General features: G+C 35.3%; 3 protein-coding genes and 1 long non-coding RNA gene across 5 annotated transcripts in view; 3 read left to right on the top strand and 1 right to left on the bottom strand.

Moving 5' to 3' along the window:
- The window catches only part of TMEM33 (transmembrane protein 33), a 26,543-nt gene extending 4,330 nt beyond the window's left edge, over positions 1-22,213 (top strand). Inside the window, exons 5-9 of one of the 2 annotated variants that reach the window (XM_079152881.1) lie at positions 3,557-3,624; positions 5,207-5,340; positions 11,153-11,236; positions 16,806-16,926; positions 17,785-22,213. In XM_079152881.1, coding sequence (XP_079009007.1) covers positions 3,557-3,624; positions 5,207-5,340; positions 11,153-11,236; positions 16,806-16,926; positions 17,785-17,790 — 413 coding nt within the window. In that variant the 3' untranslated portion in view covers positions 17,791-22,213. Of the gene's footprint in view, positions 1-3,556; positions 3,625-5,206; positions 5,341-11,152; positions 11,237-16,805 lie in introns of both variants that reach the window. The other variant, XM_079152880.1, reaches the window with a different exon arrangement.
- Positions 22,214-39,854: 17,641 nt separating this feature from the next.
- Positions 39,855-119,718, top strand: SLC30A9 (solute carrier family 30 member 9). The gene is made up of 18 exons (XM_079152857.1): positions 39,855-40,103; positions 48,004-48,177; positions 59,495-59,554; positions 62,020-62,119; positions 63,957-64,049; positions 64,418-64,500; positions 75,098-75,156; positions 81,611-81,678; positions 84,473-84,575; positions 92,652-92,707; positions 95,021-95,156; positions 97,971-98,010; positions 98,868-98,939; positions 99,391-99,498; positions 102,005-102,170; positions 105,837-105,966; positions 109,707-109,820; positions 118,239-119,718. Exons 1-18 carry the CDS (start codon positions 39,992-39,994, stop codon positions 118,281-118,283), a joined length of 1,719 nt encoding a protein of 572 aa, XP_079008983.1. The 5' UTR covers positions 39,855-39,991; the 3' UTR covers positions 118,284-119,718.
- On the bottom strand, positions 95,063-101,998 carry LOC306669067. The gene is made up of 2 exons (XR_013766011.1): positions 100,871-101,998; positions 95,063-97,123 (listed from the first exon to the last, which is right to left on the bottom strand). It is a non-coding gene; the product is annotated as an uncharacterized lncRNA (long non-coding RNA).
- On the top strand, positions 111,718-118,232 carry LOC306669061 (U6 snRNA-associated Sm-like protein LSm8). The gene has a single exon (XM_079152887.1). It carries the CDS (start codon positions 114,721-114,723, stop codon positions 115,009-115,011), a length of 291 nt encoding a protein of 96 aa, XP_079009013.1. The 5' UTR covers positions 111,718-114,720; the 3' UTR covers positions 115,012-118,232.
- Positions 119,719-144,179: the final 24,461 nt, after the last annotated feature.

Raw genomic sequence — 144,179 nt, 5'->3', positions numbered from 1 at the left:
AAGCTTATACAGGACTTATGAATATTTAAAATTTTCTTTCATTTAACTGGGCATACATGGTGGTGCAGTCCAATAGTTCCAAGACTAAGAAGCCTGAGCAGGAGGATCCCAAATTCAAGGTCGTTCTCAGATTAATGAGGCCTTAAGCAACTTAGACCCTGCCTCTGAATAAATTAATATATAAACAAACAGGACTGGACATGAAGCTCAGGTGTAAAAAGAGCTCTTGAGCTCAAGCCCCAGTACCAAAAATTTTTTTTCTTTCATTTAATTTATAGCTTCTTTGAGAAAGTATCTAGATGTCTTGCTTTTAAAAAGGCAGATCCTCATATTCGTTGTACATAAAGTAGAAACATGGATAACATGTATGGAAACAACATATAAACACATATGGATAATACATGTAGCTATTGAGAATTAAGTTATAAGTTATTCATTTGAAATTTATATGCTTTCATATTTCCAAAGTGTTGTGGGAGCCAGGCATAGTGGTACACACCTCTAATTCCAGTGGTTTGGGAGGCTGAGTCAGGATTGCAAGTTCAAAGCAAGCTCCAGCAATGGAGAGGTGCTAAGCAACTCATGAGACCCTGTCTATAATAAAATGCAAAATAAAGCTGGGGATGTGCCTTAGTGGTCAGATGCCCCTGAGTTCAGTCCCTAGAACCCCCCCAGAAAAGTATTGTGGGATGATAATTGGTATTATCCCAAAAAGGAAGGAAGTTCTACAATTCAGTGTGTTTGGGAAGCACTAAGTTAAACTTTTTGAAATAGGGTACTTTGTCATAGGACCTTTGTGCACTGTGAGATTGAAATAGTTATTAGCATTTCTTGAAATTTTTTTCTATAGATTACTCATTAGGAAGTTATTTAATGTTTTGAGAAGTACTGGTCTGAGAGTTTTTTAGGTTTTTGTTTGTTTGTTTTTTGGTGCCAGGAATTGAACCCAGGTGTGTTTAGCCACTGAGCCACATCCCCAGGCCTTTTTCATACTTTATTTTAAGGTAGGGTCTTGCTAAATTGTTTAGGGCCTCACTAAGTTGCTAAAATTGGCTTTGAATTTGCAATCTTCTTGCCTCAGCTTCCCAAGCTGTGGATTACAGGCATGCGCCACCACCATGCAGCCTAAGAGCTTTTGAATGTTTATGATACAACTGTAAGTAGTAGAAAACAATAAAATATTTCCTCTAAGACTAAATATCCATTTAGATGATACCTATGTTGTGAAATACTATTTTTAAATAGGTTTTGTGGTTGTCATTCTGGGGATTGAACCCAGGGCCTTGTGTATGCAAAGTACACATTGTACCTATATACTGGCAAAGCAGGTGCTTAAAAAATTTCCATTTTCTCACTACTTATAAGGGGATAGAAGTGAAGTATAGTTCAATGCCTGGCATAGGTAATGGTGTTCAGTAAGTTTTGTTGAGTGAATCATCAGGTCATGCCAGATGAGACCCATGACTGGGAAGACAACCTCTGTCTTTTGTGAGCAGTTGGTTATTTGATAACCCATTTCTTGTGGGAATGTTGAAGTCTAAGGATTTCTCCTTCCTTAAAATTCTTATGGGGAGGGAAAAGGAGTAGGGAGCAGTGAGAGTAACATAAACTAGTAATTGTCAAGGAATACTAGTCTGATTCCTCAGGAAGGTGGGCATTATGGTAATAAATAAAGTGGCCAAAAGTATTATCACAAACACATTCTGATCTTCATTCTTATAAAGGTGATATATTGCCCTTGCTCTGTCAATGACAAGTACTTAGGGTTAAAATTGTAAACTTATCATCCCTTATCTTTTCTAAATAATTTTAAAGTGACATTGAGAGCTAAAGTTGTGAATATGTTATTAATAATTTATTCCCAAGCTTGGTGCTGCATGCCTGTTATTTCAGCTACTTGGGAGGATAAGACAGAATCACAAGTTAGAGGTTAGCCTGGGCAGTTTAGTGAGACACTGTCTGTAAGTAAAAAGTTAAAAGCACTTGGGGTGTAGCTCAGTGGTAGTGCACACCTGGGTTCAGTTCCCAGTACTGCCAAAAAATAAGGATTTATAGGATTTATGAACTGCTGTAGAACATTAGAGATAAAAGAATCATTAGAAATCTCTGGCTTTGATTTCTAGTCATTTGCCAGAGGATAAGAAAAATGAGATTTGCAATAAAGCCAGGACTGGTAACCACATGTTTTGACTCCCAATTCAGGGTTCTGTTTTCATTACCTGATACTACCTCTTATTGAATTGATCTTTAAGTCTGGATACATGTCAAAATTTAAATTGAATTATTTAAGCCAAAACAGAGTTTCACAGGGGGACTTAAGTAAGATAGGATTATACCTTTCATCAGTTTCTAAGAAGTTTATGATTCATTAAAAAGTTTAAAACTGTATGTATGTGTGTGTATGTATGAGTAATCTCTATTTGGGTAATTGACATTTTAATTCTTGGGAGTTGCAGGGAAGAATTGGTCAGGGTCTTAATTTAGAGTTCTTTTAGAGGTCTACTGAATTAATGAGATTGGGTTCTTTTAATACTTGAGTTTAAAGTGCTTACCAATTGGAAATTAGGAACCTTTGGGTCATAGATGAGAATGGTTATAATGAATTTGATGCTCACATTATTAGAGCATTGCCATTTCCCATCCATGTCAAACCTTCAGCTAGTATAGAAAAACAATGATTCATTTCTTAGAAACTGCTTATATTTTTAGCGCTAGTATTTTTACCATTTGATTGACTAATGGTCCCTATCATTTCATGGAAATGACAAGTTTTAGGGTTTTTTGTTTGTTTTTATTACAAACCTGCAAAAATTGGGGTGGACAGTGGAGTCTTCTGAGCAATTTGTTTTTCAGAATGTTGAATGAAAATTATATATTTACCCAGGGCATAAAGCCATATCATTGGATTTAAATATAAGTATTCTCTGTTTATGTCTGTAATTAAACTGATGAGACTTTTCAGTAGATTATATACCACCACAGATATACCCTATCTTTTTTATTTTTACAAGTTGAGAACATAATTGTAACAGCTTTATAGGTATAGTATCTTAAAATAATGGGGTCTTTGTAGGAAAGAAATAATAAAACATCTTCAATTGAGATAAATTTGGGAATTACTCCTTAAACTATTGCCTCAAACTCTCTTCCCGGAGTGAGGTCTGTGAAAGCACTGTAAAAGACAATCTCTGTGTTTGAAGGCTAACTTGAGTGGCCAAGATGGCCATCATGGGGGTAAAAACTGCATATAATCCTTTGAGGTAGCCTAGGTTTTAATTTAATTTTGCAGATATTTGCAATGTTTTATTAACCAGTAGAAATAAATGAAAAAACTTTTTTTAGTATTCATAAAAATAACTGTTTTAGAAAGTGAAATAGTCTATTCTCTTTTTTATAAAAAGCAAAATGATTTGATTCAAAATATATTAGTACAATAGGCGTTTCACTGAACTCATTTTGCAGGTGTTATTTCAGATCTCTATATTTGAACATAATACATGACTTGTCTTGCAAAGTACTTGATGATTTTTGTGTTTTCCTTAATTGTTTTCTTCAGTGAGTATTTTCCCAGTCTTGTTATTCTCTTTGCTTCATGCTGCCACCTACACAAAAAAGGTCCTTGACGTAAGTAAAATAATGCTATTTCTGATTTCTGGATCATAGTTGACATGAGTTTGAGTTCTAAGACACTTTGTCATTTGTCACAAGGAAGTTCTTCTGTTCCCTTATACACTCGTTACGAATTATTTAGTAATTTGATAGTTTTTGAGTTTAGAAGTTTTTATTCATTGTCACAAATAGTACATTTTGTAGTTAAAGGATTGTACTTAAAATTATTCCCTGGTTCTCAGAGGAATTTCCATCTTTTTTTTTTTTTTTTTTTAACTATTTTAAGTTCGATGAATTGCTGGGCTTGGTGGCACATGCCTGTTTTTCCAATGGCTCGGGAGGCTGGGGCAGAAATATCACAAATATAAAGGCAACCTCAGCAATGTAGTGAGGCCCTGTCTCAAAATAAAAAGGACTAGGGCGATCTCAGTGGTAAAGCACCCCTGGGTTCAGTCCCTAATATCCAAAAATAATAAATAAAAGGTTTGATGACTTGTCAGAGATTTCTTATGCTGTCACTATATAATTCCAACGTACCAGATAGACTATACCAAATCTCTTTTACAGCTAATGTTAAGAACTGCTGCTTTCCTGAAATTATTTCATTGCTGGATTGGAACATTAAGCCTAACACAAGTGTGCCAGGTGGTTTTACTGCATATACACTGAAATTTGAATTTAAATATCCAAATTTGTGCCTTGAATTGAACTTTCTTTATCCCTATAATTCTTTGATCATAGCAGCAATTAGGACTTCATAATTTTTCTTTTTTTAAATTTTTTTTTAGTCATAGATGGACACAGTACCTTTACTTTATTTCATTTATATATTTTTATGTGGTGCTGAGTATCAAACCCAGGGCTTTATGTGCTCAAGGCAAGTGCTCTATCACTAAGCTACAACCCCAGTCCAGGATTTCATAATTTCTACCATTTATTAGCTAAGGAATCACAGATATTTTAACTGTATTACTGAATAGTCATATTTTGTTAAGATTGGAGAGAAATAATCACACCATTTTTTATAAAATAACCTTTTTTAAGAAACAAAAGCATCTAAGAATGACAAATACTTTTATTAATGTTTTTGTCTTCAAATACACAAAATAAAGCAAGAATATACATTGTTCATTTTTAAATAGTTTGTAAACTTTCACATTTTTATATAACTAACTTATGGTTATTTTACCTGTTGGACGTACTGCTTATCTACAAGAAAGAAAATAGTCAACTTGGTATCCCTTGGTTCTGCATCTGTGGATTTAATTGATTGCAGATCAGAAATATTTGCAAAAAAAGTTCCTGTCTGTACTGAACAGGTATAGACTTTCTTTCCCTGAACAATACGACTATTTATGTAGTGTTTACATTGTATTAGGAATTATAAGCAATCCAGAGAATATTTAAGGTGTAAGAGAGGATGTGTATAGGTTATATGCAAATACTATGCTATTTTAAATAAGGATCTTGAGTATCTGCAAATCTTGGGATCTGAGAAGTATCCTGAAACAAATCCTTCATATTTCCTGAGGGGTGACTGTACTTAAGTTACCAAAAATGCTCCATTTTCTCTAATGTTTATTTTCTTTTGTTTTAGGCAAAGGGTTCAAATAGTTTACCTCTGTTGAGATCTGTCTTGGATAAATTAAGTGGTAATCAGCAAAATATTTTGAAATTCATTGCTTGTAATGAAATTTTCTTGATGCCTGCTACAGTTTTTATGCTTTTTAGGTAAGAATAAAATACATTTGTTTTGGAAGGCTAATAACTAAGTGAACAAATAAAGATATATTGTTTCATGTTGCTTGAAGTTGTGGTCTTACAGTAATAATTATCTATCATTGCCTCCTTATTTTGTTTGTATCCTGGGTATGGAAGGTAATACATGGATAAAGAAAGCTTCCTTTTTGAAAGTTAAAACATTAAAATCACGTTGATCTCTCTGTTGATATCTTGCATTTAAGTTTTAAAGCAGGGTATATGTCTACCTTGATGATTTCTTTTTCAATTTTTAGTTTTATAAGGAACAAAATATTATAGATAAAAGTTAAAATATTATTTGATTATAGGTCTTACAGTTTTGTTTTCTCTTTCTCATGGGTAAAGAGTTTGATATGTACATATAAAGAATCCTTTAATAATGCACAAGTCTGTAGCAAATACATTTTATTATGTGGTAGTTATCGGATTTTGTTTGTTGAATTTTTATATCATAGGTATTGTGACTTATTAGTTGTCTCCCCCTTGCTTTTTTCTACTCAAATGTTTACATTAACATACAATTATGGATTGTTTCATTTAATGGTTGTATAGTGTCATATCAGATTAGGGTGCTATGTCTTATTACCCATTCCTCTAATGGTTGACAATTTGTTTCCATGTTTTCTTCTTTTCCGAATATTGATACAGTAAACATTTTTTCCTGCTTATACTTACTTAGGTGTCAGTGCTTTCTTTAACATTTCAGAATTGATTTTGCCATGTTATAAGCTAAATTCATTTTGTGTTTAATAGACCAATGCCAGAATGTCCTGTACAATGTCTGTATATCTTTTCATAATCTTATTGATTTGTAATAAACTTATTATTGATCACAAATTTATATTTTATAATTTCAGTATTCATTGTCTTGATTAACTAATGATGTTTTTATATACCTGACAGTTACTTCTTTCTTTAACATTTTCTCTTCAGACTTTTTATAGATTTCCTTAAATCCATCTTTTCCATTCTGTTACTTTAATACTTCCCTTTAAGAACTCTAGGGTCACCACATGTTGCTTAAATTATGGGTCCAACTAGATAATCTAGTTTAAATAAAGTGCTAGAATGATGCAAATGAAAGATTTCTTACTGGATGTTATGGACCTGGATTCCAGTTGATTTGACCATTGGATTCTAGTTGATTTGTCCATTAGAGTCTAGTTGATTTGACCATTGGATTCTAGTTGATTTGACCAGGAATATCAGATACTGTCATTTGTTTCCTGTAAGTAACTGAAAGTAAAAATAGTAAATAATAAAACTATTTTTTTATATGAATATAATTGATGTCTACATTCTGAAACCTTCAAATTCTGTTTAATAAGCCAAAGTATTTTGTTCCTCTTCAATTAGTTTAAGAGCCTGGGGATGTAATGCAGTGGTAGTGTGCTTGTCTACCATTTGTGAAGCCCTGGTTCCAATCCTCAGCAACACACAAACACAAAAAGACTAAAATAATTGTAATGAAGTACTGCTGCACAAACTTAGAGAAATATCTAATTTTTCTTGAAGCATCAGATTTTGATTTCATTGGTAGATTAGTTCAGTTGTGCTTCTTAAAGATTTTATTTAAGGACTGGGGTTGTGGCTCAGGGGTAGAGTGCCTAGCATCTGTGAGGCACTGGGTTTAATCCTCAGCACCACATAAAAATAAATAAATAAACTAAAGGTATTGTATCCATCTACAACTAAAAAAAATTTTTTTTTTTGCGGTACTGGGGATCGAACTCAAGGCCTTGTGCACTCTACAGCTGAGCTATCTCCCCAGCCCTAAAAAATATTTTTTATTTAAACACTTTCCATGTATGAGTACATCTAAGTTTTTACTTATTGTAAAGGAGGTGAGAATTTATCAGAAATATATAAAGAGAAAATGGTTTTATTATTTTCTTCACTCTTAACTTACTCTTGTAGTGAAACTGTATTTTGGTATCTGTTATCCAGCTTCCCTTTATTCCCCTTCCCTTTATCCTTCCTAACCTCTAGTAATCATATTTCACTGTCTTCTTTGAAATTGTTTTTAGCTTGCACATATGAGTGAGAACATACAATGTTTGTCTTTCTGTGCTGGACTTACCACTTTTCATAATGTCCTCCAGTTCTGTGCATTTTTGCCATGAATGACAGTATTTTATTCTTTTTGTGTGTGTGGCTAAATAAGTATTGTGTGTATATACTTGGAAATATATGCCACATTTTCTTTATTCATTATTCCGCTAATGGATTCCCCAGTTGATTTTTACATCTTGGCTATAGTGAATAGTGATGCATCAAACATGGAAGTGTAGGGTGTTGATTTCATTTCCTATAGATATATACTCAGAAATGGGATATAGCTGTATCATAGAGTAGTTTTTTTATTTTTTATTTATTTGGTTTTTGAGGAGACTCCACACGTTTCTCCATAATGGCTGTATTGATTTACATTCTCACTCGCTGAGTTTGAGTAGCTTTTCTCTGCATCTTCACCAAGCATGTTATTTTTTGATTTTTTTTCTTTGTATCCATTCTGATGAGTGAGATGATATCTCATTGTGGTTTTTGATTTGCATTTCCCAGATGTCTAATAGTATTGAGCATTTTTTTTTCTTGTTGTCCTTTTGTATATCTTTTGAAAAATATGCGCTCAGATTGTATCTTTCTAAATTTTTTGAGCTCCTTATGTATTCTGTATATTAATTCCTTGTCCGTTGAATAGTTTTCAGTTATTTTTCTCCCAGGTTGTCTGTTCATTGTTGATTATTTCCTTTGCTGTGCAGAAACTTCTTAGTTTTGTATAATCCCATTTGTCCATTTTTGTTTTTTTGATTGTTCCTTTTGGGGTCTTATATAGAAAAGTCATTTGCTTATTCTAGTGTTTTGAAGTGTTCCTGCCCCACCCAGCAACAGTAGTCTTTCAGTTCATGAACATGGGAGGTCTTTCTGGGGTTTGTTCCTTTAATTTCTTTTTTCAGTGTTTTGTGATTTTTATTACTTTATTTTAAAGAGTTAAAATCTTTCTGTGGACTGGGGCCGTAGCTCAATGGTAGAGCACTTACCTTGCACATGAGGCACAGGGTTCAATCCTCAGCACCACATAAAAAAAAAGAAGATATTGTATGTATCTACAACTAAAAAAATTGTTTTAAAAATCCATTCATAAAGTTTGATTCCATTTCTTTTGTTTGTTGTTTTTCATTGCTTAGAGATTGAATCCAATTTTTCATTGCTTAGAGATTGTCTACCTTTGCATATGCTAGACAAGGGCTGTACCACTGAATTACATCCCTACGCCTCCATTTCTAAAAGGAAAAGCTACTAATGTTTTTAAATACATAACTTGAATTTACCCAAACTATAACATTTAAAGCAATCATAAATAATGGCTATTTTTTATATGTTACCTTTCATAGCAGACACACAGTATAATATTAGAAGACTATATTAAAATTGAACTTACAATCTGAGTTGGCTTACGCATACGTTTACATGTATGCAAAGACAGATAAAGGGATGACCATTATGATTTTAATCCTAATTGTAAACTGAAACTATCCTAAATATACTATTACTAGGGAGCTTGTTACATAATGGATCCAAGTAAGTATAAAAAGGAGTACTTGAAGCTATAAAAAGAAAAGGTAGTTTATGTATTGTCATATGGGATGAGGTATAATAAGTTGGTTAACAATAGTATGGGGTGTTCCCCCTATATTTTGGGATGCTTGTGCACAAGGACATGTATGTGTTTCTTTCTGTCTCAAAGAAAGAGGCTAATTTGGATGAGGGGAAACTTGTTTTTCAGTGAATATTTTCTATGTACATTTTCTATATTTTACTTTTTCACTTTAGAAAGTTAATTTGTCAAATCGTTGGAGAAAACCAATGTAACATTTAATTTAGTGACAAGTTTGTAATCATATAGAGTACTTTTGTTATAACAGTAATATTGTGCAACTTAGAAGAAAAGGCTAAAAAATTAGCATAAGAAACCACATTTAGCATCTTAATGTAGTCCCTTCAAATTAAGTTTCAAGATAGTTGTAATAATATGTATAGATTCATATTCCACTTTTTCAAAGTTGCTGTGTAGTTTTCATGACCAAGATTGTAAAGTAGTTGCATACTAAATCCTTTTTAAAAATGATGTGGTTATATACATTTATGTAATCCTACTACTGCTGGTCCACTATAGGTTCGTGTCGTGTTTTTTCTTTCTTTTTTGTGGTACTGGGGATTGAACCCAGGGCCTCATATATGCTTAGGGAAGTACTCTACCATTGAGCTACATCTCTTGCCCTTTTAAATTTTATTTTGAGAAAGGGTCATGTCCCAGGGTGACCTCTCATTTATGATCCTCCTGTTTCAGGAGTAGCTGGGTTAACAGGCATGCCCCACCATGCCCAGCTAATTTTTTCTTTATTTTTGCAGTACTAGGGATTGAACCCAGGATCTTGCATATGCTAGGCAAGTACTCTACCAGTGAGCCATATCCTCAGCCCCATTGCTGTTTTACTTTTAGTTTTTTCCATGAAAATATTAATCCAGGTGGGATTTTCTAGGATGAATTTCAGAGTTGGAGTTTCAAAAACATCTTAGATAGATAGACATATACATATATTGATACACACAAACACACACACACATATCTTTCTTGGGGTATTTAATTGTGCTTTTTAACCAAGAACAGTAATTAGCGTAGGTTGTGTAAATTTGCTAGTGAGCCAGTATAGGTTTTTTTAAAAATATCTTACTTAGTTGTAGATGGACACAATACCTTTTTTTCTTTAATGCAGTGCTGAGGATCAAACCCAGTGCCTGAAACGTGCCGGGCAAGTGCTGTACCTCTGAGCTCCACCAGTATAGTTTTGAGTTTTCATTTGTTTATATAAAATAAACTATTTTTTGTTTGAATATTTGTTTTTCTAAGATATTTTTTATTTGTTGTTGATGAACCTTATTTTATTTATTTGTTTGTGGTGCTTAGAATCTAACCTAGTACCTCACGTGTCCTAGGCAAGCACTCTCCCACTGAGCCACAGTTCCAGCCCCTGAATATTTTTTAAGTTTTAAAACTTGATTTCATCAATTGTGGTAATTATGGAAATACTTATGTAACTTCCTGATTTATTTAGTATTTAAAAATTTCAGTTGAGTGCAGTGGCCCACACCAAAATCCCAGCTACTTAGGGGGCTGAAGCAGTAGGATTACAAGTTTGAGGCCAACCTCAGCAATTTAGTGAGACCATATCTCAAAATCTCAAAATATAATAAAAAGGTTGTTGGTCAGTGGTAGAGTAGCCCTGTCAATCCTCAGCACTGAAAAATAATTAAAATTTTCAAAAGTAATGTATGGCCAGGTGTGGTGATACATACCTGTAAACCCAGCAGCTTGGGAGGCTGAGGCAGGAGGATCACAAATTTGAAGTCAGCCTGAGCAACTTAGCCAGACCCTGTCTGAAAATAAAAAGTAAAAAACATTGGGGCTATAGCTCAGTAATAAAGCACCCCTGGGTTCAATCCCTAGTACCACCAAAACAAAATAGGTAATATTTATAGGATTATGTTAATAAAAGTTTAAGCAATAACATTTTACTCTTTTACCAATCATCTCTGCTCTTCTATTTTCTTTTAAAAAATAACTTGGGTTTAGATATATTAGATACTAATGACCATTTGAATGAAGACACACATATTCTACATTTGAATTGTTGTCTTTTGAAAGTATATGTATAAAAAAAAGAAAGTATATGTATGAATTGGTAATTATGTTTAACACCCTTGTATTTGTTTATTTCAGTGGCCAAGGAAGTTTGCTCCAGCCTTTTATTTACTATAGATTTCTAACTCTTCGATATTCCTCCAGAAGAAATCCATATTGTCGGTAAGCTGATAATAAGTTTAATCTTTTATTTTTTAGAGAATTGTTGACATATAGTATTTTTAACTTATAAAAGTAATTTGGCTAACAGTTTAGAACTTGGAAGAGATGTTTTCGTAAATTTGTTATAGGCGTTAGAATTAACTAGGGTTATTGAGGTAGTTGTACAGATACTACTTGACTTACGATAGGGTTGTATCATTATAAATTATTAAGTTGAAATGCATTTAATACACCTACCCTACCAAATATCACAGCTTAGCAAATAGTACTATAAGTGTTAGTTTTTCACTGTCATGATTAAGCAGCTAAGTGGGGTTGCAGCTTTCTGCCATTGCACAGTATCACATTTAAGAGTATCATTCAGTGTATTTCTAGTCTTGGAAAATATTCAAATTGAAAGTAGGTTTCTGTTGAATGTGTATCAGTATTCCAGCATCATAAAATGGAAAAACTGTAGGTCAAACTGTTCTTAGTCTGGAAACATCTATATTTCTTTTTAGAAATTATGACTAGAGTTATCTTAACCACCTTTAAAACGCTGCTGTGGTTAGATAGTTTTTTAACAGATGTTTAAGACAAAAGTCCCATTCTCAAGGAGTTTTCCTAGTTGAAACAAAAACACATGTTGAATAGTAATAAACAATAGTTTAGGATAAAATATTTACAAGTCAATATATAATAGTCCCCTTCATCCACAGTTTTACTTTTTGTTGTTTCAGTTGCATATCGTCCAAAAATGGAGAATTCCATAAATAAATAATTCACAAGTTTTATATTGTGCATAGGTCTGAATAGAATAATGAAACCTTGTGCAGTCCTGCTCCCTCCCACCTGGGATGTGAACATCCCTTTGTCCAATGCTGTACAATGCCTAATGTACAAATAAAGATTTATCATAGGTATATGTGTATAGGAAACAACAGGTATGTATAGGGTTCAGTACTATCTGCAGTTTCAGATATCTAGTGGGGGGGTCTTGGAACATACCTCCCTTGGATAAGGCAGGGATAATATATACAAATTGCCATATATTTGCTTTTTTGTATCAGTATTATCTACAGTGCACAGAAGTGGGAGTGGTCGTTGGGCTAAAAGGTAGACAAGCTTAGGAATGAAATTAGAGATTTAAATTTGATCTGGAAGGATTAAAACATTAAAGCAGCCAGGCACAGTGATGCAGGCCTATAATCCCAGTGACTTGGGAGGCTGAGGCAGGAGGATCATGAGTTCAAAGCCAACCTTGGCAACTTAGGCCCTAAGAAACTCCACAAGGACCTGTTCCTAAATAAAATACAAAATAGGGCTGGGGATGTGCTTCAGTGGATGAGTATCCCTGTGTTTAATCCTGGTTACCAAAACAAACAAAAACCATGAAAGCATTTTAGGTAGGTAGCTATTAGGTGCATGATTTCAGAGGAAAAAAAGTGCAGGCCATGTATGAAGGAGCATTGAGTAAACAAGTTTAAATCTAATGCAGAGTCACAATGACAAGTTATTGAAACAGATTAAGAAGGTATATTGGAGTTACATCATAAAAACTTGAGTTTTAGTATAATTAATTTGAAATTTGTTAGATGTGTGGGAATGATGATTTTGACATACTCAGAATATTATTCTGAGTCTTGTACAGAATGGTTTGGAGGAGAATAATAGGAAAGCCGAGAAGTGTTTTAGGAAAAGTTTTCAGGAATGGAAGTTTAAATGAATATAGACCAAAGTATGCAGTCTATTCTTAAAGTTGGGATAGAAATAAAATGAATAACTGCTTTTAGTAGCTTTTAAAATGTAACTTGGTAGTGTTAATGTAGCTTTTATTTTCACGTTTAAAATAATGTAGTAGAATTCAGCCAGAAATCCAATCAGTGCGTATGATTAACTCTAAGTATCATCACAAGTATACTTAAGAGAACTGAATTTGAATGCTGACCCATCATTTACCAGGTATGTGACTAGGCAATTTATTTAAATTTAAATTTCTTTATTAATAGAGGGGAAAACCTGAGGGTAAAATGAATCATTTTTAAAGTACTTAAACTATTCTGGCATGTGCCTTTAGTCGCTGCTTCTCATAGATGAGGCAGTAAGATTCCTTGATTCCAGGAATTCAGGGCCAGCTTGGGCAACATATTGAGACCTTGTCTTTAAAAAGTAAGTACTTAGACTCTTACTATCTGTTAGGTTCTTAATAAATATTTGCCTTAATCTATGAGCAGATTTTCCTTTTCAGGGGCTTTTTATGCTTTTTTAGACAGTCTTTTTATAATATTTTCTGAAGTAGAGCTTACTTGTTTTAGACATAGGTTATTAATGAGTCCTTTAGTAGTCAGTCAGTCTTCATTTTTTAAAAAATATTTTTTAGTTATAGATGGATACAATACCTTTATTTATTTATTTTTATGTGGTGCTGAGGATCAAATTCAGTGCCTCACATATGCTAGGCTGATGCTCTACCACTGAGCCACACCCCCAGCCCAAGACTTCATTTTTATTTGATTCCATGAGTCTTTTCCTTTTCTTCCTGGCTCATGCTTTCATTTCAGATATTCCAGTTCCCTGACCTGACCTCTATTTTTCATCAGCACATTTCTTTTTCTGATTCTTTATACCTTAGTTTCTTCATATACTCTTAAGTCACATTAGTACATCTCGACATTTAGAATTTTTCAGTAAAAGATAGCAGTGGGTCAAGCTACCACAAATATGTGCTAATAAGTATCTTCAAAGATTGCCCATAAGTACACGTTTTAATCATAACAGTGGAAGGTTAATGGAGAATATCAGTATACTACTACTACTATTTTTTGTTGAGGGTTTTGAGGCTGTCTGTACTGACAGTTCGTACCGTTTTTACTTGTCATGATTTTTTTTTTTAAGTTGTAGTTGGACTCATAGCTTTATTTTATTTATTTTTATGTGATGCCGAGGATCGAACCCAGTACCTCGCATGTGATAGGCGAGCGCAGTACTGGCTGAGCCACAACCCCATGATATTCTTCATAAAATTTTAAACTCAGTTCCTGAGTCACGATAAATTCCCATTTTGGTGTTTAAAAAAAAACCCTATGTCACTGGTGGCCACTGTATTGGATAGCACAGGTACCTGGCATTTTCATCATCATTGAGAGTTCTGCTGAACTCCCTGACTCTTTACTTTCTTTTTTATGACCACAGTATTTTTCAGGGTACTTTCTAGTTTTATTCATTTTACTGAATCATTCAGAAAACAGTGATAGTGTGTGATTATAACAGGTTTATGTAGAATTAAATATCTGCATTTCAGGGACTTATGAGTTAGACACCTAAGGCAGTATGATGATGGGGTGCTGTGAAAGCATAAGAGAATAGGAGACAAATGAGAATTCACTCAGTTGTTGGACTGTAAACCAAGTTTTTTAAAGAATGAACCTGAGTTCTAGCACAGGGGTGCCTGAAAGTGCTCAGCATACCAACAGTTAATGTATGAGCTCAGGTGGTATAGAGGGAAGTGGTAAAGGTCTGTGCCAGAAAGATAGGTGGTAGAAAGGACAAGATCATGAAAGAGTGTGTGTTTTATTTTGAGATGGGGGAAACCTTTGAAATTCGTAAGGATTAGGAAAATTCATTAGGTCTGATTTAGATTTTATATATATATATATAATATAACATATATAAAATATAATATATATAATAATATATAATCTATAAATAATAATTTATATATTTTTTGTAGTTGTAGATGGACACCTTGCCTTCATTTTTTTATTTTTAATTTTTTAGGGGCTGGGGAGATAGCTCAGTTGGTAGAGTGCTTGCCTTGAAATGCCTTGCAAGCACAATGCCCTGCGTTCGATCCCCAGCACCGCAAAAAAAAAAAAAAAAAAATTTTTTTTTAGTTGTTGGTGGGCTTAAAACCTTTTATTTTTATTCATGGTCCTGAGGATTGAACCTGGCATCCCACATGTGCTAGGTGAGCGCTCTACCACTGAGCCACAACCCCAGTCCCAGCATGCCTTTATTTTATTGGCTTATTTTTGTATGCTGTGCTAAGGATTGATCCCAGTACCTCATGTGTGCTAGGCAGGTGTTCTCCCACTGAGTCCCAGCCCTAGTCCCGAATTTAGAGATATTTCAGAAGATATATTACAAGCTTATCAAGAGGAAATGACCAGTGTGGAGAGCCATCAAAGTAGTACAGAGCCTGAACTAATCTAGTGGAAAAGCTAACATATTAGAAAGTTACTTAGGATGTAGCATTTTAGGGTATGGGAAGAAGAATGAGCTAGAATACCTCCATCTCTAGGTTTCTGGCCTAGTAGCCCAGGATATTGTGAATAATGTTGCTATCACAAGGAAAGCATCTTTGCAAATTGTATTCCTGTCAGTATATGATAGCATATTACTTTTTAAAAAGTAAGTTCAGGGCTGGGGTTGTAGCTCAGTGGTAGAGCGCTTGCCTAGCACATGTGAGATACTGAGTTTGATCCTCAGCACCACATACAAATAAATAAAATAAAGGTATTATGTTCATCTACAACTAAAAAATAATTTTTAAAAAATAAGTTCAAACCATAGATGTAACAAAAAGGATACAGAAAGGTAAAACAAGAGTTTCATCTTTATGCAGGATGTGTCTGCATATAAGGTCAAACTCATGAATAGTAAAATGATATTTCAAAGCACTTACAAATTATAGTACAATGTATGTGATTTTGTGTATACTAGCCAAATAGTATAATGTAACATATACTATGTGTAATAAAGGGTACTTTATAGGCAGTGAGCACAGCTGGGGCAAAGCAAAGTCCACATTGTGTTTGAGGCATAGCCGTGCAACGAAACTCAGTCATAGAAGTCGTGGCAAAAGATGAGCCAATAGATAGAGATAAGATTGTGTAGGGTATTGTATGGGCTTTAGTCTGAATATACAGAGCCAGTTTTATCAGTAGAATGATCCAGCTGAGAACTAAATTTTATCGACTTCCTGTGTTGTCTCATTTAAACTTCACTACAATTCTGTGAAGTACATGCCTTTAATTTAGAGAAGAGGAAAGCTCTGAGAGTATGTTCATTTAAGGAAGTAGTGTGTGAATTACCCCTATTTCTTAATTTTTCTTGCTCTTTTTAAGAACAAATTGGATTTGCCTAAGTTAAATGTGAATATTACTTGACTTTACCAAAGAAAAAAATGTAAATGTTCCCTAATTTCAGTCTTCAGAGAGCTATTTTTTAGAATGCTGTTATTTTTATTTTTCCACAAAAAAAGTTACAGGTGCTGATTTTGAGGATTTTGTTGTATGTGTATATATGTTTGTCTTGTTTGGCAGGGGGTGTTTTTTGTTTTCTTGAGATGGGTCTCACTATGTTACCACCACTGGTCTTGAATTCCTTGGTTTAAGCAGTCCTCCATGAGTGCTGGGCCTACAGTTGCATGCCACCTGGAGATGTATATATTTTGTGTATTCCCTATGATGCATTATGTATTAATCATTCTTCAGATGCTTTGTTGACTGGGGTAACGACCCATCAGCATTTTGTAACACTTTATTGCTTTTTCCTTGTGTTTTTGAAAGAAAACTATTTTATTTTGCAGGAACTTGTTTAATGAACTGAGAATTGTTGTTGAACACATAATAATGAAGCCCGCTTGCCCACTGTTCGTGAGAAGACTTTGTCTCCAAAGCATTGCCTTTATAAGCAGACTGGCACCAACAGTTGCGTAGTTTAACATCTAGTTAAGCTATGTGTCTAATATAAGCGTTATTAGCAGCTGGTATTTCTGCTAGGGTATCCTAAATTCCAGGTGTTAACACTGACCTCAATTCAACTTACATAATTTACATAAATGCATCTCAATGGAAAAATAATCATTTTCATGGCATGTTAAATCAAGCCTTTTCAAAAGTTTATGAGAATATTTTACTGTGCTCTGTTGCTAATGGTTCAGGAAGTTTGTATCTAGTGATAAATGTACCAGATTTTTTTTTTAGATGCTGCTGTGCCTGTATCATGAAGTACATTTATTTTTTGTAAAAATAGTTCTGAAATTTGTTTCTACCTAATTTGTAACCTAAATTTATATCTGGCATGAGTTCATTATGGTAATAACATGTGAATTCAGTATACTTTCAGACAGTATTCTTTTGCCATTCACTAGTTTTGGTTGATGATTTTAACAAAAACACTTCCCACTGTAATTCTCTTTCAAATTTTTACTGATTTTGTGCTGCTTTGCTAGTACAGATTTATTTTGGATGTACCATTATAAGAGGCAGTCTATATCTTATGCTAGGACCTTCTAAAGTTTTATTTCCATAAGAATACTGTGGCTTTGAATTTTTTTAAAGCTCAGCTGTAGGCCTGTTAGTCAATTGGATAAATATTTGGGGTCACATAACCACTTTTATATATCAGAAAGTAGTAGTGACACAACTTTCCTTTCAAAGACCCATTGAGTAATATTTCCTAAATAGGAAATCCTTTTACAAATGTAGACAGATAGGTTTATTAGTATTATACTTTGTAAAATTACCTAGTTCAGATTCTTGACTTCAGTTTTCTTGGTTTCTTAGGCTTGAATTTTCCTAGAAAATTGCAGCAGTCAGATGCCTTTTGAAAAGAATGTATGAAGATTGAGCATATGACTATTCTGAAATAATAATGAAGAATGTCCTATAGATTACATATTTACCCATCAAATCTGATTTGAAAGGTTAAATGGAAAGGTTTATAGGTAAGGTCATATGGAATGGGGCGGGGGGAGAAGGAATCGTGGGGGAATAGTATGCATTTCAGTCTTGTAATGCATAGATAAATTTGTGGAAATTGACTGTATTATGCAACTGTGATTTAGGTTGTATAATGTGTTAAATCCTGTTCATTGAGCTCCCATCAGCTACTTTATAAAAATTCATTCTGATCCTTAATATTGTTGCATGATTGGGAATGTTCAAAATGTTGCACAGTTTTAGTATAGAGTAATATAATTGTTTTTGTATCCAGTTTTCTTCTGTCTGCATGTAATATGGATTTCTCAAATACATTCATTAGTAACTTACCAGTAACATCAGTTTTCCTTTTGTTCAACTTCTTAATCTATAGAAAGGTGAAATTCTTAGGATAGATTGCCAGAAAAATTCTACTTTGATAGCTTAACTGTAACCAACTATTTTTGTATTTTTGTAATATTTATCCACTATGTTGGAGAAGCAACCTCATAATATACAATTGACTGTGTGTGTGGAACTAGCCTCATCACTGTATATGTAATCTGATGGTTTTGAAAACTAACTTTCTAGAGCAATAAAGTGACTATAATGTTAAGTAAACACACTGATTTCCAATGATGTTTTAAAATATTACCTAATTATATCAAGAAATTTTGGCAGCTGAAAGCATATTTATTTAAAATTGTTTTCCCTTTTTTTTAAAATTAATCTTGATAATTTTAGGTTTGTAGAAGAGTTTGAAAAGTAGTACTGAGAGTTCCTTTATACCCATTATTTAGCTTCCTCTTATGTCAGCATCTTGTGTAACTAGTAGAATATTTATCCAAAGTAAGAAATTAACTCTGGAACACTACTATTAACTAAAGTACAAAACTTATTTGGATTGCACCAGTTTTTCCATTTGTTGCACTGTTTTTACCTTGATTGTCTTTTAAAGGTCTATAAGTGATCATTTTGAGTTTTTCTTCCTTATTTTTAAAGTTACCAGTGGTCAAAAAGATTCCGTAAAGGAAGTGATCTATGTTGGTTTAAAAAAAATTTTTAACCTTAAAACTTCTATAATGTCAGATACTTATGCTTTAAATCAAGGCTTTTAAATCACATGACAGGATTATAATATTTCTGATATGCTCATGTTTGAGAGGAAATAAAAGATTTATTTCTTAAACGAAGACAATATATAAATAATAGTCAAACTCATGAGAAACTTAAGTTTACAATTTGAGCCTTAGAAGATGTTTAATTTGCATGAAATTGTAATTAGAAATTCTGCATTATGAACATGTACAAGTATAGTCTATTCGATATCTGAAATTAGTTTTATGTGTACACCTATAAAGAAAATCTTGTAAGAGTATATAGAATGAATGCAGTAGGGTAATTAACTCTTACTGCATAACTGAACTAATTTTTTCTTACAGGTGTGAAAGAAGTTGATTTAACATCCAGAATATCTCATTGTTTAGGAAGTTGTATAGTGCTATTATTTATTAGACCCTCCTGAACAGGTGGACGCTTTTTACAAAGCATAAATTATTCTAGCAAACATTCTATATCACATTACTTTTGTATTCTTGATTTCTTATTAATTTAAACCGTATTTAACATCAAAGAGAAAAGTCTTGGGTACAATTCATATGTAAATTTTTTTGAAATAAAATTGATGAAGGTTGGTATTCCTGGAAGGAAGCAAAAAAGCAAGCTAACTTTTTTCTTTCTAAATTATGTTTGGATAAGAATGTTCCTTACAGAGAACATCAGGCCAAACTAATAATAAAGAAGTTATGAAAGATTAGCACATTCTGTCCTCTAAGTAAGAATTGTAAAATTGTCAATACTTTTCTTTATAAGGATCATGATCCAAAATTCAGATTAGGTTTGTAAGTTTAGGGCATGAATATTATTTATCCTGGAAAGGTAAATAGGTATGTACGTAATAAGACAAATGGAACTGAGAGGTTTAGTTTTCTGAAGCATTCAGATGACAATGAGTAAAATTAATTTTGTGGTAAACATTCTTAACTAATGCTAAGGAATTAATTTTGATTAATACAGGTATTCTAAAGCCTCAAAGCTGTCACTTAATTTTGATACTCAGACTGAAAACCTCAAGGGAGGAAGTAGCCACAGACAGTTATGTATATAATCTGTAGGTGTCACTCTTTCCTAAAGCTGCCTCCCTTTTTCACTTGCTATATTGGAAGGTTAAATGCCACTGGAAGAGTGCTGAATCAGACATAAAACTAAGGATCTGAATTCCATGACCCTTTTTAATGTGTATTAATTCAATATTGAACAAATAACTTAGTAAGCATTTACTATGGTACTTTTTTTTTTTTTTCTTAAGTGCTGGGGCTTAAACCCAGAGCCTCCTATTCTGCCATCGAGCCTTTGCGTACATTTTTAAAATATTGAAATATTCAGAAGTACCCTGTCAACATGTGCTTTGTAGGAAAATAGGCCACAATTGAAAGTAGCATACAAATCATGGTCTCTCTTTTCTTCTCTTTTTTTTTCCCCAAAGTGCCTAAATCACCTAAACACATAAATTATAAAATTATTCGTTCTTCATTTTCGGATGTGTGGAAACGCTACTTAAATTTTTTTCATCACCATTTTGTAGGTACATGAGATACAGCTGGTTAAACCTCTTTAAATTTAGACTTTTCATTGTAATATAAAAGCATATTGAACTTCTGGGATATTATATTAGTAATGATACCTATATTTGAAAATTGTGGGTTGTAGAGACACTACTAGTTTTTCATAGCACCTCACTGAAATTCTAATCCTGGAAAATTCCAGTGAGACTATATGATAGTATAGTTCAAGAGGTAGCATACCAAAGGCGCATACTTTTAAAAACCAAGGAGTTACTTCTAGAGATTGTTTTAGTGAGCACTCCTTTTATATTCTGGGTAGAAAGTTATCAGATCTGGTATTAAGGATAAAAAAGGAGCTGCTGAGTTTAAGAGGCTTCCTGGTAGAAATTAATCTAGGAAATTTTTATATTCTAAGTTGGGTTATTAGAAAGAACTTGTTCCCATGTGAGGAATTTTCTCTATCGAGTAGTCTTTCCCCTCTTGTGCAGTTCATATAGGAAAATTGATCTGTATTGAGTTTGAATTGATATGACAAGAGAAAGAAAAAGTTCAGTATTTTTTTAATCTAAAGCCGATTGTTCTTCTTAGAAAACAATAAGAAAAAGTTATAGATTGACATCTGTGCTGGAATTAGCTCACGTCTTAGGAGAAAGAAGGGCCCATGAATCATTTTACTTTCTATTTCATAGCCAATTTTGGTATGTTTGGACTTTGAAATTAACTTTTTTTTTTCTTTTCTTGGTTCATGACAACTTAATTCTACATTTTTACTATTTTCCCTTGTAACTTTAAGATAGAATAATTCCTCTTGGTGTTAATTTTTGCCTACATGTATTTGTAAGCTGGAGACCAAATGAGCAAAGTCTTGGGCAGTTAACATTTATGATGTGTTTATATGAAACAAATGTGCAAGGGTCACAAAGGTTAGAAACAGTCATAAAAAAATGCTTGATTTATAAATGCATTCCTTTTGGTGCTCTATATAATGGGATATAAAAATTTGTATATGCAGTATGTCAGCATTTCTTAGTAACTTCTTTTGAATCTATTTTTAATATCTAATATTGTACAGTTATACTCTTTAGGCCAATACTATCCACACTGTATAAATTTATAAAATAAATTGAAAAATTCATCATTCCCCTATATTCAGGACCAAAACACATAATGCTAATGTAGGGCTCAGAGGGGAAATATAGTTCTCCTGCATATTTGAAAAAATGTGAAGTCCTTTCAAGAAAATTTAATAAACATAATAATCATAGCCTGCTGACACTAAGGAAAAAGGACCTCATTCACTCTTTCTTTTATGCAGCGATTTACTGGTCCCTACTGATTTCCAAATTGGATCACTGTAGTAAATTATCCATGCTGGTACCTGTGAAAGTAAGCCCTGGGATCCATATTTGTTTTGTGTTCTGCTTAAATCAGCAAGAATGATAAATTTGATGGTGTGAAATTGGAAGTATCAAGGGCTTTCTTTGGTGATTGAGCAAAGAAATGTCTCCACTTGTAATTTATTGTGACCCTTTTTCACTGTATGTGCTTTGTATGTCTAATATTTATTTCAGTACAAATTAAATTGTTTCTTCACCTATATTGTTATATCTGAGATTTTATTGATGTAAAAATCAAATTGTATAATAAAAACCTCTCTGGATTTAAGCAGATTTTAAAATGTTATGTTGCAAAAATACATTTACAGTTAGAATTCAGCTTTCCTTTGAGCCTAATTGCCTTATTGTTAGAATAGGTGAATTTGAGCACTTTATTGTCCTCAGTCCATTACAAATAATAGAAATGCTGTGATGTTGAGGTCTAACAAGAAACTGGAAAAATAAGGTGTAAAACAAAGCCAGGGGGAAAAATGTGATTGGATGATATCCCAGCTGTTTGCTTCTGTCTTTTTGTCTAGTGAAATTTATAACCTAGTGAATGAGTTATTTATAACCCTAAAGTAATTCACAAGTATGCAGTGTATCCAAAATCATTAGGATAACATAGAAGACTGTGTTTCCCTTGCAGGTGTTTAGAATTGGCAGAGTGAGAACTGGTTCTAAGTAACACACTCTACAAGCTAGTGATAAAAATCCTTATCCCTTCGAATATTATAATCTAAAAGACATTATAGAAATCTGTTATATAAAGGTAATTCTGACAGGTGAAAAAACACTGAATTAATTAGTGAGTTGTCTACTTAAGGGGAAAGGTGTTTGGTAACCCAGGAAATAGGATGTGTGAAGCCCTGGATTCAATCCCCAGCACTGAAAAAAATTTTTCCTAAAGATTATCAAGTCTTAACTTACGTACACATTTTTGTTTCATAATGCACGTAAGCATATGGGAATATTTGAATCTGTTTATAACATGATTCTGAATTTTGACAAGGGAAAGTTCATCTCAGGAAAGTTCATCTCGGGTTGAGAGGGGAGACTCCTCAAGGAAGTGGTAGACTGAGATCCTTAAGAGTAGGTGATTTGTCAGTAAAGGTGTTTTAAACGTTTTTATGACGTACAGCCAGAGGAATGAGAAGTTGCTCTTCATTTGTGTACAGTGTAGCAAAGTGCATTCTATGGTCATGTATAACTAATTAGAACACATTTTTAAAAATTAGAATTTTGTGACACATTTTGAACATGCATAAAAATAGAACAGTGCCACAAACCTCCACATTCCTATCACCCATCCCTCACAGTCTTCTGCGGCCAGTCCTTTCCTAGTCTCATCTTCCATTTACTTTCTCCTCTGCTGGTATAAATCATTTCACATTTTACTTTGCTTATCAGTAAAATTCCCTTAAGTGTCTCTAGAACATCAGTATAAAAAATTAGTAAATAGCATGCCTTTTAGGCTAATTGAAGGGATTAAGAGTAATACCCTGATAGAAAGTTTATGTGACTTTATAACAATAAGTATTTTAGGAAGGAAAGGGAAAATAATACATTTTAGTAAAGGGAGGCCTTCTTTACCTGTATTACTAGCCTCAGAGGACGCAGAACTAATAGTTTTACCCTCTTGGCAAAGTGATAGAGAGACTTTGCTTTTCCATTGTGATACTTTTTTTTTTTTAATGGTACCAGGGATTGCACCCAGGGGTACTTTACCACTGAGCTGTACCCCAGCCCTTTTTATTTTGGGACAGGTTCTTGCTAAGTTGCTTAGGGCCTTGCTAAATTGTTGAGGCTGGCTTTGAACTTGGGGTACACCTGCCTTAGCCTCCTGAGTTGCTGGAATTGCAGGTGTGCACTACCACGCTTGGCCCATTTTAATTCTAAAGGAGATAGGATATCCGGTTATTTTTTCCTTGGAAATATTTGAATGTGGAATTTTGATAGAATAAGGAGCAGGTCAGTTTTGCAAAAGAAAGGGCGTGCTCTTAACCAAACAAAGGATAATTTGGGCTGTGCCACTAAATTAAGGATTTAGTATAGAATCATTATCCTCATTAAATTGCCTTTAAATCAAATATTTTCACATTATTAGATTTCAGAATTTAGGCAAATTTATTACCAACTTTACTTTTTGTATATCCTTTTTTTAAAAAAAACATTAATTTGGAGAATTTTAAAATTTCTTAATTCTTTGCTTGAAGCTCTACAACCAATACTATGTAGAGTTCTAATAGTAATAGACTATTTCATTCCAGTAACTTACTAAGGTCCCTCAGGATAAATAAAACTAGCAGTGATCTAGAATAAAATAGGTATGTCTTTCATCATTAACTCTTGAAAGACACAGTGATAATACTAGGGATTCTGTGATTTGAAATAATGATTCTTGATACTTTGAAACATCAGGTTCATGTTCAGTGGTTAAGAAATGATTAACATTATTTACTGCATCTCCTGAAATATTTATAAATTACTGTTTTACCACTTTACCTAGAAGGCTAAACTCCTTTTTCAGGCTATTTTACTTAATTTTGAATTAATGTGTTTTTTTGTATGAACGTTGTATTTCCATTTCCTAAGGGTGGTCCTTAATTTCAAAAGAAAGGAAAAAGAAAAAAGAAAAAAACTTCTTAAAATTTGGAACAATTTTTAGGAAACATTTTGACACTTTTATATTTTTAGTTATATGGCTAGAAATAAAAGTATTTTCCTCAAAGTAATTAGACATTTCTCCAGTAATTTCCCAGAGGTTTTTTTTTCTTTACCTATTAATATTGCATCAAAGTCAATTCTCTTAGTCTTATTTTGACTTTTGAGTTTTTTGCATGTTCATTATACTTACTTTAAAATTGTTTTGTGGCAGCTACAATTGTATATTTACATAGAACTAATATGCTTTCAGTAACAATCTTTGATATTAAAATGCAGAAATAAGCTTGAAGCAGGTTTATACTAATAGTTGTATACTATTAGTTTCCTGTATACTAATAGTTGTCTCATTCTCAAACTTTTTTTTTTTTTTTTGGTGGTGCTGGGGATTGAACCCAGGGCCTTACCGACTGAGCTATCTCCCCAGCCCTCATTCTCAAACTTTAAAACAGTAGAATCTTATTTTAATTATAAGCAAACTGCCTTCTGGCAGTAAGTTTTTGAAAAGCAATTTTTGTAATGCATTATGCATGTAATAAAAAATAAGGCTGGGGTTGTGGATTAGTAGTACAGCACTGGCCTATCACATGTGAGGCACTGTGTTCGATCCTCAGCACCACATAAAAGAAAGAAATAAAGGTGTGTCCATCTATTTTTTTTTTTTTTTAAGGGAGAGCTGGGAGACACATGGCTCAACTTGATATTATTATTTCCAGTCATTTTTAAACTAAACCACCTAATCAGTGTTAAGAAAGGCTTCTTTCTCCAGAGGTTAAGGCAGGAGGATCACAAGTTCAAAAAGCCAGCCCCAGTAACTTAGCTTAGGACCTAGGCAACTTAACAAGACCGTGTCTCAAGATAAAAAGTTGAAAAGGCTGGAGATGTGGCTTAGTGATTAAGCACCCCTAGGTCCAAAGATTAACAAGGGCCAGGCACACTGGCACATTCTGGTAATCCCAGCAACTGGGAAGGCTGAGGCAGAAGTGTTGCAAGTTCAAGGCCAGCCTCGACAACTTAGCAAAACCCTGTTTCAAAATAAAATAGGTCTTGGGCTGGGGATATATCTTAGTTGGTAGAGTCCTTGCTCACGTGCACAAGGCCCTGGGTTCAATCCCCAGCACCACACCAAAAAAAAAAAAAAAGAAAAAAAATAGGCCTGGGGATGTGACTTGGTGGTAAAGTGCCTTTGGGTTCAATCCCCAGGCCCTCCCAACCACTCCCCACAAAAAAAAAAAAAAAAAAGGAAAGCCATCTAAAGGGTACAAAACAAATTTGGGTTACCTTAATTAAATGGACGACCAAGTTTTCAACTAGTTATTTACTATTACCCAGGAAAAGTAAACCTAAAGAGAATGTCACATAGATGAATTTAGGGGCTCTAACAAAAATAAGTAAATTAGCCAGTGACAGCACTTAAAAATAGTGGAAAGAATTAACTGGAAGTACTTGAATAACGTAGAGGCATTTCAATTTAAAAAATTTTAGAGCTGAGGGTAGAGAGAGTGCTTATCATGCACAAGTCCTGGGTTCAATCACCAATGGCCTCCCCTACTTTTTTTTTTTTTTAACACTGCAGTCATACACTGTGGACCTAATAACCCAAATGCTAACATTATCAAGGAGTTAAAAATACAGAATCAGGAATAACATCAAAGTCCACAAGTAGTAGTTCCAATATTTGGATGTTCTCTTATTTCCATGGTCCTCAATTTTCTCAATTGTAGAATGTGACCAGTAGAAAATTATATTGAGCTTTGTTTGAGGTCGTGTATATGAAAGTATTTGTGCATGAAACACTTATTCAAACAGCTAAATTTACATTCTCTTGTGGTTCTCAGTTTACCTTTAGAGATTCTGGTGCTCTTGGAATTTAAAGAACTGCCCCCAAGGTCATATTTAAAGTTTGTGATACCATGTTGAAGATCAATACCTTTCTGAGAAAAAATGAAAAACATTGAAGCCTGGGGGATGTAGCTTAGTGGTAAAGTGTATGTTTAGTGTGTATGAGGCCCTGGGTTCAATCCCCAACAACAAAGAAAGAAATGAGCCTGTTGCAGTTGTACATGCCTATAATCCCAGAGACTTGGGAGGCTGAGACAGGAGGATCACCAAGTTCAAAGCTATCCTCAGCAATTTAGTGATGCCCTAAGCACCTTAGCAAGACCCTGTCTCAAAAGAAAAAGGGCTGGGGATGAGTCTCAGTGGTTCAGCGCCCCTCCTGGGTACAGAAACAAATAAATGAAATTTTGGACCTGTCAAGACATTTTTTTTTCTCTCCCATTTAAGTACAAAGCCTTATGTCAACATTTGTATTTTCTTTATCCTCACAGTTCCAGAGCTTGTGCAGGGGACAACAGCTAAAAGTGCTATTACTTAGCAAAATCAGATCCACCTCTATAATTTTAAGAGTTTTCTGCAGAAGTACATCTTCAAGATCAGCAAATGATTAAAAAGTCCTCTCCAAAATACACTCGTTCTAAACTATCCCAAATTAACACATCAGGATGCAAAACTGGTCTGTGAAATACTCAAAGCTCAATTTTTCTGTGCAGAGAATATGGCCCAGAATTACAATTCTGTCTTCATTAGGGAATATGCCAGAAATTGAGAGTTCCCTGATTCTTATCCTAAATGAAGCCACTAGGAAGCACAGATAAAACCTTATCTTTGGAAAACAGTATAACCTGACCTGTCTCTAGGGTTCTGAAGTCTGACAGGCCTGGCTTCAGTTACTTTTTAGTTGTGTGGCCTGTTTCTCCTTTGTAAAATGACATAATACCAGCACCCTGTATAAAATGAGCTAAGATACATATTATTGTAGGGTTTTGCATAAGGACTCAGTACATTCTGGCTGCCATCATCATCATCATCATCAGTAATTTAGAACAGTTCTGTGGATTGCTCCATTGACTAAATTGAGTAATATAATTTCTCATGACCTCATATCCCAAACAAAACAACTATAATGATTCTGCAAATAATGGATAGTAATAATTGATACTTGTAATGATGACAACCCATCATTTTACCCCATACCCAGGAGTTCTAAAATTTGAATTATCAGAGGAAGTTTAAAATTCTGGAGGTTACATGCAAGATACTGTGTTGTAATGGCAAGAGCATCAAATAAGGATCAGCACTCAGATTACAGTAGTTAAGTATGTAGGGTCTGTGACCTCAGGTAATATGGTTTTAACCACGATGAACATCTGCTTTCAGATGGTAAATAACGAGATATAGGACCCAAATCATTAATGGTATGGATGATGGAATGGGGTTTTCTTCCTTACCACTCCTATTTTCCAAAATGTTGAATCTCTACAGACTACCTTAATAGAAGGATGGTTTTTAAATAATGTTACCTAAGGTATCAGTGTAATGAGGAATCTAATTTCATTAGATACTTTACGTAGGAGTCAGATCCCATGAGGACTTTCCTCTTTTGCTCATGGCATGTTGGCCAAGTTTTGAAACCTCCCCACTATCAATCAGATGGAGCCAGATGGAGCACAGAAAGATTAGCATACTTTGGAGGCATGATCAAGGAGAGTTGGACTGACATTTTAAGGAATGAGTATATTAAAAGGACCAAGAGACTGTATGTAGCAGCACTGTCCAGTGGGAATATAATGCAAGGCATCCACCTATGAGATTTAAAATTTTCTAGTAACCAGATTAAAAACAGTAAAAAAGGAATTGGAGATGTAGCTCAATGGTAAAGCATGTGATTAGCATGCACAAGGACCTGGGTTCAATTCCCAGGATGACAAAACAAAAAGCCAAAATACAGTACGAAGAAACAAATGAAATTATTTTTGAAAGGTATTTAATTCCATATATCCAAAATATTATTTCAGTAGAAATTAGTATGTTATTAATGTATTTTTTTAATACTGTCTGTGAAATCTGGCATGTATTTTATTCTTACAGCACATCACATATGAAAGGAGTCATCAGTATTCTGTGGTGAGCACCCACCACTTGTTGCTCCCCAGGGCCTAGAACTAACTTCCATTCATGGCTCTAAATAGCACTTGGAACAAGTTAAATAGATTAAAAAGAGAGAGCTGGTATTGTGGTTCAGTGGTAGAGCGCCTGCCTAGCACATGTGAGGCACTGGGTTCAATCCTCAGCACCACATGAAAATAAACAAAGGTATTGTGTCCATCTACAACAAGAAAAAAATTTTTTTAAAAAGTGACTTCATCTCACTGACTGGTGGACTTTGTGTGGTTTGAACTATATGACCTGAAAATAAAATTATTAAACATTCTGGGGATTTTGTGTGTGTATTTAATTGGCCAACATTAAGACTGTTAGTTAAGATCAAGGTGCTAGCAAGAGACATTTCATTTTGAGGCCTCTTTCAGTTTGCAGGCAGCGACCATCTCATGCTCACATGGCCTTTTCTTAGTGCATTATGCATGGAGAGAGAGAGAGATTTTCTTCTAAGAGAGGTTTTCTTCTAAGACCACCAGTCCTGTTGCTTAAGGCACCATTATAAACTAATTTAACCTTAATTACCTCCTAAAGGCTCCATCTTGTATGCAGTTATATTGTTTAGGGTTTCCATATATACTTGGGGGGGTGTATATAATTCAGTCTATAGCATGAGCTTTAGTGTTCAAGATACATATGTAGAAAATGTAACTTTAAAAAAAGTGAAATTTAGGAGATGATGGAATACCACTTTAGAGTAGCTGTGATAAATGGTACTTTGATCTATGAGTTAAAGGATCTAGTGGTGGTCAAGCCTGACTCACTTACTAGTTAGGTAACTTGCCTCATTCCTTTGTGTTTTATGCTTTGCCAAGTAGACTCCTGCTGTGAGCAGACAATTCCTCCTTGCCTCAAGTTACCTACTTCTGTGGCTTTCAGTCTCCTTTCTATAAAAGGCTGTACTTAACCTCAGGGTTGTTGTGGGTTAAAGAAAGAATCTTAAAGTGCTTTTTAAGTTTGCTTTAAAATGTTCGTTACCATGACTTGCACATAGTAAGCACTGAAAATAAATGATTTCAACATCGTGATGATATATTTTATTACATGTATCAGATAGTGTGAGCTTTTAAGTGGGTTTCTATCATTACTAAGGGAATCGTGTATGCTAATCCAGTTGTCAGAAGCATTAAGACATCAGAATATCTCAAAATCAATCTGTTTACAAATCGTGTCAGTTATACCTTTAAAATATATTCAATATACCTTCAAAATGTATTCAGTATTAGACTGTTTTCACCTGTTTCAGTTCTCACCATGGAGCAGACCATCTTCATCTCTCACCTAAATTATTTCAATAGCTTCCTTATTTTACCCTTCTGCTTTTGCTCCCCCCTTCCTAGTTTCTGTTTTTGTTGCAGGAACCACAATGGTTCTGTCAAATCACACACCATAACCTGTCTCCTGAAGGAGAACAATCACGACAACTTCCAGCGGCTTCCGCTGAGTCCTTGCAGTGTCTTATGCATGCCTTCCCGTTCCCCTACTCCTCACCCCCTCTGCGCTGGGGCTCAGATCCAGGGCCATGCACAGGCTAGGAAAGCGCTTTAACACTGAGCTCCATCCTCAGCTCTGCAAGCGCCTCTTGATCACCCTCTATTTCCCCCCTCATTCATTTGTGTTTTATGCTCTGCCAAGTAGACTCCTGCTCTGAGCACACAATTCCTCCTACCTAGAATGTTGTCCTTGATATCCATTGGACTCATTCCTTTACCTCTTCAGATTCACATGTTACACTTGATGAAATCTTTCTGGATTGCCTTATCTAAATATATCATTCCCACCTCTACCCTGGCCTTTCTTCTTCCCTGTTTTATTTTTTTCACTAATACTTGTCATTGTCTTATAGTACTTACCAGATAACAGCATTATCATACATTTTTAAAAATTTTTATCATGTCTTCCTCACTAGAGTGTAAGTTTCATTAGGACAAGAATCATTTTGTTTTCCTCATTGTAAAAGCCCCCTGGAACACACTAAACAATAAATACAAACTGAATGTTTTAATCCCCTCCCTGTCAGTTAAATAAGAGGAATTTTTAGAAAGATATTGGGTGGCTAAAAGTTGGAAAGAATGTGAAATGAGGCTTGGAAGCTGTATAAGTGGGAATGATTCCATTTCCATTGGGAACATTCATCACTATTGCTGGGGCACTCCCCTAGACGCCTGTCCTTACCATCTCTGAGACCTGGGTATAATTTGCCTCACAACCCTTCACCAGAATATATTCCATGAGATGCCTTGCTTTTTTCAGTACTTTCAAATTAAAACCTCTCAAAGATGTACTGATGGTTGGAGCCTCTATCACATGCATGGGCCATAGCTGCAAAGGAGCCTGGAAAGCAAAATAGCATTCTACTTGAGGTGGATGGCAAGGTAGGAAATTTTCCAGATATTGAAAGTATGTTCAAAATGTACTGGGCAGGCACAAAATCTGATAAATGCCCTCCAAAGCACTGAGTTCTAGCATTAAAAACAAAAATTGCAGCTCACGGACTGAATGTAATTAAAAACATATTCAGAATTTGTTTCCACTAGCAACAACAGTTCAACAAGGCCTTTTTTTTTTTTTTTTTTTTTTAAGACAGCGTCTCCCTTTGTTGGGCGGCCTCCAACTCCTGGGCTCAAATGATCCTCCTGCCTCAGCTTTCCCTGACCCTATCAAGTACCTATTATTACTGGGTCCAATTCCTTCGTTCAATTTTTTTTTTTTTTTTTCATTTTCAGTTGGTGCCTGTGGTACTGGGGATTGAACTCAGAGCCTCGCAGCCTCGCATATGCTAGCCAAGCACTCTACCACTGGAGTTATATCCCTAATCCTTTTTATTTTCTTTATTCTTGACCTTGCTTTTATTCTCTACTAGTTTCATATATTCATTTGACCTCTTAGTAAATAATAAACCCAAACCCACTGCCTAGAGGATAGTGTCCGTTGTGACTGGTAGGCCTTGGCTGGGGTGGGATGAGCAACCAACCAGACGCTTTATTCATGAAAAGTGCATAAGGGTGTGAGCCCATTGTCAGAAAATACATCAAAGCATGTAAAATATTGGACTGTCTTCTCAGCTTCTCAGTGGGAAGCCTGCTTCTCAGGTCAATTGCTATATTGAATTCTATGAATAGTATTGAAATTAGTTTGTCACCTTTTTATATAATCATCTTTTGTTTTTCTATTTCAAGTAGGGAGCAGGAATTAATCTGTTAAATTATTAGGTATTGAAGTTTGGAATCCGCCATCATCATTGTACAATTCTGTTGCTGAAATAACATGGAGCAGATGCTACAGTGCAAGTTAATAATTCTTTTTTGTACTCTAGCCTCTGATTGCAATTCCTTTGACACAGATATGTGTTGGTTTTGTTTTTGTTTTTAAGAGGTATTTATTTATTTATTTATTTATTTTGTGGTGCTGGGGATTAAACCCAAGGCCTTGTGCATGTGAGGCAGGCACTCTACCAATGATCTATATCCCCCAGCCCCAGATGTGCGCTTAATAATTATTCTTTTGACACTTTGTAAAAGGTGGACTTTTTAAAAGGCATTTTGCTCCTAATTTATTTTGTTTATTCTTTTCTACTTGTTAAATCCTTGCATTTATCCTAACCCTTTGGAAAGACTCCAGACTCCTTAGTTCACTTCCGTTGTGCAGAGGAATGTAAAATACTTCCATTGATTTATTCCTTATTGTAACTAAGGCAAAGCTTATTTACCATTTTATAGGCACAGTTGAGACCTCAACTTTCAAGGTCATATTTTCTGCTTGTTACAAACCGTGCTTTGGCCTCCCTTTTCCAAGCTTGTCTTCTTCCCAATCAGAAAACAGGGCAGGGACAAGATTTTCTTCCCATTCCAATTTCTGTATAGTTGCTTGTGTCCAAAGGTAGATATGGCATAAATAAAATTAATACCAGAATTGACTCAATTCAACATTTTTTGAAAAGAAGAAGAAAAAAAAAACCTAAAAAAATAAAGACCTAGATATTTTAGAGCAGATGGTGTAAAATTTCACAGAAATCTCTTATATTTGGATTGATGTCAGACAAAAGTATTTTCACCAAGCTACCCAAAAATAAGAAAAAAAATACTGGAAGTATTGAGAGAAAATGTAGTAAAATTGATCAGAACAAAGAAGCTGTAATGAGGTGTGTCCATGCTGGAAGATGGCTTTGTTTTGTTTTGTTTTTTGGAAGATGACTTTGCAAGAGTGTAAGAATAGAAGAGACTTAAGAATCTAGCCCTGTTTACCTTCCTATGTCCTCTTGTATAGATAAATATTTAACACAAAATGGTGAGAAATATTCCTTTCCCTTGATTCCCAACAGTGATGCTGAATTTGGGAAGTGGCTTTAGACATAGAGAAAGCTGGTGGTTGGGAAAAACTATTAAGATACACACATAAAGATTTAGAAATCTAAAAATAAACACACATCCAAACACATTTGGTGGAAGCTGATGATAATTGCTTTTATAGTGCCGAACCGTTATCTTTTCTCAATAGTGGCACTCTTGACATTTTGGGGGATTTAATTCTTTGTTGTGAGAGGCTGCCCTTGCATTGTAAGATGTTTAGCAGTATCTCTGCGCACTACCCACTAGATGCCAGTAGCATCCAGTTATGACAATAAAAAAAGTCTCCAGACATTGCCAGAAGGTGCCCCTTGTTGAGAAGCACTGCTGCAGAGGTAACCTGTTTTTGGGTGTGGGTGATGTGGGACCTTGAGCTGAGACAGGGAGGCTGGAAAGGCCTGAAGGGCGGAAGCGTGAGGGTTGTAAGGGTACCTGTGGAGAAAGGGAAGATGATTGATGAGGAAAACTGAATGGAATGCTGGGACAGAGTATGGAGATTCCTAAAAGAAACGGAAATTATCTTAGAGGCTGAGAGTCTCTTAAAAATATAGGTCAAACGTCATGTAACATTTAAGGGAATAGACTTATTGCTCTTAGAAAGTCTTATATGTTTACTGAGAGGGAAGGAGAGCTGATCAGAAAAAGAAGTGCAAGTGCCTTGAAAACTGTCTTTCTCTAAAGTGGAAGCTAGGTTGATGTCACAAAAGTAAAATTAACCCCTTATGCCTCTCAGTGAAGAAGCCTATGGACTAAAGGAGAATGCGAACAGTTATGTAGTTCTTAGAATTTTTATTCTTTCTCTCATTTGCGTACACCATGTGTCCCATGTACTGTACTATACACTAAAAACTAAAGATAAAAAGATGAAGAAGAAACAATCCCTATCTAAAGGTATTTACTATATGTTAGGCAAAACAAATATTTGTAGCCAGATTTACTGAAAATCTCAACTCAAAAAGCATAAGCATTAGTCTATTTTATTTGGTTGGCACTTTTTAAATTTCTCTAGATATCAGTCTCCTTAGTTTTATAACTTTCATTTCAGGAATTGAAATTTAGTCCTAATCATTTAAAACGATCTCATATTTAGTTCAAAAAAATTCATCTACCCTATGGGGAAAACTAGATCTGTGTTACAACTTACTGTGCATGCACCCTTCTTCCACATGCCTGCTCTCAATGGCGAAGTCAGGAGGCACAGGAAGGAAAACAGGCAATATCTTTTTTTTTTTTTTAATATTTTGTTTTAGTTGTAGGTGGACACATTACCTTTATTTTATTTTTATGTGGTACTGAGGATCGAACCCAGGGACTCATGCATGCTAGGTGAGTGCTCTGTCACTGAGCCACAATCCCAGCACCATCAGGCAATATCTTAAGGACTAGATTGTGGTAAGGTGACTGTCCCCTTTGTATAGGTCATTGTAGCTTATTTATTTGTTTGTTTGTTTATTTTTCATTGTAGCTTATTTAGTTTACTGTAGTGAAGTGGCATGGGGATCCCAGCAGGCCCCATAAGGAGAAACTCAAACCCAAAACAGGCCCCTTACAAGACTTGTATCTGTCAGCTGACTCCCTAATGGCAGTAGTGAACATTTTTTTTCTGATACATACATACCTCTGGCCTTGTGCTTAGTTCTATAAAAAGACCTTAGGCCTCAGTCTTATTTATTCTCTAATCCAATTTTGAGGTCTGTAGGATCAGAGAGGATGCATAGTTGGTATACCATAGAAATTCTCTTTAGGGCCAGGCACAGTGGCACACGTCTGTAATCCCAAGGGCTTGGGAGGCTGAGGCAGAAGGAGTTGCAAGTTCAAAGCCAGACTCAGAAAAAGCAAGGCATTAAGCAACTCAGTGAGACCCTGTCTCTAAATAAAATACAAAATAGGGCAGGGAAAGTGGCTCGGTGGTCAAGTGCCCCTGAGTTCAATCCCTGGTACCAAATTTTAAAAAAAGAAAAGAAATGCTCTTTAGTCTTATTTCTCCCCAGTGCTCAAAAAATTCCTCCAAATTCATAGCATAGGGCAGGTTGGCAAGTTGGATGGTTAAGCAAACATCCAAATGGGAGATGAAGGTACCATTCTTTCTTTCCTTTTTTTCTTTTTTAGGTACCAGGGGTGAACCCATGGGTGCTTAACCACTAAGCTGCATCCTCCCACCCCCCGCCACAGCTTTTTTAAAAATTTAAAACCTTTTTTTAAATTTTTTTTGAGACAGGTTATCACTGAGTTGCTAAAGCTGGCTTTGAACCTGGGATCCTCCTGCCTCAGCCTCCTGAGTTGCTGGGATTACAGGCATGAGCCAACACATCTGACACTAGATTTTTTTTGTCTTGAAGACACAAAAACTCCACTAGTACCATGTGATAGGTTCTAAACCAAACACACACACACAAAAAATGCCATTAATGAAATAAACTGATAATTTAACACTAAGTACTTCCTTTTATTAAGACTGATCAGAGGGCTCAGGTGTATAGCTTGCTCAGTGGTAGAGCACTAGTTTAGCTTACATGAGGCCCTGGATTCCATTCTTGGTTCTGCAAACAAAAAACCATCATCCAGGTAAGAGATGTTGTGATACATATATCCAATGAAGAACTTGCTTCTAGAATACATGAAGAGATGAATGACACATCTAAAAGAAATGTGGTTAAGAGTCCTGACTAGAATATGAAAAGGAGATCCAAAAGGCCAATATTTATTTTTTAAAGGTGTCCAACTTTATTTATCATCAAGGAAATGCAAATTAAAATCAATGCCATGCCATTCCAGATCCACCATAGTGAATATTAAAAAAGACTAACAAATGTTGATGCAGTTGTGAGCAAACAGAACTTTCAAAAACTGCTGTTGGGAGTATGCACTGATAAAAGCACTTTGGAAAAGTGTTAGTAACTGCTAAAGCTGGAAGTGTACATTTCTCTGTGATCCAGTAATTTTGGTTCTAGGAATGTATCCATTAGAAATGCATATATAAGTCCAACATAATTTGTTAATGGCTCCAAATTAGAAATCAGCAAAATGCTGATCAATGGTAGGATGGATAAATTTTGGGATATTCATACAGTGGAATCCTATCTAGCAAAAAGAAAGAACACAGTATAGATGAATCCCACAAACACAATGTGGAGATAAAGAAGCCAAACCAGAAGTGTCTGTAGCATACAGTCCATGCACACGAAGTTCACAAATAGGCAAAATTAATTCGTTAGAAGCAGGATTGATGGCACAGTTTCAGGCTAGGAGACAGTGATTGCCAGAGAGGCTTCTGGGAAGCTGGCAATACTGGTACTGGTTTCATAGTTTTGTTCACTAGTGAAAATGTGTGCCCTTAAGAATTGCGTCTTCTGCATATACCCCCACAAAAAATTAAATTCTAAAAAAAATAAAAATAAAAAATTTTAATTTCTCTTGGTTTCCCTGACTGTGGTTTCAGGGAAGGAAATGACTCCACAAATACTGCCCTCTTGAAAAGTTCCGTCCCCAGCTTATTTCTCTCAAAGATAAATACTACCCAACTGTTCAGCTTCTTTTGCCCCCAAGAGTATTTAGTAACTGTCTTTCCCCAACTGTAATCCCAATCTTATTCACTAACTTTTGTGTGTGTGTGTGTGTGTGTGTGTGTGTGTGTGTGTACTTGTGGGTATTTTACATAAAAAAATTGTAACCAAAAAACCACAAGCAACTTCTTAGAACATCAGATGTGGGGAACCACAGAGAACAGCTCACCCTTTTCCTTTCCCCTCCCTTATTCAAGCACATATATAGAGAGATTTGGAGTCAAGAGACCAGAATCTGACCTCACGTTGTAGCACATTCTGCTTAATGAAATGGGGGAGGGATCTCTTGACTTCTGGAAAATGGAAGGGAGGATTAGCAACCTGGTCTGAAACCATATCAACTCCAAGTTTCACTTCCTTCATGCAGGAGAGGTTTGCCTATATGTGCAAAATGTGTTTGTGCACATTCACTTTACTTATGACCATGGTCACACTGCAGAGTGTGACACCCTTGGTTGTGACCAGACAATTATCATTTTTATCCACGTGTTTGTGGAATAAAAGTGTTCTCATGGGCAAGCTCCTCTTTCCTTCACCTGAGGAAAAAGAACACGATGGCAACTAATGTATCTGTGTTAAATTTAAACTTGTGTTCTTGGTGTGCCTTAGGGTAGAGCCACTGGATTTATTTTCTAATGGATTATCTAAGTCAGTTTTCCAGGTTACCAGCCAAGTTTGTCTCATGGTCTGAATCATCATTTCCCCAAAGCTATCAACAGGATGAAACCAAGAAATAGTCAACTCAGTTTTAGAAGCAAGTTTCTGAAAAATGTTGGAACTTCACAGTTAATGGGGAACCTTGCAGGAATTATGGTGTATGGAAATCAAAATGCCACTTGACCTCTTTCCTGCCTGTTTCCTTCTATCTGACATAATAGCTTCCTATATTTGGGCATCTGTTTATATCAGGAATCTTCATGAAAGTCATACAAACTAAAATGAGTTGATCACACATAAAATGATGTTTAAGAGAATCTGGGGAAATCCTCACTTTTTGTCTGCCTTCCAGAAAAAAAAATGAGACTACACTGTCATTCAAATATTTCAAAGAACAGTACCTACTGACTCTAAAGTCAAGAGTAGTTCTTAAAAACAAGATCTTTGTGACTTAGTTTCTTCATCTAGAACTTGATAAGGTGTTAGGAAGGGTATAACGGACCTAAAGGGTCAGGCAATCAGTAAATAATGTAACTACTACTATCATTATTTGAAATTATGCATTTAAATTTTCTGTCTCAGCTGGGCACAGAGCCACATGCCTACAATCCCAGGAACTTGGGAAGCTGAAGGAAGAGGATCCCAAGTTCAAAGACAACCTCAGCAACTTAGCAACACCCTAAGGACTTAGTGAGACCCTGTCTCAAAAAAAAAAAAAATATATATATATATATTTATATATATATATAAAGGGGTGGGGATGTGACTCAATGGTTATGCACCTCTATGATGCTGGAATCTTAACTGTTTAGTACATATAGGCAACTGCTGAATGTGTGTCATGGAGCATAAAAGTAAAATTTCTTGTAAGGATGGCATTTTACTCAAAGAATTAAAAGGAAATTTTCCTAACGAACTCTCAAACTGACATTAATTTTCAAGACTTGGGAAAATTTTGAAGACTATCCAGCAGGACAAGTATATGATAATGTGCTGTAAAGAGCAATATAGAAGTATTTCAACATTGGAGGATTAAACAAGATAACTGTGATCCGTTACTTTCAAACTTATTTGCAAATCAAGGCGACTGGAGGTTTGTAAAAATTGTCTACATCAAGTTACACCTGGCTATACTAAGAAAGGAGGGTAAAAAAAAACATGGCGAAAATTTACTATGTATCAGAATTATGTTATACACCACATGACTGTTATTAAAGTTATTTTAACATCTACACAAAATGTATTTTAAAAGTTTCTTCTCGCCAAAAGTATTCTCTAAGATTAGAAACTAGATTTAAAAGAATAAAAATCCTATTGCGCAAAAAACAAAACTTAAGCACTTACTTTGATCATTATGACAGTGGAAACCAGGACCATTTTAACAATCCAAAGTGTTAGGATAGTTTTGTTCAGAATTACTCATAAGTGAATATAATGAATGAATATAATTCATATAATGAATATTTTACATACATTTACTATAATGTTAGAATCCTTTATGTTTTTATCATTGTTGAAAAAAAAATTTTTTTTTAACTGGGAATTTAGCCCCGGGGCACTTTACCAGTGAACTACATCCCCAGCCCTTTTTATTTTTTTTTTATTTTGAGAGAGGGTCTCGCTGAATTGTTTAGGGCCTCGCTAAATTGCTGAGGCTAGCCTTGAACTTGTGATCCTCCTGTCTCAACCTCCGGAGTCGCTGGGGTTATAAACGTGGGCCACAACGCCAGTTATAAAGTTGAATTTCTGTTAAGTTTACTTTCCATTCTTGTAATAATTTATTCACTCATCTGATTATACTTAATTGATATAAAAGACTGTTGATTCTCTTACAATTAGGAACATACTAATTTCCTCTCGAAGTAGTTATTTTGCGGTAATACAGTTAAGCCACTCAGATTAAAACAAACCATTATGCATTCCATTTAATTTGTGCCAGTCACTGTTTTAGACCCTTGGAAACAGCAATGTAGAAACAGACAGAATTCCAGTATCATGGTGCTTATTTTCTATTCTGGGAGACAGAAAACAAAATAATAAACACATAATTTCAAATAGTGGTAAGCATTTTGAAGAAAAGTACATTTGGCAACGAGGTAGAGAATGATCACACCAGTCATAGGTTGAATCATCAAAGACCTCTCGAATTTGAGCTAAGGCTCTAACGATCATATCAGAAATAAAAGAGTTAACTTGTATTGAATGTTGTTCAGGTTTCTTTCTCCCTGGGACCAGACTGTTTTGAAATTTCCACACCTTCCTTTTCCCCAAAGTATCAAGAACACATAAACTCTCTAATTTTACTATGTTACAGACGAGAATCTGAGGTGCACGAATTAGCCAAGTAATTCCCAATTTGTACTATTTGCTTTCTTGATATTGGTTATATAATGGTGTTACAAGGAGAATGATGTACATGAGTCCAGAGGGCAGTACTGAGGAGGACGAGCCTGCCTCCATTTACAACACCATGGCTCAGGCTTCAAAGCCCAATTAAAAGAAAAGAAGTTAGAGAAGCAGACATCATTCCCAAAACCTGTCGCTTCTCCCAGGCTTAGCAAAAGCACAGGTGCGAAGGGAACACAGGGCGACGCCCACTTCCACGCCCCTCCGCGCGGGAGGTTTACGCTAGAAAGGCTCGCGATTCGCGCTCGCCGCGTTACGTCACTTCCGCCGTCTCCACGGGCGTCACTAAATATCATTACAATTTCCGGGTCGTTGAGGCCGCCAGTGGCGGCGCAGGCATCCGTGTTTGCTGGTGACCAGTCTATGGAGGCAGTTGGTGCTGGCGGCGGCGCGGAGGCAGGAGGCGGTGTCCGAGTGGGGGCCTCTGCCCCGCCAGGATGTTACCGGGCTTGGCCGCCGCCTCTGCGGCCTACAGATGTAGCTGGTCCTCCTTGTGCCGGCTTCATCTGCGCTGCACGGCAGCGGCCCGCGGCTCCAGCGAACGCCAAGGTGAGTGTCCCGCGTTGGCCCCTGGTTCCACTGGCCGGGCCGGACCGGGCCGAAGTGGGCCGGACTGGACTTAGCGCTCCGCGCTTCGCTTCGGGCAGTAGTCACCTTGCCCTTCCCCAACCCCAGAACCTTCCCTTCGGGACTCCGCCTTTACCCATCAGCCCGCCCATTCCGCAAGGGTCTTGACAGGTACCCCGATCCTGGTGCTGCCGGCAGTCCCAGCGCAGCCGAGGCCGGCGGGCTTCCGCCTCTGGAGCTGACCACTTTGTACCAAACAAAACATTACGTGCGCTTCATGGTGTCGGGTGACAAGCCCCCTAGTCAGTCGGAAATGGCGGATACGCAGAGTTCCTGGGCTTTTTGAGCTCACGGACTCCCCTTCATGTAGACTTTTGACGTAGATATTCTTTCGCTGCTCTCGACTTGTTTTCTTAAATTTCCTAAAAGAAAAGTGGGGGTGTCACGCAGCATTACTGATTAAGAAGTATGAGGGCATCCCACAAACATTGAATGAATCCCGTTTAGGACCGCACAACAAAAGCACTCTTCAGTTCCATCGGACAGTCCTTTCGGTGAAGAAGTGTTTTCTGGAGCAGTAACCCAAGATGGGGAAAAGGTGGTTCGGATTTTTTTCCGACTCAGATTTAAGTTGTTCGAGAGGTTTCAAAATAACATTGAGCTTCTGTTTGCAGTAGTTTGACGCCAGGAACGGATGGGAACCCTGAGGGAGAAGATAGAACTAAGTTCATCCCAAATAGAATCCTCCAGATACCTGGGAATGCAAAGATTATTTACAGAAACATTTCAAAAAAATTAATATTTGAAAAATTTATAGCATGCTTGTGACCGTCCAATAGAAGATGGAAGTTGCAGTAATTCAGGTTCTTAATTGGCTTAAGTTGTATGCTGTGCAAATAAGTTAGAACATATTTGTTTTTTTATTTGCAATAAGTACAATTTGGTTCTTGTAATTTTAAGCAGATTTATTTTAACAGTATTGTTCTTAGATTTGGTAGTGATAGAAAAGTATAACTATGGAGTTTTTCCGTAAGGACAGTATACCTAATTCTCTAATGAACAGAATGAATCATCTGGTTATATACTATACTCCAAAAAAAATTCTCAAGTAATTGTTTTTATTGATATTGATCAGTTTTGGCATTTTCCAATGAAATCACACATACTGGTTGTTAAGTCTAAACTACTATTTTAGTGTTGGTAAAAAGTCAAAATAGTGTAATTTGTAATCCCTGTTCTCTTTAACTGGTCATTATGTCAAAAATTGTATGCTCTTTGAAATTGTCTGTGAAACACAGATAATAATTACCTCTGTAACTAGTCAGGATGACTCTGCAAAGTTCTTTGAAATGTTTATTAATACAAAAATTAAAGTGTGTTGAAAACACTGGATTTTTAAAAATAACCATGTTTGTGGGAATTTAGTTTAATACTGAAACATTTTTGAAAGGGGAGCCATAACTATAATCAAAATAAAAGCCATTTAGAAAAAGTACTATTTGAATTGCATGCCCTTGGGAAGAAAAGACTATTTGGAGAACCTTTTTTTTTTTTTTGGTGGGGGGGGAAGAATCCAAAAACAGATGTTTTTCTTTGAAAACAAAGTTCAGTTTTTGCTTCTAAAATGCCTATGTGCATATGTGACTGAGACAGAGAATAAAAAGAGGAGAAAACCTTGAAGAAAACAATTGCTTGATTGAGTAAAGATGAGGCATTCCTTTTTTTTTTTTTTTTGCATTGCTGGGAATTGAACCCAGGGCCTTGTGCTTGCAAGGTAAGCACTCATGAGTTGTCTGGTAACCACATTTAAAAAAGTAAAAATAGATGAAAGTAATAAAATTTCCCAGTATATTCAAAACATTTCAACATACAATCATCTTAGAAATTATTGTTACATATAGCTGACAGTTCTCATTTCAGGCATGGGAGATTGCAGGAACTCAAAGGGCAGTTGAAGCCTTGTAAACTCAAAAGTATCTGAATCATGAATTACAGGGAAAACTCCAATTTTCTTCAATAACTTGATGTTACTATTGGAGTTCAAAAATTAAGTCAGCTATTGAAAGGATTCTGTGTATACTTTACATATTCAGAAGCATTTTTCTTGGGTAGCACTAAGCATTTTTTTATAACTGTACATATTAATTTGTTACCAGAATAAATTATATTGGCATGCTAAATAAAATCTGATAATTTTAAAAAAACAATCTATAGGGGATTCGGAATGTAACTCAGTGATAGAACACTTGCTTAGCATGTGGAAGTCCCTGGATTCCATTCCCAGACCCTCCCTCTTTCAATTATTAAGCTATTTTACCTTCTTTTTATATTAAGTCTTCAGAATCCAGTGGTTTGCCCTTTCAACCAATCTGTTTGGATTAACCACACTTCAAGTGCTCAGTACACAGAGACTATTGGATAGTGTAGTTCTTTAGTTAGTGTCCCTAATTTATAGAAATTTTTACAGCCAAATGCTGTGGTGGACTTTTAATCCCAGCAGCTTGGGAGACTGAGGCAGGAAGATCACAAGTTCAAAATCAGCCTCAGCAATTTAGCAAGACCCTGTCTTAAAATTAAACATAAAAAGGGCTGGGGATGTGGTTCAGTTGTTAAGCACCCCCCAGGTTCAATCCCTGGTACCTAAAAACAAACAAAAACACAAAACTCGTGAGCATGATCAAAGGAAATAATAAGAAATAAGTAGGGGGCTGGGGTTGTGGCTCAGTGGTAGAGCACTTGCCTAGCATGTGTGAGGCACTGGGTTTGATTCTCAGCACCTCATATAAATAAATAAATTAAGGTCCATCAACAACTGAAAAAAAATTTTTTTAAAAAGAAATCAATAAACAAGTTTAATTGGCTGTTGGGAATGCACAGATGTTCCATACTCACTGAAAAGTGCAGGTATTCCTTTGAAGCATTAAGCACTCACCTGCCTGTCTTTTATTGGCTAAGCTTTCATAATGATACCCAATATTTAGGATGAGGGAAAATAGGAGCTCTCTTAATACTGGGTTGGAAACATATAATTTAATAGTGTTTTGGAAGTTTATTCTTTGTTTAAAAAGAACTTTAAAAGGTCTGTGCCCTCTGACCAAGCAATTCCACTTTAAAAGATCTAAAGAATACAGAACTGAGGATGTGTTTCAGTGGTAGAGCACTTTCCTAGCATACTCAAGGCCCTCCTTTTACCACAAAGTGAATTCTTGTATGGAACTAAGTTGTTAAAAATATATATATATATTAAAATGTATATGGAAGTTAATTATTATAGTAGTAAATCCTAACTTATTTAGAGTTAAAGAATTGGAGTGGGTTGGGGCTGTAGGTCAGTGGCAGAGCGCTTGCCTAGCATGTGTGAGGCAGGGGTTCAATCCCAAGTACTACAAAAAAGGAAAAAAAGAAAAGTTGTATTTTATGGTACATTTATGATAGGCTGGTCGTATATGCAACCATTCTTTTAAAAGCAACGAGGGTAAAATGTATTATTAGGTAGAGCTATAGGAAAAAATACAGTAAGAATATATACTGTAATAATGGTTTCTCCAAAAATATTTTATCATCTTTTTCATATGATTTACAGTAAACATACACTGCTAAATAATAATACTGTTACTTAGTTTCTGCAGTAAATATATCCTTTTTTAAAAGAAAAGTTCCTTTGGCATTACATAAAGCACATGTTTATTCTTATACATATTTATACCTTGTCTTATTGACAGGAAAAATTGAGAAGATGCTTCTTTACTGTGTACCAAACTACCAGAAATATAGTTTTGCTTATATCTAAGATTAATAAAAGTGTACTTTTAAAATAGAAAATAGAAATTAAACCTTTCCTATCTCTAATCTGTTGGTATTTATTTACCAAAGAATAATAGTTTGAGAATTTAAATTTATTCTCAGCCTCTTTAAATAACTGCGGATGTTTATAGTTACAAAAGACCATTTTGACAGGCTGACAGCATGATTCTCTGTAGAACAAGTTAATGACAGAATTTCTTATACTTAGATATAAAGGGAAACTAACTCTAGTATGTGCCTCATAGGGTATTTGTGAGTGAGGATCATTCTGCAAGGAGATGCCAGGCATTGTTGTAGGTAGTATAGTGCTGAACAAGAGAGAGATTTTCCATCTTTATTGGTCAGATACCCCAAATAAGAAATCATATCTAAGATGCTATAAAAGAAAAAAAACAGAGTGATGGACTAGGAAGTTAGCTAGGAGGGGCCATTTCATTAGTCCCTTTGTTTTCTTATTAAAAAAAAAAAAAAAGACCTGTTTCTTTACTCTGTCCTAGAGAAGTCACATCATAGTCCTCAAGGCTAAACTACTCTGTCTAGGTCACATTTTTGCTTGCTAGGTGAGTAAGCAGGCATTGCCTGCATTTTTGGATACTGAGAGGATAAAAGAGACAGTCCATAAGTTAATATTATATAGACTGTATCACAAGTTGTGATGATGATAAGACCTTGAAGAAGTCCTAGATAATTTAGCAATGGATATATTTTTAATTTATTGTAGATATTCTTTAAATACAGAAAAGTAGAAGGTATAAAGTAAAAATTATACATAATCCAGATATTTTACCAATCACATTTTTAGTAGTCAGAATCATAGTGTAGTAGTCTCTTGCTTTTTTCCTTATTAGAAGTTTTTAATGAAAATATAGGGATCTGCCATAATGTGATCATTTTTCTGTTAGGGAACATTTAAGTTGTTTGTTTTTTTCTCAATAAATAATACCATGAAGAATGGTCTTTTTATTCTCTATGCCTTTTAAATTCACATTTAGTAACCTCTTTAATAATTGTAACAATTATTTAATTTTTATATGTCAGTGTTTTCAAAATTTGGGGGGTGAAACTACTGAACCAGTTTTCTTCAGTAAAGAGATTGACACTTGGAAAACACTACAAGCTTGATTCTTGAAATTAGATAGAAATAAGCTCAAACTGCTAGCAGTCTTTTTTGTTTGTTTTTAGTGATTGTTTCTGAAGAATCAACATATACCATAGATTGTCGGTTTGGGAGAAAAGGAATTTTTTTGTTGTTGTTTGCAATCTAAACACAAAGGCCAGATTTTTTTTTTTTTTTTTCCTGAAAGCCAGAGTAAGTGATGGGTGTCAAACCAGGCTGGAAAGAGAGGACACCTAGGGATCAGTAGCATTGGTAATCAGGACTATGGAGGAGATAATAGTAAAATAAAAGCAGAGAATGTTGTGACTGTCCAGTGATTTTTGTGATTAGACTGACACTGCAAAACCTTGATGAAAAACACTCCTTACATATATAGCCATAAGAAAGACCTTGTCCGGGTTGATAGAATACTGAGTGTCAAACTGAAGACTGATATTCCATACATAGCTTATTTTAGATATCACCTTGAAGAAAGGAAGGTAATAATGGGCAGGATTTTTTACTACATTACCGCCTGCTAGAATTAATGAGTTCAGTAATTCAGCAAGTGGTTGTTTCTGCTGCTGCTGTGTTAGTTATTATATTGTTCGATTGAGTCTTAACCTTTAGAATATAATAGGTTTAAGAATATAAGCAGTTTTGTGTCTTGATGCCAAATGTATACTTTTAAAGTTATGGATACCTGAATTTCTATCTGAAGATAAAAATTAAGAACTTTCAGAACAGTTCATTGGGGAGTTAAGATTACTAGAATAAGTGTCAAAGGGATTTGAAGAGAATGGCCAAGAATGGGACAATTTGAGCATTACTCTGGATAATGACTGAAATAGATTAAAATATATCGAATAAATTAAGCAATTCAGTTAGAAAGATCTGAATTCCAAGAAACTGCCAGGACAAAAATTCAAGACAGCTGGTTCAACATAAAAAGCGCAGTTAAAAAAGACATTCTGCAACTTTGAAGAGACTTAAAAGATATCTTAATCACAGTATGTGGACCTTACTTGGATCTGTTCGTATAAAAACTAGAAATTGGAAATTGAGGTTATTTGATGTTGAACTTCTTTTCTTTTTACTTTTAATGGTATGGTGACTTTTTTTTTTTAAACTTGCCTCTGAGACATACATACTGAAGTATTTATGAATGAAATTATTTGATGTTTGAGGTCTGTTTCAGATTAAGATGGTAGTATGTAGATATTGGTGCCGTTAGAGATGTGGCAAGATTTTCCATGAGTTGATAATTGTTGAAAGTAGGTAACAAATGTGTGAAAGTTTATTGTACTGTTTTTATTGTCTTTCTGTATGTTTGAACTTTAACAAAATGTTTTAAAAACTAATGTTGAAAACTCTAGTATCAAGTCATAGAAACAAAGTCATCTTCTGAGGAAGGATTTTTTAGACTGTGGGGTAATCCCTCTCTAAACACCTTATCACAAACCCTTTAAAAGTATTTCATCAGTGGATGAGAAAGTGTTGGAGCCATATAGTCCTTGTTGAGGAATAATTATAAACGTTATTTTAAATAGGACTAAAAAGTCAGAATGCCAGTGGCCCCAGTGAAGATGCTTTTCTTGAGCATGAGTTTCTTAGGAGATTTTTTTTGTCCCTTTCTTAACTCTAGTTAATTTTGCTAGCTGATTCATGTCTTTGTGCAGGAATCTTCTATAGTTATGTTTTCTTTACTCAGCATTTAAGACATAGAGGCAAATGACCACAAAAATATAGTGGACCTTCAGCAATTTGCCAAATAAATGAAAATGCAATTGTGGAACACACTTTCTTTCAGGAAGTTTTCCAAGAAAATAAATTCCACAGTCTAAAACTTGAGTGAATAACATTGGCTTATGTCCTTTGGGCTCTTCAAATTATCTTCAACATTCACAATAAAATGTATTTCTAATGTATTCTATGTGCCTTTAAGAAAAGATTTTTCTTTATTTCAGAAGGCATATATTTGCATATGCACATACATGAGTTAAGATTTTTGGATGACCATTTTTAAAAAATATATATTTTAGTTGTCAGTGGATCTTATTTTATTTATTTATATGTGGTGCTGAGACTCAAACCCAGTGCCTCACACATGCTAGGCGAGTGCTGTGCCATTAAGCTACAGCCCCAGCCCCTGGATGATCATTAATAAGCATTAGAAAAGTTTCAACTCTGAAATGCTCAATCCTCCACTTGGAAAAACTAGATTATCTCTAATATGATTTCATTATTTCATCTAAAACTTCAGAAAATATGAATTGTATCCAGAAAGAATTTTTGAGTATTTTCCTAAAATGGAAATTCTAAGTACTTATAGTAAAAAAGAGTCATAGGAATGTAAAGACATTTACTTTTCTATCACTTCAGTGCAACGTGAAATATATTTTCCTTTACTGTTTCAGCCCTACAAAACCCGTAGTCAACCCAGATGCATTAACTGAAGTGCCTCATAATTAGTCTTCTGTTCTTTCCTCAATTAAAATTACCACATTCTGAAATATCTCACCAAATGTTGATCTAACTATCTGATTAAAAATAAGTGACAATGTGAATGTGACTAATGTAATTTACATATCGATAATGAAAGATGAATAAATTTTCAGCTAGGGAAAAGAGGGCAGGGAATACTTTTGAGTAGGAATCCCTCCTGACATCCTGCTCCCCTGCAGTTCTCTGTTTTGGAAAATATTTTGTGCCAACTTTTTTTTCAGTATGCAATCATCATACAAAACAAAGAGTATCTGTTATATACTAGATACTTTTTTCAGAATACCCAAATATCAGTGTTTTGATTTTAAGTATTTTTTAAAGTTTCCACATAAATTTACAAATTAGAGGAAAAAATCAAAATGTAATTTTTATCTACAAAATGTCTGTGTATACCCAGGGAGATACCTCCAGTGAAGGTGGCTTGTTAATTGTGCATCTGGGAGTTGGTTTGAAATTAAAAATTTCTTTTTCTTTTAGAATGGCAGAATTTAGTGACAGCTGGAAGTTTTGCATACATGGTTCCCTGTAGTCACCCACATATTTGTGCACTGAGTCTGAGTCAAGTAAAGTTGTACTCTACAAATGTTCAGAAAGAAGGACAGGGATCCCAAACTCTCAGAGTGGAAAAAGTACCATCATTTGATGAAACAGGTATGTATAAACTTTTAGATCTTTCTTTTCAGTATGCTTAAATGCTTGTGCAAAATTATGTGTTCCTTGAGTGTTTGATAGAGTTAGTAAAAGTAGCTAGACTAATATTTTCTTTGTGGGAGGTTTTAAACTGCTGCTTTAATTTGTTCACTTTTTCTGTTTCTTTTTGATTCAGTTTTGGTAAGTTATATTTTCTATAGAAATTCCTCACTTAATTTTTAATATATTGGCATAAAGTTCATAATATTGTTTATCTCAGTTGCACAGGTAAGTTTTCTTTTTTCATTCCTAATGTGTCTTATTTTTAAGTAAATTGTGCCAAAGCTTTGGTTTTTATTATTTTTCAAGTATGTATTGTTTTACTGAGTCATCATGTTTCATATTTATTTCTTACTTCATAATTTCTGTTCTTTAATTATAGCCTCCTTTCTGCTTGCTATAGGTTTATTCTATCATTCTTTTATTAACTATCAGTTAAATACTTTGCTCATTAGTAATGAGCCTTCCTTTTCTGAAGTAGGCTTGTAAACCATAACACTTCCTACAAGTTTTGACAGATATTACTTCTTCCCATTTCTCTATTATCTTTCTCTGGAAGTCGAATTAGAAATATGTTAGATTTTCTGAAGCAGTTGTGGTGGAACAATGCATGTAATCCCAGTGACTGGGGAGTTTCAGACCAGCCTGGGCAACTCCCTATTTCAAAATAAAAGGGACTAGAGATATGGCTCAATCGTAGAGACCAGGTTCAAACCCCAGTACTGGGGGGAAAAAAGATTTTTATATTTTGTTTTCCATGTCTCTAAACTTCTATCCATATTTTCTGTTTATCTTTTGGCCTGCATTCTAGGTTATTTCCTTAGGTCTACTTAGTTCACTGATTTTCTCTTTAGTTGCCTCTAATGTATTGGTTAGTTGTGTATATTAGGTTTCCAATTTCAACGACTATGTATTTCATTTCTAGAAAAAATTTTTTCACCTTGCTCAATCTCTCATTCCTTGCTTGTTTTCAAGTTCCTCTTCTATTACTTTATACACATCAAATGTGACTGAAAGTTCTGCTATATAAAATTCTTTCTGGTTTCTCACTATATTGTCCTTTTCCTTGCTATCTTCCATTAATGATGTTGTACCTGTGTTTTGTAACTGCGATTTGCTCATTTTCCATGCAGTTATTATACCTTGAAACAGTATTTGATATTCATCTGGATTGAAGATGCTGTACTGCCTAGAACATTTACTTTTGCTTCTGCTTCTGTTAGCTTCTGGGGACACAACTTGGGATAACATTAAGTTAGATTTTCTGCTTTAGATTTTTTAGACCGAGTTATTGGTGTAGATTCATCTGCATGTGTGAAGGTTTAGGATCCACTTGTTCTTGGGATTTTTGTTTTTTTAGTTTCATACTACTTAACACTAGAGGTGAGCCTGTTTATTACTGCTTTCTGTGTGTACTATTTATTTCTAGTTCACTGTTAAACCATATATGTAGCTTTGTATCTGTGTGTCTCCTGTTTGCCCCCACCTCCATCTTTTTTTTTGGTACTGGAAATTGAACCCAGGGGTGCTTTACCACTGAGCTGCATCCCCAGCCCTTTTTAATTTTTGTTTTGAGAAAGGTCTTGCTAAGTTGCTTAGGGCCTCACTAAGTTGCTGAGGCTGGCCTCAAACTTGTGATCCTCTAGCCTCACCCAGAGTCCCTGGGATTACAGGTGTGTGCCACCATACCCCATTTCCCAACCCATCATGAGCAGAACCTAGTCTTATTCTCTGGTATTCTGTGTTCCTTCTACAACTATGACTGTAGAAACTTAAAGAATACAAAATTCAATGGAAATCAGGGGAAATGCTAGCTTTGGTGTACTCATTTATTCTGTAGAGGTCTTGTTTCATTTCATTTTTGTCTCTTTTGGATTCTTTTTTGCTAGATTAGTGATGCATTTAAAAAGGTTTCATTCCAGATATGTAATCTGCCATGCAGCATTTAAAGAAAGTACTTTGTTTATTGATTTATTCATTAATTCACTCGAATATTATTGAGTACCTCTTATATGTCAGCAAATGAAATAACTGAGTTTATATTTCTTTATTACTAAAGCAGAAAGATATTGTATGGTAAGTACTGTAATGGGGAAAATTCCCTTTGGGCTTAACCATGCACTTTTAGTTAGTTTCTTCCTCTTGCGATCCAGAACTGCTAGGATAAGTATTGATTGAGAGTTGGATATTAGAAGATGAAGGAGTGGAGAATGTAATGAGTCTCTTAAGTTCTAGAATTAAGTGGTTTAGAACACAGTCCATAAAGAAGAAACAGATGATGAAATAATATAATTAGGGTTAAAATATAATGCTTTTCTCAGGTAAACAGAGACTCAGGCAAAAATATTAAATGTTGGTTCCACTGTACAACATCTTTAAAATTGACATCCATGAGTAGTTTTATTCTTACTCTGCTCGGTGTAATAAAAATGTTACATTCTTTTTTTAAAGTATTTTTGAGGGGAGAGTGAAACCTTTATTTTTTTATTTATTTATTTTTTTGCAGTGCTGAGGATTGAACCCAGTGCCTCGCACGTGTGAGGCAAGTGCTCTACCACTGAGTTACAGCTTGAGCCTGCATGTTATTTTCTTATATTAGAAATAAATTGTTTATTGATAGTTATATTTGTGGCTCTATTTTTCAAGATTTGCTGAGGTCAAATTAGACCTTGTTAGCCTTCACATAGGCTCTAAGTAATTGCTTGATTGAAAGATAATTTGTATATTTAAGGATTTGAGATTGATTTTTGAATAATTCAAAGCACATGGTAAAGTCAGGAACAGCTTATTAAGAAGCAGAGACCTGCTAAGGCATCCTTAAATTTTTAAGGAGCATTGAGATATTTTAAATTTTAGTAAAATTAGTTTCAATTTTCCTAATGACAGCAGATGTATGGCAGACAGCCAGGATTTGAGCTTAAAACAAATGTCTGGGGATATTTGTGGGTAGAATATCTAGTCACTTATTGAAATAAAGATTCTACTCTTGTGATACAGCATGAATTTTATTAAGATGGTGGTGTGCAAATAAGTGTTCATACCTGTGTTTGAGCCATTTACTAAAACATTCTTGTCTGTGCTTCACAACACTATATATTTAGTAATATCTAGGCGGTTTGTAGTGAGAATATTCAGAAGTATCCATCTTAGAGCAACTTGTTTTATTTTATGTGATTTGGTTGAATGATTATTGTGAAAAGGAGGACAGTTTCTGAAACCTTTGGTGGTAGTCTTCAATTTTTCAGACACCAGTGTGTTGAACACTCTGTACCATTTCCCCTCTACTTGTCTCTGCCTTTGCTCTCTGTTCCTCAAAGGAAATTTTTTAAAAATTGATATGTAGATTCTGTAGAGAAAGAGGCTTTATTTAGACTTTCTAGTTTTGTAGCAATAAGTCATAATAATTATTTAATTCCTCACTGTCAAATGTTGTGGGCTGTAGTTATTAAGTAAGTAGGAGTGTTTTTAAGCCTTAATCAATCAAGTATGGTATGTTATGGTTTGGATGTGAGGTGTCCCCCAAAAGCTCACGTGAGACAATACAGGAAGGTTCAAAGGAGAAATGATTGGGTTGTAAGAGTCTTAACCCAATCAGTGAATTAATCCCTGATGGAATTAATTAAGTAGTAGGGTGTGACTGGGGGAGGCGGGAATTGGAGCGTGGCAATGGGGTATATATTTTGTATCTAGAGAGTGGAGTCTCTCTCTCTGCTTCCTGATGATGCAAACTGCTTCCCTCTGCCAGGCTCTTCTGCCATGATGTTCAGCCTCACATCGAGCCCTGCGGAATGGAGCCGGCCTTGTATGGACTGGGACCTCTGAAACCATAAGCCCTCAAATAAACCCTTCCTCCTTTACAGTTGTGCTGGTCGGGTCATTTAGTCACAGCAGTGAAAAAGCTGACTAAAACATGCTGTCATGACCTGCTTAAGATTTGGTTAGGGAGCTGGGGTTATGACTCAGTGGTAGAGCACTCGCCTAGTGCATGTGAGGCTCTGGGTTCAATCCTCAGCACCACATAAAAATAAATAAAAATAAGAGTGTCCGTCTATAACTAAAAATATTTTAAAAAAAAGATTTGGTTGGTAGTTAGAACCTTTTTGGGTTTTTTTGTATATGCTTTAGTAATTGAAACATAATATACTATATACATTAACTTTTTTTCCCCATGGTTTTTACTGAAAAGTAATTGCCAAGAAATATACCAAAAATTACATGTAAAGTTTTTTGCTTTTATTTCTGTTTGGCCTTTTTTAGTGCTTAGTTTGTTGACATTTAATTCCTTCATATAAGCCTTGAAAGAAAGTAAGAGTGGATCGATAGAACTTCTGATGAAGATATGAATGCATACTTTGAGGCACACATCCTATTTCTCACTAGAGTGCTAGGTATAGTATTTAAAAAATAGAAATGAAAGCAATAGCTGCACTAAAATGAAACAGCAACAGCAAAAACCCCGTGCTATATCCAAGAAATTGAACAGAAGCATCTGGGCTCTGGGTCTGTAAGCAGGCAGTAGTAGCTAGGAGTTTGGTTTGTTAAGGATGATGAATCTACAAGTGCTGCATGAATAGCCAGGTATCAGAGTCACACTCAGTATTTGAACTTAGCCACCCATCCCTGTACCAGGAGTCTGTTCCATATAAAAAGATACAGGTCTAGAGAGGCAGGAAGAAGACTATTAACTGAAACCTGCTATTTCTGGCTTGGAGACTGAATTGAAGGTAAGACACCACTCAGTTCTGGGGATTGAACCCAGGGTCTTCCAACATGCTAGTCAAGTGCTCTAGCACTGAGCTACCTTCCTCCCCACTGCTGGCCCAGGGGGTAAAAATTTCAAACAGGCGAATATGACCTGATTCTAGAGAGAGGAATCAGATTGAGTTCTGAGCATGACAGCATGGAGAGTGAACAGGTATATTTTAATTCTGGATGAAATCAAAATAATGGCCTGAAGTGCTTTAAAATAAGTTTAATATCCTCAGGATAAATGGAGGACTCATTCATTAAAAAGAATGAGAAGTTTTGATTCACCAACTGGTTGAAATAAAACCAGAAAAAAATAAATATGAATAGACAGTCTGTAAGTATTAGGAATGAAAATATAGTTACTGAAATAAAAAATTAGTGGATTAAATGGTTATTGTCAATAGGAGAATTAGTAAATTGAAATTTATTTTAAAAAGTTTTTATTATACATGACAGTACAATGCATTTTGACACATACATAAGTAGAGTATAACTTCTCATTCTTCTGGTTGAAATTCACTTTGAAGGTGCAAGGGAAAACAAAACTTTTCAGAAAAATAAGAGCACTTAGGGAGACATGAAACTCTAGCTTATATTTAATAGGCATTTCAAAGAAAAAATAGAAATGGTAGAGATGTAATATACAAGGAGATAATGGATGAAAATTTTTGTGAATTTGGGATAACAGGAATGCTTAATCAAAAATATGTGTAGATATCTATATATCTATTTATCCATATGTGTGTGTGTTGAACCCAGGGGCTCTTTACCCTTGAGCAACATCCCCAGCCTTTTTATTTTTCATTATTATTTTTATTTGTTTGTTTGTTTATAAACAACATCTCACTAAGTTGCTTAGGATCTCACTAAGTTGCTAAGACTGGCCTCAAACTTGTGATCCTCCTGCCTTAGCTTCCCAAGTCACTGAGATTACAGGTATGCACCACCATGCCTGGCCAAAAGTATGTTTTAAATATTTAGCAGGGTAAGTAAAAAGAAATGCACACTAGACACCTCGTAGAAAAATCACAACTTAAAAACCCAAACAAGAAACAAAACAAAAGCTGCCAAAGAGAAGAGTCCAGAGTGCTGTGTGTACAGTTGTTACTCTCCCTTGCCCCCCAGTTGTTGCTCTTTTTTTTTTCTTTAGTACCAGGGATTGAACTCAGGGACACTAGATCACTGAGCCACATCCCAGCCCTATTTTGTATTAAGAGACAGGGTCTCACTGAGTTGCTTATCACCTCGCTTTTGCTGAGGCTGGCTTTGAAGTGGATATCCTCCTGCCTCAGCCTCCCAAGCCACTGGAATTACAAGCATGCGCCACCATGCCAGGCAGTTATTGTTCTTTTGAAGTAGACTTTTTATGGGCAATAGTATGCAGCAAATAAAAGAGGGGAAGGATTGGAGTGTTATCTAGAAAGAGAAGAAAAATGAATGCTACCATAGAATTTTATAATTATTTTAATTTAATAATTATTATATTTTAATTATAATTATTTTTATAATGATCTAAATAATCATTCTTGGGTGAAGGCAGAAATCAACATGCTATCACACATGTAAAGATGAATGTCACTGATCAACCCACCCACATTAGAAAACTATTCAAGTATGTATATAAGAGGTGGAATAAACCCAGGGGGAAGAAAGAAGGGATGAAATATAAGAGAGACAACAAAGAATAAGAAATGGATAAAATGTGTTGATTAGATTAAGTATTGATAATAGAAAATGTAAAAAAAAAGTTCTTTTACTCTGAAATACCAAAATTTTAATCAAGAGTAATAAGATGAAAGAAGTGTTCAGTGATTTAAAGTTTTTTTTCTTTTCCACAGGAAGATAGAGATGCTAAATAATGTTATAATTGCTTAGAAAATATGTTCAATTAAATAGTAGGTATATAATCTTATAAATTCCAAACCAGCAATTGTAGGGATAGGGTGGGAAGAAGGTACTGAAAAATTTGATCAATCTAATAAATGGCAAAGGGTGAAATAAAAAATAAAAACAAAGAAGAAAGGATGGTAAAATAAAAATAGTAAGATAGTAGAAGTACCACAATCAAGCAGTCAGACTTAGGTGTTCCATATTTAAATGCATTCATGTCCCTGTAACCAAAATACCCAACTAGAGCAACTTAGAGGAGGAAAAGTTTATTTGGGGCTCATGGTTTCAGAGGTTTCAGCCCATGTTGGTGGTTACCGATGTTCTGAACCTGAGACCAGGAGAAAGGAGGAAAGCTGCTCATCTCTCAGGATGCAGACAGTGAGCAGCCAGGGGGACAATATATGATCCCCAGGGATATATACTCCCAGAGACCTACTTCCTTCAACCATATCCTATCTATAGTTAACCATCCAGCATAGTAGTCATTTCAAATTATTAATATGCTGATTAGATTATTAATTAATCATTATAATTCAATTATTTCACCTCTGAATATTCTTGCATTAACACAGGAGCTCTTGGAGGACACCTCATATCCAAACCATAAGTTATTTTTTTTATAAAAGCAAATGAAGCATGTAACTTTACTGACAGTAGGCACATGTTTCATGTGTATTTTAACTTACATTGTCCCAAAATGTGAGGTAAAGACAGTTAACATTCAATCATAATATGTAGATTACAAAAATAAAAACATCATTCATTGATGGGAGGAAACCTACTCCTGAATATAGAACCTATTCTAAACAATAGAACACACAAATGGGCACAAGAATCATAGAAAATTTAATCCACAAAATCATCAGTAACCATATTATCTTTATTTTTACAGACTGCATTTTGATTCATTGTACACAAATGAGGTTCACCTTTTCATTTCTATAGTTGTACACAATGTAGATGCACACCATTCATGTAATCATATATAGGGTAATTCTGTCTCAGTCTACTATCTTTCTTCCCCCACCCTCTCCAGCCCATTTTTCTCTACACCATCCAGAGTTCCTCCATTCTTTGGTCCCTCTCACCCCCAATATCCCCGTTATGTATCATCATCTACTTATCAGAGAAGACATTCAGCCTTTGGTTATTTGGACTTGGCTTATTTCACTTAGCATGATATTCTCCAACTGCATCCATTTACCAGCAAATGCCATGAATTTTATTTTTTATGGCTGAGTAATATTCCATTGTGTGTATATACCACAGTTTCTTTATCCATTGCATGTTTTCAGAGACTTCCCTTATATTCTGGATCCCCTGCTATCTCATCTGCTCAAGGACTTTGTTCATGTGATTATCCTCTTATTGTATTACATACACCAACATTTCTCCTTGTATACTCTTACCATTCCCACCTTTACATCAAGTACAATCAGGCTTTTCTTGATTGGTTTTTCCTCTCCTCCTCCTGCTGAAAGTCCAGATACTTTTATTTCCATTCACACTCTTCCAAGGGAACTCCTCATATTAAGGGGTTCCAGTGATGTTCATGTTTCTATTAACATTATTCAATTCTATCCTTTTTTTTCCATGAGAAAAATAAACAAATACCTACTCATAAATCTATTTATTTATTTATTTATTTAGTACTGGGGAACAAACCCAGGGCCTCGCACATTCTAGGTAGGTGGCTACCACTGACCTAAATCCTTAACTATTTTTTATTTTTTTATTTTTGAGACAGGCTTGGTAAGTTGCCCAGGCTGGACTCCAACTTAAAATCCTGCTTCAGTCTCCCACATACCTAGTATTATAGTCATGCACCACTATGCCAGCTTAAATATTTTAAACATAAATATAGGAGAGTGGTTAAGAGCATGGACTAATCAAAGTGCCTTGGTTTTCAATCCTGACTGTGTCTTGTGTTTAAAGTACTAACTGTTTGACTTTGGGGGAAGTTATGACTTCTCGGTGCTTCCATTTCTTCACAAGACTTACCTCTTGTTTTATGACACGTCAGTGATTTTCTGCTGGTTAATTGAAATACACATAAAGCATATCTAAATGCTGAGTAAATGTTATCTGTGATTAAACTCTGAAACTTTTTAAAATTGTTGAATGAGGATATAATTTTAGCCATTTTATTTTACTTTTAAGTACTGGGAATCAGACCCAGGGCCTTGGACATGCTAGGCAAGTGCTTTACTATTGATCTATATTCCCAGTCCTGAGAAAATCTTTAAGTAAAATATTTTATACAAGTACACTATCAGAAAATAAAATCAGTATCTTACAATTTACCACTCAATCTAACAACTTTTCCTTTTTTTTTTTTTTTTTTTTTTTTTTTTGGTACCGAGATTGAACCCAGGGACACTTAACCTGAGCCACATCTCCGGCCCTGTTTTATATCTTATTTAGAGACAGGGTCTAGCTGAGTTGATTAGGGCCTTGCTAAGTTGCTGAGGCTGGCTTTGAACTCATGATCCTTCTGCCTTAATCTCCTGGGCTGCCGAGATTAGAGGCGTGCGCCATTGATCACATTCTTCTCACATCTCTATTTGCCCTCTGTATTTCTTTCATTTTCCTGATTTTTGTGTTTCAGTCCCTTGATGTTAAAAAAAAAAAGGAAGGGAATATAGCTTTGCACATTTGTGTACATGTCAAACTGTTTAGTTTTGTGTGTTTTTTTACTTGGTTGTGATAATTTATTGTATGTAATTTTTTGATTTATTTTTTCATTAAATTTTGTGAAGATTTATCCTAAATATTGGTGTATGTGTCTGGTTTATTGATTTTCATGGAGATGGTTATAACATGCGCTGTTCAGTTCCATTGTGTGAATTAAATGAGATGGTACATGCAAAGTGCTTAGATAGTGTTTGGCGTTTGGCATGCAGTAAGGGCCTGAAGAAAGATAAGCATAATTATGTTTATTATTTTTCATTGCTATATAATGTGGTATATGAATATAACATGATTTACATATTCTCTTATTTAAAAGCATTTGGACATTTCTAGTTTGTCACAGAACAGAGTACTGCTCTGAACATTCACATACCTCTTTTGTGCCCTTGTGCAAGGGTTTCTTGAAGCCAGATATACTGACCTAGGAGAACTACTATGTTATAATTAAGGCTTATGTCAAACCATATTAGATAATACTAACTTTTTTAACCAAGGTAACGTGCCTGTAAATCTACCAGCAGTGTATGGGTTTCTCTTGCCTCCTTCTTTTGCCAACATTAGGTAGTGTCATTGTGTTCCTTAGGTTTTCATTGCTTTGTGACTAGAATAGCTCACCAGAACAACTTAGAGGAGGAAAAAATTATTTTGGGCTCATGGTTTCAGAGGTTCAGTTCATCCATTGTTCTGGGTCCAAGCTGAGGCAGAACATCAAGAAGAAAGGGTTTGGTGGAGGAAAACTGTCAGCTCATGGCAACCAGGAAGCAGAGAGAGATAGGGAGGATCCTAGAGGACAGGTTGTAATCCCGAAGGACACATCCCCAGACAGGTACTTTTTTTAACCATGCCCCATCTGCGTAGTTACCACCCAGTACAGTAGTCCTTTCAAATTACTAATTCATCAGATGGATTATTCTTTTGGTTAGATTATATCTCTTAATCTAATTATTTCACCTCTTGTATTAACGGGAGCTTTTGGTGGGAACATCTCATCTCATGTTTTTACTTTTCCTCATCTGTGATTGTAAAATGTCATTCTGTGGTTTCATGGATTCTGTTAATAATGAAGCACTCAGCTTCAGCTTTCATAAATTTACTATTTATTTGTATTTCCTTTTTTATGCAATTTTATTCTCATTTTTTCCCCTAACATGCTGTCTTTTTCTTTGTGATCTGGATAAGTTCTTTAAATACTCTTTATTCTAATTCTTTGTCATTTTTATTTGTTGGAAATATCTTCTCCCAGTTTGAGATTTTTCTTTCTTTTTTCTTATTTTTCATGGAATTCTTTGATGAATAGATTTATGAATTTTAAGTTAGCAGTACATATTCATTTTTGGATAATCTTCCTTTACTCTAAAAATATTTTATTACCATGTAGCTGTAAATGCACTAATATTTAAGTAATTAATTTACCTGGAATTTCCTTTTGTTTATGGTGGGATTCCAATTTCTTTTTATTTCAATTTTTTGTGTGAATGATGGAAGATTAAACAGTTGTCTCAATAACACTTTATAGTCATCCTTTCTACATTGAATAGTGTCTCTAGAACTATTTTAAGTGGAAAGACTGTGCATCCTGGTTTTGTTTCTTATTTTATAGGAATGCATCTGAACTTTTACCATGAATACAGTGTTATAGGTTTATTTTTCCCTTGAAAGAAATTCCTTTTGTCCTAATTTTCTAGAAGGGTTTGACATTTGTATGATATTGAATTTTATTAAATGCTTTTTCTTTAGCTTGTGAAATGATTTTATAGTTTTTCTAATTTAATCTGTGAATGAGGGAAATAAATTTTTAAATCTTTGCTCTTACATTCTTAGAATAAATTCAACACAGTCTAAGATATTGTCTTTTTGTGTTTGCTGGATTGTTTGGGCTCATATTAATTATGTTTATAGGTTTGTGAGTGAAAGCCTTTAATGTAAACTTGTTTAATAAACTTTACAGCAGAAAATATTGGTGCAGAACTGAAAGCCCCACTTAAGCAAGAACCTCTTCAAGTAAGAGGTAAATATATTTTCTATATTTTCACTTTATTGATAATTTGAATTAAATACATAATATTAGCTTATATGGAGCTTTTTATAGTTATATTATTCTAAAGGTAATGGTTCTATTTTGCTTTTATTTAAGTAGATTGACCACAAGAATTTATTCTATTTTTAAGCTAATTTTCTACTGAAGTTTATTTTGCATATTGTGTCACAAATATTTTTAAAAAATAAGAAAAATCATGGATTGCTTTATCATTTTAGAAAAGTAGTGTGATTAAAGAATGCTTAAGAGGCCAACACCTTCAATTACATCATTTTCAAATCCTGGTAGAGTTTGGCCATTCTTGTCTGTCTTTTCTAGGAATAATTGAGTTCTGAGGAATTTCTGTTTGCAGCTCTGTTATATGAAACAGACTGTTGGTTCCCATCTCCAAAGCAGCTATTTTGTGGAGGTATCTCTTTGTGATTAGGAACACTGTGGCTTTGGTGTCAGACAAAACTGGGTTCAGTTTGTAACTCTTGAGCTTATTAGTTATTTGACTTTGGGCAGTTTATTTGACTTATCTGAGCCTTTGTTTTCCCTCTGATAAGATGGTGATAAAAAATGAGACCTCTTGCTGGGCATGTAGATCAGTGGTAAAATGTGCCTGGGTTTAATTTCCAATATCAGAAAAATAAATAAAATAAAAATGAGACCTCTTTTTTAGAGTAACTTGGAAGATGGTTATACATAGCAAATGGTTACAATTAAGAATAATTGGGCTGGGGAGATAGCTCAGTTGGTAGAGTGCTTGCCTCGCAAGTACAAGGCCCTGGGTTCAATCCCCAGCACTGCAAAGAAAAAAAAAAAAGAATAATCATTGTCAGGATAGCAGTATCCCAATGGGATGATGTGTCCCTTTCCCGCTTCATAGTCACACGTCCTCCATGGTGGTATGGTATCAAGATTCTTGTATGTGAATTATATCACAATAAAGTTATTATTTAAATTTTTTTTTAAATAAAGATTCTTATTAGCAGTAATTTGGGCCATTATAACCAATGGGAATTTCTAGCTGTTTTGAAGAAATTCTAAAAACTTATTTTTTTTTTTTTTTAAACAAAGGAACTAATCTTTTTAAATTGAGACGTAATTTGAGTTTTAGGGTTATTAGAACAAGGCAGCTTAGATACCTGAAACTTAGGCAAAAAAGAAGTCTAAACTTCCATAGAGGCTTTCTTCAGGTAAGGTTTTGGTTTTTTTTTGTTGAACTTTATTTTAAAAATATTCTCATTAAATACTATTTGTACATTTAATTTTAGTAGTTAATGTATTATCACTGAAGCGATAGATAATTTTAGGTTTAGTTTTGTTCTTTTAATTTGGAAGTAGAACAGAAAACTAGGAATCACTAGGTAAGAGCATAGAATATGCAGTGAATGGGTGATAATTTGAAGTGGAACTCATGAGGGGTTTTTGTTGTATTATTTTTGTTCTTTAGATTTTTGCTTAAGTTTTTTATCTTTGCCATATGTCTAAAAGTCTTGCTTTCTAAGAACTTACTAACTTAGAAGAATGTAGTTTTTAACTCACTGACTATACGTAATTAATTGCCAGGTTGGTGTCTTGTTGTCAGTCTCTGGCCATTTTTTACTTTTTATGGCACTTTTAATACTTGACAATAGGAAATTTACCATAAGTTTTGATTGATAAAATTGTTCCTTAGTTTACTTCAGTTTCACAGTTTATAGTATGTGAAATAGTCCGGTGGTTTTAAACTTTTTTGACTGCAAGTCACAAGAATTACTACTTAATAACCTAGAAGACAGATTTTTATACATAACTGAATCAAACTTCACAAAAGTACTTAATTATACTAAATATTCTTAGATTACTTACTGTTTTGACTTCATTTTTATTTTTTTGAAGACTTTGAGAAGCACTTTCTCTTTAAGTTTTTTTTTTTATAAGTTGTAGATTAACAGAATACCTTTATTTTTTTTTAATTTATTTTTATGTGGTGCTGAGGATGGAACCCAGTGCCTCACACATTCTAGGCAGTGCTCTACCACTGAGCCACAATCCCAACCCTCTATTTTTACTTTATAAAATGCTGGTTTTGCCCCACAGTTTGAAAAGCACTGAACTAGCCTGTAATTTTTTCAATTGAAACTTCATTTTCAGTTAGACCCTAAATAATTTAAATTGTTTTAATGTTTAAGACAGTTTCAGTTGTATGGATTCAAGCTATCCATTAGACAAAAGGTGGGCATTTGAACATAAATTGCAGATGAATTATGGAGATAAAAGCTATATGGCTATAGATGCAATTCTATCCTATTCTGTACTTGGATAAAAAATTTTTTTTTTCCTGATGCCATTTGGTGTATCAGGAAAAAAATAACTTCCTATGAAATTCATTAGTGAAGCCACATGTATTCTTCAAATATGACTTTCATTGTGCATACTTACATATTTTTTCTGTGTTTGTGATTTAGTCAAAGCAGTCCTTAAGAAAAGGGAATATGGATCAAAATATACTCAGAATAATTTCATCACTGGAGTCAGAGCAATGAATGAGTTCTGCCTTAAGCCCAGGTATAATAATTTTTTTAAAGTGTAATATTGTGCCCTATCTAAACAATATAGCCGTGTATTTCTTAGAATGTGTTACCTGCTGCTATCCATATGTGGAAAATTTCCCTTTGGTTCCTTCCTAAATTGAAGAAATATTTTTGTTTCAAAAATGTTAAAATTATTAGTACCAGGCATGGTGGCACACACCTGTAGTCCCAGAGACTTGGAAAGCAAGAGGCAGGAGGATTTCAAGTTCAAAGCCAGCGTCAGCAACTTAGTGAGGAGGCCCTAAGCAACTTAGTGAGACCCTTTCTCAAAATAAAAAATAAAAAGGGCTGGGATGTGGCTCAGTGATTAGGCACCACTGGGCTTATTCCCTAGTACCAGAAAACAAAAACAAATTAAAATTATTAATTTACTAAACTGAATTCTGCCCTAGCATAAATAATTTCAGTCATTCTCAGCTTCTTAAATTCACAAAGGCAAGTTCTTCAGGACCTCTGTATCACCAAAGAATCTTAGGAGTTATTTTGTTATGGTTATTAAAATTGTATTTGTCACAGATTTCAAAATTTCTCCCTCCTTTGTGGACCAATTGGAGAAAAAGGATCCCTTGTCCCTTATAATCACATTCCCTGTGGTATAGTATCAAGAAATAAGTATTCCTATAATATATTTTATAACTCTCATAACCATTAAAATAACTGATTATAACATTGATGTAAAACTATATTGTTTCACATAGAATACTTCATTTGGTTCTCACAAAAATTTTGTGGATGTTGTGAATCAGGTATTGCTATCACCACATTCTAGACTAAATTTATTTATATTTGCAAAATTTATACTAGTAAGTACTAGTAGAGAGTGAATTAGAATGCATATCTTTTGGATGTCTGGCCCAAACATTTTTACTAACGTGTTGTGGCTGTTCATTTGTTTTAAATCTAGATTTAATTTCTAGAATTTAATGACATTCCCTAGTCACCAATTTTTATTTGTAGGTCTTTCCATAGCTATTACACAATTTCCTTAGGAAGACCAATGATTAAATATAAAATAATTATTTAACAGTGACTTGATGAACATATAAACCTTTCAGAGTTTCAGAGAAAGTAAAATAATTAAATATCTTGATACCTTTGAATGGATATTACTATATAGTATTTAGATACAGACATATATGACTTGTAAATTTTTTATTAAAATTCTTAAATAGAAGGATGATACTCTAATCCATATACTTTTTACTTTTGACTTTTTTTCATACATTAAAAGTTAGCAGTGGTGTGCCCATAAAAGAAAAAATACAAGTATCTATAAGGGAAATGAATTTCTACATATTATGCTCTGATGTCTATATTAATCATCAAGAATAATTCTTTTTCTTCACTGTCTGAAGGCCATTTTTTTTCAATGGGAATTCCACCTTTAGACCCGTCTTTAAAAGCTATATAGTATGTTCTTTTAAGACGAGGAGAAATATAGTTGCTTTTATCTGCCCTTAGTATTCCTTTTTTCCCTCCCTTTATTTATTTATTTAAATTAGAACTTCATGATTATACATAATAATTGGGTTCATCCAGACAAACTCATGCATGCATGGAAATCAATTTCAGTTCATGCTTCACCTCCCACCCCACACCCTGTTTTCCCTCCTGCCCTCCCTGCTTCTCCTTCCTCTACTAGACTTCCTTTCACTTGTCTATTAGTTTGTATTTGATTGATTCTTTATGTAATCTTATTCTTTCCTCCCCCTTTATTTTACTCATTTCCACATGTGAGAGAAAACATAGTAATCCTTTTAATTTATAAACTATATGCACTTTAAATAAATTCAACATGTTTCTTTCTCCAGTGATCTAGAACAGCTCCGGAAAATCAGACGACGAAGTCCCCATGAAGATACTGAGTCCTTTACTGTTTACTTGAGATCAGATGTGGAGGCAAAGTAAGATCGTATGTCTTTTAGAATAAAAATGCAAGCCACATTTGGGATTAATAAAAACACATTTCAGATGGATTCAGAATTTTTTAAATGACATATTTTAAAATATAATTTTATATTTGCAAAATTTGTACTAGTATATACTAGTTATGTAAATATATGACAGAATTTATGAGAAAATTTGCTGTTGAGTTTAGTTATGCTTATTGTTTAGATTTAATTTAGAAAAGTTTCTTTAGTGTGTATTTTTCCAAAAAGACTTTTTGTATTGTTGTAAGATTCTCATATAGTTATAGTTTATTTAGATTTGAATATAATTACATAAAGTCATTAAAATAGTTCATCAGTGTTGACCATGTGTCTGTGTACAGATCTTTGGAAGTTTGGGGAAGCCCTGAAGCTCTTGCCAGAGAGAAGAAACTGCGTAAGGAAGCAGAAATTGAATATAGAGAAAGTAAGTATATTCAACTTAAAGCTAAGTTAATTAAAAAGTAATTTGTTGGTAAGAATGTGTTTGTAATAACTATGCGTGTTTGGTTTTGTTGGTTCTGGAAAACACCAGCTTTCATTTTGGGGTTTTTTTTTTTTTTTTTAAATGAAAATTTTTTATTAATTAAATGCAAAACCATTTATTTTCTTGAAATCCAATTCTATCTTCTTTTTTGAATATATTTTCTTTTTTTTTTTTTTTTTTTTGGGTTTTAATTTATAAAAAAAAGGATCTATTTTTTGTTTTTTCCTTGATAGCTTTTTAAAGATGATGAGAGGAAGAGAAGCCACTGTTTGTGATTTTTATAAGTTAAATGTCAATTAAAACTTACCTGATTTAAAAATTATACTCATTATATAAATGAGAGAATAGAAGATGCCTGCTTTCTTACAGAAGGGTTTATTAATTCAACTACCATTAATTAATTCATTTAGCAGATATTTATGAATCTCCCACTACAAGAAGCTGTTCTTGGTGCTTGAGATATAGATGTAGATAGACTCTCAGGTTATTTAACAAAATAGGAGGTTAGTGTCAGAGTAACCTTAGAGTTTAGATTTAGGATAAAGTATGTTTTAAGAGAATTGATTGATTTATGCAAATATGTATTAATTACAAAAGTGACATAATTATGATGAAAAACAATACAGAAACAAAAAGAACAAAGTATCTCCTTTCATTTTCTATAATACTCTTTTATTTTCCTTCTTAGAGGTAATTATTGTTTACAGTTTGATGTATATCCTTTCAGAATATTTCCATTGCATTTTAAAATTTCTATATATGCTTGTGCATTTAAAAATTTATACATTTGCTTGTGCATTTTATTCTTTATGGACATCAGTGTAATAACTTTTTCCATGTTTATATTTGAAATCTGTATTATTCTCTTTAAAACACTTAGTGGTATTCATGTTCTGCAGGGTTTTTTTTAACTTTATAAAGAATGCATTGGTGACTGGGTTTGGTGGTGCATGTATGTAATCACAGCGACTTGGGAGCCTGAGGCAGGGAGATTACAAATTCAAAGTCAACCTCAACAAATTAGCAGGACACGAAGCAACTTAGTGAGACCCTGTCTTAAAATTTAAAAAAAAAAAGGGTTGGAGGATGCTGGTAACGTGTCTCAGTGGTTAAGCACCCCTAGGTTCAATCCTTGGTACTAACAAAAACAAAACAAAACAAAAAAACCGGTGGTGAATCATTAAATGTCATTTGACTTTTCCCTTATTTTTTGGTTGTTGTTTTTTATGGTGCTGGGAATTGAACCCAGGGTCTCACACATGCTAGGCAAAGTGTGCTGCCACTTGAGCTACATCCCTAACCCATCTGTCTCCCCTTCAACTTTCTTACACGTGAGACTGTTGTGAAAATTTATGTAGGACTATTTGTGATAAATTTTTAGGGTCAAATGGCATGGAAATTTTAAAATTTGATTGATCCTGAAGAATTATTCTTCAGTTTACATTTACACTGACAGAGTATGAGTGTGCCCTGCTACATACTAACAGTGTTTTAACTTTTTGTGTATTCCATTCATAGTAGATGGCACTTTTTTAATTTTGAATTTCTCTGATTACTATTGAGATTGATTATCTTCTAAAATGTTCATTGGTTTTTCCTAATTCTTCTGTTTGTATCTTCTGTTCACTTATCTATTAGATTGTGTCTTTTAAAAATCTTTTTAATGAGCTTTTGAGGCTTTTAACACAATTATAAATGTTCTAAATATGAAGCATTCTGACGTCAAATTTTTTTTTTGCCTTCTTTTTAGTGGGGAAATTTCAAATATATTCAGCACTCTATCACTGAGCTATATATACAAAGGAAAGTATAGTGACCCTCCAAATATTAATAACCTAGCTTTACAGTTTTCAATTCATGGCCAACTTGGTTTCTCCCTTATTAACCCTCATCTTGCTGGATTACTTTGAAGCTAGTCCCAGAAACTATCATTTCATCTGTAAATATTTCAGTGTATAACTCTAAAGGTTAGGTGGTTTTAGTCACTTTGTGTGATGGCAATGGTTAAACTGTTTTAGAAAGGTTACCCACTGACTGTCGTAACCTGTCAGTCTTAATAATCCTTAATTGGCTCTTGGTTGAAGTTCCAAGATGTTCTCATATATAGCTTTAATTCTGATAAAGAAAGTGAATGACCTTCTCCAGCTGATTTCTTTTCTTGACAAAATTGAAAACATTTTTGTATCTTTTTAGCCAGTTCAGTTGGGAGGAATAAAGGATATGTGAGATACTTCTGGCCTGCAATATGTAATATTTATTTATTTACATATTGAATAAATATAGATTTCCTTGCAAAATCCAAATCCTTTAAGTCGTTGGTTTGGCATTTTGAGAAGTATTAGAGGAGTAAATCCTGCCATCTAAGGGTTTTTCTTCTCAGAAGAAGAAAACAGTTGTTGACTGTCTTTATCCATAGATATGCCAAAGAGTGCTGCACCTAACGTGCACAGACATAAAATACTTAATTTCAGTGGAAGAAAAACATATTGGGATCAGGTAGCCCCAGAAAATTTGATATACTTTTCAGTTATTTGAATTTTTTAAAAATATTTTTTTAGTTGTAGATGGACACAATGCCTTTATTTTTTTTTTTTATGTGGATCAAACCCAGTGCCTCACATGTGCTAGGCAAGCGCTCGATCACTGAGCTACAACCCAACCTCTATTAGGAAATTTTTTTAATAGGTAATACTGATACTGGTGGGGTGTCTAGTTGGGGTCCAAGTTTTTTGCATCCTGGACAAAGAATTGAGCAAGTCTGCAGATGTATTAGAGCATAGATTTTGTGAAAGTGAAAGTAACATTCCATAGAGTGAGCAGAGTAGGCCCAGCCAGAGATACTGGCTCAAGACCCCAATTTCTGGGCAAGTCTTATCTTATATCCTGAGCTTTGCCTCTATCTCCTCTCCATGTAGATCTGGTTGAAGCATTTGTCCCATTTGTTGCCTTTGGTTACTTTTTTTCATCTAATTAGAATTTAGAACCTCTTGTAGGAATTGCCTTGGACAAGCCCTCACTGGCAGGGAGTTGTCATGGTAATGGGATATATCTTAAACAGGATCATGATGACTCATTTGGTCTTGTACTCCAGCCAGCATTTTTCTTGTACTCCATCTCCATCATCTTGACATCCCTAAACTCCTACCTCAATACTGGACTAATATGGGATATGATCAAATGTTGTTTGACATTGGTAGCAACATAAATAATCATTTAAAGAACAAGGCAAATAAATGATTTTGAATGGGTTTTCTTGTCTCCTGATAAGTTGACAGATGTTATAGATGCTGCTTAGTCTTTGTTATTATCTTTGTTATTTAAGGAGTCAGTACTGTCAGTGCAACCAAAGAATTATCTTTATGAATAGTCTGATGGCACTATAGGCATTAATATTTTAAAAAATGTTAAAATATCAATTTTGTAAAGCTGAAGTAGAATGTGCTAAGGTGTGTATAGCTGATGTTCATAAAAATCTGTGTGGAGGAAGAAAAGCCTTAGTTGGACGAATTTACATTTATCAGTGGAAGTGTTTGTTATCAGTTGGTACTTTGCAAAAAATACCTTAATCTTTCTGTTGTTACTAGGTCAGCAGTATCATCCTGAATTTCATTCATTCTTGTGATCTTAGCTGTTGTCACTGTTCTGTGAAATTTTCATCACAAATAGAAGCTCATTATCCTGATTTACCCCTACCCTTGGCAAGTCAGTGGTTTGTCAGATTAACTTCAAGTTTTTGAGCTTGGGATTAAATATTCAAGATTAAAATTTTTCTAAATAAGAAAGCCCACCCAAAAGAAAAAAAAGAAAACCCCCCCCATCTACCACTATTACCAGTCACTGAATAGCTTTGAAAATTAGCTTTGTTACAGACTTGATGTTTCTTAGTGCATTCATTTTAAAATTACAAGGTAAAACAGTGCTTAAATATGAAACTTCTTTGGTAGTAAAATCATTTCACAACAGACTCGTTTGAATTATAAATAACGTTAACCTGCTTTATAGACTTCTATACTGTTCAAAGCTAAATAAAAGAAATGTGTAACGGTTAAAATTTCCAAGTCCAGCCTATAGTTCCAGAAATGTTTTTTAGTTCTTATTTGTTGCAAGTGCAAAGGAGATTTCCATATTTCTGAATCCATTGAATTGTGCATTTGAAGAGCTTCCACCTACTCTTTAATTGGAAGTGATTGAACTGCTGGATAATGACATGCTAAAATGCAAATATCAAAGAATTTAATAAAATTCTATAAGTGCTTTCAAAGCAGTGAATATGCTCATTTAAAACCAAATACTGTAAAAAGGGCTTCTGTTATGATTGGAACACATAGGGCAACTCTGTTCTTTATGCAAAATTTACATCAAGAGATTTTAGAAGCATAATATTTTGGTAGGTGAGCAGCTGGTGATGGTTGATTTAAAAATTTTTAATGCTTATGGATTGATATCAGTATTTTTTCATGAAATAAGTAAAATCTCATATCATCAGCACATGAACATTTGTGACCAATTTGGGTGATAAGGAACTGATAAACAGTACCAACTTTTTTTTTTTTTTTTCCTTTGGTGCTGCAGATCAAGCTCAGGGCTCTGTGCTTTATGCATGCTGAGCATGTGCTTTACTACTGAGCTATATATCTAGCTCTACATACACTAACTTTTTTTTCTGCGGTGCTGGGGATTGAACCCAGGGCCTTGTGTTTATGAGGCAAGAACTCTGCCAACTAAGCTATATCCCTAGCCTTACATTAATTTTTTGAATCCAGGTTAAGCAAAATGTTATCTCACTTCCATCCCATCTCATTAGTAGACTTTGTATTACAGAAAAAATTGTATTCCTATATTTTTATTATTTTTAAATTTTTGTCAAAAAATTAGTGGAAATTTATTTTCTCTTTTTCTATAAGTGTCTTTATAATATCCTTTACATTGCCTCTTGACCTCCAGAACACAAATATTTGCTATCTACCACTTTATAGAAAAAAAGATTACCAACCTCATTTAAATAGAATTCTAATGAAGAATTCTAGCCCACCTTGTTTTTGTGCTTTCAAAGGAGTAACTTGATAAGAGGATAAAGTTGGAAGGTCCAAAGAATATTTAGGAGGATTCTACGTTCTTTTACATTTCTGCATAGGACTGAGGCTTCAAAAATGTCATTTTTTTCCCCCAGATGACTTGGTGAAATTTCTACGTGGAAATTATGAAATAATTATGATTAGTAACACCAGAAGAAAAGGGAACATTTTTAGCAATTAGAGAAATGCAAATTAAAACTACACTGAGATTCTATCTCACTCCAGTCAGAATGGCAATTATCAAGAATTCAAGTAACAATAAATGTTGGCGAGGATGTGGGGGAAAGGTTCACTCATACTTTGCTGGTGGTACTGCAGATTGGTACAACTACTCTGGAAAGCAGTTTAGAGATTCATCAGAAAACTTGCAATAGAACTACCATTTGACCCAGCTCTCCCACTCCTTGGTTTATACCCAAAGGACTTAAGACCAGCATACAACAGTGATGTAACCACATCAGTGTTTATAGCAGGTCCATTCACAATAGTTAAACTATGGAACCAACCTAGGTGACCTTCAGTGAATGAATGGATAAAGAAAATGTATATATACACAATGGAATATTATTCAGCCATAAAAAAGAATGACTTTATGACTTTTGCTGAGAAATGGATGTAATTGGAAACTATAGTGCTAAGTTAAATAAGCCAGTTCAAAAAAACCAAAGACCAAATGTTTTCTCTGATATGTGGGTGCTAATATACAATAAGGGTTGGAAGGAGAATAGAAGTTTATTGGATTAGACAAAGGGGAATGAAGGGAAGGAAGCGGGGTGAGAGTGAATCAGACAAAACTTTCTTATGTCCATATATGAGTACACAACCAGTGAAACTCGACACCATGTAGAACTGCAAGAATGGTAGCCTAATTAGAATATACTTTATATGTGTATAATATGTCAAAATACATTCTATTGTCATGTATATCTATAATTATTTTTATGTGGTGCTAAGGATTGAACCCAGTGCCTCATACGTGCTAGGCAAGGCGCTCTACCACTGAGCTACAGCCCCAACCCTGTCATGTATAGCTAAAAAGAACAAATTAAAATAAAATGAAATAAAAAGAAAAGGGGAAAGTTTCTTGAGAATGTGGGAGTTTATTATCAAGAAGGGGAACAATCCATGTGGAAGGAGATCAAGGAGAAAGAAAGAGAGATGACATGCAAGGAAAAACAAAGTAGGCAAATAAAGTATCAGTGTTTGGATTGTCCCATTGTTGGCCAGTGGCAGCACCTCAAGCTGACCTGTGAAGTCCTTTGTCTTGTACTGTGGCATCCTTACTTTCAGTTACAATATATTTCAGGCTCATCTTTGAAAATTCCTGTCCCAGATTAGGAATCACCCATACCTGAAAGGAGTCACTTCCACCTTTATAGGAGAATAAAATTGAAGTTTATTTAATTAGAAGAGAATAAACTGGGTTTTTTTTCCTTTCACTTTTATTTTGTATACTAAAAATGTTGTTTCCTAATTTATTAACATAATTGTTAATTATATTTTATTTATTCTATACACATACACACACACACACAAAGAGAATAACATAGTTTCAAAATAGTAGTAATATTTCAGGATGATTTCAGATTTTTGCATTTCTGTCTCTAGTATATATCCCACTAAGGAATGTGCAGTCAGTTTTTTTTTTTTTACTTTTTTTTTAATTGTAAACAAATGGGATACATGTTGTTTCTCTGTTTGTACATGGCGTAAAGGGATACCATTTGTGTAATCTTAAATTTACATATAGTAATGTTGTTTGATTCATTCTGTTATTTTTTCCCTTCCCCCCTCCCCTCCCACCCCTCTTTTCCCTCTATACAGTCCTTCCTTTCTCCATTCTTGTCCCCCTCCCTAACCCTAACTCTAACCCTAACACTAACCCTTCTCTCCCCCCATTATGTGTCATCATCCACTTATTAGCGATATCATTCATCCTTTGGCTTTTTGAGATTGGCTTATCTCACTTAGCATGATATTCTCCAATATCATCCATTTACCTGCAAATGCCATAATTTTATCATTCTTTATGGCTGAGTAACATTCCATTGTGTGTATATTACACACAATGGAATGTTACTCAGCCATATATATATATCACAGTTTCTTTATCCATTCATCAATTGAAGGACATCTAGGTTGGTTCCACAGTCTGGCTATTGTGAATTGAGCAGCTATGAACATTGATGTGGCTGTATCTCTGTAGTATGCTGATTTTAAGTCCTTTGGGTATAGGCCAAGGAGTGGGATAGCTGGGCTAAATGGTGGTTCCATTCCAGGTTTTCTAAGGAATCTCCACACTGCTTTCCAGAGTGGCTACACTAATTTGCGGCCCCACCAGCAATGTATGAGTGTACCTTTCTCCCCACATCCTCGCCAACACCTGTTGTTGCTTGTATTCTTGATAATCGCCATTCTAATTGGGGTGAAATGGAATCTTAGGGTGGTTTTGATTTGCATTTCTCTTATTACTAGAGATGTTGAACATTTTTCCATGTTTGTTGATTGCTTGTAGATCTTCTGTGAAGTGTCTATTCATTTCCTTAGCCCATTTGTCAATTGGATTATTTGTATTCTTGGTGTAGAGTTTTTTGAGTTCTTTATAGATTCTGGAGATTAGTGCTCTATCTGAAGTATGATTGGCAAAGATTTTCTCCCACTCTGTAGGTTTCTTCGCATTGCTGATAGTTTCCTTTGCTGAGAGAAAGCTTTTTAGTTTGAATCTATCCCAGTTATTGATGCTTGCTTTTATTTCTTGTGCTATGGGAGTCCTGTTAAGGAAGTCTGGTCCTAAGCCAACATGTTGAAGATCGGGACCTACTTTTTCTTCTCTAATCTGCAGGGTCTCTGGTCTGATTCCGAGGTCCTTAATCCATTTTGAGTTTAGTTTCGTGCATGGTGAGAGATATGGGTTTACTTTCATTCTGTTGCATATGGATTTCCAATTCTCCTAGCACCATTTGTTGAAGAGGCTATCTTTTCTCCATTGCATATTTTTGGCACCTTTGTCTAGTATGAGAAAATTGTATTTATTTGGGTTTGTGTCTGTGTCCTCTATTCTGTACCATTGATCTACCTTTCTATTTTGGTACCAATACCATGCCGTTTTTGTTACTATTGCTTTGTAGTAGAGTTGAAGATCTGGTTTCACTCTTCCTGCTAAGGATTGCTTTAGCTATTCTGGGTTTCTTATTCTTCCAGATGAATTTCATAATTGCTTGCTCTATTTCCGTAAGGTACGTCATTGGGATTTTAATTGGAATTGCATTGAATTTGTATAGCACTTTAGGTAGTATGGCCATTTTGACAATATTAATTCTTCCTATCCAAGAACATGGAAGATCTTTCCATCTTCTAAGGTGTTCTTTAATTTCTTTCTTTAGTGTTCTGTAGTTCTCATTGTAGAGGTCTTTCACCTCTTTTGTGAGATTGATTCCCAAGTATTTTATTTTTTTCGATACTATTGTGAATGGGGTAGTTTTCCTAATTTCTAGGAATGTGCAGTCAGTTTTAAAGTCACTTGAAATTTCCCTCTACATGATATCAATTAGATACAAAATTATGCTCATTTATTTTATTTTGCTTTTGGTTTTCAGAGGGTATTTTATTTTTATTTTATAATTGTGTAAAACATTTACATGGTTTTAGAGTCAGATCTACAGAGCAAAATATTACGAGAAATCAAGCTTTATTCCTGTCCTATTCACTTTACTTTCCCCCTCTTACATATGTTACCACTTTTAAAATGTTAATTTATCAATTATTATTTTGACCTTTTAAACAATAAAATATACATATTACACACACACTCAGATGAAGCATATTATAAATACTTTCTGCTCCTGCTTTTTTTACTTGGCAGTGTGTCCCAGGGTATAGAGATCTTTTTGTTTCTTTGTTTATTTGGTGTTCTGAGATTAAACTCTAGACCTTGTACATAGTAGGCAGGTGCTCCACCATTGAGCTGCATCCTTAGCCCATGTTTAAAGTTGTTTTTTTTTTGTTGTTGTTGTTGTTTTAATACTGGGGATTGAACCCAGAGATGTTCCACCAAGCTACAGACCCAGACTTTTATTAAATTTTGAGACAGGGTCTCACTAAGTTGCTAAGGTGGCCTTAAACTTGGAGTCCTCCTGTTTCAGCCTCCCAGGTTTCTGGCATTATAGGCATACATCACCATGTCTGGTTTTGAGATCTTTTAAATGCTGTATTTTGGGGGGAGTATTATAATTAATTCAGTTACTTCTCCATAGGTCCTTTCTAGTCTTTCACTATTAAAATACTGATACCGTAAATAGCCTTGTATTTATATTAAAGTATATAAAGTACAAAATTTTGAGTAATCAGTAATAGAAATCTTTTTTATTGAATTGTTAAATATTAAGGTAAAAATGAAGAATTTGTTTTTATCTTGGGCTTAAGTAATTCATATTTTTTAGGTAATATTCAGGAAAATTTTATAAAAATGTCTTTATATTGTTGCAATTCCAGAGTCCACCACTGCCTTTTTTTATTAGGTAAAAACCATAAAATTTGCCATCTTAACCATTTTTTAGTGTGCAGTTAGAAGTATTGAATATATTCACATTCTCATGAAATACCACCAGAGCTTTTTTTTTAATCTGAAACCCTGTACCTGTTAAATAACTACTACTCCTTTTCCCCTCCTCCACGTCCCCAACAACCATTATTCTACTTCTGTTTCTATGAATTTAACTAATTTAGATACATCACATAGTGGAGTAGTATCTATTCATACACTGTTGGACATTTGGGTTTCTTCTCCTCTTGGCAGTTGTAACTAATGTGCTGTTATGAACATGGTTGTGCTTATAGCTCATCAAGGCCCTGCGCGATATTCTTTTATATGTATTCCCAGAGGTGGGATTGCTGAATTATATGGAAATTTGATTGATTGATTGATTGATTGATTGGTACGGGGGATTGAACCCAGGGGTGCTTTAGTGCTGAGCTACATCCCCAGCCATTTCATTTTTTATTTTATATTTTATTTTTAAATTTTTATTTATTTATTTTAGTTTTGAGGTAGGTTGTTTTTAAGTTGCTTAGGACCTCACTGAATTGCTGAGGCTGGCCTCAAAACTTGTGATCTGGACTGTCTCAGCCTCTCAAGTCATGGGATTACAGGTGTGTGTCACTGTTCTTAAGTTGTTGAGAAACATTCATATTGTTTTCCAGAGCAGTATATTTCTCTGATATTTAGTGATGTTGAATATCTTTTCATCTTTTTGTTGGCCATTTGTATGTCATCCTTGGAGAATTGTCTGCTGAAGTCCATTTTTCAATTTTTAATCAGGTTGCAAATTCAGATTTCTTATAATAACTTGATATTTCCAGCAGCTAGTAGAGCATATTTAACATAGTCTTAAGGAGACTAGTTTGTGTTACTCTAAACTGGTAAGAATATGTATGACTGAAATTTATTTTCTTAATTCCTACAGGGCTGTTTAGAAACCAAAAGATATTAAGAGAATATAGAGATTTCTTAGGAAACACCAAGGTAAGGATATTTTTCCAATGATAATGTAGGTGTGTATTGCATAGTAAAATCCTTATATCAGTCCACTATGAAGTTTTAGCATGTCTGTAATAATCTAAGATTTTCTTGAGCACATTGTAATTTCATGAATAACTGTTTATTTCTGACTTATTTTCTTGAAATTTAAAAATGAATTAAATTTGGAGGTAAGTTTCCTAAGCATGTAGATGTAGAAAAAAAGAGACTTTGTTTTCTCAGATATTAGCAAGATTTATATCCCCACTGTCCCACCCCTCCCCTTACTCCTGCATAATCCAAAATTCCTTCTTTCTTCCCTACCCACCCCGCACTATGGGTCAGTATCTGCTTATCAGAGAAAACATTCAGCCTTTCGTGTTTTGAGATTGGCTTATGTCACTTAGCATGATATTCTTAGTTCCATCTATTTACCTGCAGATGCCATAATTTCATTCTTCTTTAAGATTGCTCACTCTTCACTTTTAAGCTATTGACCATGCTGAAAAAACAGATATATGGATGATCTGACTTAGTGGTTCAGTTTACGAATTTTTATTTTTATGATGGTGTGGTAGCATACCTATGTGACCATTCTGTTTTTCTCTTCCAGTCTTTCATTACATTTTTCAGCAAATTATATGAGATATGCAGGACTTCATTTTAAAAAGTAGGCCTTGTGTGAGATGATTTTGCTCAACTGTGGGCTAACACATTAAGGTAGTCTAGACTAAGCTATGATGTTGTGAGATAGGTATGTCAAATGCATTTTCAACTTATTTTATACTTGCAGTGGGTTTTTCAGGACTTAACCCCATTATAAATCAAAGAATATCTGAAAATTAATAAAAATATATCATTTTTTTAAAAACTGGGTATTAATTCAGGGGGATTCTACCCTGAACTATACCTGCAGACCTTTATATTTTACGAAAGGGTCTTGCCAAATTGCTGAGGCTGACCTTGAACTTGCAATTCTCCTGATTCTGCCTCCTGGGTTGCTGAGGTTTGTGCCATCACACCCAGCAAAGTACCTTTTTCATCACCAAATTTTCTGACTTACATACACCTGTGTCAAAATACCAAGCTTTCCTTCTTACTAGAGGGAAATAATATTGGGACAAATATAGGAAGTTTGTCTTTCTTATCCCACTTCTTCCCGTCTCCTAAACTCAATCTGATTTGGCTTTCATCCCTCACTCCACTGAAATGGCTCTTTTCAAAGTTACTAACCCCTCCAAGATGCAAAGCAGTCTGTGCCCAGAGCTGACTTTCCATTTAAACTTAACTAAAGGAGATCGCCTGTCAAGAAGTTAATGCCAGATTTGGAGAAAAGGCTGCATATGCAAATTGTCTTCTCTCTCTGTGGCATTTGAGACACTGCTTCCTTTTTTCAAAGTTCACAATTTGGCAGTGATGACAGTTCTAGTTAAATCTTATTTGATTTGTTGTTCTTTTCTAGTCGTTATATTTAAGACCTCTTTAATTTCTGTTTCCCCTTTGAACCCTGTCTTTCTGGCACCCCAGTGCTTCAATGAGGGTGTGGACTTTCTTCAGTAGTAGAGCCTTTGTGTGCCTATGAACCAACATTGTCATTCCTGTGCTACAAAGGCTGTTGCCACTGCCTCTCTGTTAAGGAATTAATCATTTAAGTCAGAGATACCTGCCTCTTGGGAAGTGACTTCCAGCCTTATACCTGTTTCATATGAACTATCATCCTCACCAAATTTTTTTTAAGTAGCTTTTGACTTCTGTGTCACCAGATCTTTTGAAGATTTAATACATTTCAGCATTTTGAATATGCCAGGCTTTGAATAGAATTTCTTTCCTTTACACCCCCTATACCTTTCAATGTGGTAGGTGGATAAAACTAGTATAACATTTCTCTCAGTGGTTCCCCTGTTCCTATTAGGAATGTTCACTCATACTGAAGGTCGTTGCTTTCCTTCTCTAAAACATATAAGGTTAGTTCTGTTCTCTAGAATTAAATACCTCTTTATGTTTTTAATTTATGCTTCAGAAATTAATCTTTTTCTTAAAAAGAAATCTTTTCAAAAAAGACAATTTTTTGTCTCAGAGTAATTCTGAGAGTGAGATTTATGAAGTCACAATGTGCTGCCAAAAACATTTTCTTACCAGAACAATAGATAACCCTCTGATAATCTAATTTTATATTTTCCATTTAATACATTTTCCCCTTTTTATTTATTTATTTGTTTGTTTTTACCAAGGATTGAACCCAGGGATGTGTAACCACTGAGCCACCTCCCCAGCCCTTTTTTAATATTTTATTTAGAGATGGGGTCTCTCTAACTTGCCTCAGCCTCCCAAGCCTCTTGGCTTGCAGTTGTGTGCCACCACCCCCAGCTTATTTTCCCTTGATATGTTCTACTGTCTTGTGTTTTCACTTTGTATGCTTATTCTGAGTTTCTTGAGTTAGTCCTTCAGAACACTGGAAGTACCTTTATCTCCAACTTAAATATTTATCTCCACATGAGTAGATTGTATCACTTGAAATGAACCAGTCATGTGTTGAGTAATTTGTGCTGTTTTTCCTGTTAGTCCTCTCTGAACTCTGTCCCACTTGTCTCAATACAAAGGAAACTAAAATTGGGAAATTTTTCAAATATAAACAAGAACAGAAAAAGTAGATATCAGATATTCAATAATTATCAGCATTTAGTGATCTTGATCTTTAAAAGGGGACAGTTCTCCAACTGCTCTTTTGGTAGTGGGGATGATCCCAGGGGTACCTTATCACTGAGCGACATTCCTTGTTCTCTTTCTTTCTTTCTTTGAGACAGCATCTTGCTACGTTGCCAAAGCTGGCCTTGAACTTAAAATACTCCTGCCAAAGCCTTCTGAGTCACTGGGATTACAGGCGTGTGCCACACCCAGCCCAACCGCTTTTATCATGGAATTTATAGGTAGCTTTTACAGGGTGCTTCTCAAGAGTGTTGTGAATCCTGGTTCCCTATGATCTCTTTTTCAGATTTTGATTCTCCTTGTAACTCTTTCTGATCTCATTTCTACCAACATTTCCCCCTTTTCTACAATCTTATTTAGTTTTTTCCTTTTTGTAGCATTCTATTCTGATCTTAAAGATCTCATTTCTCTTTCTTCTCTTTTTTTTTTCCTCCCTTAAATTCTCAAACTTTTCTTCCAAAGAAACCTTTATCTTCTACCTTAGGTAGCATGTTTTTGTTATTCATATTCATTTTTTACAATTATTCTCTCAACCAGAGGATACAACACATTCTTCTTATGATAAAACACACATGTGCTACATTTATCAATAAGCAGAACTTAGAAATCTAGAACCAAGATCAAAGTTTATAGCTTACAAATCTAAGTGCAAGTTGAAACCCCACAGACAAGGTTTGTTTTGTGTAATTCTTCTCTTAACCTTTTAAAATTTATTATTATTATTATTATTATTATTTTGGTACCAGGGATTGAACCCAGGGGCACTTAACCATTGAGCTACATCCCCAGCCCTTTGTTGTATTTTATATAAAGATAGGGTCTCACTGAGTCGCTTAGGGCTTCACTAAATTGCTGAGGGTTGCTTTGAACTCTTGCCTCCTGTCTTCAGCCTCCTGAGCCACTGGGATTATAGGAGTGCACCACCTTCTGTTAGTCTTGAAGGTTGTTCAGTACAGAACTAGGAGTAACTGACTGTTTTTCTTTTCTTTTTTTTTTTTATTCCTGTTTTTCTATTTTATTTTATTTTTTCTTCCCACATACTAATGGGATTTGTTGTTGCTTATTCATAATGCACACAGTACACAGTATAACAGTATAATTTGGCTATTATCCCTTCCCTCCCTCCCCTCTTCCTATTCCATTTCCCCCCCCCCCCATTTTCATATACAGATACAAGATTAATCTGTATATGAAAGTCAAGCCCTGGAATAATTTTTCCCCAAGAGGAAAGTTCTGATGTTAAAACTTTGTTAAAATAGAGGGGGGAGAGAGTGTGTGTGTGTAAAAGTATTCTTACTTAAAATACTGAACTCTTGCACCACTTATATCATAAATGAAATCAGATCTTCTGCATCTAACATTATCTTGCCATTCAAGAGTCAAGTTTCTAAGACTCATAGAATGTTAAAGCTGGAATACCATTGCTAAGTAGTGGTATATAAAAGGAGGAACAGTAATTCAGCTCGTACATTGGATCACACAATGCTGTACAGCCAGTTGATGGTTTCCAGATAACATTCTTAGTGGTAATGTGATAAAACACAGGTTTTAAGTCCAGTGATTGCCATTTAATCGAGACTTCGCTTCTTCATGTATTTTACCATTAACAGAGAAAACATCTTTCAAAACAGTCATTGAATCTTTATTGCTTTGATAGCACACAGTTGTTAAAAAGATATCCATACTAGCCCCACCATAAAATTAATAAACACCTCCACAAGCCACAGGGAGTCCATGGTTTTCATGTTCTGCATCCCTGCACACTTGCCTACTGTGGTGCCTGTGCTTACAATACAGTGGAACCAGCAGCTTTCAACTTGGCCTAAGTGGATGCATTAGAAAGTAATAAATAACATCATAAAATAATAAACTCTACCTGTCATAGGTGAATACTACATATTTTTCAAAAAGTGTGGACTGTTCACACTGTTTTTCAAGGCAAGGCCTTTTGCTGTGGTGTCCTTACAGAATTTAGAAAATGTTCTTTAAAATCCTGGCTTGCAGAACTGTGTGAAAACACCATAAAGGTGCAAAACAAACAAACAACCCCCCCCCCCCCAAAAAAAAAGCCAAAACATTTTGCTTCCCAAATGCCTGAATCAGGATCTTTTCTCAGTTTTCTCTGCAATATCAGACCAACTTCCATCTATAGAATTTAAGTCGTAGTAGTCTGGGCTTCTATTTCTATTCAAGACCTGTTGGGGCCTGCCTGTGGGGGACAAAATTGCCATAAGTTATGGTAACTTACCAAGAACCAAGTTTCACTTGGCATGACCCCACTAAAAACCTCAGATTTCACCCCTTATTTGTTTTTCTCAAGGGCCAAGCCTCAGTACATTAGATTTTAAAGGCTTTTCTTTCTTGGACTTATCCCGTAAGCTGTAGCCTGCTCCCTGCTCCCTTATTTCTTCAGTATAGATCTGGGTAAGAACAGAACGGAATGTGTACCAAATCCTAAAATAAAGGAGAGAACTAAGCATGCCCAGCCTTCTCTCACAAGTTTATCAGTTTATCTACCTCTTTCTCAGGAGGCCAGTAGGAGGAGGGGAGTGATTCATTAAGGGCCTTCCCCCACCCCCTGCTAGAATAAATTCAAACTCCTGATTATGGTCTGCAGAGTCTCTGGCCCCAGTTCCTCCCATTTTCCTTGCATTTCATGTTTCAGCCACACTGGTCTTATTTTTGCCCTTTATACAAACCAAGCTTATTTCTTTTCCATTCTTTGGACTTAATGCATATTCTGCTTAATCATTTTTTTCCCCAGATCTTTTCACAGTTTTTTCGTCTCATAATTGAGCCTCTTTCCCTGACTACTTTAGCTAAAACAGCTCTTCCCAACCCACTGCCATATTACTTCTCTTTAATTTGCTCTATTATATTCATTACTATTTGATGTTAGGCATTTGTGATCTATGAGATTTGTGAAGGCAGGAACTCCCATCCTGTTTAGTGTCATATTCCAGCATCTAGAACTGTGCCAGGGCATGTAGTAGTTACACAATAAGTATTTCTGATTAAATGGTGGAAAGGAAGACATAAAATACTTTAATAAAGATATAAAGTACAATAATAAATTTGTAGCAGAGTATTTCTGTGTTGATTATCAAGGAAGGCTTTAGGTAAAAAGGTGACACTTGGCTAGACATGGAAGAGAATAAATTGCAGTGTTTGGTAATAGCATTCCAGGAGGAGGTAAAAGTATGAGGGAAAAAACACAACAAAGTATATAGTCAAAGGAAGGAAAAGAGTAGCAAAAGAAAATTCAGCTCAAGAAAATATTTCCCCTGAATATTTCCCTACTTGCTTTGTTTCCTTTGCTCTGTTCTGGAATTAAACACTCTATTTTCAGTTGAGGTCTTTTGTCTTGAGAGAACAGTCAGGAATTCAGTTAGAATAGCAGAGTCATTGGCTTTGGCTGTTCCTTTTTGAAAAGTTAAAGTCAAGAAATGCAGAATTTGTAGACTACATGGATTTAGTTCAATATATTTTTATCACTTTATAACGTAGCCCAGTCAGATCCTTTCTGGAAGTAAGCATGGCATGAATTAACAGGGAAAACAATTAAGGTCTTTTTCCAGTTTCATTTTTAATTTCCATCTGCCCATTTTCGAGGAGGAAATTCTGGGGGAAAAGAAATAAGTAAAGCGTAGTTGTTGAGGGGTTTTGATGGAAGAGAAATTTCTACTGTGTCAGAGTCATCAGTTACAGTGCTTTTGTGGGAGATTTTGGAGGGTTTTTGTTTTTGTTTTTATAGCCACGCTCCAGAACAGCATCAGTGTTCTTTAAGGGACCAGGAAAAGTGGTGATGGTTGCCATTTGCATGTAAGTACTGAAAAATAAACTGGTAAAAATAGAAATGTATTATTTTTAATGTGTGTATGCTTGAATGTGAGCTACAGAGTCAGAGGTTCATGTTGATTTAGGAGGAATCAGATAAGCTTGTATTATTAGTAGTAAGGCAGTGGGGGAAGAGTATGAGTCCATAGAGGCAGGCATTCACACTTGTGCTCTGTGTACTTTTAATATTCTTAAGATTGGAGTTGCTGTCTGAAAATTGTTTATTTTCACTGGAATTGGTGGATCTTTTTAAAAATGTTAAATTGGCCAAGGTTATTTTTCGAATAAGTAAACCAACTAGGTTACAGATACTAAAGAATAATATATTTGTGTTTGTTTTTTCCCCACTTACATTCAAAGAACATAATTATTGATATTTTTTCTTTTTTTTTTTCTGTCTTAATTCCTGTTACATTGTTTACCTTTTATCCATTTTGCTGATTCCCCCTGCTTTTTGGGGGGCAGTACTGGGGATTTAACCCAGGGGCACTTTTATCACTGAGCTACGTTTCCCAGTCATTTTTATTTTTTATTTTGAGACAGGGTCTCACTGAGTTGTTTAGGGCCTCACTAATTTGCTGAGGCAGGCCCCAAACTTTTGATCCTCCTGTCTTAGCCTCCCAAGTCACTGAGATTACAAGTATGTACCATCATGCCCAGCTGATCAATCCATTTTAAGCTGCATAGGCTCAGTGGTATGCACAGTGGCATAATCCTAGTGCCTCTGGAGGCTGAAACAGGAGGATCATAAGTTCCAAACCAACCTCAGCAATTTAGCAAGGCCCCAAGCAACTTAAAAGCATTAATTCTATAATTCACTAGTTCTTTTGTTTCTTAAAAATAAGTATCAAAAACGTGAGAAGAGCCGGACATATAGCTATAATACATGATTCTGTAAGGTTCGGGGGGACACTAAACTAGAGGAAGGCCTTTACAATAATATAAACGAGACGATAATGTCCTTATTGGGCACATGGAGACAGAGACGGGTTCTGTAGGTACATAGAAGGTATGGTCAAAGATGGTTCCCAAGTTTCTGTCTTAGACAGTTGGGTAAATATTGCTCCATTCACTGAGAGAAATGATAGGAAGTAGGGCTAAGTAGGAGGAGAGAAAATATTTTAGTTTGAGGCATCCTTAGGCCAGGTGTCAACAGGACCAGTTTTTTTTGCCAGTAAAATAGTGATAGTAATTATCCTTTTTGGAGGAATATATTTAACAACTATAACCTGATTAGCATAGTACCTAGTGTATAAAATGTACTTAATTATTATTGTTAATGTATATTGGTCTAACCTCAGGAGGGAGAACTAGGTTAGATATTTACAGTCAAAAATTATTAGTAGTCCATTGACAACTGAAAAAATATCTAAAAAAAAAAGAATTAAAAAATTATTAATACTCATGATAATTAAAGCCACAGGAGTACTTGAGATCACATGAGGAACAGTACCTGTATGGTAAAGAAAAGTCTTCATGAAAAATCCTTGAAGAATGCCAACATTTAAGAAATAGGAAGAGGAAAACCCCCTACAAAGTTGTGCCTTTGGTTCCCTGTCTTTGTATACATAAAAATTGGAGGCAAAGAAATGTGGATTTGGAGAAGTCTGGGGGGCATTTCCCATGGGCTCAAGATCAATCATCCCACATAGAAAAGGGAAAAAAAAAAAAAAAGTGGAGGAAAAAGAGCCTGCAAGGGAGAGAAGAGCAGTGAGGAACAGGGTAGGAAGAAAGCCAGGAGTTTCAAAAAAGTGACAAATAGAGGTAAAGTAATAACATGTTTCTAGAGCTTGAATAACAAGGAATAGTTGTTGGTATTGATAGCAGCAATCTAACAGGATGTTGAAGGCAGGAGACATTGTTTAGTGAACCAAAGACTTCGTATAAAGTGAAGAAAACTGAGACCACAAGAATATATAAGATTTTTTTTCCCCCAGTAAGTTATTTGCTGAAGGTGGTGGCCTCTGCTTGTAATGCCAGCTACTTGGGAGACTGAGGCAGGAGGATCACAAGTTTGGGGTTAGCCCCAGCAACTTAGCAAGACCCTGTCTCAAAATAAAAAGGCCTAGGATGCAGGTAGAGTGCTCCTGGTTTCAATCGCCAGCATTGAAAAAAAAAAAAAAAAAAAAAAGTTAGCTGAAGTGAAGGAGTGGGGAAGGGGAAAGGATAGCTGGAGTCTAGAGATGTACAGTTTCCTTATTTATAAAATGGGGGTTTTAATATTTGTATTTTGGAGTTAGAAATAGCATGATAGGTGACTAGCATAGTACCTGAGATCATTTATGCTAGTCCTTACTGTTGGAATCTGAGCCCCTAGTTTTCTTCAGAGAAAACCATTTTTATTTTAACATCTGGGTCTTCTAGTGTGACCCTGAGCTACATAATCGAAGTTTGTCCTCAACTCTGTCATCTCCTTGCTTGACAGAGGCTTACCAAAGTCTTGTCTTTAATGCTAGACTACTGGTTAATATCAAGTGCAGATTCTCTTTTACCTACCTAAAACACTAAATTTCCTTTTTTAAGTTTCATCTTGTCCAAATGCAGAACACCCTCTTTTCTCTCACATTCTTAAAATACACTTAAGTAATTGCTTACACATATCAGACCTCCTTATGAGTACTTAATGGACCATAAACTATATTTTTCAGATTTGTACTCTTATTATCTGAATGGTAATAATTTCTTGTAAATTTACTTTTAATGGGACCTAGTTGATTAAATAAGCTTTTGGTGGAAATTTTTAATCTAAACCTATGCTAAATTGTTCTCTCTCTCCTAGCAATGGTTTAAACTGCTTCTTTAAATTTCTTGCCTGGATTTATACGGGTTCAGCAAGTATGTTCTCAGAAGCTATACACTCATTATCTGATACTTGTAACCAGGTGAGGATAAAAGGTTTTTTTCTTACTAATTTTAAAGTACATTTTTAACTTTAGTCTGAAAGTTGATATGTTTAAAGACAGTGATTCCTGTAGTTGGTTTATGGTAGAAAATGAAAATTGTTTTACTTCTGAATGATTAAGTACAATTGGCCTTCTGTATCTGTGATTCTACATCCATGGGTTCCATATCCTAAGAATGAACCAGAAATACTCAGAAAAAAAATTGTGTCAGTACTGAACATGTACAGGCTTTTTTCCATGTCATTCCCTAAACAATTCAGCAGTTATATACATAGCATTTACACTATATTAGGCGTAAGTAATATAAAAATGATAAGTAATGTAGAGATTTTTTAAATGAGAGGATGTTTGTAATTTATGTGCAAATCATACTATTTTATATAAGGGACTTGTGTTTCCAAGGATCTTATCCTTGAGGCATCTTGGAACTAATTGCCCAGTAATACTGAGGGTCATCATATTTTAAAGCAGATCATTAGGCTTTGAGAACGTCCCAACAATGGAATGTGTTTGGTTACAAGTTTTTATAGAAGAGATTCTTTATTGAGTAGAAATCTGGTATCTAAATATGAGTTCTTAATTTCTGTAAGAGTCAACAAAGTTTTTTTTGAATAAAGATATAGTGAGAAATAACAGTCACATTGAATTAAGACAGAAATGAATGTTTGGGGCATCTGAAGTGGCTCCATTACAAAGCAGAGTTCAACAGAGAAAGGAACTACTTAAGACAAAATTCTGTGGAAGTCTTTATGGGGATTTCCTTGAGTCTTTGCTGAATGTTAAGTTACACATGTGAGCAAGAAACCACCATGGAGCAGTAAATTGAGTAATTCCTAGAGCATCACACAGGACTGAAGTACATTCAAGTTCTGACACATGAGATAAGAGAGTCCCCATTGATACCCAGGTCCACAAAAGGCTCAGACCATAAGAGTAGAGGATAAATTATCCTTAGTTGTAAAGGCTATTTTAATAGAACCCTTCCTAACAAACCTCCCTAGAAGCTCTAAGGGATCAAACTGATATGCAGACAGTTTAATGCCTTGCCAAAACAAAGCCCCACACTCTTTAAGGAAGACAGGGAAATTCTAACATTCAGTATAACGTGTATTATGTGTACAGTGTTTAGCATACAATTAAAAAAAACCAAACCTACTAGATGGTCTAAGGAGCAGGAAAATGTGACTCATAATCAGGAGGAAAATCAGTCATTTAAACAGTCTTTTTGACAGATGATCAAATTAGCAGACAAGGGTATTAAACAGTTATTACCAATATTTTTGCTTTGAAAGGAAATGTGAACATAATGGGAAGAAAAAATGGCAGGTATGGAAAAAACTGAGGCTTTTAAGAGCTAAAAAGAAAAATATCAAAAATTTCACTGTATAGAATTAATAGCAGATTAGATAATGCAGAGAAAACAGTTCTGAATTTGTAACAGTAGAAAACATACTAAAACCAGAGATTAAAAAAAAAAGAAAAACTAAAAATGAAGAAGAAATCCACAGTAACCTATGGGATAGTATCAAGAGAACTTGATCAACATCTAAGGAAGAAATAATAATGATAGTACATAGATTTTCAGAAATAGAGAACTGAATTACTCAATTCAGTTCCTTTAATGAGGCCGACATAACTGGTACCATAACTTTATAAAGTCATTACAAGAGAAAAGAAAAATATAGAGACCAGTATCCCTCAGGAACATGCTTGTAAAAATCTTTAAAATATAGTCAAATTAAATCTAATACTATTTAAAACTAAGTATAATCTAGTGAATATAATTCCAGGAATGTAAGGTTGGTTTAACATTTATTATCAGTATGTATAGGAGGTTAATATGCAGCTATCAATGCATTTCTACTACCAGAAAATCAATGAGAGTATGAGACTTTTAAAATTTTCCATTAGTAATATAACAAAATATTAAATAAGAAATCTAATAAAAGGAGCTGGAGTTGTGGCTCAGTGGTAGAGTGCTTGCATAGCATGTGTGAGGCACTGGGTTCGATTCTCAGCACCACATATAAATAAAATAAAGGTCTATCAACAGCTAAAAAATATTTTAAAAAAGACTTCTCTTTGAAAAAAATAAATCTAATAAGAGATGTACAAAATCTTTACACTGAAGATTATAAATTGGGAAAATTTTTAAAAGATTTTAAAGAAATGAAGAGGTAATACTGTGTTTACATAGATTGGATGCCATGGGATTAATATGTCAAATTTCCCTAAAGTGATCTGTGGATTTAATGCAATCCCAATTATAATCCCTATAGGCTTTTCATACAAATTGACAAGCTGAATAAATTCCAAAATTTTATATGGAAATGCAAATGCAAAGAATCCGGAATATTTAAAGCAGTCTTGAAATTCAGAGAACTTCAAGACATATAAAGCTTAATAATTAGGACAATGAAGTATTTGCATAAGAATTGACAGAAAAGTGGCCATGCATAATGTCAAAGGCCTGTCATTCCAGCAGTTTTGGAGCCTCAGGCAGGAGGATCACAAACCTAGGCCAACCTGTGCAATTTAATTTAGCAAGACTTTTGTCTCAAAATAAAAAAGAAGTGGAAATGTAGCTCAGTGATAAAGTAGTCAAGGTTCAGTACCCACTATTAGGGGAGGGGGGCAGAAAGAATTGACAAATGAAACAGAATAGATTCTCATTTACATGGGCAGTTGACTTTTTTTGGCAGGGGGCGGGGAACTAGGAATCGAATTCAGCTGTGCACTGCCCCACCCCCTACCTCTGTTTTTTTTGAATTTTGAGAAGGGTCTTCTCAGTTGCTGAGGCTGGCCTGAACTTGTGTTCCCACCACCTTAGCTTCCCAAATTGCTGGGATTATACGTGTGTGCCACTGCACCCAGCACCAGTTGACTTTTGTGTGAGATTCCAAATACAATTCAGGGAAGAAAGGAAAACATTTTTAAATTCTTTTTTTAACAAACACGACTAGAAAATTTAGATTTCCAGATGGGGGAAAAAAGGAACCTTGACCCTACCTCATACTGTGTTCAAATTTGAGGTGGGTCATAGGCTCAAATATAAAAGCTAAATTGAAGATTCTAGAAGAAAAGAAAATGTCTTCTAGACCCTTGGGTAAGCATAGATTTTTACAAGTAGGAAACAAACTATACCATAAAATTAAAAAGTTTACAAATTAAACTTCATGAAAATGAAAAACCTTTTCTTATTAAAAGATACCCCTTAAGAAACTAAAAAGGCAGGCTGGGGTTGTAGCTCAGTGGTAGAGCACTTGCCTTGTATGTGGAGGCACTGGGTTCAGTCCTCAGCACCACATAAAAATAAATAAAAATAAAGGCATTGTGTCCTTCTACAGACAAACAAACAAAAAAAACTAAAAAGGTAAGCTATAGACTAGGAGAAAATAGTCTCAAAACATATCTGACAAAGGATCAGTGTCTAAAATAAAGAACTTATACAACTCAGTAATGAAAGATAACTCAGTTTTTTTTTTAAGATTAAAGTTTTGAACAGGTATTTCACAATAATACATGAATGGTGGCCAGTAGATACATGAGAAAGTGCTAATAACACTGTTAGTCACCAGGAAATGTATACTAAAACAACAGCAAGACTGCTCTATTCATCCACTCTAGTGGCTAAAATTAGAAAGCCTGACAACCAAGTGTTAGTGAAGCTATGGAGCAGCCGTATCTCTTAGACATGCTGGTGAGGGTAAAATGGTACACTGTTGAAATGTTTGGCAGTTTTCTATAAATATATGACTTCGCTGTGACCCAGCAATTCTATTCCTAAGTATTTATTCAAGAGAAATGGAATGAATGTCCATGAAAGACTTGTACGAGAATATTTATAGCAGCTTTACATATAATGTCCAGAAAATTGGAGTCAACCCAGTGCCCATCAACATCAATAAATTGTAGTATAGTCAGTCAATGGAATATTATCTAGCAATAAAAAAGAATGAACTACTTACCTAGTTGGTAGCATGTATGCATTCCTATACTGAAAGAAGGTGACCCCAAAAGAATACTTATGATAAAATTTGTACTTTAATTTCTGATTTAAAAAAAATTTTTTTTAAATGGTTGCTTCTGATGTGGGGGAAGATTGAAAAGAGACATAGAGGAACTTTTGGGAATGTATGGAAAGGTTCTGTCTTGATAGGAATATGCTACAGGGCTGCGCGCATTTGTTAAAACTCAAAGAACTATAAACTTGGAATTTGTATATTTCATTGCATATCACTTTTTCCTCAAAAATAAAAATTTTCAAGCCAAGTAAAGTGGTGCACTCCTGTGATCTTAGCAACCCATGAAGCTAAAGCAGGAGGATCACAAGTTTGAGTCAGTCTCAGCAACTCAGCAAGACCCATCTCAAAATAAGAAATAAAAAAGACTGGGGATGTGGAAAAGTACCCCTCAGTTCAATCACTAGTACCCCTTAAAAATATAAATTAAAAAAAATAAAATTTTTCATATATACAAATGTTACTGAGGAGATATTTGATAACATTAATATTAGAATTAGTATTAATTTTTCAAAATATAATCTGCCTTTATTTTCTAAAAGTCCCTTTTAAAGTCAAAATTTTTAAAGACAAAATGGTATGATGCTTGGAATTTACCTTTAAAACATTTATGAGGAAATAGATTTGGATTAGATAAAATAGATTTGCTCATGTATTTATAGTTGTTGGTGCTTGGTAATGGATGAATTGAGTTTATCGAATGGTCTGTCAGGTTTTTGATTTGTTTTATCCATCTCTATCTGTATGTTAGAAAAATAAAGTGCAGGGCTGGGTATATAGCTCAGTTGGTAGAGTGCTTAAGGCCCTGTGTTCAATCCCCAGTACTGAAAAAAAAAAAAAAAAAAAAGGTGCAAAAAGACATGTAAACTGTGATCAAATCTTTAAGCATGCACACTCCTTTTCTGAAATCTGGCACAAACATATTCACAAAAGCAACATAGAAGCTGACTGCTCACTGGTAATCCCAGCAAGGTGGGAGAGTGAGTCAAGAGGCTTGCAAGTTTGAATCCAGCCTCAGCAATTTAGCAAGACTTTGTCTCAAAATAAAAAGGACTTGGGATGTAACTCAGTGATAAATCGTCCCAGGGTTCAATACCCAGCATAAAAAATGGATAAATTAAAAGATAGATAGATAGATAGATAGATAGATAGATAGATAGATATAGTCTGAAATATGATCCAACCTCTTAAATAGTACCTTCTCCTGTACTGCTGAAATTTCTTTAAAATGAGCAAGTATTAGTTTTGTAACTAGAAAAAGAAGTGAATTTTTTTAAAGGAATAAACAAAATGAGAGGTAAATAAAAGTTTGAAACAAGGCTGGGGTTGTAGCTCAGTGGTGGAGTGTTTGCCTAGCATGTGTGAGGCACTGGATTTGATTCTCAGTGCTGCATATAAATAAATAAAGAAAACTAAACAACTAAAATATATGTACATACATATTTTTATTTATATCTACATATATATTAATAAAAAAAAGTTTGAGACCATGTGGTATCAAGTGCTTTGAGAATTCCTGAGTAAAGAATATGACTTAGTTTTTTCAAAAAGGCTTCAATGAGATAGATATTAATTGGGCCTCACAGAGTAAATGGAAATTGTATTTCTCATATCCTTTTGACAGTTGTTCCTTTTAATATCTATAATAACATGTCTAAAAATCTAATTATTTGCAGTACTTTTATACCATTCACTTCTTGAGCAACAAAACACCTCCAGCTTTAAAGTAGACCTGTATCTCTAATGATAATTTAGTTTCACAATTTCTTTGATAGTTTGTTTTGAAAATTTTTCTGCTAAACAATATACAGCACATTATTTAATATTAACTCCCATGAAATTTTCAATGAAAAATTGAAAACTCCCTTTTTTTATTTTTTATTTTTGGTAACTTTATTTTTTTTATTTTTTTATGTGGTGCTGGGGATTGAACCCAGTGCCTCACATGGGTGAGGCGAGCGCTCTACCACTGAGCCACAATCCCAGCCCTGTAGTAAGTGTTTAGAAGAAGGCACAGTTCTTTGTCTTGTTTTATATGCACATAAAACAACTAGGAAGATCAGCCCAGTCAGCGTTTAAACAGCTGCTTGTATAGTAAAGTAATGAAGGAATGTCTAAGGGAAGGTTTGATTATGGAGCAGTGAGCCCTGATGATGCTTCTTAGCCACTAGATCTTAGTACTACGTTGTAAACAAAATAGATGTTGTATTAGTTATATATACATTAACAGGTGTGGGGTGTATGTGTGAGAGATAAATGTGCAGGAAAAAGTCTGGAAGGACACTTAACCGAACATTATTATGATTCTATCTTACCTCTGAGGAAGAACAGGATTACAGATGAGCTACGATGTCTGATTTTTTAAAATAACACAGGTTGCACAAATTTTGATTTATAAAGTAATTATTGATATCTCAGACTTCATTATGTAGACAACCCAAATATTAAGGATTTTAAAATGATTAAATACTTATATGAAATGTTTCATAAATATTATAAACGTATGTTTATATTATATACATACACATATATGCATGATGTGAATTAATCACTATTTTAATGTACAGATTTAAGAGATTTATATGTTCCTTTTAATTTACTTTCATTCTCTTTGTTTAAATTCACTAAAGAGTCATCATTTGTATTTTAGATAATTTACCCCACCTTTCCTTGGGAATTCAGTTAAAAAAAAAAAAAACTTGTAATATTCCATGTATTTATGGTAGGATTTTCAATATCAAAACATAAAAATCCAGTGTCTATTTGTTTTAACCATTTTCAAGGTAGTTTATTCTCTATAAATTTTATTATGAAAATATATTTCATAATTTTTAAGGGAAGACATCTATGAGGAATTTGGTTATCTAGAAACCTTACATATCTGATTATTTGGTACTATGCTGAAAAAAAGGAAGGTCCTGAATCAGTCAAATAAAATTACATAGGGCATTCACGTAGAGGCTTTCCTTTCTTACTAAACAAATAGTTCTGATAAGTTAGATATTTTTATAGATTTCTAAATTCACATCAAAGTAGAATGGACAAGACTTACTATAAGCAAGCATACTTATATTGAGAGGTTCCAGTGCATAACTCTTTAACAATATATAAAATTCAGAAATTAAAGAAGGGAGGGAAAGTCTGGGAATCTGGCAACTAGGATTAAACACATGTTAGCAATTTACCATGTTTAGTTTTTGGTTTTTAAGAAATAAAATTTTGTGGTGGTTGCATGCTGAGAATTGAATTCAGGTCCTCGCACATGCTGAGCAAATACTCTATCACTGAGCTACTCCACCAGCCAAGATATATAATCTTAGTTATAATACGTTCTTCATCTTTATTCCCTCCCTTCTGCTCACCAGATAACCAGTGCCCTGTGTACCTTGATGTATTTCCTGTGCATGGTTTTACAGTTTTACTACAAATATATGCATGTATACACAGTGCATACTGCCTAAACTTTTCAGTTTTTTGTACAGCTGTACAAGTATTCATCTTGTAAAAAATCAGATACTACAGTTCATCCTAATCAAACTTGAGTTATAAACAGTTAAATGTATCTTTCAGACCTTTTTCTGTGCTTTATATTATAAGTAGTTTATAAAAACTACAGAACATGATTTGTTTTATACTCTACTGCCTAACTTGCTTTTCTACCCCCTTCCATTTTGTGGTATGTCTAGAAGCTTTTTCCATGACAGTATAAAAAGCTCTGCCCCATCCACATTCTTTTAAAGTGTTTTAAAAGTAATCTAAGGTTTATCACTTGTTTTCCCAAACTGATGGATTTTAAAGTTGCTTTCCTGTTTTATCTTTTTTTTTTTTTTTTCCTATTTTTTATCTTTATAAACAATGTCATTTTGAACCCCTTTGGTTCATTTATTTTTCTGATACTGAAAATCAAAATTGCTGTACCTTTGGACATGTATATGTTATGGGAGTTTTCTTATTGTCATCTTGCACCCTCCAAATTGGCTTAGTCATATAATATTTTCCACTTGTTAATTACCCTTTTCTTTCTTCTCCATAGGGTTTACTAGCATTGGGCATCAGTAAGTCTGTTCAAACACCAGATCCTACTCACCCGTAAGAATATTGCCTTTCTTTTTCTTCTTCTTTTTTTTTTTTTTTTTTTTGTGACAAATTGTTGAAATCAAAGGAACTAAATTTCAGAAACCTCCTGCAATTTATTTATCTGCAGTGTTTGAAAGATCCAATGTATCCCATCCATTTTTTCTAATATAGTATCTAAAATGCAGGACTTACTGTTGTGCCTAAGTAAATTCAAGGTACAATTTGAATATGGAGTTTAAATTATTTTAATGCTTTGCAATACAGCACGAAGATCTTTTCCACATTTGATGATGAAAAAGCAAATATTTGGACCTTAAGAATTCTCTTTTATTTTGGTCCAAGGAAGCATATTTCAAATTTAGACTAATAGGCTGCCCAGCCTAAAGTTTTGCTGATACCTTTCATTAAATATATATTTATTTTAATCCTTTTATTGTGATTTTAAAATATTTTAATATTTCAAAATTATGTATTTGAAAATGAGTATACTTCTTAAAATATTATTTTGAATCATATCAGTTATTTGACAGTTGTTCTGTTGCTTCTAACAACCATCTAAAATCTTTGAATTTTACATGCATCATTATGTTAACTAGCTTTATTAATAGAATTTTATCAGTCTTAGGGCAAAAAAAAATGCACTTTTCTTTTGATAAAGGTGTTCATATCTATACTTTATAAATGCCTCCTTACTTGAAAGCAAGCATTCCTATTTTAAATAATAACATTTTGTATATGCTATAATTTTCAGTAAGCTAATATGGAGAACAGCTAGTTCTGTAGTCTGCTCATTACACATCATTATAATGTTTTACTATCTCCAAAAGTTTTTTCCTAACCATTGTTATATGCAAAAGATTAAAATCAGAGGGTAAAAATTTAAACTTTTTTATGAAAGTTTCTTCTTAAGCTATTTTTAATCTACTTTAGTGCTGCCCGATACAATTTTCTGCAGTAACAAAAATGTTTTCTATCTGTTCAGTATGATAGTCACGACTTGTGACTGTTGAGCACTGGAAATGAGGCCAGTGCTAATGAATAACTAAATTTTGAGCTTGTATTTAATTTTAATTTTAATTTGAATAGCCACCATGTGGCTAATGACTTAGCATATTGGACAGTGCAGGTCTACATGATAAATTTTTCAGTAAGGCACTGAAATTTCTTGAAAACACCTGAAATGAAATTACGCTATTTAGCCAGGTACAGTGGCACATGCCTTTAATCCCAGTGGCTTGGGAGGCTGAGGCAGGAGGATTGAAAGTTCAAAGCCAGCCTCAGCAATTTAGCAAGGCCCTAAGCAACTCAGTGAGATCCTGTCTCTCAATAAAATATAAAAAAGAGCTGGGAATGTGGTTCAGTGGTTAAGTGCTCTGGTTTCAACCCCCAGTACCAAAATAAGGAAAAATTATGCCATTTAATTCAGATCCTAATTTACTTCAACTTAAATAAATATGTATATCCCATACTGCTTTGTAGAAAACTTTAGAAGTAAATTTTTCTAACCAAACTGGTAAAATTAGGAATTTTTCTATGGCAAGATTAAATCTTTACAAAAAAAAGAAACTTCAAGAGTAGTTTTGATTAAGAATTTTTATTTGAATTTACGTAGCCAAAAGGGTACTATAAAATTTCAGTTTGGGAGTAAACTTCCCAGGGATTATTCTTATGAAGAAGGGACTTTTTTCTCCTATAGTACATTATATTTTTAACTTCCTTGTATTAATGCTTACACTCATACAAATTAATGTACATTTTAAACAAAATTGGAAAAATAATTGCAATTTTAAGAAATTAGCCATGGAACCACCCAGAAAACGGAAGCTCTTGGTTCTAGTAATAGTTGACAGTTGCTGTGTGCTAAACTATTCAGAACCAGCAATAAATTGTATGTACCAAACTGTTTAGTTTGGAACATCAAATTACAGATAATATAAATCATAGATTGCTGTACCACAAGACCAGAATATTCCATTAGAAGCTCTACTACAAAGATATTTAAATGTTATCCCACATTAAACATCTGAATGTATTTTTCAAAAATTAATTTTAAAAACATAGTAAAGAAGTCCTAGTAAATCAAAATATACTATATGGAAAAGGGATTAGAAAATATCTTATTTATATTTTTACTTTTATATTGTTTTCAAAGATCCCACTTTATATATTGCTTTTCTTTTTTGCATTTGACACTTATATTTTGTTTAAATATAAAACTCTTAACATTTTGATGTTCTAAGAATTTTATTTTTCATCAACCTATTAAGCACATTTTGAAAGAAAACCATTTTTAGTTCTGCAAACTATATTCTTTTAATTTTTCAGGTATGGATTTTCAAATATGCGCTATATTTCTTCACTAATTAGTGGTGTTGGTATTTTCATGATGGGTGCAGGACTCTCTTGGTACCATGGAGTTATGGGATTGCTTCATCCTCAACCAATGGAATCCCTTCTATGGGTAATCCTCTTTTCTTTTTTCCCCTCAGTTTTGAAGTAATATGGCATAGTGACTTGAGCACAGTAGAATGCCTTTGTCATATTGGTCTTAAAGAACAGGGATAACATAACCTTCTTGACTGTGTGATATAGGGTAATATATCACTGTGTTTTTTCAGAACAAATCATCTAAATCTACATATTTTGTGATATTGAACAGAAGGATCTCTATATGGGAAACTTTTAAGCTTGACTTCATTGATTAGACTCTTTGGCAGTTCTGTTAACTTCTCCACTCGCTGTTGAAGAACAGAAGCACCTCTATTCTGTTTCAAGTATAGTCTCATGTCAATAATTAAAATATCCACTCTCATGTTACTAGTCATAAATTGGAACTGCATTTAAAGTTAAAACATCTCCATTTCTCTTCCTAGGCCTCAATTCAGTAGGAAGCCTGCCTGCACTGAGGAACTGGAAAGACAGAAGAACAGTCACCTTCTGTATTGCCCTACCTATCTATGTCTCCTTTCCCTCTCCTCTTCCCCATAGGCAGTGTCCAAGGTTGGGATAGGGGACAAAAAAGTACTAACACAACAGTTTTATTTTACCTTGATTTCCCCTGGCCTTTGTAGATGTTTAAAGCTTTCTTTTTCTTTCATGAGCATTTCCTGGGGATTAGAATGCATGGCTGCTCTGACTAGCTCCCCTGATAAGCACAAATTACAAAGCATTCCCTCTAATTCAGGCATACTTGAGGTTACCTGAATGTGGCAAGAATATCTTTGTTGCAGTTTATCTTTTTCCATGTCTGGGCCCTGTGTTTAAACTTTTTTTTTTTTTTTTTTTTTTTTGGTACTGGGGATTGAACCCCAGGACATTTTACCACTGAGCTACATCCCCACAGCTGTTTTTATTTTTTTATTTTGAGACAGATTCTCACTAGATTGCAGAGGCTGGCTTTGAATCTGTGATCTTCCTGCCTCAGCCTCCTAAATTGCTGGGATTACAGACGTATGCCACCACACCTAGCTAGACATCTTTTAACACACCTCTGTGGGAGTGCAAATTTTTCCCCAAACACAGTCACCTACTCCGCTGACACAGCCAATTTCTGTTAGTAGTCTTGCCTTCAGATTTCTTGTTCGGGTGAGCTTCAGACATAATTTGCTATCTCCAACTCCTGGGAACACATATCAAGTTTTCTGAGCAATCTCAACAGCCCATACTAAAGAAATCTTGACTTTTGGCATCCTTAACTTCCAGCTCTTCTTAAATGGTCAAGTGGGTATAGAACTAGAGTAGGGTGTAGTCCAGAGAATAGAGGCCCCAAATTAGGTCCACCTTCTGTACAAAGCCTGAGGTGCTACAGTTCTTCATTTTGGAACATCAGGATACTTGTAACCTATTTTGTTTTTCTATTTTGGGTCATAGATTAGGACAGAGTCAGTGTCACTTTAACATCTTATTATACCAGTGTAATAACAAGCCTATTAAACATGATATGTAATAGCAAGCCTACTAAACTAGGCTTATTTACATTTGTTATTGACTAGTTTCCCACATTTTTTATTGGTCAGTTTCTTACCATACTTTTCATACAATGAAAGTAAACAAACGTACATATCCTCCAAAGGTTTGGCCACTTTATAGGTAACAGTGCCTCTTTGTCCTAACATCTAATTTATACAGCATCACTATATAGAGGCAGAGTAGCATTTGAAGTTAGAGATTAATTAGATATATTTTCAATTGTGTATAAATTTTAAAGTTTCTGATAACTCATGTTTCTCTCAGTAACCAAATAAGGTTACATTAGACTTTGTTAAATAAATAATAGATTCAACACATCATAAACTAGTTTATTAGGTCTTTTGGAATCCTTATCTCAGATATATGCTTTCTCATTTTATTGGGTAATAAGTATGTCTTAAATCAAGAAGAAGGTGAAAGAAAAGAAGAGTTATTGGGGCTGGACTTGGTGTCACACGCCTGTAATCCCAGCAACTTGAGGCTGAGGCAGGAGGAATGAGAGTTCAAAGCCAACATCAGCAAAAGCAAGGCACTAAGCAACTCAACAGACCCTGTCTCTAAATAAAATACAAAATAGGACTGGGGATGTGACTGGCTCAGTGGTTGAATGCCCCTGAGTTCAATCCCTGGTACCCACCCTCCAAAAAAAGAGTTACTAGGAAGTTTAGCCACTATTTTAAGCATAGTGGCAATAATTAATTTCAGGTTGGCAATCAGATTCAGTGGAAAGAGCCTAGATCTGTGACTGGAAGGCCTTTGTTCTAGTTCTTACTCTATCATTTTTCTGTATACTCAATCAAGTCTCTGAATCTTGGAAGATCCCATTTTCTTCAGCAGAATTATAAGAGTTTTGGGCCAGGTTTGAAACTTTTAAAACCTCTGTTTCAGGAATAGATGTCTAGATGTCTAGAAAGGTATGTTGAAAATTCTATAGGTGTTCAGTTTGAATTTCATTAAAAAATTTAAGAATGCCTTGGAACTTCAAGGAAGTACTGCTACCAAAAGAAATAATTAATTTTTTATAACTACTTGCCTTTCTGAATCAGCAGTCTTTTCATACTGGACATTCAAACAAAATCCAGAAATTACTTGAATATGGGTGTGGATCTTAACTGCATCTGCTGTCCACAGCTCCAGCTTTCCAGTGTTTGTGGTCATATTTCATTGCCCTTGTTTCCCATCAAGATCCTTACCATCTAACTTGGATTTAAATTTGTTTCTCTTTTAGATACTACAAACTTCATACTTGAAAAATTGTGATTCTTTAGTGAAATACTGAACTTACGTTTTAATGTTTATTTTCTAGGCATATTGTATTTTAGCAGGATCATTGGTGTCTGAAGGAGGTATGTGCCATCAAAAAGTCTCACTTTATTCTCAATTTAGTGATATATATTCAGCTTCCATTGCTATCATTTGCTAAGTTCTGTTGATTAAAGAAAACTGTGGAATAGGAATCTAAGCTTCGTCTGTTTTTAGGAAGAATAGTCTTTGTATAATATACTGTGATTGTTCCTGTAATGAATGTGGACAAAGGAAAGTGTATTTTGTTCTTTAGTACCAAATAATGCTCAAAACTTTGGAAGTAGAATATAAAAACATAATTATACTGAGTTTTAAAAAGTTAGCTTTTAGTATTATTAATCAGAAGATTGTCTCTTTTCGCAATAAGAATATTTTAAAACTTCAGAAATATACAACTCTAACAGTATTATGACATATGCTAATATGAAATGCAAAATCTTAATTCACTGCTATACCTCTGAAGCATTGTCACTTTCTATGCGTAGCATTCTCTTCATCTGGTTTTTAAATTATATAGGTTTTAATCGACAGATCATATTTATATGTACTTATGGGGGCCCTCATCTTTGATGAACTATAAAATGATGATAAAATCACCTGCTTCAAAGGATTGAGAGGATCAAGAATGACTGTGCTTGTGTGGTGCCTGCCAAATAGTGGCTGTGCCGTAAATTAAGTCTATTGTTATACTAATTATATTATGGTTTAGAAATATGGGATTCATTTTATTATAATGATTAATTGGAGTCTTGATAATTAGTTAATATGCAACTTTTCCTTGTTGCCAACCCTGCCATTAAAATGTTGTGCTTATTGTTGATTTATCTTTTGAGATGCCATCTTTAAAGTTTGGGGGTATGGAACCTCTACATTGCTGATATGAATGCTTTTCTTTCAGCAACACTTCTTGTTGCTGTAAATGAACTTCGAAGGAGTGCTCAGGCCAAAGGAATGTCATTTTATAAGTATGGTATGTGTTTTAGAAGCCACATATCAGTCCCCACTTGTTTATTTGCTTAAACTGATGTAGTACTATTGCTTTGTGCCAAATAGATGGATATAAAATATATCTCAGTGTTTTTCCTATGTGGCTCTTACTGAATAAATTAGCCCTTTGGAGAAATGTTGTGCAGTTGGAACATATGGGTACTTTCTATTTGAATTTGACTTAAGTGAACTACTGTATTTCTGTATATGCTTACATAATCTGAAAAAGTAATTTGACTTTACATATCATTTATTGTTGACATTTAAGCCAAAGAAATTATATTTTTATTAAACAGGATTTTAAAATTATGGTCTGCCATATGTTTTTTTCTCTTTATTTATAGTTTGATTTTAAATAGATACTTACTAAAATGTCCTCTGATAGTAACAAGTTAGATTTCACAAATTTTCTTATCTCTTTCTTAATGATTAAGTAATGGAAAGTCGTGATCCTAGTACAAATGTTATATTGTTGGAGGATACTGCTGCAGTTTTGGGAGTGACAATAGCAGCCACTTGCATGGGCCTTACTTCTATAACAGGTAAAGATTTCTTAAATTACAGATATTTTTATTTGTACTACCAATTTGTCACATATATGGGATTTTTTCTTATATCATTGAATAAATTTAGACTAGTTACAAATATTCCATACTAACCAATTATTTATATAAGATGTTTGGGCAATAAAAGTGTTCAGGTTTCTCTGAGTTGCAGGTTTCTTTAATTTAAAAATAAGGAAGCCAGTGCAGTTGCACACTCCTGTAATCTCAGTGACTACAGAGGCTGAGGCAGGAGGATCACAAGTTCAAATGTGGACAAAGGAAAGTGTATTTTGTTCTTTAGTACCAAATAATGCTCAAAACTTTGGAAGTAGAATATAAAAACATAATTATACTGAGTTTTAAAAAGTTAGCTTTTAGTATTATTTAGTGCTTAGTGAGGCCCTAAGCACCTTTGTAAGACCCCATCTCAAAATAAAAAATAAAAAGGACTAGGGATGTGGTTCAGTGGTTAAACCCCTGGGTTCAATTCCCAGTAGCAGTCAGTCAATCAAGTAAAGGTATTAGTAGAAAATTTCTGTTATACTATAAACCTTTGTGACTGTAACTTGACCGATAATAGTATGAATAACATCTGTCATAGTAACTTCATTAGTTTATTAAGATAATATGAGAGAGAACTGGAAAAAAAACCACTCTAAAGTTCTAATAAATAGATATTGTGGCTCTTGTTTGCTTGTCTTTTTCCTGTTCTTGGTCAATAGTAAGTGCTAATTGCCTTTGTATTTCCTTCATTCTAAGTTGGTTCCATCCTCATTTTGAGAGCTAGTTGTCTTTCAAGGGCTAGTACAATACAGGTAGGTCAGAAGACAGAAAACTATTAAAATAAATTTGGTATGAAAGGCTTAATAGGTGGAGTTGGAATTCTCTTAGAATGGAGCTTCTTCCATTTTTCTCCATTTGAAAAATAACTTTAGGTGATTAGCTTCCAGTTCTACAGTGTTTCTTGAAGTTGAACTACAGATAGTTCTTTCTAATTGAATGCATTTTAGTTTCATTTTGAGACTAAAGAAGCATTTTCTTATGTTCACTGTGATCTAAAGTATTTCTAAAAGTGTTGTTTTTCTGGCTAACCTATAGTTTTGGACTTTTTTTGAACATAAATTATTTAAATAATTCTTTAAGTTTAAATTTCTAAAGAGTGTATTTGATCTTGAGTTCTGTAACTACAAACCTCAATGGATTATGCTTTATATGTGAATCACTTAGTAGAGATAAGTGAGTTTACTTTTTTGTGTTATATTTTGTCTACATGTTAATAAAACTAGTATATAAATTGAGATTTCTAGTGAAATAAACACGTCGTTTCAAGCATTAAAAGTTAAGTATAGACTGGCATGGTGGCCCACACCTGTAATCCCAGCAACTCAGGAGACTGAAGCAGGAGGATGGAGAGTTCGAAGCCAGCCTCAGCAAAAGCAAGGCACTAAGCAACTCAGTGAGACCCTGTCTCTAAATAAATACAAAATAGAGCTGGGGATGTGACTCAGTGCCCCTGAGTTCAATCCCTAGTACCCTCTCCCCCCCAAAATTGTTAAATATAGTATCAATGATATTTTATCTCTGGAATAAAAAGAATTTATAGAAGTCATGTGGGTAAAATTTTTATAAAGATTTTAAACTGTAGCTGGGAATGCTGGCACATGCTTGTAATCCCAGAAGCTCAGTAGGCTGAGGCAGGAGGATGGCAAGTTCAAGGTCATCCTCAGCAACTTAGTGAAACCCTGTCTTAGAATTAAAAATAAAAGGACTTGGGATATGGCTCAGTAGTAGAGCACTCCTTGGGTTCAGTTTCCAGTACTGGAAAAAAAAAAAAAAAAAACCAACACTGGAGAGCTTGGGGAAACACAAAATGCTAAACCTCACCTTCAGAATTTTTGATTCAGAAGGTCTGGGATGACATCTGAGAATTTTCATTTCTACCAAATTCTCAAGTGCTACCGATATACCTGTTATAGGAACCAAACTTTCAAGAACCACTGTTTTTTGGTACTAGCTATATATATCATCCTTGGTTGAATAAGAAAAGGGTCACCCATATCATTTTCTGTAGTGCTTAATTCTCTTACAGGATTTTGATAGGAAGAAGACACAAGAAGTTTTTGTTTTTTTCAGATTTAATTCCACAACATTTTTTTCAAAGTGCTACCAATATATCTAAAAGAAATGGACTCTTCATTATATTATTATGTATATGGTATCTCTTCTGAGAATACTCTGAACCCTGACCTGTATAATGACCAGATGTAAGAAACAGGTCCTAGATAATTAAGTTACATAATACTCTTATGTAATATAAAGCAGGTTGTATCATTCCCCATTTTATAGTGTAGTAAAACTATTAGGAGTTGTTAGAGGAAGTGACTAAAGGAATTAGGATTTAATTTCAAATCCTTTAATTTATTAGTTATGATTGTTTGCTTTCTAAAGTTCATTGAAATAATAGAAAATGTTGATTCACTGATTTCTTATGTGCTTTATTTAGGCAATCCATTGTATGACAGCCTAGGTTCTTTGGGTGTGGGCACCTTATTAGGTGTGGTCTCAGCATTTCTCATCTACACCAACACAGAAGCGCTCTTGGGACGATCCATCCAACCAGAGCAAGTTCAGCGGCTTACTGAACTCCTGGAGAATGACCCATCAGTAAGGTCAGCCTTGTTCTAGTAATGTTGTTGGAGCTTATAAAAACATTGAAAAATAATGGAATGTTCTCTTCCAGAGGAAGTTTTGGATTCGTAACCTTTGGAATTTTCTGATGTATTACTTTTCTGAATTACTATCTTAGAAGGAAGCAAGAACACTTAGGAAAGTTCTTACAAGTTTCCTTTTAAATTTCGCATTGTCTTTATTAAAATAAGGCATAGTCAGATGATCTAATGAGAATAGAAGTTTTGCAAAGTAGTTGGGTCCTTAATGTGGAACAACTTAATATCAAACCTTTATATTTGCCTTATATTTGTATTATAATTATAAATTGAATACATTTAGTGTAAAATAATTTTCATTCATGGGAAAATAATTACCAAAGTAAATGTAATTTATATTGGTTTGGAAAATGAACTTTTAATGTATTTAAAATTTTTCCTTATACTCTTTTTATATTTTTAATGTATTTACTTACTTATTTTATTATTTTTTTTATAGTGGTAGGTATTAAACCCAGGGCCTCACACATAGTAGGCAAGTGGTCTACCCTGAGCTTTCACCCAAGCCCCTGTCTTTTAAATTGTGTAAAACTAAAGAACTGAAGATTTAGGAGATGACCAGCAGAAGAGATAATAAAGAGTTCTCATGGTGCTTTTCAGTGAAGTTTTGCAGCAGAGTGGTTTGATAATGAAATGGAAAAACAAAACTTTAAAGTCCTAATTTTGTGGGCTTGGCCTATAGCTCAGTAGTAGAACATTTGCCTAGTATTCATGAGGCCTGAGCTCAGTCTCCAATACCACCAGGTTTAATTTGTTCTCCCTCCACCCAGTGTGTTAAGATGGTAGGTTAAATTTTTAATTTGATATGTTACTTCTTTTTTTTAATATAGATATTTATAGATATACATTTTCCTCTAAACACTGCTTTCTCTGCATCCTAGAAATTTTGGTATATTGCATTGTTTTGATTTATCTCAAAGTACTTTCTTATCCCCCCCCCCTTTTTTTTAAATTGAATTTTTTTCCATTTGTGTACATGTGTCAAAATGCATTCTACTCTTATGTATAAGTAATTAGAACAAAAATAAAATTAATAAATTGAATTATTTCTTAAGACATGTATTTTTATTGTTAATCGGCATGTAGTAATTATATATATTTATGGGACACAGTATGATATTTTCTTATATGTCTACACCTATTAGCTATTTTGAAGTACACAGTCAATCATTGGCAACTACACGTACTGTACTGTGCTACAGAACATTAGAAAGAGGGTGTTGTTTTCTCTTCTTCAACATACTGCCTTTCCTTTTGTTTTTATTTTATTTGGGGTGGAGCTATTTAGGAGTGTTTTTTAATTTCTAAGTATTTGTGAGTTTCCCAAGGTTTCCTATACTGATTTCTTATTTCATTCAATTGTCATCAGAGAATATACATATTATTTCTGTCCTTCTAAGTTATAGAGGCTTATTTTATGGCCTATTATATATTCTATCTTGGATAGTATTCTATGTGTACTTGAAAAATGAATATATAGATGTTTATTAGGTTTATTTGGTTTATAGTGTTCAAGACTTTAGTTTTCCTGTTGATCTTCCTGATTTGTTCTATCCATCCAAGTAGGGTTGAAGTCTCTAGTTATTATTGTTGAATTGTCTGTTTCTCCCTTCATTTCTGTTTTTGTTTCATGTACTTCGGTGCCCTATTGTTTGGCATGTATGCATTTAGAATTTTGCATATATTATTTACAATTAATGTCTAAAAGACTATAAACTGAAAGATTGGCAAATCTGAAAATTTCTGCAAGAATGAAATTGTGGATTAAATTGAAAAAATAAAAGTAATACAGAAAACTCATGCAATTTTTAAAATAGTGTAGCAGTATTTATTGCTGTGTGACAAATTAACTGAACACTAAGTGGCTTGAAAAGCCTTTATTATCTAACTGTTTATAAGAGTCAGGAGTTCAGGCACTGCTTATATGGGTTCTCTACTTCAGACTTTTCAGATTATAACCACAGTGTCCTGGGGAAGGAGCTGCTTCTAGGCTTGCTTACTTAGAAATTGTTGGCACAATTGAGTTCTTTGCCACATGGGCCTCCCCAACATGGCAGCTGGCTTAAGCACTGCATGCAGGCTGATAAGGCAGTAGGAATTGAATGTGAACCAGAAAAAAAGTCACAGATTAGTCAGCTGTTGGAAATGACATCTCATCATTTTGCCATATTCTCTTTGTTAGAAGCAAGTCACTAGGTCTAACCCATATTCAAGGAGAGGGGATTGCACAGGATACAGGAGGTGGGGTTCTATCCTTGGGGAGCATCTCTGACCCACTTTTCCATCTGCATTTAGTTATGTTGTAAGAACATGAGAAATGAACTGGATGCTTTGACACATGCCTGTAATACCAGTGACTTGGGAAACCGAGACAGAAGGGTCACAAGTTCAAGACCAGCCTCAGCAAATTTAGCAGGACCCTGTCTCAGAAATTTAAAAGGGCAGGGGATGTGATGTAGCTCAGTGGTAGAGTACCCCTGAGTTCGATTATTAGCACTGAGGGGGTGGGTGGAGAACATTATGAGGGGGGGAAAAAAATCAGAATATATTCACTAGCTACTAAAGTTTTAACTAAATAGTGAAATTGTATTAATACTTTGTGAGGACTGAAGTAGAGCCTTTTAAATAAATGAATAAATTACATATTACCTCCTACCAGTCTGGACAAGTTTTATTTTTAACTTGAATTTATGTAACTTTATAAATCATTTATTCTTATTTCACCCTAGATCGTTGATAAGTACAGCTTCTTTATGTGAACAAAAAAATTTGGACTCAGTAACTTGCTCAAGATCACTCAGAAATTAGGGTGAAGTGCAGAGTGCTTGAAGTCTCACTTAAGCTTGTTCTCCAATAGACCCATGTTCTCAACATTGAGCGTTTTGTTATTTCTTGTATGTCCTGTAAAGAAAAGATGTTATGGTGATCACCATTGAAAGAAGAAACTTTCCCAGCTGTTTCTAGGAAAGATTTTATTCTTAAGGGTTAGGGCAGGAGGAATGAAAAGTAGTTATGCTTGAGCATCCACTTTACTTTCTGAGAGGCAGAGTGGTATAATAAAAAGACTCAGGCTTGGGTGTCTAAAGAGCTAAAGTGGAGGGGAATCCTGTTCAGTTGTTCACGCTGACTTACCTTGAGCACGTTACTTATGCCCCTCTGGGACTGTTTTATCATCTGTAAAATGAAGATAGCCTTGTGTTTTATGAAAGTCATTCATTAAATGCCTGCCTTGAAGTTGGTACTACTACTACTACTACTACTAAATGGATTTATGGAGCAAAAGGTTTATGAGATAACAGCAACATTTCAGAAAAGCAGTTTGGAGGTGATATTCCTAATAAGCTTTATAACTTATATGTATGGAAATAATAAAATATTTGTTATATTTGTACGCCTGTATGGAATTATGCACAAAACCCCTAAATAAACATCTAGTGAAGTTTAATAAGTGATACTTAGTGGTGAGTTCTCTGAAGCGATCTTAGTCCATATTCATCATGGGTAGTGAAAAATCAAGAATTCTAGACTTTTTGCCATTAGAGCATATATGTGTATATGTGTGTATGTGTAATGTGTATATAAATTTGTATGCATTGTTATTGATTGCAGGGCAATTCATGATGTTAAAGCCACAGATCTGGGATTAGGTAAAGTGAGATTTAAGGCAGAAGTAGATTTTGATGGACGAGTTGTTACAAGATCATATTTGGAAAAACAAGATTTTGACCAAATGCTACAAGTAAGTTTTTTTTATCTATAATTTTCTTATATAGCCTATGCTTAGAACAATTACATTTTAAGTGAATAAAATCTTTGTTATAACTCTTAAAGTCATTTCAGCTCGATGTCTTAGATTCCAAAATTTGACAGAGAACCTTTTATTTACTATAGAGTAGGTTGCAAGAAATAGAAGATCTAACTTGTGAAATTGTTAATGCTTGTTATACGCTAGGCATTTTACCTGTTTTATCTCATTTATTCTTAACCCTGAGAGGTAAAGAAATAAAATTTTCATTTTAAAATATAGGTAAATTAAGGCAGAGATGAACTAACTTGCCTAAAGTTTCAGAGCCTTGTGTATGGATTTAGATCTCTTGGACTACAGAACGTGTGCTTTTTTTTTTTTTTAAGAATACAGTAGTCTCCTCCCCCACTTATTTCAGTTTTGCTTTTACTTCAGTTAACCATAGTTCAGAAATATTAAATGGAAAGTTCCAGAAATAAATAGTTCATAAGCATTAAATTGCTTTTCTGAGTAGTGTGATGAAATCTTGTGCCGTCCTCCTGGGACATGAATCATCCCTGTATCCAGCATGGATACATGCCACACATGCTACCCACCCCCACTGTGGCAGTTGGGAGGGATGGTGGGGGCCACATTCACATAATTTTTATTACAGTATGTTGTTACAGTTGTTCTGTTTCATTGTTAGTTTTGTTGTTATTCTTTAATAAGTTAAACTTTATCATAGACATATATATATATTCATACATATATATATATGTATATATAGTTTATATATAGAGAGAGAGAGTTCCTTGTATCTGCTGGGGTCGTGAAATGTATCCCAGTAAATAAGGGGTGACTGCTGTAGATTAAAATATAATTTACAAAATATAATGAACAGTGTAGATATCACCACATGCCTTTGTCAAATGTTAATGTTTTGCTATATGGGGCTGTGTGGCTCAGTGGTAGAGCACTTGCCTAGCTTGTGTGAGGCACTGGGTTCGATTCTCAGCACTGCATATAAATAAATAAAGGTTCATCAATAACTAAAAAATACATAAAAATATTTTGCTATATAGGTTGAATATCCCTTCTCAAATATTTTAGATTTCAGAAATGTTTCAGATTTCAGAGTTCTTTTTGTTTGTTTTTAAGATAATTTGCATGGACTTTATGGCTCAAACATCCCTAATGTGAAAATCTGAATTGCCTTTTTGACTGTTGTGTCACCACTCAAAATTTCATAGCATTTTGGATTTTTGGAGGCTCAACCTATACTGTTTAACTTTCTTTCTTTCTTTCTTCCTTTTTTCCTTCCTTCCTTTCTTTCCTTCCCTCCCTTCCTCCCTCCCTCCCCTCCTTCCTTCCTTCCCTTCCTCCCCTCCCCCCCTCCCTCCCTCCCTCCGTCCCTCCGTCCCTTCCTTCCTTCCTTCCTTTTCGTCTTCTTTTCTTTTTTCTTTCCTTCCTTCCTTCCTTCCTTCCTTCCTTCCTTCCTTCCTTCCTTCCTTCCTTCCTTCCTTCCTTCCTTCCTTCCTTCCTTCTTTCTTTCTTTCTTTCTTTCTTTCTTTCTTTCTTTCTTTCTTTCTTTCTTTCTTTCTTTCTTTCTTTCTTTCTTCTTTCTTTATGGCTCACAGTTTAAGAGGTCTTAGTCCATAGAAAACTGGTTCCATTCTTAGCATGATATTCTCCAATTTCATCCATTTGCCTGCAAATGCCATAATTTTATCATTTTTTATGGCTGAGTAATATTCCATTGTATATATAGACCACAGTTTCTTTATCCATTCATCAATTGAAGGACATCTAGGTTGGTTCCACAGTCTGGCTATTGTGAATTGAGCAGCTATGAACATTGATGTGGCTGTATCTCTGTAGTATGCTGATTTTAAGTCCTTTGGGTATAAACTGAGGAGTGGGATAGCTGGGCCAAATGGTGGTTCCATTCCAGGTTTTCTAAGGAATCTCCACACTGCTTTCCAGAGTGGCTGCACTAATCTGCGGCCCCACCAGCAATGTATGAGTGTACCTTTTTCCCCACATCCTCGCCAACACCTGTTGTTGCTTGTATTCTTGATAATCGCCATTCTAATTGGGGTGAAATGGAATCTTAGGGTGGTTTTGATTTGCATTTCTCTTATTACTAGAGATGTTGAACATTTTTCCATGTTTGTTGATTGCTTGTAGATCTTCTGTGAAGTGTCTATTCATTTCCTTAGCCCATTTGTCAATTGGATTATTTGCATTCTTGGTATAGAGTTTTTTGAGTTCTTTATAGATTCTGGAGATTAGTGCTCTATGTGAAGTATGATTGGCAAAGATTTTCTCCCACTCTGTAGGCTCTTTCTTCACATTGCTGATAGTTTCCTTGCACTTGCTCTTTCAGCTTACTGGTATTATCATTCATTGCCTGCATTTGCTCTCTTATCTCATGCTTTGCTTCACGAATCATCTTAATCATGTACAATCTGAAGTCCTTTTCTGACATTTCTTCTAACATACTGTCATTGGATTCTATTACTATAGAATCTAGATTTGTTTGGATCATTTTCTTCCCTTGTTTTTTCATGTTGTTCATGTATCTTCCCCTCTAGCAGTGCAGATCTGGGATATTGCAGATTTCCCCCTATAAGCTTATAGTGGCCCTATAGGTTTCCAAAACCCTTTCTTTAAGGGGAGATCAATACTAGCAGTGCCCAATTCAGACACTATGCAATCCTGGACCAAATAGCCCCTGACAATGAGCTTCAAGTCTCCAGCAGGTGTCTCACGATGGGTTTTGCCCCACATAAAGATTGAGCTTCGGCTTCCAGGATTATCCAGGATGGCCTCTCTGGCTTTGAAATGTGTTGGCAAATGGGGAGCTGCATCTCAGGGTGTGGTGGTGGTCAGCAAGAGGTCCTGGAGGCGGGATGCGGTTGGTCAGGCAGGGGTCCTGGAGGTCACGTGTGTTTGGTGTGGTTGTGGGATCCTGGAGGCCAGTTGCAATCAGTCGGTCTGGGGTCCTGGTGATAGGCGCAGTCAGTTGGTCTGGGGGTCCTGGTGGCAGGGAGCAGTCAGTCGATGTGAGGGCTCCAGAGGCAGGTAATGATCGGTCGGACTGAGGCGTCCTGGAGATGGGGCTCAGTCAGTCCGGCCAGGGGTCATACGGGCCTGGCTGTTGTCTCAAAATGGCGGCAGCCACGTGTAATCAAACCTCCAGGTACTGTCACAGTGAACTTCCAGGCAACAGCAGGCAGCTGGTGCTCCACTGGCGGTCAGTGATCAGTTTGCTTACTGTTGTTGGACGATCAGGAGGTGAACCTCGTGCGTTGGGCGATGAAGAGGTGTAAGGCAGGCGATGGACAGGCGAGAGGCAGGCAAATGGCGATGATAGGCGCCTGACAGTGAGCAGTCTGCACTCAAAAAAGGTGTCGATATGCTGGCAGACTGCAGGTGATCACAGAAGACAAATGGGGTAAACAGCAGGGGATCGATAAGCAGCAAAAACTGCCTTACCAAGAAACAGATATCCTCTGCTTGAAACCAGAGTTACAGAGCAACAAGGAACGCAGCCTCCCTCTAGTCCGACATCTTGGATCCGAACTGAGTGTTTTTGAAATAGGTGATCCATCGCCTATAATCCTGAAGTTTTTTAAACTTTTCATTAAGCTTACTGGTGTTTGTTATAATTTTTTTAAAGGAATTATCAGTATATCGCTATGATTGTTTTTGAATTTTATTTTGTTTTTCTGCTTTTATTTTCTTTATAGGAAATTCAAGAAGTGAAAACTCCTGAAGAGCTAGAGACCTTTATGCTTAAACATGGAGAAAATATCATTGATACATTAGGAGCTGAAGTAGATAGACTTGAGAAGGAACTGAAAGTAAGATATATTCGTTATAAAATTATTGTATTGATAATGTCAACTTTTTTTGAGTATTTACTATGCATTATATTCTGGGCTAAATGTTTCACATGCACATACACTTTTTTGGGTTTTTTTTTTTTTTTTTTTTTTTTTTGTGGCCCAGGAGTGAACCCATAGCCTTGTGCCTGTGAGGCAAGCACTCTACCAACTGAGCTATCTCCCCAGCCCCACATGCACACTCTTTTACTCCCAGAAACTCCTTACTGGTTAGTATTTATAGGCAAAATGATTGGGTTAGAAAAGTTGGATAACTACCCAAGGAAGTAGGGGAATTATGATTTGAACCTGTTATTCGGTTCCAAATACTGTACTTCTACCACTATTCTCCTTGCTTAGTTTCTAAAACAGCCAAAGGTTTTTTTATTTCTTTTTAAATAAGCATTTTGAAAGTTCCTAGAGATAGAAGGAAAACAAAGTGCATGTATACACTGCACTTTTAGAGACCCTGTTTCTAAATAAAATACAAAAAGTAGGGCTGGGGATGTGTCTCAGTGATTGAGTGCCCCTGAGTTCAATCCCTGGTCCCCCGCCTCAAAAAGAAAATCGTACTATAACAAACTAGAGAAAGATATTTGTATAGATACAAATAAGGAAGGATTAGTATCTAGCATACTAAAAGTAAAGTCCTTAACAAATCTGTCAGAATACATGCAGAATACATCTGCTGTCATGTATAACTAATTAGAACAACTAATTACTTCTGATCACTTTGGAATGCGATCAGAAATTAAAAACAAATAGAATATGACCTTAAAAATACACATATACCTTACTTTTAGTAACCTGATATTTTATATTTTTATTTGTATTCATTTGGAGACTATTGCAACCTTTTAGTTATGTTGCTGAAATATCTGATTAAGTTGCCTCTAAAAATGTCTCAGTGTTCTTAAATTGCCATTTATTGACATTTGAGTTCTGTTTGTTTCCAGTGCATAAACACTTGTAAATGACCTTTAATATATTTGTTGAAGGCAGTGCACTTTCTTAAATTGATACTGACCATTCTCTAGTTTTGTTAAAAAATTAAGAAAAAACTACTCTGCTTACTATCTTTTCTTTGTGGATTTAGATATTTGATTACATTAATAATACTTTGAATGAGATGACTTTGTTAACAAACTTTGTCTGACATAATTTTTAAGAGTTTGTAAATGAGCTTTTCTCAAATATTTTGGTCTTATGACTCTTTTCATTCTTAAAAATTATTGAGGACCCCAAAGATCTTTTATTTGTTTGAGTTATTGATATTTGTAAGTCGTACATAAAACTAAGTAATAAATATTTATCCATTTGCCTCTACATAACCATGTTAATATACATAATATTTTAATGAAAAATAATTTTTCCAAAATGGGAAGAAAAGTAAACAAGTGATATTATTTTATATTTTTAAAAAAATCCCTATATCTGACCTAGTAGAAGTTAACTAGAGTCCATATCTGCCTCTGCATTTAATCTGTAGTGATTTGATTATTTTGGTTGAAGAACTTGAAGGGAGAAATATTCTTATAGCCTCTTAACATAATTGGAATATTGTCTTTTTAAAAATTTTTTTATTTGTTCTAATTAGTTATACATGACAGCAGAATGCACTTGATACATCATATATAATGGAGTATAATTTCTCATTCTTCTGGTTTTACATGAACTAGAATCCCACCAGTTGTATAGTTATATATGTCCATAGGGTAATAGTGTCTGATTCATTCTACTGTCCTTTCTACTCCCATGTCCCCTCTTTTGATGCTATACTCAAATCTGGCAGCCAGGAGGAATCTGAAACCTTATCAATGAACTTCTCATAAGTTACTTCTCATAAGTTCTCAGAAGTTGTGCGGTTAGGAGGCACAGTCTATAAAGACTACCCTTGCTTCCAAATTCCAGTTGTGAGTTTTTTGAGTGATCCAGGACTACCCAACGATTTGATAATTCACTAGAAGGACTCTCATAATGTACTGAATGATGTTACCTTCCATAGTTATAGGGTCCATTGTGGTGGTGGCGGTGGTACTGGGGATAGAATCCATGGCCTGGTGTTTGCTAGGCAAACACACTATCCCTGATTTACATCCCCAGCCCCATTGTTAGGGTTTATTGTAGGGAAAGGATACAGATTAAAATCAGGCAAGGGAAGATGGACGTAGGACAGAGAGTCTAGGAAAGTTCCAAACTTGGAGCTTCAGTTGTCCCCTTCTTGTTGAGTCACGGACAGCATTACTTTCCTGGCAATGGAATGTGATGGCAGCATGGAGTACTGCCAACTAGGAAAGCTCTTCTGAGACTTATGTCCATAGATTTCACTGGGGCGCATGGTTGACTGCTTCAGTGAACCTGTTGACTCCAGCTCCACCAGAGGTAGAGTAGATACTATGTGACCAAAAGTCCCCATCATAAGTCTCATTGTTAGACTGCAAAATGGCCAGCACCCCCAGATAAACAAAGACACTCTTAGGACATTCATGGGTTTAGGAACCACCTCCCAATAACTGAGGGAAAGAGTCCTTTTTAAAGGTAAGAATTCTCTAGTGTGCATTGCTATACTCAAATCCATCAGTCTGTCTTTGTACTCTAAATATATCTTTTACCTGTGCATGATTCTATATCATAAATTGGTATTTTGGAAAGTATTGGTATACTGACTTATGCAGATCCTTCAAATGGTATTGTGATTTTTTTAAAAAAATCAGTTTCGGGGCTGGGGATATAGCTCAATTGGTATATCCCCACAAAGCCCTGGGTTCAATCCCCAGCACCACAAAAAAAAAAAAAAAGTTTATTAAACTCACAACTCAAGCAATCACAGGAGTGCTTTCCTTGTGACATCATACTCCAGGATGATACAGGAGGGCTTTATATGTCTCAATTTTATCTCAGTATCTTTAAATACTCTCTAGTGTTGAGGTTTAATGTAATTGACACATTTTACTACTTTATGAAGGACATTTTAAAGTAAAAGTGACTTCCCCCACCACCCCAAGTGCATGGACATTGACTACTAGTACAGTTTGGTTCCATTTGCCTTGAACTGTTTGAAGGTGCCATTGGTATTATTCACCATTGTTTTTAAGCCATCATAGGAAATATCAGCATTTTAGTTATGTACTGTTTACTATGAAAATAGTTTTAGCTTTACAAGTGTCTTTAGTTCAGCTTTTTTGCTGCTGTGACTAAAAGATCTGACCAGAACAATTTTAAAGGAGGAAAAGTTTGAGGGCTCGCGGTTTCAGAGGTCTTAGTCCATAGAAGGCCTCTCCCTCCTTCAGGCTCAAGGCAAGGCTGAACATCATGGTGGGGGAGTGTGACAGAGGGAAGCAGCTCACATCATGATCAGTAAGCAGAGAGAGAAATCACTCTCCAGATACAAAATATATACCCAAAGCCATACCCCAATTCCCACCTCCTTCAGCCCCACCTTACCACTTCAGTGACCACTCAGTTAATCCCTATCAGGGGATTAAATCACAGCTAAGTGTCTTGGGTTAAGACTCTTACAACCCAGTCATTTCTCCTCTGAACCTTCTTGCACTGTCTCACACGTGAGCTTTTGGGGGACACCTCACATCCAAACCTTAACAGAGTGCCCTGCAAAGGTCTCATGACTCCACCAATCCTTGGACCTTGAGAACCATTGTTCTCTATAAAATGTAGGACGATGATTATATTGAGCAGGGTAACACAAGAAAGAATAAACTTTGTTTCTTTAGTTTTAGTTGCATGGCAAGGAAAATAATGAACTAAATCTTTATACTTTAAAACAAACAATAAATCAAAAGTTAGATTTAAGAATAATTAACAAATTGTTCATTCCCAGGTATTATTTACTCTTAATCATAGCAAGATAAAGCTTATTGTTTTTGTTTAGCTAACTTTGTAGTTTAATTAAACACTATTAAATTATTAATTGTGTACTTGAATTATGTCTTTCATTCCCCACTACTGCCAAAAAAACAGGAATTATATAAGTCTTGCATATCAGCCAAATTTAACCTGCATGTTCAGGTGTTATCATCTTTGGCTATGATAACACAGCATTATTAATCTTAAGTCAGAGGAAAATTCTTCACAGTTGAGGTGCCAACTCAATAGAAGGAGTACATGAATAGAATTCTTCCTACTCATGAAAATAAACTGATTTTCTTTTGAAAAGTAAAGTTTTGTATACTGTGTATTCCATCTTTTTAAATATCTCATGGTTTCCTTCTAATTTTAGTTCTTAATTATTGTTGATTTACTTAATATTATTGAATAACAAATTATTAGTTAGTAATTACTTTCTTTGTCTTGACTCCAAGGAGAGGGGACAACTGAAGCTCAATGTTTGAACTTCAGGAATACTTCAATACTCTAATTCTTTTTTTCTTTTAATTGTTTTTCCTTTTAGTTGTCAATGGAACTTCATTTTATTTATTTATGTATGGTGCTGAGAATTGAACCCAGTGCCTCATCATGCTAGGCAAGCATTCTACCACTGAGCTAGAAACCCAACCCCTTATACTCTAATTCTGCATAGCCATAAGCCATCTCTTCTGAGTAATGCCATTGAGTATTAGAATAGGTGATATTTTTGGCTCAAAATTCCAGAACTTGGGCTCGGACTATAGCTCAGTGGTAGAACACTTGCCTAGCATGTGTGAGGCACTGGGTTTGAGCCTCAGCACCACATATAAATAAATAAAGGTATTGTGTCCGTCTACAACCAAAATGTACTTTTAGAAAAATTCTAGAACTTGCCTAATTTTATATAGATATTAAAATAATAGAGGCTAATTTATAAATTCTGATACTATAAAATGGAGTTACAAAATTTTTATAAAATTGTAAAATATAGCCCGGAACCTCTGGGTGGAGTAACATGACGTCCACCTTAGAGAACTACATCAACCGAACTGTTGCCATTATTACTTCTGATGGGAGAATGATTGTGGGAACACTGAAAGGTTTTGACCAGACTATTAATTTGATTTTGGATAAAAGCCATGAACGAGTATTCAGCTCTTCACAGGGAGTAGAGCAGGTGGTACTGGGGCTCTACATTGTGAGAGGTGACAATGTTGCAGTCAGTGGAGAAATTGATGAAGAGTTAGATTCTGCGCTTGACTTGGGGAATATTCGAGCAGAACCTCTAAACTCTGTAGCACACTGAGGAAAAACTACATACATCGGACATCTAAATCTTGTACAGAAACCAGTTATTCAGAGGAAGATGTTTGGAATTTTTAGGAATGTGTAATTGTGAATTTTGACTTCATATTGATTTGCTGTAATATGTAAGTTAAAATATTTCTACATTTTTATTGAAAAAAATTGTAAAATATATCTTAATGTTTTATGAAATATCTTATTATCTTGAAGTTCTTTGAACCATTCACTTTAATTTTCCTTTTGTCCTCCCTTTATATTTCAGTGAGTGGGTTGACCTTTCTTCCTATCCCTTCATGAAGTTTTTTATATTTGGAATTTTTTTTTTTTTTTTTTTTTTTGCTAAGGAGATGAAATAATTCTATTGGAATTAATTCAGTGGGAGACTACCATAACATTTGCATATTCCTTTAAGTAATGTTTCAGTTAAATGCTCTGCCCTTTATCTGTGCTCCTCTAGTTGCATCCTCTTAACAGAATTTTTTTTAACTTCAGCCTGCAGCATTGCAAATAAAATCACATTTTTTTTTTTTTTTCCTTCCACGGTGCTGGGAATTTGAACCCTGGCCCTTGCACATGATCTGCAAGCGTTCTACATGATGACCTACCTTATCGACGTGATTTGGTTTTTGTCTCTGTATAAGTCTGAATAAAATATTTGATCAGTAAAATGGTCTAGTTCACATTGAGCGGTATGTGGGACATAGTTCCAAAAGTATTTATTGAATAAAAAATGAAAATTGTGAGTGGGGCACTAATTATTGATTCTTTAGTTCTGTGTAACAAATACCAGTTTCTGTTATGCCCAGGATGTCTTGTTAGGAAGTAAGCACTGAATTTTAAGGACATTAATACTTTTTTTTTTATGCATTCATTTAGTAAATGTGTGTGCACGTTTTGCATCGTGCACATAGTTTTTACAAATGTGGTTCGTTTTCTATCTGAAAACCTCATTTTAAAAATTAGAGGAAATTGCTGGATGTGGTGGCCCATGCCTGTAATCCCAGTGGCTTGAGAGGCTGAGACAGGAGGATCGAGAGTTCAAAGCCAGCCTCAGCAATGGTGAGGTGCTAAGCAACTGAGACCCTGCCTCTAAATAAAATACAAAATAGGGCTGGGGATGTGGCTCAGTGGTCAAGTGTCCCTGAGTTCAATCCCCAGTATCCCCCCCCCCCAAAAAAAAATTAGAGGAAATTAACTTTTTAGGTTCTTTTCCTTGAGATAAGATTTTTATTAGTATATGTTTATTATTCAGTGTTTTTAGGTAGAATGATGCCAGACTTCTCGTGAACAGCTAAATGTTTGAGATCATATTGGAATAGGTAAGGGTTTCTTTTTTGTTTAGAGGAAAAAAAAATTTTTTTATTCCATTTAAGGAGTTCTAGAGACAGGGAATAGTGTCAGCTAAGGAGAAAATTGAGAACAAAAGTCTTCTCCATGTTTGGGTGACCCTGGCCACTCTCAGCCTAGGATCCAAGAGGAAAGTGCCCCTAGGCACTCTTGAACAAATACTTGGTTGCAAGAAAAATTCTTGTGTACAATCAGTAAAATGCTGTGGCAGAGCTAAACTCCAGTGTTCACTTCATACTTTAATTTTTATAACTGAATCCCTTCAGTTGATAAGTAATACAGGTGGCCCCAGGATATTACTTTTTAAACTAGAAAGTAATCCTGACTCATCATTGGGATCACTTTCCCCCTCTTTAATTTAGTTTTACAATTTTTATCAAATAATGCACAAAGTTCATAGCCAAACAGAACTGAGACGCTTGTAACAGAGATAAGTACATTCTGCTTATTCCTTAATTCTACTCTCTAAGATGGCTTTTTAAAAATACTTATAGTATTTCTTTTTGTTTATATGCCATATTTCTATGTAAGTCTTATACTGCTTTTCCTATTTAACATTATTTATTTCCTCTTTGCTAGGTGTAGCTATAGTTCTTTTATATACTCCTTTCTGTCCTCCACTCTTACAATATTACTATTTTGTTTTAGACTAGATTATATTCTTATGTGCCCTAAACAGAGTTGGCTGTCCTTCCTTTATATGCCCATAGGAGAAAGAAACCCAGAACCTTTACTCTATTCTGTGGTAGCAGAGTATTGACTTGCCTGCTTATTTATCCAGATCCCTTACTAAATATAAGTCCATTGAAGACAAATACTGTTTGTTAATATAGAATTGAAATCCCTTAACCTAGCATATGGGATTTTCAACAACTTCGTTGCAGCCTGTCTTTCTAGTGCTTCTTGAGCCCTCTGTGCCAACTCTACCATAGTGTCAATATCTACTTTCTGGGCTCTCTGTCTTTGCTCATGCTCTTTTATTTTTCTCCCTAAACAAACACTCATAATCATCTGTCTGGAAGACTCACCATATTCACACCTAACTTAGATATTATATCCTCAGTTAAATCTTTTTGGATTACATGAGCAAAATTAATGGCACTCTCATTTTTGTTCCTAGTGTTTAGTATACTATTAATAGTTAGGAGACTGGATTCAGGCCTGGAATCTACCCCAGTTTTCTCACTAGGTATGTGACCTTCGATTAATTTCTTCAAACTTCAGTTTTTTCCAGGCATAAAGTGGAAATAATAATGTTCCGATGAGGATTTTAGAATGCACACATCTGTACATACAGCTATTAGCACAGTATTTGATGTCATTTAGTGCTTACTAAATGTCGAATGTTATTGAATGTTGTTATTAGTTGTAATACTTTATATCATAGGTGGGTATTGCTCCACTTATCTCCATGGCTGATCTGAGTCCTTCAGGGTCAGTAAGTCATATTTAATGATCATAGCTTCAGTTTCTAGCACAGTGCCTGCCCCAAGACTGTATGGATTGTTACTGACATATCAGATGAGTGGTTATGAATTCATTGTTTCTTATTACTATTGTTTTGTAGTGATTTTCTTTTCACCACAAAAGACATTGTGTTTCTAATGTTTTGCCAATGCGTGGCACATACTAGACCCTTAATGCATTTTTGCATGTATGAAGATGTGAACAGACTCTTGGTGGTAGAACCATTTACTGTACTGTTTGTAGTGTGTCTGTTTACCTCTTGACCTTTTTCCCTTACGCAAATATTTCTCTTTTTAGTATGCTATAGTAAAATAGTTTGATCAAATGTTTTCAGTGGCTCTAGTGATCAAAAGGAATTTTTTAAAAATAGAAATTTTGTTTTACTGTGAATAACATCATGATTTTTCTTTCCAGAAACGAAATCCTGAAGTTCGGCACGTAGATTTGGAGATACTTTAACTTTAACCTTGATGGAGTCTTGGAAAACAGGCTTGTCAAGCCACTCTACAAAGTCCGTTTTCCTGCTGCTTCCCATACTGAAGGAGTCAGCGCCATTCAGAAGCCATTTCCTTTTTCAAGACAGAGGAGATATTTTATGTAAACAGCAATTGAACAGGCCACAGAACTAAAACTACTTTCTTCTAATCATGTTTTTGTGCTTCAGTAGGGAACATTTTGTTTACTTCAGTTGTTTATAATTTCATTTTAGCCTGTCAGTGTGTGTTATACCTTGCAATCATGTTTCTTTTCTTCACATTGGTAAAAAATAAGTGGCATCCATAGGATTACAACTTTTAATTTTATTCCTACTGAAGATTTTACTCCATCAAAATCTGCCAATCTTGAATATTCTGGCTAAGTCGTGGTTTGGGATTTATAAACAGTCACTATGTTTCAAAATCTGTCTTTCCTAATACAATGTAGAAATTATTTATTTCTATGCACCTTGTGATTTTGATCCAAGCACTGAGAAGAGTTTTGCTCTCCTAACCTAAATTCTTTATCCAGATGTTCATTCCAGAACTGGCTTAGTTATTACTGAATAAGTAAAGACATTTCAGTACTCTTTTTTATATCATAGAAGTTGCCATTTTGTAAAATTTCTCATTTCTCTTTTAACTTTTTTTCCTTATTTGGTTTAGTTTTTCTAAGGTTAAGAGATATAAAATAATCCTAAACATTTCCATGGGCCAGTGTAATGTAATGGTTGTTGCTTTTCTTTTCTCTTTCTTCTTCTTCTTTTTTTTTTTTTTTTTGACGGGCGTGGGTGGTGGTAAACTGGCTTCAGTGCTGTAATGTTTATCTTTTGGGAGATAATGCATTTGTAAGCATTTTAATATTCTGCAAAATGAACTAGAAATATTTATAATTTTACAGACAGGGCAGCATTTCATTTTTAATTTATTTAAATGGAGGCACTACTTATGTAAATTTGAACTGTGGGATATTTCTTGCTTGAGAGAGAAGTAAATCTCTTACACTGAAACTTGTGTCATGATTTTGTATCATAGAGTAGTCATCAGTGTGTCTGAGTTTCTTGCAGTTACAAATGGGCATTCAGCATAATATACTGGCTATAACATAGTATTGTAAGTAAATAGTTTTCTAATGACCATAAGGTACCAAGGTGAAAAAAGCATGTAATTCGATAATTAAAAATTTTAGTGAATAACTATAGCTGTCTCCATCAGAACAACTCGTATGCACTTCAAAATGTCCAGGTAGCCGTGAGCATTTCTCATGCCAGAGTGGTGGCTGCTGGTCTTTGCCAGGTGAGACATGCAGACTGAACTACCTGTGTGAGGGCAGGTCTTACAACTGACTGAGATGAAGTTTATAAATTATAGCAAATTGTAATGCTGGAAACAAAAAATAAATCTTTGATTAAAGGGTTTGTTTTGGTAATTTTTAATCCAGAAATGTCATTTACTGGAAAATTGTGAGTATTGGCATAGTTCTTTTTTTAGTAATGCACTACATTTTTTTTTAGTTGTAGATGAACACAATATCTTTATCTTATTTATTTTTATGTGATGCTAAGGATCAAACCCAGCACCTCACATATGCGAGGCAAGTGCTCTACCACTGAGCCACAACCCCAGCCCCAATGCTCTACATTCTAAATGAGGTAATAGTCCAGTTTCATTTTAGTATATAAAAATTGTTGAGCTGGGATGTAGCTCAGTGGTCAGGTGCTTGCTAACATGCATAAGGCCCTGGGTTCAGTTCCCAGCACTGGAAAAAATAAATAAATACAAACACACACACACACACACACACACACACACACACACGTTTTACATTATATCAGACATTTATCATTTGATTGTCAGTTCTTAGAGTTTCAGATTCCTCATTCCTAGGATTTTTTGGGTTTTTTTTTTAATCTTTGTTATTTCCTTTTTATGGGTACTATGCTATACATTCTATCATCTTTCTCCATCCCCTTATCACTTGCCATTTGTTTCTCCATGGCATTGCTACATGGGAAAGTCCAGATTACATATAGCTTCAGACAAATAAAATTACTCTTCACATAACTAGATGTGAAATCAGGAAATGTGTGTTATCCTTTTCTTTTACCTTTTATCATTTAAGCTAGAGTCATATTCCAAATTTAAAACCAGGGGATTTTGGGCCTCTTTCTCTCGTTTTTCCAATTTCTTTGTCTTTTTCCATATTTCTTGCTTTAAGTCTTCCTCTGGTCCATTGCATTTGAACATTTAAGTGTATAAATTTTAACGTTTTCAAGGGAAATATTCTTTGAGAATAATTATAGAAGTAATGTCAGACAGAATGGAGAAACAGTCAAGGGTCTGTGACCCAAAGTGTGATACACCTATTTTCAGCTTTGGCTGTGAATCAGTCTCTAGTCAATTACACATAGCAGCCCCAAACTTTATTTTTTATTTTATTTTTTTGCGGTGCTGGGGATTGAACCCAGGGCCTTGTGCTTGCAAGGCAAGCCCTCTACCAACTGAGCTGTATCTCCAGCCCAGCCCCAAACTTTATAAGCACATTTTCAGACTATGGCAGTGAGAGGATAAGAAGTGGGGATCCATTTTTAAGCCAAAAATCTTGGTGTCATTAGCATCCAGTTTCAGAGAGCTATGTTCCTGGACTAAGGACTGAGGAATCTGTGAGTTAGGATCAGACTGGAAAATTCTTTTTAATTTTTCAAAAACAAAATCCTTGTATACCTTCCTTCATAGGTACACGTTTGCCCCAAATCACCCAAAATAACAAAATGTCGGAAGTCTTGGAGTTTTTAGCATATGGTTTTCGGTGTTCCCATAATTATCTCATAATTTGGATAATGCTTTTTCTAAAACTACAACTTCTAAAGAAAAGGCTTAAGTTTAAATCTGATAACTTTTGAGGTAGAATGCTGGGAACTAGAGAAAATTGCAAAGGCATTTGGAATTTATATTATCTTCTTAGATTGCATTTGTCAAGCCTTGGCAGCATTTCTTTTAAATGTGATGACCCCCAATTTGCCAAACTGTCAGGAGTCAGTGAAGCAAAGAATTGAAGGTAAAATGTTGATTCAAAGATTGTCTCCCCTAAATCCCTCATCCCTGCTTTGAAATGGAACTTGGGAAGGCATTTATATAGAAGATTGGTGTGACAGCCTTTATATTTGCATTTTTTACTTGCATCCCTAGACTTGGTTTTATGGTAAAAGAAAATTTTCATTTCTATTACATTGTATTTCATCTGTCTGATTTCACTGGCAGATTAAGATGGTCCTGGTCCCTCAGGATGCTTTTTTTCCTTAATAAAAATCATATGTAAATAAGAGCAACTCACTTATTAATTTGGAATTTTTCCCCCCTCGTAAATGTATATTTGTTAAACATAGACACTTCTTTACCTCATGTGCTAAAAACTAAACCGTATTATCTGGTACATTTTACCCTAAAACTCATGCCTATGTTGTTGAACAGAATTTGTTATTCAGTATGCTTGTTAATTTGTAAGTTTTTCTTAAACCACATTGTAACTATTAATATACCATTAGGAGATCATATGTTTGGTAAAACACATGTCCAGAAAGTTATATCCTTTAGTGATGTATATTGTACAGTTTGACAAAACTAGATTGCTTAATATTTTATTTAGGCTGTGGGTATATGTGGCTGGGGAACCAACCCAGGGCCTCACATTCTAAGCTTGTGCTCTCCCACTGAGCCCACAAAGCTGTTTCTTCTGATATGTGTTTAATATATTTAGATAAAAACACCAAAAGGTACAGCCTGGAGACAGCCTCTACTACAGTTCGAATTCTATACCTGTAGGAATTCCAACTATATATATATTTTTCCAGCGAAACTAATTATTCAAAGTAATTTGGCATTTTGGGAGACTATAATCCCCTCTTCAAATTCAAAATCTATTGAAAATAGAAGCATAACAGTTCAGAATTAGTATAGCAAAATTCAGAATTCCTTGTATTTGAGTATGTATTTACAGAAGCTTTAAAATAGACTTAAAAGTAAAATTATACCTGTTTGTATTAAAATAATTACCAATAGGATAATTTTGAGTTTTTTATGCCAGGTCCTGTTTTATGTGTACCAACACATTTAATCTTCACAAGAGCCAGTGAAGGGCTGCTGTTCACATTTTTGCACATGAGGATACAGATAGTTAGTGCCTGGGGCCACTCAGCTAGTATGGGACAAGTCAGAATTTGAATTCAGTGTGGCTCTTACTCAACAAGCATATGAAACAAAATGTTAATGGAAGGTAAGGCATTGCCAATCACTTAAGAATTATATATAGGCCATCTTAGAGAACATAGGCTGAAGATGATTTAGTTTTGTCAGTCATTGATTTGAACCAAAAGAAATTTAAGGAAAGATGTGAAATAGCATTATCAAACATTTTTATAGTTTTGTGATGCTAAGGATTAATTTCAGGGCCTCATGCATGCTGAACAAGTAGCCCACACTGATCTATACCCACAGCCCCCAAATTTTTAAAAATATTTTAAAGTTATATTTGTATGGCTAAAACATTCACGATTCAAAATTAAGACGGTTGTAGCATTTGTAGGGAACATTGTCCCAACTCTGACTTCAGCTCCCCATTTTCTTTACCCAATGGCAACTGATATTATAAGCTTATGTATCCCTGCAGATACTTGACATCTATATTCTCACGTTTATCACACGTGTATTTTCCCTGTTCTACAAAGATGACAAAATACACATTAATAAACTTTGTAATTCACTTTGCAGTGCTGGGGATCAAACTCAGCCCCATGCATGATAGGCAAGTGCTTTTTCTGAGCTACATTGCCAGTACCTTCCTCGTAATTAAAAAGAACACAATTTCCAGATTTTTGCATTCACTTGAAGTTACTAAATATTCAAGAAGGTGTATATTATAGTGTTACGCTTTGCCACTATGTTAAATAAAAGTCCAGTTCCCCAATTGCATTAACCATATTTTCACGTGCTCAGCAGCAGTCCATGGCTAGGGACTACTATGTTGGACTGTGCAGATATAGAACATTTCTGTTATCTCTTTAGGACTTTTGATGTGGTAGATTAAAGTAATCATAATCTAATATTTGAGAGCATCTCTAGAGTATACAACAAATAGTGCCTAGATTTTGTCGTTGGAGGCAGGGGAAGAAATTATAGTTTAGCTCTTCAGAAATTATTGATATAGATAATTAGTTCTTGAGCTGTAACATAAGGTTACCAACTAGTTAGTAAAAAGTAAATTTCTCATCTTGAAAATGAAGTGTTCAAACTTGAGTTCATCTCTTATAATCAACATAGTGAATATTTAAGAAACAAGTCAACCCTAAAAGTGTTATTGAGCCATCAAAAATTCTTATCTAGATTGATAAATTACGTGATTCTGAGTGTTCATGTTAGTTTGCTAGGTGGTTGAGCAAAGGGCTGAACAAGCATGAAACCATTCATTACCAAAAGGCTTCAGAGATGAAAATCTGGGCTCGGTGGGTCCCAGTGGTAAGAAAGGAAGAGGCTTCAAGTTTATCACAAAAAATAAATTCCTGAAAGTGTAAGTATTTCTAAATCTATATTTTTAAAGGTTAAAGGAGTTCACAATCTAGAGAAATCCTTCTGTACTAAGTGTGCTGGTATCTGTTTTTAAGTTCTGTTTAAAAGAAGTTGACTCTAGCTTATTCCTGGAACTAGTAGACCATGTTGCAGTTAGTAAAGAATTAAGGGATTGGGTGATAGGTGGCCTGACATAGACTCCACTTGAACTTCCAAGGAATTACTCAAATCGATCCAATTTTCTTACAATACCCTCCCTATGTATTAACAAGCCTGGGTCAGAATCCCAGCTGGGATTTCCTTTAGATGCCAGTTGAAAACCTCTGGAAGAAGGAAACTGATGACAGAGCTGTTGGCCAGATAAACTGAGTTATTCCTGATGATCAAGGGGCTGAATGTCCCATCATGATCAGCAGCGTTACTTCACCCCTTGGCCTTGAGATCTCACCTGCCTGGCTCAGAACAAAGCAATCGTTAATTCATCACAGACCAGAGATGGCCAGGCTATTTCTAGTACTGAAGATGTTGCAGTCCTAATTTGAAACTACTTATTGGGAAGTATCCCGGGCAATGTCCATAAAAAAACTAATTTGCATTTGCTTTTCCAGGTTCATTTAAGCTTCCTAATTTTGATTATGTAGATCTTCACAGAATTCCTGTATTTTAATAAACATTGTTATTCCTCACATCTTTGAAAGACAAACTAAAACAACAATCTCCTTCCCCCACCAAAAGAAAAAAAGAACAAAAAATTCTTTAAAGAAAACTAAAAAGCAATAATGTCTTCCATTCACTTTTCTATTTATGTGCTTGCCCTTATAGCAAAACACAAAAAAGAGTCGTCTATACTTGCTGCTCCTCTTCCTTTTTTCCTTCCATTTTCTCTGAAGCCCACTCCAATCTGGTTTTTGTCAGTGCCCCTCCACTAATCTGTCCTTGACTTCCCAGCTATTAAATACAATGGTCAATCTTAAATTCTTTCTGCTTGACAGCAACATTTGACATAGCAAATCTTTGGTTTCCTGAAATTTTGTTTTCTGGGCTCTCCACCTACCTCTCCGGCTACTCCTTTTCAGTCTCTTGCGAGTCCCTCATTCTCTCTACCTCCAAACATTAGAGTGGCCCGGTGCTCTATCTCTTTGTCTGTATTCATTCACTAAGTGAATTCTCGACCTGTCGCCTACTTGACATCTGTTGGGTGATGGGCTCTATTATATGATTGTTCCCAATTATTCACTGTCCTTAGTTAAAAATATACTTCTGTCTTATAATCATCTCATTGCCATATGATTTGCAGTTAACTCCCTGTGGGCAAAATAACTCCTTTGCCCCATTGACATTGGGTTTAGTCACACAACAGACTTTGTCCAACAGCATGTGGGCATGACATATATACATCTGAGCAGATGTTTTGAGAACTATTGTATAATTTCACCATTAGTATTTTTGCAGTTCTGTGAGAATGGTGTGTTCTAAAGAGGGGCTGTTCTTTCAGCCTAGATGCCTGAATGAAAGACATGAAATGACCAACCCCCAAACAGTGCCATTGAGCATTAGTTCTGGGGCAGACATGTCAAACTCAACATAGCCAAAAGAAAAGCTGCCAATTTTCTCACCTCCCCTTCCAAAACACTTCCTTTTCCAAAACTTTTTCTTCCTAGTAAGTGGCCTCTTCATTCTTTCATTTGCCCAAAACCTTGGATTCATGGTTGGATCCTCTCTGATTCTCATGCAGTGGAAGTTTGACACCTTAGCAAAATTCACTGGCTCTACCTCCAAAATGATTCTCATTGTCTCTATTATCTTAATGCCAGTTATCATCATTTCTTCCCTGAACCATTGAAATAATCTCTTAACTGGTTTCCATCATGATCCTCACCCACATATTCTATTTTCAGCACAGCAGATCATGATCTTTTGAAAATATATCCAACCATGTCATTTCTCAAAAAACCTCCTATGGCTTTTCATCTCATACAGAATAACAAAGTACCAGCTAGACTTATAAGAGCCTCCATGATGAGTCTTCCCTTTGCTCTCTGACCTTATTTTCTACTCTTCTTCATTGTTTCAGCCAGAATGGCCTCATTTCTGCTTTTCCTATATTCTAAGCATGTCCTCAATTCACGCCCTTTGCATTTCCTGAAATATTCTTCCCTCATGGCAAGCTTTTTTATTTCGTCAAATATCTGTTCCAGCACTACCCTAACAGGCTTTTCCACTACCATGTGTGAAACAGCAAACCGCGTCAACTCTCACCTCCCAAATCCTCTCTACTTGCTTTATTTTTTAATTTTTAATTTTTGTTTGGGTGGGGGATAGTAACCAGGAATTGAACTCTGGGACACTCAACCACTGAGCCATATCCCCAGCCCTATTTTGTACTTTATTTAGAGAAAGAACCTCGCTTTTGCTGAGGCTGGCTTTAAACTCACAGCCTTCCTGCCTCAGCCTCTCGAGCTACTGGGATTACAGGCATGTGCCACTATACCCAGCTTCCTTGCTTTATTTTTGACCATAGCATTTATTACCTGGCATGCCATACTTTTGTTTATTTTCTATTTATCTTGGCTAAGTTCCCTAAGAGTGGATTTCCAGAAACAAGATGCATAGTAGGCCTTCAATAACTGCTCAACAAATTATTGAGTGGTTCATGCATGATGCTAGACTCTATGGAGAGTATAAAGATAAAAAAGGCTGACTTGGCCTATAGAGGCACTTGCAGTCTCCATAGTTGACAAGAAGGAACCGTACAAATGATTACATACAGTGCAGCACATTTTTCAGATTATCATTTAAGTAGATTAATTTTCACACAGTGAAACCAGATTTATGAGATAGACACTCTGATAACTCTGCTGAGTTAGGGCCACCTACCTGGAGGGTATTTTTGCGGTAGATATTTAGACCCTGTAAAATAGCCCTAACCCCTTGATCTAGTCATTCACCTCTAGAAACAAAGCCTAATAAGATAGAGTTGCTTCACTATGTCAAAACTTAGGAAAATAGTTGAATAAATTAGGGCATATTGGTATCACAGAATACCCTAGTACCCCCTTATTTGTGGTTTGGTTTTCCAAAAATATTGACCAATAATTTTAAGTGGAAAATTCCAGGAATAAGCCATGAGTTTTAAGTAGTGCTATTGTGAGTAGCAGAATGAAATCACATTTCATGATGACATCACTCTTCAAGCTTTGTTGCACCTGGTGTGTGAATCATCCATTCGGCCAGCATATCCATGCCATGTACACTGTAGCCCCTCATTAGCCAGCAGCCATCTTGGTAATCAGACCCACAGTCCCAGTATCACTGTGCTTATGTTCAAGAAACCCTACTTTACTCCGTAATTGTCCCAAAGCACAAGAGTAGTGATGCTAGCAGTTTTATTAAAGCATATTGTTGTAATTCCATATTATTATTTGCTAATCTCTTTCTCTGCCAAATTCATATGTTAAACTTCAACATAGACATGTATATATGTATGGGGAAAAAAACAGTATATATAGGAGTTGGTAAGACTAGAGGGTTGAGCATTCATGAGGGGCACTTGGAACATATTCCACATAGAGAAGGCAAGCAGTCTTTGTAAGCGTTTTTTTTTTTTTTTTTTTTTTTTTTTTTGCAGAACATTTAATACTGTGGCAAAATGCTTATGATAGAGAAAAACGTAAGAATACACAAGTTGTTACTGGTAAGTTTTGGGATTGGAGTAGGACCCAAAGAAATAGTTTTATGAGCAGTTATTTTTTAATTTAAAAAAGTACTCAAGATTCATTTTTAGTAAAAGTATAAAAAGAAGATAACTAGTACCTTCACAATAATCCCAATTATGTATATAGAAAAACATGAAAACATATTAAATACTACTAATGCTTATATATAGGCAATTTTTCTTTACCATTTACAGATTTCCTACAATGAACTTATTTATCATAATAAGAATTTGAAAGGACAGAATTTTTCAGTCTGGAAATAATTAAAAGCATTAGAGGAACATAAACTAAGGTGTGAGAATCTACAAATTAGAGCCTTAATTTTTACCTCCTTTCACTTGGACATTGAGAACCAAAAGTTTTGAAGGGAAAATACAAGAACAGGGTTCCTTAAAGTACTTTATATTGGCATAAGATCTGCTATTTTGCTGCCGCCATTATTCTGCCTCCCCACACCACTTCACAAAGCAGCTTCATAGCCCCCCGAACTTCCTAGCCAGCAATTGGTCCAGATTGTTAGCCCAGGAACCTCCTCACCAGCCATTGGTCTGTTGTTATTAGCCATGAAATTCCACTACTTTTAAGAATGGCTCCCCTGCCATTTTCTCTCTCTCTCCTCCTCATTCTTGCTCCCTCTCTTGCTCTCTCTCATTTTCTCTCTCTCTCTTTCTCACACTCTGCCTGTCCACTTAATACAATCTCTTGCGAGAGTTCCCATGTCCAGAGTGGTTTCTGAGTGCTTTCGCTTTAAACTTTGTTTTTACTACCATGAGACTTTAAAGCCTCCCATGGTGATTTCCAACTCTGGTAAATAAGGGCATACATTGTTGAAACCTGACATGGTCATCTGCTTGACTCTTTATGTAATCTGAAATGCAAACTGAAAAACACTTGGACTTAGTCTTCAATTATTGCATTCACTCAACATAATTTTTTTACGAGCCACTAGGCATAGCACTACCTGATAACTACCTAGGCATTAAGGGTAGAAAGTCACCTTAGGGAGTGCCCTTTACAAGGCCAGGCACAACAAAAGGACAGGAGTGGAGTGTTCTAGGCAATAGGGAGAGTGTATGTACAAACTATGACTGCCAATTTTCAGTTGATAGCTGTGTCTAATTAGGCTGATAGAATCTTACGCCAACAGGAGTATCAGAATGTATTTTCATTCCTGAGGACCCTCCCTTGGTATTAAATAAAAAAATTGTCTCCAGTCTTCAATAACAAAGGAATTCCATTTTGCTACACTTCTGCTGGATCTACAGAATCACAATGGAGAAGTCTCATGCCCATTTTGAAATGGTATAAATAGTGTCTCTGGTGGTTCGGCATATTTAACTTGTTTCCTTCTAAGTGTGGCTCCAAGATACTGTTCCTTGCTGGAGTTCTGAATTGTGATTTATTCATTCTCAGTAGAAATATTAAATAAATCTGAGCAAACTCTGAAACTGATTTTTATTGTAATTTTCTTATTGAATTTTAGTTGTAGCTTTAAGATGATTTGGTAAGAGATGAAAGGCAAGGTGGCTGTTAAACTAAGATTGAAGCAATTTAAAATGTTACAGGCAGTCATATTTGATATAGAATTTCTCCATTTATTCTTAAGTGGAAAAAGTTTAGGCCTGCAGAAGGAAAGAAACAGATGTCACAGCTGCTTCTACCTAATTTGTTCCATGGAACTGGAACTGCCCTTACCTTGTAAGGTTTCTCCCAGATTTCCAGTTCCCCCTGCTTTTCTGAGGCCTTGGGACTTGCTGTGTCCTGAAGACAGTCTAATGTTGCAATAGGACCAACCCTCAGGGTTTAGCCATGTGTCAGATTAGAGTCCAATTTACTTAATTTCATGATATCCATCTCTGATCCAACTACACTTTGCCACATCCTTTTGAAGATGTACATAACAAAATAATTCTGGAATTAACTTTTTCCTTAATAAAGATAGTCATTGCCAGATATGGTGGTGCACACCTGTAATTCCAGTGATTTGGGAGTCTGAGGCAGGAGGATTACAAGTTTGAGGCCAGTCTCAGCAATTTAGGGAGAACCTGCCTCAAAATTTAAAAAAAAAATGAAAATGTATGGAGACGTAGTTCAGTAGTAGAGTGTGTACCTAGCATGTACGAGCTCCTGGATTAAAGAAAAATCTAAAAAGATGTTCTTCCTTTTTATCAGAAAAAAATGTCCTTATTGTTTCTTTGGCATTATAAATTACATTGTCTTTTCATGAGATTCTCTAGAGCTTTGCTTCTCAAATATTAACCTGCATACAAATCACTTGAGAATCCTGCTAAATGCAGATTTTGTGGTTCCATAGGTATAGAGACCCTATATTCCTGATGATTACTGATGCTCCTAAAGCTGCTGGCCCATGAACCACACTTAGTCTGCAAAGGTCTAAGATTATTTTCAGTGTGCTGGCTCAGGAATATCTCATATTTTACAATAGATCTAAAGATGTACGGATCATTATTGTGGTGGTAAAACTGAAGCAGCTTGGTAAAGAAAAGTCATTGTAAATTCTCTTGTAAAAGAATATACTCTTACCTCCTTTACTTTAGAATAAATCTGGAATTGTATTCAAAGTATGACCACAAAATAATGTCAATAGTATTTTAATAAATATTCAAAATTATTATTCTAATAATGTTACCATCCTTAGGATATGTTTAGGAGACTTGCTACTTGCTTAAGAATTACCTGCAGTGTGAGTATTTGGAATCTTTTTTTAAGAGACTCCATGAAATGATGGATAGCTTCATTTTTTTTAAGATATATTTGATGTTTTGGTTTTTTTTTTTTTTTTTTTTTTCCTCTCTCTCTGAGGCGCCGGGGATTCGAACCATGGCCATTGCACATGTTAGGCAAGCCCTCTCCAAGAGGAGCTATTTCTTCAGCTCCATATTTGATGTTTTGAAAGCAGTTAAAATTAGTTGGATCTAAGACTGATGGATGTGGTGAATGGGTAAGTGGGTTATTATTTGGGGCCTCAGAAAACTTGGAATGGAACCACCATTTGACCCAGCAATCCCACTCCTAGGTTTATACCAAAAGGACTTAAAAATCAGCGTACTACAGTGACACAGCCACATCAATGTTTATAGCAGTTTGACTCACAATAGCTAAACTATGGAACCAACCTAGGTGTCCTTCAACAGATGAATGGATAAAGAATATGTAGTATATATATATACAACAGAATATTACTCAGCTTTAAAGAAGAATGAAATTATGGCATTTGCTGGTAAATTGATGGAGTTGGAGAATATCATGCTAAGCAACATAAGCCAAACCCAAAAAACCAAAGGCCGAATATTTTCTCTGATATGCAGATGCTAATTCACAATAAGTGGGGGGATAGGGAGGAATAAAGTTACTTTATAATAGGTATAGGGGAGTGAAGGGAGGGGGGGTATGGTGGTAGGAATGATAGTAGAGTGAAACAGACATTGTTACCTCATGTACGTGTATGACTGCATGACTGATGTGATCCTACAATATGTACAATCAGAAAAATGAGAAATTACACTCCATTTATGTAGGATTTATCAAATGCATTCTACTGTCATGTAAAACTAATTCGAACAAATTTTTAAAAATTTTAAAAATAAGGAATACGATGACAAAATTTATTTTGTTCATGGCTCATTAGCTCATTTTGTAGGAAGAGCCCTAATAATTCTTGAACATTATTAAAATAAATTCATGTTCTTTCAAGGTAATTACTATTTTTAAGAATAATACTAAAAAAATAATAAAAAATTTTAAAAAGAATAATACCTGAAGATATAAATTTCTGATTGAAGATATCAGTCTCAAATTTTATCATCTTGGTTCATTGTAATTATTGTTCCACCATAAAATAAACATCCTTCTTGAGGGCACATAGCTAGGGCTTTGAGGCATATTTGTTTTCAAATTCTGCTCTGCATGTGAATAAACATGCATACATATATGGGGTTGTATATACATGTATGTGTGTGTGTGTATATATACATATATTTATATAAATATTTTATAATAATTTCAAAATGGAACTTCAAGAAATAAAAAATACCATGTTACGGTTTAGATGTGGTGTCCCCCAGAAGCTCACATGTGAGACAATGCAAGAAGGTTTGGAGGCCTTAACCTAATCAGCAAATTAATCCCTGACGGGATTAACTGAGTGGTGACTGGGGGTGGGTGGGGTGTGGCTGGGGGAAGTGGTTCTTGGGGCGCGGCTATGGGGTCTATATTTTGTATCTGGAGAGGGAAGTCTCTCTGCGCCTTATCACCATGTGAGCTGCTTCCCTCTACCACACTCTTCTGCCATGATTTCCTTCCTCACCTTGAGACCCAGGAAGGGAGCCAGCCACTTATGAACTGAGAACTCTGAAACTGTGAGCTCACAAATAAACTTTTGCTCCTCTACGGTTGTGCTAGTCACAGCAGCAAAAAAAAAAAAAAAAGAATTAAAATTAAAAAAAAAAAACCATATCTGAAAAGAAAAATACACTGGATGGAATTAATTGCAAATTAGCCACTGCAAAGACAAGATGAGTGAAACTTGAAGCAATACATACTATCCAAAATAAAGCACATATATAAAAAAAATGGCAGAATCCGTGTGACCTGTGGGAAAATAATCAGTCTAATATATGTGTGTTGTTAGTTTGCTATGGTTACTGTAAAACATTACAACAGGGCTGAGGTCGTGGCTCAGTGGTGGAGCACTTGCCTAGCATGTGTGAGGCACTGGGTTCGATTCTCAGCACTGCACATAAATATTAAATAAATGTCCACTGACGACTAAAAAATATTTTTTAAAAAGTTACAACAAATGTAGTGGCTTAAAATAACACAAATTTATTCTCATTCAGTTCAATAGGTGAGATGTCCAACTAGAGTTTCACTGGTGTGGATTTCACTGAGCTGCACTTATTTCTTAAGACTCCAGGGAAGAACCCATTGCCTTGCCTTTTCCAGCTGCTGGAGACTGCATGCACTCCTTTCTTGTGACTCTTCTCCATCTTTCAAATCAGCAACAGTATGGCTAGACTTCACATTTTATTACTCAGACCTCTCTTTTGCTTCCCTCTTCCACTTTTAAGAATCCTTATGATTGCATTGGGATCACCCAGATATTCCAGGAGAATCTGCCCTTTTTTTTTTTTTTTTAAGTCACAAATTCCTTTTTTGCCAGGTAGAGTGGTGCATACCTATAATCCCAGCAGCTCAGGAGACTGAGGCAGGAGGATCACAAGTTCAAAGCCAGCCACAGCAATTTAGCAAGGCCTAAGCAATTTAGTTAAAGTAAAAAGGGTTGGGAATGTGGCTCAGTGGTTAAGTGCCCCTGGTACCAAAATAATAATAATAATAATATTCCTTTAAAAAATTCCTGGTACTACTACCACTATCTCCAAGTAAATGAAATGATGTCATGGAAAGGACAAAAAGCTACAACCAATCAAAGACCTCAGAAATACACATCAACTGACATTACATTGCATTAATCAACAGTTGCATGTTTTTGCAGACTAGCTATTGCAGTCCTGCACAAAAAGGGTTTCCTATTTAAGCTGCGGTAACTTTTCTGACTGTGGAATATTATTCTTTCTGTAGCAAATTTTTGCAGTTCAACTAACATTTGGAACAACTTTCTCAAAGAAACCTGAAGTCTTCCTCACACTCCTAGCTCTTTCTAAGAACTGTAGCCCTCTTCTACTTTTAAAACCTTCTATTACCAAATCCACCACTTCCACCGCCAGATCCATCATCACCACCATAATCTCCTTGCTTTAAGGTCCTCATCTCTGTATTTCAACACAGCCACAGAATCAGGGATTCTCGTGTGGACATTTGGGAGAGACTTCCAAAATGCCTTCCAATCTGTAAATGAAGAGCCAGAAGGAGAGGAGAAGGAAGGCATGATAGAAAACAACTTTGAAAAAATATGGACTGGAATTTTTTCCAAATATAATTAAAAATATAGATCCACCAATTCAAGAGTTCAAATATAGATCCACCAATTCAAGAGTTTAAATACCAAGCAGAAATGTAAAGAAAACCACACCAAGATACAGCATAATGAAACCTGAAAGACAGAGATTAAAGAGAACCTTAAAAGCAGTCAGAGAAAAAAAGAATACGTGTACAGAGGGGCTCTGAAAAGAGACCCTTAAATATGAAATACAGGAAACTTCCTGTATTAGTCAGGGTTCCCTAGAGTGGCAGAACCAATAGGAGATAGATGACAGATGATAGAATATAGATAGATGATTGGTAAGAGGTGATTTATTAGGGAAATTGGCTCACATGGTTATGGAGGCTGAGAAGTCTGAGAACATACCATCTGCAAGCTGGAGATCCTGTGGTGCTCCTGGCATGGCTCAGTCCAAGTTTGAAAACCTCAGAACTTGGCTGCCAATGGTGTAACTCTTGTTCAGAGGTCAGAGGCCTGAGACTCTGGGGGTTGCTGGTATAAGTCCCAGAATTCAAATGTCTAAGAACCTGGACTTCTGATGTTGTAGGCACCAGAAGTGTGTCTCAGCTCCTAGAAAGGGTACAGAATTTTTGTCTTTCTCTGCCTTTTGTTCCATATGGACTACTAGCTGATTGACACCCCCCCCCCCCCCAAGATCTTTCCCACTTAGTTCACTGAATCACAAGTCAATCTCTTCTGGAAACACCCTCACAGACACATGGAGAAATTATGCTTCATCAGTCCCCTAGGTCTTCACTCCTTGATTCAGTTGACTACCTAAAATTAGCACTCACACTTCACATTAGAAATTCTGCAAGCCATGCTGGTTCCAGGGGCACATGCCTATAATCCCAGCTACTCAGTATCTGCTGAGGCAGAAGGATTACAAGTCTGAGGCTAGCCTGGGCAACTTAGTGAGATCCTGTCTAATAAAATGTAAAAAGGGCTGGGGGTACAGCTCAGTGCTAGAGCACTTGCCCTGGGTTAAATCCCCAGTACAAGAAAGCGGGGGGGAGAGAGAGAGAGAGAGAGAGAGAGAGAGAGAGAGAGAGAGAGAGAGAGGGGGTCAGGGGGAGAAAAGAAACTAAGCAAGCCAGAGGAAAATGGAATGGTATCTTTAAAAACCAGAAGGGAATCTGGATCTACACAAAGGAATGAAGGCACTGAAATATGCAATTAAATATAAAAATATTTTCTTATTTAAAAATTACCTTATTAGCAAAACTAACAATGATATAATAGGTGGTGTTTATTAAAAAGAGAAATATGCCAAAGGAAAGGAAATAGTACACTGAGGCTTTTATACCTACAGCAGCATGCAATCACTTGAAGGAAAACTGTGATAAGTTGAAAATATTCACTCTAAACCTATAAACTCTGTAAAGTAACCACTAAAAAAAGAGAAAATTAGGTATATCTAATAAGCCTACAAAGGACATAAAATGAACTAATAGGGCTGGAGTTGTGGCTTGGTGGTAGAGTGCTCACCTCACATGTGTGAGGCACTGGGTTCAATTCTCAGCACCACATATAAATAAATGAATAAAATAAAGGTCCATCAACAATTAAAAATTTTTTAATGATAAAAAATCCAAAACAAAGCAGAAAAACACTAAAAGAGGGAATCAAAAAGAGATGGAACAAATGGAAAGCAACAGCAACATGGAAGATTTAAACTTAACTATTATGAAAAATCACATTAAATATAAATGGCCTAAACCCTTAAAAACAGAGATCATTACATTAGATTTAAAAAGTTAGACCCAATTATACAATGCCTATAAAAAATTCATGGTACAGAGAAACAACATGTATCCCATTTGTTTACAATAAAAAAAAAAAAAAATTCATGGTAATTATAATGATGCTCATATGAGTAATAGAATAGAGCAACTTACAGCATTCCGAACCAAAAGGAAGTTGGAATGGATATATATCATTATCAAAGTATACATTTTTTAAATTATCAGGGGCAAAGAAAGACTATTTCATGATAAAGGAGTAAAGTTTTTAGGAGGTCATAATAATCCTAAGTATTTTTCTATCTAAATAGTGAGTTTCAAAATACACAAAGCAAAAAGTGATTGAACTGAAAAGAAAAATAGATAAATCCACAAAAAGCCCATTTCACAATAATTATCAGTCATCAACTAACTTAACACTATCAACTAATTTTACCTAGTTGACGTTTATAGTACCTTCATTCCCAAACCAGCAGAATGAACAATCTTTTGAAAAGCACTTCAAATATTTACCAATAAAGACTATCTGCTTGGCCAAAAAACAAGTCTTAATGAAGTTAACAGGATTTAAATCACACCATAGATGTTCTTTGACCACCATGAAATTGAATTAAAAACCTGTAACATGGAAAATTAAAATCTATAACAACAATGGCACAAAGGACAGAAAGGGGGAAATGGAAGGGCATTGTGGTTTTTAAAAAAACTTTTTATAACTTTATTATTATTATTTTTATGTAGTGCTGAGAATTGAATCCAGTACCTCACAGGTGCTAGGCAAGCACTCTACCATTGAGCCAGAGCCCCCCAAGGGCATTGTGGTATGACTATATTTCAAGGTAGACTGGGATAAGTTAAAGATGTATACTGTCAATCATGTAGCAAACATTCACACACACACACACACACACACACACACACACACAGTTAATAGTAGAGAGAAAATGGAATCATCACAATCCTGAATAAATCCAAAATGAATCAATAAATAAGAAAAAATGAAACGAAGAGACAAAAACAAGATGTTTGTTTTAATTCTCATATTGATTTGAAGAGGTAGGAATCATTTTACAGGTAAGGAAACCAATTTAGAGAGCTTTAAGTAATTTTTCCAAGATGATACACCAGAATGTACTAGGACTGGGATTTGAATTTAGGTTTCCTGTCTTTCAGCTTCTACACACCTTAAGATGAACGTATTGCTGCATGTGTGTGCGCGTGTGCTAAGTGTAAATTTTAGCTGTGCAGAAAAATTTAAACCTGTCTTCATCAATTGTGCGTATGACTGACATTTAAGTTTGCATGTGCCAATTTAATTAATAATATTTTTGCTTTTCAAATTACATTGAAGCTGCATGAGAGAATTATCTTTGAGTGTTTCCCTATCTGTCTTCGACCTCCTTCACAGGTCAGGATATGCCTAGATTCTTCACAGTGAGGGACTAGAGTGAGATGCTGTCAGGAGCCACAAATGCTGCTGGGTCACACTGTACACTGAGCACAGGTAGAACAGTCTAAGTCATTTCCCAGTAAATCTCTTCAAATCTTCAAAAGCTTTTTGTTATGTACATCATTTTTTTCACATATACATATGAGTACAGTGTACTATGAAGATGTTAGAAATATTCTACAGCACTGCGTTAGTTGGTTTTTTGTTGCTGTGACCAAAATACCTGACAAGAACAACTTGGAGGAGGAAAAGTTTATTTTGGCTCATAGTTACAGGGGGCTCAGTCCATGGACGCCTGGCTCCATGCCTGAAGCAAGGCAGAACGTCATGGTGGAAGGCCCGGCAGAGGAATGCTGCTCACCAATGGCAGCTGGAAAGCAAAGAAAGAGGGAGAGGAAGAAGCAGGGCAGAAGGTAAGTCCTCCCAGGGCGCTCTTCCAGTGAAGGACTTCCTCTAGCTAGCTCCCATCTTCCAGTAGTCCATTCAGCAACCAATGGATTAATCCATTAGATCAATAACGAGGCCATCTAATCAGTCCCACCTCTGAACTTCGTTGCATTGGGAACCATGCTCTCAATGCACGAGCATTTGGGGGACATTCCAGATCCAAACCAAAATATGTTCCACAGTATGCCAAATACTGAACTAGAGCTAAATTTGGGGGTTCGCGGTTTCAGAGGTCTCAATCCTCAGGTAGCTGGCTGCATTCCTCGGGGCTTGAAGTGAGGCTGAGCATCATGGCAGAAGAGTGTGGTGGAGGGAAGCAGCTCACATGATGATCAGAAGGCAAAGAGCCAGACTCCACTTGCCAGATACAAAATATATACCCCAAAGGCATGCCCTAAATGACCCACCTCCTCCAGCCACACCACGCATGCCTGACCACTCACTGAATCCCATCAGGGGGTTAATTCACTGATTGGGTTAAGGCTCTCATAACCCAATCATTTCTCCTCTAAACCTTCTTGCATTGTCTCATACATGAGATTTTGGGGGACATCTTCCATCAAAACCATAACAGCACCTGTGGTCCTGGCTGCTCAGGAGACTGAGGCAGGAGGATCTCTTGAGCCTCTGAGTTAGAGGCCAGACTGAGGAAAATAGCAAGACCCTGTCTTAAAAAATAAAAGAACCACACAAATACATTAAATTCCAACATTGTCATAAATGCTATGTAGGAAATGGAATACCATGATAAAAAAATAGGATAATCTGTCTGGAACAATGAACTAGGAATTTCCCTGCCCCACACACATTTGAGAGAATTGTGATCCTACTTATGTTACCTGTTTTCCTTTCAGATTTCCATCATTTTCTTGCGCTTATTCATTGTTATCTACATATCCGATGTGAAGAGCTGTTTCTTCTTTCATCAAGCACATTCGAGACTCTGAAACTGTCACAAAACTACCAAGGCAAATAAATAGGAAGCTACCATTAGAGTGTCATACAGAGTAATTTCAGTGCCCTAAAATCCCTCTGTGCTCCACTTATCTGTCCCTCCCTCTCTCATCTCAGCCCCTGAGAAACCTCTCACCCTTTTTCTGCCTCTGCAGTTTTGCTGTTAATAATACATAGTAAAGTATTATGGTTGCAATCACAGCGGCTTTTCAGATTATCTCCTTTCATGTAGTCCTATCTATTTAAGCTTCCTCCATGACTTTTTTTTTTTTTTTTTTTTTTTTTTGGTACCAGGGATTGGACTCGGGGACACTCAACCACTGAGTCACATCTCCAGCCCTATTTTGTATTTTATTTAGAGACAGGGTCTCACTGAGTTGCTTAGCGCCTCACTTTTGCTGAGGCTGGCTTTGAACCCTCCATCCTTTTGCCTCAGCCTCCCGAGCCACTGAGATTACAGGCGTGGGCCACCTCATCCAGCCCTCCATGACTTTTTAGTGCTTGATAGTTCATTTCCTTTAATGTTAAATGATGATCCATTTTCTGGAATAGATCACAGTTTCAGTCCATTTACCTACTGAAGGACATCTTGGTTGCTTCCAAGTTTGGGCAATTAAGAATAAAAGTGCTAGAGCCAGGTGTGATGACACATACCTGTAACTCCTGCAAAACCCAGAGGCTTGAGGCAGGAGGATTTCAAGTTCAAGCCCAGGCTGGTAATTTATTTATTGGTAAGTAAGTAAAAATAAAAAGGCCCAGGATGTAGCTAATCAGTAAAGTACCCCCGTATGCTACTATAAACATTTGTGCATAACTTGTGTGCAGGCTGTGTGAAGGTAAGTTTTTGTTTATATGGGTAAATGTTCAGGAGCATGACTGTAAGGGCAAGAGTATGTTTAGTTTTGTAAGAAATTCCAAACAGTTTACCAAAGTGGCTGTATTACTTGGCAGTTTCACCAGCAATGACTGAGAGTTTCTGCTGCACCTCACCCTCCCCAGCAGCTGGTGGCTTTGGTGCCCTGCATTCGGGCTATTCTCATGAGTCAGTAGTGACATCTCCTGGTTGTTTTAGTTTTCATTTCCATAATGAACTTCTCATGGGGAGCATCTTTTCCTAAGTTTATTTACCAACTGTGTATCTTTGGTGAGGTGTCTTTTAAGGTCTTTGGCCCATTTAAAAAACTGGATTGTTTTCTCATAGCTGAGTTTTAAGAGTTCTTTGTGTACTGTTGCAAATATATTCTTTTGCAATTTTTTCTCATTCTATAGCTTATATTTTTATTCTTTTACAAAGCACAAAAATTTAATAAAGTCCAGGTTATCAGTTCTTTCTTTCATGGATCAAGCCTTTGGTGTTAGATCTAACAAGTCACTGCCAAATCCAAGGGTGTCTAGATTTTCTTAAATGTTCTCTTGCAGAAGTTGTCTAGTTTTTTTTTTTTTTTTTTTTTGTGCTGCGGATTGAACCCAGGGCCTTGCACATGCTAGGCAAGGGCTCCACCACTGAACTAGCCCCCGCCTTTGTTGTTTTACAGATAGTTCTGTGATCTATTTTGACTTAATTTTCATGAAGGGTGGTAGGTCTGTTTTTAGATTCACTTTTTAGCATGTGGATGTCCAGTTGTTCCACCACCATTTGCTGAAATGACTACTTTCCTCCATTGTGTTGTTTGTCCCTTTGTCAGAAGCAGTTGAGTCTACTGACATGGGTCTGTTTCTGGACTGTTTATTCTGTTCTGTGGATGTGTTTGTCCTTCTGTTTTTGCCGATACCACACTGCTTTAATTACTCTGGCTTTATCATCAGTCTCTAATTCAGGTCGTGTGGGTGCTCCGACTTTATTCTGATCCTTCAATATGGAGGGTTACTCTAGTGTGTCTCTCCATGTCAACTCTAGAATCAATTTGTCAATGTCCACAAAATATCGTGTGATTTTTGTTGAATTTATAGATCTAATTAATCTTCACCACATTGAGTGTTCTGTCCATGAACACAAAGTATCACTCCATTTATTGAGTTCTTTCACCAATTTTGCAGTTTTCCTTACATAGATCTTGGACATGTTTTGTTTGACTTACGCCTAAGTATTTCATTCTGGGGACTACTACTATAAGCGGTAAAGTGTTTTTAATGTCAAATTCTATTTATCTATTTCTGCAACAAGTGATTTATTTTTCACAAAATATTTCTTTTTTTAAAATACTTTTTAGTTGTAGGTGGACACAATATCTTTTTTTATTTTTATGCGGTGCTGAGAATCGAACCCATGTGCCCTGCACATGCTAGGAAAGCACTCTACCACAGCCTCAGGCCTCACAAAATATCTCTAGGGTGGTTTCTTGAGCAGGAAGGACTGTCACCTGCAATTACTTTGAAAGTGATTCGTCCTTTCCACACTGTTAAAAGAGTGATTTTTAACAATGAAGATTTACTATGAACTTTTCATTATAAAAACAGTCTTTTGCCATAGGACTTCAGGGACAAAAGGGAAAAAAAAAAAAAAAAAACCCTACTAACTCTTCAGGCACTCAGTTTTTAAATGGGTGTAGATGGTTTTTAAAATCCGTAAGAGAAGCTGGAAACCGTGTAACCTACAGCCTATAAAAGGCACACAGAGATCCTCTTGCATTCACCAGGAGCTCTTCATGGGAGAAACTGAGCAGGGCCTGGTACCAAGATTCACTTCCGAGTTTCACCAGGATCTGTCCTTCCGGGGACCATTTCTGACTCTCTCCAACCAGGGGCCGCTGGTCTGAACCCAGTGACCAGCTGCAGCTGATGTGAAACGTGCCCCAGTTGCACACTCTTCCTCTATATCCATCACACACTTTGGAAATGATCACAGACTCTTCTTCTATATCCCATCTTTTCCTTGGTGATGGGGATCTGGGGTCATAGGGTCGAGGGCCAGGGGTGACCACTTGCTTAATTGGCACAGGAGTGATTGCCTGATGTTGAGAAGAAAATGAAATGCAAAAGCCATTGATTATTACATGGCCTCTTATTTATAAAAATAGCTTTAGTTTTAGGAACAAACTTAAGTGGCCAGATTTTAAATATTCTCCACCAGTATTTTCATGGCTAGGCTCTTAGTACCCAGGCAATAAAGACACCTGCTCACAGAACAGATATCCTTGCACAGAGTAAAGGCATGCAAACAATTCCATTTGCTTTCCTGATTGGACCCAAGGGGAGGGAGCGGAGGGCAGGGACACGCAGGGAGTGATGGTAACTCAGCCTGCAGTGTGTGCCTGCTTGCAATATAAACGGGCAAGCTCGTCTGGCTGGCAACAGGGAAGGCCTGCTTCTAGCACAGAACCATTGTCCTTTAACAAGGTTTCCTTGTGTTTTTTAGTATACTGTTTTTTAATATTAAAAAAAATCTGCCAGATTAAGATTTGGCATAATCTTGAGAAGGTATTTGCATTAGTTTTTAGGGTATTTGGGGGAGCAAACTGCTTCATTATAACAGTGATTATGGCACAATGCTTTATTAATAGCAGAATTTTCATTTTTGGAACAGGCTCATCCATTTGTTTTTCTGATACTCTCTTTCCAGACTAATAATGTGAGCATTTCGTTTTAACATTTTTAGAACAATATGCTTCGCTACAATGCCTTTCTATAATGACAAATGTTATAAGAATGAAAGATACATCATTAGAGAAAAAGTGATTCTGTGCGAAGAGATAGTGGGAGTTCTTAACATGGAGAATGTCATGGTTTGGTTCTAGAATGTTCCCCAATGTTGTTTTGAAAAACCTGGTCCCCCATGCAGTGAAGTTCAGAGGCAGGGCTCTTGAGAACTGATTGGATCATGAGGGCTCCATCACATGGGTGGATTAATCCATCGTTGACTGGATGGACTGCTGGAAGGTGGGACCTCATCCTGGAAGGGCTTCTCTTCTTCCTTGACACCCCCTTTGCTCTCTCTTTTACTCTCTCTGCATCTGGCTGCAGGAGGAGAGCAGCTTTCCTGTCCCAGCCCTTTCTGCTATGATGTTCTGCTTCACCTCAGGTCCAAGGCAAGGGAGTCTGCTTACCGTGAACTGAGACCTCTGAAACTATGAGCCAAAATAAACACTTCCTCCTTTGTTTAAGGTATTTTGGTCACAAAAAATACTAACACAGGACCAATTCTTTAGGAATTGAAGAACTTGGAATTTCTTAGAAAATCTTTAGTTTTTTTTTTTTTTTTGTATGGGGAATGGTTTCCTCGTTTTGGTCTTGACTCAAAGGTTCATTCTTATATTACTTGTCAAAATGAACCACATAATACTTTAGTAACATATTAAACCTGTGACCTCAGAATCTGAAAACCACAGCTATTTCTCACTCCCAAGACCACCAGTACCACCCAGGCACATCCTCCTAGTTCAGTTTCCCTCTGTCAATCCACAGATCTGTGAAAATAAATGTTATTGTTTCAATCCACCGAGTTTCAGATGAATTGTAACACAAGTATTTAACAGTTTTGTAGCAATAGCTGACTAATACACATTCTCAACATGGCTGAAGGAATTAGGTGGTAGTGCTTTTTTTTTTTTTTTTTTAATTCTTCAGGTTTAAAACCCTACAAAAGTTTGAGAATTACTTTTACGCACAATGAAGGAAAAAGTTTCACACAAAGTATTCCCTAAGAGTTTTTGGAATATTGAAATGTCTGCCATAATAAAAGGGGATGTGTAAAGATTTCAACTTCTGAAAAATCACTCTTAGAAATAACTGATAGTCAAAGTTTTTAAAAAAGTTACTTCCCTTTTCAACTTATATCAGACAACAAATATCTCTTCATAGCTTGCTGCTCAAAGACTCTCAGTGAGGACTCCAGACAGGGAGGGTTCAGGTCCTGGAACTTCACAGGTCCTCACCTCGAAGCAAGTTCCTCACTTTTCCTTATCCGACTCATCCTTACTGCAAGCAAAGAAGGTGGGAGGTGACGGCATAAATGACCGGACGGATTTCAGATGGATAAACTGGAAGAAATAGTTTGAAATGGTTTTGTTAGTGTTTGGGGGGTGAGTGGCAGGAAGGGGCAGAGATGTCTTATTTCTGAGGTTCATTTAGGAATCTGACTACTACAATTAATGTTCTAGGAAGCACTCTAGTGCAATCTCAACTTCTACCATTTCCAAGTGGAAATAGGGAGTTTCTAAGAAGCTGGAGCAGGTTACTAGAACTTTGTGTGCCTTACTTTCCCATCAGTGATAGTAATTGTCTGTTGAATTACATGATCTCCAAATTCCTTCTGCCCACAGCTTCTCACACTAACTACTAATGATACTGCAAAGAAAAGGCTTCCTTTATACTTTTCATAGGATTATGCACTTTGGGCAGGGGTGGGGGCCTGGTGATTGAACTCAGGGGCACTCTAACACTGAGCCACACCCCTAGCCCTACTTTGCATTTTATTTAGAGACAGGGTCTCACTGAGTTGTTTAGCACCTCACTTTTGCTGAGGCTGGCTTTGAACTTGTGATCCTCCTTCCTCAGCCTCCGCTAGGATTACAGGCGTGTATCACAGTGACCGGCAGGATTATGCACTTCTTTGCTTAGGAAAAAAAAAATTATAGCTGCCCACAGATTCATGGGGACTTCCTCTATTGACAGATCCTTATAGAAAAATGTGAAAGAATGAGGAAAGGCCCCCATCTTTACCAATTTTAAGCTACCATGTATTTCACACATTACATGCCTGATTTTGGCTTTGACATTTTTCTGTACTTGCAGAAAAGGTCTAACCCAATTGTACCAGAAACTGAAAGGGTGATTGTTTTGTATAAAATGTCAATTCAAAACACAACATAAGCAACAATCAAATACAATTATGTCCTTCAAGTGAGTTGAAAATACTTCTGTATTGCAGGAAGGAGAAAATCCTCATGGGTACAGTGTGACCCCACTTTGTGTATAACCAGAGAAATGAAAGTTGAGAGAGAGAGAGAGAGAGAGAGAGAAAGAGAGAGAGAGAGAGAACAAACCTAAAAAACAAAAAACAAACCAAAAAACCAGACTAGATGATCTTACAGCCCGGTTCCTTGAATCT

Source organism: Sciurus vulgaris (genome assembly GCF_902686455.1).
Source record: "Sciurus vulgaris genome assembly, chromosome: 9".
NCBI classification, from domain to species: domain Eukaryota; kingdom Metazoa; phylum Chordata; class Mammalia; order Rodentia; family Sciuridae; genus Sciurus; species Sciurus vulgaris.
Note: the sequence above shows the minus strand (reverse complement) of the source record. Positions and strands in the feature narration are given on the sequence as shown.

What these genes read in the sequence shown, in the direction of transcription:
- LOC306669061 (XM_079152887.1), top strand. Translation starts at nt 114,721, where the DNA reads ATGACGTCCACCTTAGAGAACTACATCAACCGAACTGTTGCCATTATT.
- SLC30A9 (XM_079152857.1), top strand. Translation starts at nt 39,992, where the DNA reads ATGTTACCGGGCTTGGCCGCCGCCTCTGCGGCCTACAGATGTAGCTGG. An exon ending in CGGCTCCAGCGAACGCCAAG is followed by an intron (nt 40,104 to 48,003) that starts GTGAGTGTCCCG and finishes TTTTTCTTTTAG; the next exon opens with AATGGCAGAATTTAGTGACA. An exon ending in ACACCAGATCCTACTCACCC is followed by an intron (nt 92,708 to 95,020) that starts GTAAGAATATTG and finishes TTAATTTTTCAG; the next exon opens with GTATGGATTTTCAAATATGC.